The sequence below is a fragment of the Vanessa cardui genome, chromosome 5 (assembly GCF_905220365.1).
Source record: "Vanessa cardui chromosome 5, ilVanCard2.1, whole genome shotgun sequence".
In the NCBI taxonomy this organism is placed as follows: domain Eukaryota; kingdom Metazoa; phylum Arthropoda; class Insecta; order Lepidoptera; family Nymphalidae; genus Vanessa; species Vanessa cardui.
This window is the reverse complement of record NC_061127.1, coordinates 14,468,099-14,612,277: the sequence shown is the minus strand read 5'-3', so window position 1 is coordinate 14,612,277 and position 144,179 is coordinate 14,468,099. Positions and strand designations below refer to the sequence as shown.

The 144,179-nt window shown below is 33.3% G+C and overlaps 3 protein-coding genes across 4 annotated transcripts in view; all 3 read right to left on the bottom strand.

Annotated features, from left to right (window-relative positions):
- Positions 1 to 36,315: 36,315 nt before the first annotated feature.
- LOC124529844 (putative uncharacterized protein DDB_G0282133) lies at positions 36,316 to 38,628 on the bottom strand. The gene is made up of 3 exons (XM_047103768.1): positions 38,245 to 38,628; positions 36,591 to 37,624; positions 36,316 to 36,452 (listed from the first exon to the last, which is right to left on the bottom strand). The coding sequence occupies exons 1-3, from the start codon at positions 38,256 to 38,258 to the stop codon at positions 36,316 to 36,318; spliced, it is 1,185 nt and encodes a 394-aa protein (XP_046959724.1). The 5' UTR covers positions 38,259 to 38,628.
- A 5,689-nt stretch (positions 38,629 to 44,317) lies between these two features.
- LOC124529999 lies at positions 44,318 to 116,422 on the bottom strand. Its single transcript, XM_047103972.1, has 4 exons — positions 116,189 to 116,422; positions 53,774 to 53,923; positions 45,115 to 45,217; positions 44,318 to 44,475 (listed from the first exon to the last, which is right to left on the bottom strand). The coding sequence occupies exons 2-3, from the start codon at positions 53,915 to 53,917 to the stop codon at positions 45,131 to 45,133; spliced, it is 231 nt and encodes a 76-aa protein (XP_046959928.1). The 5' UTR covers positions 53,918 to 53,923; positions 116,189 to 116,422; the 3' UTR covers positions 44,318 to 44,475; positions 45,115 to 45,130.
- Positions 116,423 to 135,387: 18,965 nt separating this feature from the next.
- The window catches only part of LOC124529822, an 18,029-nt gene continuing 9,237 nt past the window's right edge, over positions 135,388 to 144,179 (bottom strand). For both annotated transcript variants that reach the window (XM_047103742.1, XM_047103741.1), the window contains exons 4-5: positions 136,304 to 136,450; positions 135,388 to 135,928 (exon numbers count right to left, since the gene is read on the bottom strand). In XM_047103742.1, coding sequence (XP_046959698.1) covers positions 135,452 to 135,928; positions 136,304 to 136,450 — 624 coding nt within the window. In that variant the 3' untranslated portion in view covers positions 135,388 to 135,451. The remainder of the gene's footprint in view (positions 135,929 to 136,303; positions 136,451 to 144,179) is intronic.

The window sequence follows — 144,179 nt, the reverse complement described above, 5'->3', positions numbered from 1 at the left end:
AGCCTGTCTGGCCAATTACTGTAAACACATTATCTTCTTGTGATTAATGTCCAGAGAATATAGATGGTCGCAGCAGAGTTATCGTAAATGTTTTTTTTTTAAATAGTCGTAATTTAATTACTGGACTGAAGGATTAATAATTCTATTTTCAAATTAAGCTTAAAGCTCTTAGTGTGGGGACAACAATAGCCTTGGGTCAATAACCTCTATTTTACATAACTCCGCTTAGTGATTCTCAAACCATAAATTAATTAATTATATTTTTACAGTTGTCCACGCTAACGTCATTGTACGCATGCGTGATCATCATCTTTCTTGGACATGCTCTTGTAGCCTACCGTGCGTAACCGGGTACCTTAATCGGTAGCTTATGTTGTTATTGCTTGCTTACTGTCTTTTCCAGAAGGGAACTATAACATAATAATACAAATATTGGACAACATCACATACATTACTCTGGTCACAATGTAAGTAGCTAAAGTGGTGTTGTGGAAAATCAGAAGCAACGACGGTATCAGAAACACCCAAGACAATATAGGAAACTAATGAATTTTAATACTCGAACCCGGGACCTCGCTGTGGCGTACCCACGAAAACCGGTGTACGCCCTACTCGACCACAGAGGTCCTTATTATGTATCAAGATCTAGGGATGGTCTAAGAAGTCCATAGAAATTTCCAATAGTTTGAAGTGTCATTAGCGGTTTACCCCACATTTAAATAGCCTTAGTGGATAATTCTGAACGAACAACACGCGAGAAAGTCAAAATGGCACACCGAGCTGTATCGCTTTCAGTGACGTTAGCTGGAAAGTTACGAAACTAGTTGCAAATATGCCTTAATAATCAACCGTCAGAGAAAACGCGGAGAAAGCAGATTGTCAAGAACTTCGTAATTATCTTAAAATAGTATAAAATCAATCAGTTGTACTCTTAATAATTTTTTTACGGCTTATATTTCACTTTCACGGTATTATAAGTTTTCTATAAAAAGTAGTTTTAGTAGGCTAGTTTCAAACACCGGCCTAAGCTTAGTGGTGTTTTATTTTTGTCCGGAAATTCCCAGTAGATGCCCTTAGGTCCAAAGTTTTCCTAACGTCCCTTAGAAATGCCGTACAGCCTTTGTCTCTTTATAAATGTGACTTATAAATCGTAGTAAATATAATGTTGTCTTAAATTTTCGCGATGATTACACATTTAAATAAAACTATTTATAACGGATGAATCGCGTATATTAATTATTTTTTTTAATTATTTTTTAATTATTTTTTTAATTATTTTTAAACATCCCGACGTTTCGAGCACTTTGCAGTGTTCGTGGTCACGGGCAGACTGCCCGTGACCACGAACACTGCATATACGCGATTCATCCGTTATAAATAGTTTTATTTAAATCGTAGTAAATATATATTATTTCATCGAAGCGTATTTTTTTAAACTATATTATTTGCATTTCTTTAGTGTTCAATTACTGTGTAACTAAATACATGAGTAATATGTGTATCCAAAGTTACTCCTCTAAATCCTTTTCTTTGAATTTGAAATTTCCAAATATTCTCTTACTCTCCATAGTGAACATCTACTTTGCGAAAGGAGTATTGATATTAATTTCTAAGATAATAACTATAGCTTCGGAGTTCCAGAGATTAGCCGGAACAGACCGACAAAAATTGTAAAAAATGTTACTTTGGTATACGTATCGTGTATACACATGCATTGCGTAAAAAAAGGCCTATATTAATATTACAAACAGACATTCCAATTTTATTATATGTATAGATATATTATAGATTATAATATATAATAACCGCATCTGTCATAAACAACTCTTTTTGGTCACAGGCGAAAGTCAGCCGACAACGAAAAGCGGATTGATGAGATTCTGTTTGAAAGTTAGCTTCAGACCACAATTAGTGCTTTCTACATTTGCAGACTGGTTTATTTGTATGTTGATTTTAGTTAAATTAATGTATTATATAATCAATTATCATGAAAGCATAAATTATTGATCTATTTTAAAAATCGTAATTGTATTACATTAGTGTAACAGTAACAGCCTGTAACAGATACGACATTTCACACGTCTGGGCAAAGACCTCCTCTCACTATGAGGATAAGATAAGAAGGATTAGAAGGTTAAAGATTCACATGTGGCAAAATTCCGTAACCTCAAAATAAGCACATGCAAATTTCGTGGTGCTTGCGTTCGGTAGAACTCGCAATGCTTGATCTGTTATGCTTTGATGGAACGATAATCACTAGAACTTCCAGTTGTATTGAAGATTTTCACATATTTTATAGTAAGCCCAAGAGTACGTCTATAGAGTACGCAGGATATATATTATAAAGGGTAAACCTGTCATAATTTTTCTCCGTCTAGAGAAACTATCATTGATTGATTGATTCTACCGAGGAGAACTCAAAACAAACTCTTTTTTTTGACTATATTATATGAATCATTTTCATGGGAATAGATTCATCAAATATTGGAGATTTGTGTACTTAATATTTGTTAATAATTTACATCAAATATTTTGCAGAGAAGAAAAACATCGTTAGGAAACCTGCGTTGAATGAAAATCTGATACATATGTAATCTCTAGATCAGTTTCTTATTGCACTAAGGTCTAGTCCACACCAACAGGAAGCCTTACTTTTATTTTATCAAAAGTGAAGAAAAACTTCGCGGGGAAAAGTAGTTTTTCCCCTGTAACACGGACATTTTAACCAAACTTCGGACACGTAAATTATTTTCCTTACAAGTAAATACTTCGCTACTAGTAAGATTATTTTACAGATAATTATCGTCAAAATCTGCAAATATCTTTTCTATTATCAAGATATGTAAACAATGCTTGACTTTCGATACAATTTGAAACTGCTCGTTTTAAATTTCTCAAATTCAGTATAACTTGTTGAAAAAATGCATGGAACGATGGTTTCGTTCAGACGACAAATAAGACAGTCATCGGATGCAATTAGATAAGCGTAACTAACTTTCTCCTAATGATCTTCGGCACACCGAGACTTATATTTCGAAAAATACTTACAGATAATCATTTTATTTTATAAAAAATATTGACAAATGCATAAATTGTTATTCGTTATGTATTAATGTAAAAGTAAAGTTTGCTCTCCTTAGCTTTAACTCCATAATTCCGTTATTACGGATTTTTTTATTCTATTGAATAATTAAAAATTTAAGGATAATATTGCCATATAAAATTTTTATTATTTATATGTTTTGACACACCTTTTTCATTCTAAGTAATAATTTTTTTTTCGGTAGAAGAAACTCAGAAGTGCTTTTTCTCTTATCCGATAAAAAAAAACTTAATAGTTACATAAGAATTAACAACATTAAATGCTTAATATATATATAGTTCATATATATATATATATATGAACTAAAACTAGTGACTGTATAAATCTTGACCGCGTGGAATGGTGGCAAGAATGCTAGCAGCATTTCCCCGTTGAATCGCAATTCCGATCCTCTGGGCAAAAAACGAACTAGCCCTCCTGTCACCAGTGGAGGCAATGAGGCGAGGTGTTATCCGATAAATAAAACTGAAATTTACTGAAGATAAAATACCCTTGTATTTTATCTTCAGTAAATTTAAAGATAATTTAAATAATGGTGTCAATGTGATTATTTTTACATTTTTTTTTAATTTAAAAAAAGAAAGTAAGGTGAGCAATTCAGTCATCCGCTGGTAGGGTCAGTCACCTTTGCCGCATAATCTTCTATCATAATAATTGTCAGTTTTTATAATGTTGTTCAGTAGGGAATCTCGGCTACTTAAAAAACATTGATGGAATAATAATAGCTCAGTATATCTCAGATTGCTCTTGCATGCTAGTGTGAACGATAAAATTATATTTCTTTGACATTACGCAATGTCATATCTCCGTAACTAGCGTACGTCATAGATACAATAGACAATAATAAATATATAGAAAGTAATATAATCTTTATATACATTGTGGTAAGGGACAAGATTGTATGATGAGTTTTATTTTCTACGCGTGTGAATACCGGATACGAATGATCGATTAGTTCACACTTTTCTTTTCTTAACGAGCATTCGACGGATTTTTTACGAGACACGTCATAGTAAAATATATCATTAGACCGTATATAATGAAATATAAATTTTACTCTAAAAATGAATAATTGTAGTAACTTAGTTTGAAAGGTATTTAAGAAAGATAATTTGTGATTTGTAACGACTAGGATTTGATTAATGACGTTTATAATGAGAAGTTTAACCTGTAGAGGTGACTGATTTATGTAGCGTTCACGTATTGCTTATTATAATATTAAATAAAAGAGCCAAGATATACAGCTTGACCTGCTGGAATAAAGTCGTCCTGCCTTTCAAAAATTTTTGGAGCTATTTTACCAAGCTGCTCTTATGATCTACTAAGTGACACTGGCATGTTTATCGTCGTTATTTGTCCATGACCATACGAGAAATAAAATATTATTACGAATTAAGAAAATTTCGAGTTGCTTACCTAGGTTTGGACACGCATTTTCATGAGCCAAAATAATACAATGCTTAAAACGTGGATGTCAATCGTTGGTTCCAAATTCAGGTAGAGGTTATATAATCTTAATGTATTTATACTTACCATCGTTTTCAGGGGTGAAGGAAAATAACGTGAAAAGTACCATCAACTCGAAGTGAAACTGTCGTGAAACGAGCTTCGAGTATCTTTTACTTACAAGTAGAGAAACTTATACAAGTAACTAGGGTTCAATACGTATAACAAAACCCTATAAATAACGAATGCGCTCGTTCTAATTCACAGTTTTGGCAAAAACTAAGGCCTAGTACATTGTTATCATCATCACAATGCTGGGAACTTAATCTTGATTCCCCACGGAGCGAAAGCTATGCAATTATGGTATTATACCAGTTACTAAGAAATTATATGCACACGTTTACTTTCTACATGATATTTGTTAATTTATAGATAGTGATAATATCTTTTTCAAGTATGTAAATCGAATAGATTCAGTTTATTTAATTGATTATTTAATGATTAATAAAATACTAGTTCCAGAGAAAAGATGATGCTGCAAAATTTTCCTACTTTGATTGCGCCTTTTCAAGTTATTTTTTCAAGTAATGGTCAATAATTATAGACATAAATAACAAACCTTATAATAAATCTTATGAATTCATAAAATCATAGTCTTTATAGATTCATTCAATGCAATTATAATGGATTTTACCGCTACTGCCCACAGCAGAGATCGGTAACCAAAGAAACTTAATATATCACAAAATTTTGATTACATTGACTGAGCTGAGTTATATGTTTCGTTAATTTTACAGTTTTTATCCTGTACACTGAGACATTAATAGACTTTTTTATAAAATGTTCGGTAACTAGTGATTGTCAATATTGTATGGTATTGTTTCGATACAATAGTTTCTCCATTGTATTGGATTGTTGGCAATTAATCGTAATAACCCACAATGTAAACACGAGTGTAGTTTTTAGTCGCGGTTCAGTTGTTACATTATCATTTTTATATCAAACGTATAGGGCTGTACAAAAACGATGATTGATATTGATTTCTAACTTCGATTCTTAATTCACATATACAGGCTGCTTGTAAATAGCCTGATGCTTAGCTGTCACCAACCCTCATTTACATTGGCACTAAGAAATATCAACCATCTCTTACAGTTGTCAGTGCCTGACCTTGTTAATTAAGCTGTTTATTTCCCTTGGTTATTATACTAAGACCAGAACAAAATTATACTAAAAAATTCTCTTTGTATATTAGATATTTAATGAGTATTTACCCAAACCAGCTTTACTTGTAGTTTAGACCATTACAATAAAATTGATGTCGATTTGATTTTAGTCAATCAACACCAAAGCGGACTTCAATGAAAATTAAAGCAAATGGCAAATCAAGGCAATCCATTACATATATATTAAATTTATTTTGTGGATTATGCCTGGGTAGGTACTACCAATATACTGGACAGTGTACTGTACACTACTGCTGTACTATAAGTATTATTGTGTTCTTGTTTGTATGGTCAGTGGGCTAGTATAACTTAGTGTAAGTGTTGGGTTGGTGACGCATGGTCATCTAACAAATGATTCCAATTTTGGCGAAAGCTTACCATCGGTTGGGAGTCAACCTGGATAAGCTATATAATAATAGTCATAAAGTCATTTGATTATTGTTAATTAGCGTGTTGGCATTTAGGGCAACATAAAATAGAATTTTTTTTATGTGACAGGTGGCAAACGAGCATGAGGCTCACCTTATGGAATGTGACTACCACCGCCCATGGACATTTGCAGCACCAGGGGGCTTGCAGGTGCGTTGCCGGCCTTTGAGGAAGGAGGTTCCCATGTTGTATCGGTTCGGAAAAACCGCCGGTGAAAGCTGGTTCCACAAAGTACAGAGGCAGAAAATGTCTTAGAAATCGCGCAGTTGTGGATTTTCGGATATCAAGGTGGTGCGGGTGAAAAGAATATACAACCAACATAATTATGTATCTTATAAGCTCGTCTGGGTTAATAGCACAATTTCACCAGTAGTGTTGTGTTGTATTGTGCCGGATTTGAAAGCATAAAGGACATATCTCAGATCAGTTATCACCTGGAAGGTTTGCTCATCCATCATCATAAAAAAAAGTGAAATACAAAAAGTCCATGTACATAAAGACAAATCACACTTAACAATAAACATCTAACCTATCTACACGATACATATACGAAAATAACATTTTTTACAATTTTTGTCTGTCTGTTTGTTCTGGCTTATCTCTCGAACGGTTGAACCGATTTTTATGGGACTTTCACTGGACGAAAGCTGGTGTAATAAGGAGTAACGTCGCCTACAACAATAATTTCTTTGGTAAACTCAAACGAGTACAAATTCGCGGGCACAGCTAGTTATACTATACTAAAACAGCACGCTATCGAATTATCAGTTTTAAATGCTAGAAAATAACAATCCCTATAATTACAAATGCAATTACTAGATAGAAAAGTAAGATAAGTATAATTTCCTTATTGTCCTCGGCTATCGTCATGCGTCGACCGCGCCCGGGCCTTTCGCTTTCAAGTGCAAGGTCTGACTTTCACTGCGCGTGCGCACTTTCGATTTTATTCCAATGCTGCCACGGAAATATAGCATTACGGAAGATCATTTAATACTCATTGATTATATGATTCTCGTTATTGATATATGCTAATTACATGCCTACATATAAAAAAGTAATTGGCAGAGTTTGTCTGTTTATTTGAACTCGATAAACTCAAAATCTACTGAACGGATTTTCATATTGTTTTCATCATTAGAAGAAGTAAGTTGAGGAGTGTAAGTGTATAATTAATTGTGTTTAAATCTGTTGAAATATAACAATGTGCGTTGAAGATATCGGACAAATCATGCCGACCGGATGCTTCTGAATATTTTAGGCGATAAAAACTCGTAACATTAAGTCCTTAAATTTATAAAAATATGAAAAAATAGTAACTGTATAAATCTTGAACCAAACCTACTCACACCAGTGGAGGCAATGAGATGTTATACTTTTAATGAAGCTCTTTGCATCACTCCAAGCGCCAAGTTTTTCGAAAGTATTTACGAATAATTAAAACTATTTTTTGACATTTCCAATAAAAAAAATAAAGCTGTAAAGTAAGCCTAGATAATAATAAGCAATTATTTTAAATTACAAAACAATGATTTAAAGCATACAAAATATAATAATATACAATACATATAACTATGGAAATACGTATAGGTATATATATAACTATGTTTAATGTATGTTAATTTACTGAGCTTTACTATCCTCCGACGTAAACTATCAGATTTATTGGTATAATTATATAAAAGCTTTATGAAGACCTTCATAATACATACATATATATTTATATACAGCTTTAAATTATTAGTGTTAGCTAATCTGCTGTAGTTGTGGGCTTAAAATGTTACTTAATAATTATCAAGTAACTCAAGAAGCGCACTCCTAAAACCGAAAGATGAAATATTGTATCGTCTATTTAAACATAATGTTTACAGCGGTGAAGTAAAGAGTCTTATGATTTAATATTTCAAAACTGATCTATCATTAGTATGAAAACGAAATTGTAAAATAATTTGAAATGCAAAAATGCAATTTTTTTTATGGAATAGTTTGGCGGTCGAGCATATGGGCCACCTGATGGTAAGTGGTCACCATCGCCCATAGACAACGCTATAAGAAATATTAACTATTCCTTACATTAATATAATAAGGGTAAGGTACATAAAAATGTAGTTCCCAAAATGTTAGTTTTATAAAATACAAATGCGTACTTTAATCATACACTCATACGAAGTCGGGTCTGGTTGCTAGCAGCTTATAGAATGATTGATGAGGTTAATAGAGATTCGTCAAGATTAATTATATTATTAATGACACATTTCGTAAAATATTCCTGATGTATTCGAGTCCTTAATAATAAAGTGGGGAATTCTACTAACAAATTGTCCTTTTATCGAGTGAATCGATAATAATTCGTTGCTGTTCATTCGCGGTTCGTTTGTAGTTGTATCGGAAATGAATCAGGAACGTATCCAATATAATTAAGTAAAACCGGCTCCTAGTCAAATCAAAATAAACTTTATTCAAGTAGGCTTTTACAAGCACTTTTGAATCGACATTTTACAATTAAGTGAAGCTACCACCGGTTCGTAAAGTAGGTTCTACCGAGAAGAACCGACAAGAAACTCAGTACGTACTCTTTTTTAACATTTAGAAAATATAAAGTCTGTTACTTATCAACTGACGTTTAAATTTTCCATACAATACAAGATTATACATATTGATGATAAAAAGCGTGGTGAGTGTTGACTTCATGGGATGTATTACATACATATGGAAATGTATTTATCTAAAATAACTTTGAATTTTTAAATGTTACAAACAGTTAGTAACTATTGATTTTCTTGCAGATTATTCTTGTTAGAATCTGCATTTCGAACCAGTGGTGGTCACTTAATATAGCTTGTTTAATTATATCTACTTGAATAGAGAATATTTTGATTTTAGTTTTGTCTGGAATGTAATCGATAACGTTCTCTTATCATTATGATTTAGTAGAATTAACTCCCTGGCTCACTATGACCTTAATGGCGTTGTCGAAATACTAGAGACGATTCAAATTATAATAATTCGTATAATTATATATAAGGAGGTACGTTTGTATGCCCGGTCAAGGATCACTGCGTTTTCTTGTGTTGATTCGTATTAAAATTCGTTTCGTGTTCTATGAAAGGAACGGAACCAATGCAAGCTATGGAAATAAGAGAAAGGATACCCGTGTGAAAGACAGGATATTTACAACGTTTTTTATTTTCGTTTGGTAGAGCTCGATATTTAGACATTATCTACGAATGTTTTGTTCATGAGAAAATAACTGTAATAATAAAAATAATCATGTTAATTTAAAATCTTATAAAGAATACAGATACTGGCCGGAATACGATAAAAATTAGTAAAACATCTTAGGAAGCATTGACGTTTCTCATAAATTGTAAGAGTCTCGAAAACAAGGCATTCGTAGATAATGTCGAAAAATCGAGTTCCACCAAACAAAAATAAAAAAAAAACCATGGTAAATATACCGTACTTAATAACTGTAATAATAAATATAACCATGTTAATTTAAAATCTTATATATCTGTGTTAAGTCCTGATATTTAACGGGCTTTATTTTTATTTAAATACAAGCGGTTCTAGTAGGCAGAAGTCAGTCGGCCATAATCTTATCTAGCAAAATGGATGTATTAGTATATAATCTTAACCAATGATTGAGAATAAACACAGGCAAGTAGATTGAAGAATAATATCGCGAGGAAACCTGCATGTGACATTTTTCAATGAAATTCTGACACACATATATATCCCAACCCGCATAGGCGCAGCGTGGTTGAATAGGCTCTTAACCATCTTCTCAAAATGATAAGAGGTCTTAGCCCAGTAGGATGATAGAGATCCAACTACAGAACCCTTCAAAATGTTAAACGTATCAATTTATCAATCGTTTATCATGAAATTTTCTTACTCGCCGGGGTCCATAAATAGACATGAAGTACTTAAAACCTGCTCTCCACACAAGTTGCAAGTAATTAAACAGTTAAGATAAGACGTTAGGAAATCCGCAGTTTCACAACTAAGGAAGGCGTGATTTACGTTTAGTTACAAGCTATTGAATACGGAAATGATAGCTAACTAGTGAGATAAAATAGGGGAAGTATAATTAACGGATACAGATATATTATGTAAAAATAACTATCTATTGGCTCCTATTTCGTAACGCTGAAATAAGAATAATCTATACTATTAGTATATTAATAAAAATGGCGCCAATGTCTATACGCGATGATGAATACTTTACACATAAACTAGGCCATACTTGCTCGTTTAAGATATATATGTATAATATACATAGTACGTATAATGTACATAATACATACATACTTGTTGAAAATGATTTTAATATTTGCAGTTTAATTTGGATGCATGTTGCATAGAGTTCAGAGTGATAAAGTCTTATATGTATATACTTAATCATATATACTGAAAATTCACTTTGTTGTATAAATATCTTATATAAAATAATAATACCTTATTTCTTTAAAAAGGCTTTAAAAAGATTTTAGGTATAATTGTATGCATGTACAGAAAATAATATCTTCTGAAAATCATTTCGTAAACGTAGCAAATTATACTATTTATTTAATTGAAGAAATTGCTTTCCAAATATATAATTACAGATATGAAATCACAAAACACGTTACTAACAAGTGCGCTAACATAACACTTATAAAATACAAGAAGAAAACGCATGTTTCCGTCAAAACCGGCTCAGCTTTCTATAGCTTTCGACTGCATCACGGAGCGAACAATGTTTTTGTTGTATGTAGATATTACAGCTCACAGGTTTATTAAGGTTATTCCATTATGTTTTTTAGACGACTAATATATTCCATTTGTGTTATTGGACTGCCTAGATTCTGATCTTAGATCGCTTTAAAAATGTAGATACGCTAGTTTCACTTGGTGGTAGGGCTTTGTGCCAGCCCGCCTGGGTAGGTACCGCCCACACATCAGATATTCTACAACTGAATAATTATTTTCTTTATATATTTAATTAGAACTTTATTTTAAATCATTTTCATTATTGATAAATGATATTAGGTTGATATTATATTATAAAGGAATATTTAAAACGATGTTGTCATATAACGATATAAACATTGATTACTAGACTTTCTTTGTGGTAGGGCCTTGTGCAAGCTTGTCTAGGTAGGTACCACCCACTTATCAGTTATTCTATCGCCCAATAACAGTACGCAGTATTGTTGTGTCCCGCTTTGAAGGATGAGTGAGCCACTGTAACTACAGGCATAAGGGACATAGCATCTTAGTTCACAACGTTGATGGCGCATTGACGATGTAAGGAATAGTTAATATTTCTTACAGCGTCATTGTGATGGTGTCCACTTACCATCAGGTGACCCATATGTTCGTCCGGCAAACTATTCCATAAAAAAACGCTAGTTTCAAAACGTTATAAAATTAGTAAGTTCATGGTTGATAGAACCCTTTCTCTTATCACATATAGTAAATTAATTAAAATATAACACTGTAACATTAAATAAAAAATAAATTCCAACCTAAAATTACACATTAATAAATTTAAAAAGTAAGAGATGAATTGTCAAATTATTTATAATTAGTTTATTGTTTTGCTATTTACTGGAATTGTTTTTTAATTTGGAGATATATTCCTACTTTATAAATAAGAGACAGCTTAAAGAACACCCAAGCATGCTTTCTCTTTAATTTCACTGCGTTGACACAATCATTGATTGTTTAGCGTGGGATCTAAATAGTTTTCGTTGATCTTTAACACCGAGAATGATTTATAATATTATATAAAGCTATTTATCGATATTTATAATTTAAAATACTTCCATCCATTTGTTCACTTGTCCTGCGATTTAAATTAAAGCATTATTTAACAACTTACTATAAATTGTTACGTAAACATTTAATTAATTAATTAATGAAAATTATTTTATTGTACACAAGAAAAAATAAAGAAAGCTTACGATTAAACACAAAAATATCCGCTGTGGCCCAGGGGTTAGTTTGGGATGATTGCGGGTTCAAACCCAAGCATGCATCACTGAATATTCGTGTTCTTAAATTGTGTTTATAATTCACCTCGTGTTCGCCAGTGAAAGAAAACATCGTAAGGAAACTTGCATGCGTCTATTTTCATAGAAATTCTGTGACATGTGTATTCCACCAAACTGAGTTGGAAAAGCGTGGCGAATCCATCCATCCTATATGTTCCTCAAAAGGAGAGGAGGCTCAAGCCTAGCAATGGGTAATTTACAGGCTGTTTGTTGCTATTTTGTAAAGTATCTTGTCTTTTATTACTAAAGATAGATTTAAAGATACAGTTTTAGTTCTTATACATTATAATGTAGGCAGGTGGTAACAATATTGGCTCCGCACTAAAGGCAGTCGGAAGTTGTGCAATAACCTGCCGAGTATGGTCACGGCTAACATAACTTGGCTGTAAAATATGGAGTCCCAGAGAAAGTTATACGAAGCGGCATAATCAAAAGTGACGCGTAGACGAATACAATGCATTGATTTGTTTTATTTAAACCTTTCCTACGAATCTTTGTTAGTGGAGTGTCTGGGGCGTTAAAAACATGAAAACCACTATGTATGAATCTATAATTTTGAGACGTATAGTACGACACAACTTAGATGTAGCATCGGCAAAATTAACCGATCAAATCCGAATAAAGTACGCCATCCCATATTATCAATATTTATTTCTTATGTGAATATGATCTTAACACAAACGTAATAACTTGTAATGTCGTATAACCCAATATATTCGTCAATTTGATAGATCGATTTTCATGCACTTGCTTTCTCGAGTTGAACTGACGAGAATCTATAGCGACGAATAGCGTCGAATGGCGCGATAGGGAGCTATTTCTGTTGGTTGTATTAATCGGCATCGGTTTTATTGAATTTGCCGTTGCTACATCTAAGTTGTGTTGTACTACATGTATAAAAATTATTTAATATACAGTAACTAGTTTTAGTTCATATTTGTATATATATATTTAAGCATTTAATGTTGTTAATTCTTATGTTAATAAATTATTACTATACGTTGAATTTGAAATTTGTTTTGGAATACCCGAATTCGAATTTTAAATTCAAATAAAAAAAATCCTAAATTAGTTTTCTAAGCGCTTTTTTGCGTTTCCATGTAACGTCTATTGAAAGCTTTAAAACAGCTTAATCCTCCTACCATTTCGGAATGTAAGTTTTACCGAGAAACTTGTAAAAAAATAGTCATCAAATAATACCATTTTATTAACCAGAAAGTACCATTGACATTAAATTTATTTTGCTTTTTATATTTTATTCCATGATTTAAATCCATAAAAAATAAGGTGCAAATAAATTGGATTCCAGATCAAGTTTTGTTGACAGATTTCTGTTCTCAACTCGGAGAGGTGTTCCAAGTTATGCAAATATGATACACAAGTCGTACTGAGGACTTCGTTGGAGTTGGATAATGTCGCTCGACCTGAGTTGAATTAATTGCATTATTTTCTCAGAAAAGTTGAAGATATTAGATGTTTAAATATTATACCTTTAAACTTGAATTATAAATGCTTAAGTCTGTGGTCTTTTCAGCCGACTTCAAAAAGGAGGAGGTTATCAATTCCTTTGTATTTTTTTTCAACTTTGTGGCGTTATTTGTCAATAAATACCAGCAAACGAAATATTTATAAATGACGACTAATATCGTACTATCATAATATTACAGTAATTAAATAAATACAAACATACATATGTCGAAGCACTAAAAAGCTAAATAAGGTTTTTTTTTATCGTACGTGCTGGAAACGTCAGTATGACGTAGAACACACCTGAAAAGTCATATTTAAGGAAATATCGAAAAGAGAGATGTTATGAACGTGAACGAGTGGACTTATATTTCGAATGTCATCATGTCTGTCTGTGTATATTCCTAACTCCTCGTTATACACATAACATGCACGTTGATTGTAGATTATAATAGCTTTTCGAAATTTTCTACAATTCATTGTAACTGGTCTTTTACTCAATAAAATGAGATATAGTTTATTTTTATAAAGACATAAAAGAGCAGGTTACCTTTTGTAGAATGTATTGAAAATAAATTAATTAACTTTTTTTATTCAAAAAAAAAAACAAAATTAAGAACATTACACTACTGTCGAGCAAAATACCTCTTTATAAATTTCACGAAACCTTCTCAGCTGTTTATACTACACAATACAACGTATTGGTATAAACTACACTATAATATAAAGGTTACATAAAGACAATATCATTGTACCTTAATTACTACACTTATAACTAAAACAAGACTTTATTAGGTTCATTATCGCGTGAGAACGGACTAAATGAGATAAGAATTATGTGCTCTAATACAATTGTTAGTGGATACGAAAATTGTACTTAAGTCCTTTTGTTCGTTTGTAATGCGCAAATAGTTGCTTTTATGTATGAAAATATAAATATACTCATTTCAAATAGGTTCGCAAGCATATTATACATAACAAGTGACCCTGGCTTCGTACAGGTACAATAATGAAACTAAATATACAACAGAATTTGTTTGTTTACACCACATTAGAACTTATAAAAGGTAAAAAATATTGATAATTTTTTACCTATATTGCCCATGTATTATATGCTGCCTAATAAAAAAAACCGTATCATAATCCGTTGCGTAATTTTAAAGATCTAAGCATACATAAGGTGAGACTGCGGTAACTTTGTTTTTTACTATGTAATGATTAAATTATTTTTTCAAGTACACAGATAATAAAATACTATGTTATATATTAATAGTGCGAGCCGATTTTTGTAACAGTGATAAAGGGACGATTGCTGCAAATAGGAATTCTGTTATAATCTCATTTTAAAGAACTCTATCCGTATATGTGTAGAAAATGATAGAGGATTCTTAATTAAGAACTTGCAATTGCAAGTTACTTAATTGATACGATTTAATAAATAATTAATTCTAGAGAGCAGCAAAAAGTTCTGCCTGGGTTGAGAGCGCCGCTATGGCTGTATGTAAAAAATAAACAATGTAAAACGTGCGAACAGACGTCAGTATAGAGTGAAATTAAATTTAAAAAAAAATCTGTCTCTTCAATAATCGCGAAGTTTCGCATGCTAACCACCAATAAGTGTATTATGACTTGTATATAGTTATATAAATTTAATCTTAATTGTTAGCGTCGTGTTTTGTACACTGTTTGACGAATATTGGTAGATTTTATTTAATCAAAAAAAAAAAGATTAATCTCACAATTGATCTTGTCTGTGATTAAATAATAACAAACAACACCAGCCTGTCAATTTCCTACTGCTGGGATAAGGCCTCCTCTCCCCTTGAAGGAGAGGTATTGGAACATATTCCACCACACTGTTCCAATACGGGTTGCTGGAATGCATATGTGGCAGAATTTCTATAAAATTAGACACATGCAGGTTTCCTCACAATGTTTTCCTTCACCGTCGAGCACGAGAGGAATTATAAACACAAATTAAGCACATGAATATTCAGTGATGCTGGCCTGGGTTTGAACCCACAATCATCGGTTAAGATGCACGCGTTCTTGCAAAGGGCATCTCGGCTCAAGCACTAAAAGCATGAAAATAAATTAACTTTGCGTACTTTTCGAACGGCAACAAAGTAAATAGAAAATTGTTGTGTAAGAACCGAAAGGGTAATTAAATGAGATAATATCTCTCCAACTTTATGTGTTACAACAAAATTAAACTAACACTATATTTTAATTACAAAACGATCGTTATTTTCCTATCATCTAATAACTCTTTTTTTTTTTTTTTTTTTTTTTTTTTTTTTTATGGCATAGGTGGCAAACGAGCAGGAGGCTCACCTGATGGAAAGTGACTACCACCGCCCATGAACACCTGCAACACCAGGGGACTTGCAGGTGCGTTGCCGGCCTTTCAAAAAGGAGTACGCTCTTTTCTTGAAGGTTCCCATGTCGTATCGGTTCGGAAAAACCGCCGGCGAAAGCTGGTTCCACAAAGTGGTTGTGCGAGGCAGAAAATGTCTGAGAAATCGCGCTGTTGTGGATTTTCGGACATCAAGGTGGTGCGGGTGAAACTTAGAATTTTGGCGAGATGTCCGAAGGTGAAATTCAGCAGCCGGGATTAATCCGAACAATTCCTCGGAACATTCCCCGTGGAAAATTCGGTAGAGGATGCAGAGTGATCCGACATCTCTACGCAAAGCCAAAGGATCAAGGAGATCGGAAAGAGCTTGATCGTCGATAACTCGAGCCGCTCTACGTTGGATGCGGTCAAATGGAAGGAGCTGGTACTGGGGAGCACCCGCCCAGAGGTGAGAGCAGTACTCCATGTGAGGCCGAATTTGCGCCTTGTAAAGTTTAAAGCGATGGGCCGACGTGAAATACTGCCTCGCCTTGCTGAGCACGCCCAGCTTTTTTGAAGCCAATTTGGCTTTGCCTTCCAATTGACCGCGGAACTGAACGAGGCTCGAAATATCAACGCCAAGTATTCCGATACTACCTGTAGCGGCTATCGGAATGTTCTCAAATCGTGGAGATACGACAAATGGTGTTTTTTTAGCGGTTAACGCGCAAACTTGCGTCTTTTTGGGGTTGAAATGGACTAGATTTAGCCGGCCCCAATTCGAGACTTCGTTTAATGAAGACTCGATTTCAGACACAAGTTTGTTCCGGTTCTCTTCGACGTTTTCCCGAGAAATATTAGCGCGGCCGGTGTATAAGGTGTCAACGGTACTGTCGTCTGCATAGCAATGAATGTTCTCGATTTGCAACAAATCATTGATATGCAGAAGAAATTTTAATGTCCGATCTTAACATGAAAGATTTTCTGGGATAATATTGGGTTTAACAAACCGTACATTGCGGCTTTGAAGAACTACTAACTTTGTGTAGTCGGGTAACAGAAGAATTAATAAAGTGCTTGTAAAAGCCTACTTGAATAAAGTTGAATTCGATTTTGAATTTGATTTTGAACAAATTTATAATAGGTATTAAAAGTATTTACGTATTTCCTTGATAGGCCTTTGTGTAAGACCAACTTTGTAGGTAGTATTGTTGTGTTCCGGCTCAAAGGATGAGTGAGCCAGTGTAGCCAGGCACAACATCTTAGTTCCCAGAGTTGGTGATGCATACGCTATATAAGGAATGGTTATTATTTCTTACAGCACTATAAGTTATCCGATTTGTCTACACGCCTATCTTATTATATTATAAATAAAAAGCAACAATATCCAGTATTTTTTATGTTGCTATGAAGTTACATCACATAAGAAAACCGAAGTGTGAAGAAGCAAACAATTGAGAAACCAGTTATTTCATAGACAAAGTATAGCGTCGGTTTCCGGCCGCGCCTCTTCGTTTCAAGTTTCCATCGCTTTCACCGAGGAAAGTGGAAAAGCCTTATTTGAATAAGATCGTTTTAACATTTTTTTATGGTAAAGTTTAACTCTTCGACCAAAGAAGGCGCAGCAAGGCAGAATTAATAATAATTATTTAAGTATTAGTTGTTGCCTGCGGTTTCGCACACCTTTTAAAAGTTGGCCGGTAACAGACAATTATTTTAGCATTTATAATATTAGTTTAGATTAATATATATTTATTAAAATAATATACAAAACTTCGTAAAATGATACTCGTGTATCACCTTGTACCTTTACTTATTAGCTTCAATATAGCTAGTCACAGGCCTTAAAATGTGACCCCAGTGATCACAGAATGACTCACACAATGTTAGAAAAAATAACTGTATATAAGGTAATGAAAACATTACAATAAACATCTCATAAATAAAATAACTAAATTCAATAAACAGCCTGAAAATTTTGGACAAGATATAGAACAAAAGATTTACATCCAACTCGTGCAAGTTTCCTCACGATATATTACATGATACGAATTAATAACATAAATCAAGGACATGAAATCTTTATACGTATTTACACTCACAAACAGTTAAGATTTACGTGTTCAAAATGATTAACCTCGCCTCTCATATTGTATAAATCCCTTTATCAACATCGATTTATTCAATGACAACGGATGAACGATATTCTAATAAACAGATATGTTATACCTATACTAAACAACAGAAAAAAGTGTGCCGAGTGTATTTTACATTTCGTTACAAGTAAAAAGGGTAGCTTGATAAAAACAATAAGTAAAAGGGATAACTAGATGTATTAATTACGCAAAATGTATTAAAATGAATTAAAATGTAATGTCCCAATTAGGACGTTTTCTAGTCTTCACTTTTTGCGCGTTAATAACATATCTGTTTACTAGAACATCATTGCAACGGATTCAATATTAAGAAAATGGTGACTTGTTTTTTATAATGTCTGACAAAAAACTAAATTAATTAAATGAGAGTTGTGGGGGCCACATGATTAAAACGAAGTTTGTGTCGCAATATATTATGTATTTAATAACACAAGTTAATTAATATCGTTTGAAAATAATTAAATAATAAACAACTTAAGAATAATAAATAGACTCGATTGCTTTTATGGGATAAACTAATCAATCGACATTTTACAGCTTTAATTATTACTGAAGATTTAAGGAAATTTAAATTTGGAACATAGTTTTATACTTCATTATTTTATAACACCTAAGCACGTCAACAACTGCCAAATAAAAAAAACTGCTTTACTGCAATTAATTATTACTGAAAATTTAAATTTCGAACACAATTTTATAGTTCTTTTTTTATAACACCAAAGCACGTCGACAACTGCCAAATAAAAAAAAAAGAAATTTGATTGTCAAACAGATTACAAAGTAGTCAATTGTTTTTTCTTTGTCTATTTATGAATACAGTAATTTATTACTCAACAAAATCGGCTACATTAATTAAATAAACAGAAAAGTCTTGTGCCAAGAAATTTGTTTTTACTATTCATCTCTTGCACAGCGAAGGATAACTTGAGAGGAAACTTTATCGGAAATAACATTGAGACACATATACCTACTTTAATTATTTGTAAATTATCCTCTTCCCCTATATATATATATATATATATATATATTTATGGAATAGGTTGGCGGACGAGCATATGCGCCACCTGATGGTAAGGATCACCATCACTCATAGACAATGACGCTGTAAGAAATATTAACTATTCCTTACATCGTCAAAGCGCCATCAACCTTGGAAACTAAGATGTTATGTCCCTTGTGCCTGTAGTTACACTGGCTTACTCACCCTTCAAATCGTAACACAACAATACCGAGTACTGTTGTTTGGCGGTAGAATAACTGATAAGTGGGAGGTAACTTCCCAGACGGGTTTGCACAAAGCCACCAAGTGAATATTTCAATATTTTCTCCTCTATATTTAATTTTTTTTTCTAGCATTAAAAAACTAAATAAAGTATTATGTAAAATTCCTAGTGTAATCGAAATTATAATCCGTGCGGCCATTTTGATTATTATCATGCGATTCGTAACTTCAAAGTACGTTATGGAAATCCATTGGGAAATAATGATTTGTCGGTTGAACGGTCGTGTTGAGATGTTGAGTCATTGGCAGAGCGTCGCTTTGATCGTTTTTTATAATGATAGTGTTTTTTTTTATTTTGAAATAAAAATGTGTCATTATATGTTCTATTACAGCCAGAGTTACACTTCAACAGTTTTTCCTCGTCTATCAGGAAAACAGTCTGTGTCTGGTTTGAATTGTGAAGTAAATATGTCTAAATTTAGTGATCGTTAATAAAAAAGTTAAAGTAATGTTAGATTAGGTTAGGTTTTATTATGACATATATAATATTAATATTTGCTAATGATGGGAATGTTAGAAAAATTATGGAGCTGTTTTGAGATGGAGTCGTGATATTTATATGACGACTCTCTAGAAACATTATCTTTTTTTAAATTGTTTTGAATTATAATAGGTATGATCCGTATTCACGCTGACCAAATAGATCAAATAATTATTTATAATTTTGTGAAGGTTCGTTCCACAGTAGACTCGATCGAAACCTATCTACATTTATAGGTTGATAAAAGTAATCATTTTTAATATTCGAATAATCGAGATATCGAAATATCTTTATAGAAAACGACATATGAAATCTACGAATTTCAATGACATAAAGTTCAACGGGCGGCCATCTTTGACATTTACGGGTGCGTTCAAAAAGTGTGTTTCAAATAATAATTTCGTGCAGGAATACGGTATTTAAAATATTCATATTGTGCATTTTTAGAAGTATATTTAGCGTACTATACTATTTATATAAATTTATTGTTTGAAATTAAGATTTTTTCGACTTCAACAAGGTATGTACACACATATACAATATATATGTATACAGATGTGTGCAATATTATAAAATATACAGACAGACTCAGCGAGTCAATCTTTCTATAAAACTAGTAACCTTTAAGTCTAATAGCTCAATTGATAGGACGCCTCGGTTTGCCCAAGAACCGTCGAATCGAATATCATTGCGATTACACGCTATTTATAAACTTGTTAAATTAAATTGGTATTTGATCGTTGCTGATATTACAAGTGTTTTCTAGCTTGTTCTCCTTTCCCACAGGATCAACTTATTAATTTTTTGCATAGATATTTTGCCAGTTTCTGATTTTCTTGTATACTATTTCTGTTAGCTGCGAGGTCATCCGCGTAACAAAAACCGATACTTTGGTTTTTGTTAACAATTGCAGTTTAATTATTTTTCTAAAATAAAAAGTAGTAAGTAGCAGACAAAGTACTCTTCATAACATCAGCTATCTGTCAGTGAAAGTCTCGTCAAGATCAGTCCAGTCGTTTTCATCGTCGTCATTAGCGGGAACAAAGAGTCAGACAAAATTTTAGGATTTTTTTTGGTTATATGTGCCGTATATACTTTCATATGCATTTAGATGAAAAACATTACAAATAGGCATCTCAATATTATTTATTTGTAAATATAGGTAGACTGACTATAGCTACCTGATGGCATTTAGCCCTTAGGCCACTGTTATCGTAAATGTATCACCAACCTTGTGAACTAAGACGTTATGTTTCTTGTAAAACTGACTCGTTCGCATTTGATAGATTATGACGATTTTAATACCTCGAACAATGCCCAAATAAGCCAAAATTAAACGCTAATTAACAAGTTGCATTAAATAAACTAATTTAAAAGATAACAATGCTAAATTAAGCAGTCAATCAAAGGATTTGAGGTTAAAGGTATAAGGCGACCAGTACGGTGTCTCGCGTTGAATTTTGATTACCCGTTTTTAATGATTTTCCAAAATTCAATGTCACTTGCGCAAGATGACATTGTAGTGGTGTGAGCTCGCATTACAATTGTATTCGCTATTGTTTGTCATAAAGCATAAAGTACACGCCTTACTGTATTATATGGTTTCGTTTGTTGATTTATTTTATAACTTGCTTAATACTACATTAAGAAAATTATACTTTAGACATGATTATAAATAAATAAATAAATAAATATGAGACAACATCACATACATTACTCTGATCCCAATGTAAGTAGCTGAAGCACTTGTGTTATGGAAATCAGAAGTAACGACGGTACCACAAACACCCAGACCCAAGACAACATAGAAAACTAATGGTAATCTACATCGACTCGGCCGGGAATCGAACCCGGGACCTCAGAGTGGCGTACCCATGAAAACCGGTGTACACACCACTCGACCATGGAGGTCGTCAAATTGATTGATTTGATCGATTGACATTATAGTCTGCTAATAAACGGTGTAAACCTTCAATATTGATCATAATTTGGCAGATTTGTAATGTGACAAGAAATCAAAATCTAAATCAAATCAAAATATACTTTATTCAAGTACGCTTTTAAAAGAACTTTTGAATAATTAAAGTTATTAATTTCGTTATATTTACCATGTTATTTATTTTTGTTCGGTGGAGCTCGATATTTCTCTCGTGAACGAGACATTCGAAGATAATGTCGAAATATCGAATAATAAAAATAACCATTTTCATTTAAAATCTTACACTTTTGAATCGTCATTTATTATATATTAAGTGAAGCTACCACCTGTTCGGAATGCCGATTTCACCGAGAATAACCGGCAAGAAATTGACATCTTTATAATCTTGTATTTAATAATATGCCTCCTGTACTATTAGAATGATAATAATTAAATAACAAATAATAGTTTTAGACAAAACAAAATCTTCTTTCATTGGGATTTGGGACATTCATACATGCTAATGTGAGCGATCTAGTATGCAGGTATCATATAGTGTTAATTGATTACGAAATACATATAGTACGACACAACTTAGACGTAGCATCGACAAATTTAATAAAACCGATTACTGCCGATTTATACAACACATAGAAATATCCTATCCCGCCATTCGACGCGATTCTCGCGTCAGTTCAACCCGAGAAAGCGAGTGCATGTAAATCGACGTGTCAAATTGACTAATATATTAGGTAATATGATATTACAAGTTATTAAATTTGTGTAAAGATCATTTACATAAAAAATAAATATTGATAATTTGGGATAGCGTACTTAATTCGACGTTTACGAATTTTACCGACGCTACATCTAAGTTGTGTTGTGCTATACGTCAATCTCTAGTCTCCAAACGATTATGAAGCGATTGCTACTGCAACGTTTTGAAACGTCAAATGTTTTATACGGCTTATAAAACAAAGCGTTGCGTTTGCGAAATAATTGCTTATAATCTGGGGCATTGTTTTTCCTTTGAGGTTTTTATGCTACTTTTATAAATTGTAATGAATACTAAATATTACTGGTTGAATGATGAATACATTACTCTGAGCAAAAGATTTTACTCTTTGCAATAGACAGTTCTTATCGTATCTTTGTGTGTGTATCGTATCTTTTGAAAGTAGTCGCTGGTATGTTCATCCCTTATGGTCGCTTGGATGGGTTACCTTTCTTGGTGATTAGAATTATGTTAGTCAAGTAACACCTTTAAATGTTCCGCTACTGGGATAAGGTATGCTCGTCCTTTCCAGTTTGGAGTTTATTAACCACGATGCTCCATTGAGGGATGGTGGCAAAATTTTATTGAAGTTAGGCACGGTTTGAGTCAGGACTGAGCACGATGTAAGCTATAAACATATGACGGCGCCGGCCAAATGCGGCGCTATTTATTTGATTAATATTTAATTACATTGTAAAGGACGAGGGTGAGTTAAGCTTGCTCTGGTTTGACGTGCAGCGCCGCTAGATGGCTAATATTGCTAAGGCAACGAATAACAGCCGGAAAAACAACAACAATAACAACCTCCAAATATAGTGTCAGTCATACTACCTCATAGACTTAGTATTCATCATATTCATTTTTAATGTCTTATGTCTTAAGTCTGTCTGTCTGTCTGTCTGTCTGTCTGTCTATCTTATCTCTAAGTTCCTTGTGATGTTTTTTTTATGTAATATGTTTCTTTTTTTTAGTATAAGGGCTTTTTAGTTTTAGTTTTTTTTTCTTATAATTTCAGTTACTTATTTTCGTGTGCGCGCATGTGTTTATGTTTCCCCAATAGTCAGGGGCCTTCTGAAAATCAGTGCTGTGCATTAGCACAGCTTATACTGAGATGAACCCCTTGCTACCTACATTGTGTTCTTTAAATTTAATTATTTTTTTTCTATAAAATCTATATAAAGTATGTTTGTAGCAAAATAAATGGTGTATAAATGGTGTAAAAAGCAGTGTATTGAACGGATTGCCGTCTATAATTGTAATCCTAATTCATTATTTGCTATCTCTATCTCTATATGAGCTATCTCGACTCATCAATAATTCTGACACGCATTATTTGTTTCTATTTTTACTTTAGCTCTTTACTTAATTGATACTATTAATGTAATGTATTATTATTATAATTTGTCTCATCATAATAATCAGTCTCATATAAGTAATCCCCCCTCAAATCATTTATATGGTCATCTATAGGGTCTTTGTATGAACAAGATTGCTAAAAAAGTTTATCATCGGTATACGTATAGATTTCAGTTTAACTGTAAGTTACGCATATGTATCAAAGTTGCAGGTACGATTCTCGCTTATCTGATAACACAAGGTGAGATAAAACTCACGTTTTCTCTTTGGGTATAGGAATATTCTATACATGGTCCTAAAAAAAGTTAATCTTATTTTAAACGAATTAGTATTTTATATGTATGTTGATCGAAGGCCTTTCCTATTTTAGATGAAGATAATGAGCCAAATAGCGGTACGTGGTAGAATTTCTTCCGAAACAAGCCGTAGTTTCACCACCACGTTTTTCATTGGTTAGATTTAAGAGTCCAGTAAAAACAGCTTTCTTGGAATAGCTAATTATTATTAGACTGCAGAACGTTTAGAAAAAATAAGGCCGGGCCGTTTGAATAGATGTTTTTTTCTGTTCGGAAATTCTCAGAAATAACTCGAAATTTGGCAGTCAACATTGTTAAGCTGTGTAGTGATTCACAAAGCACGTGTTATTGATCCTTGGCTTAATCTGGTCTCATATCATGATGGATTTTTATACCATACAATCTATGCGCCGGAATATTAGATAGGCATTTGTTTTTTAACTAATTTCCTCTGTCTGTGTCTGTCTTTGAGATTGTGAAAACATTTTGTATTACTTTTCACCCACTCATATATTCTACGTTAGCTGCAATACTTAGTATAGTCTATTACCGTTTGATAGGTCATTGAATCGGTTACAGATATAACATTTATGTTCAAAAGTTTGTGGTGCATTGGCGGTATGAAGAATGGATAAAATTTCTAGCAGCACCAATATATTTGTGAATTGGTGACCAATTACTCCCAAATCGCCCTTTGGTTATGCTTAACTTAACCTATGCTATAAAAACAAAAAATAACCCTCATAACCGGAATAAAGGATTACAATGTTTCGACATTATAATGGAGATATCGTAAGAATTTAAAACGAAGATAAAGAAAGCTCGTAAAACCTAGAAAGTAGATGTTGAATTTTGAAAGCGCCTATCTTATATTTTCAATTCATCACATGCGAAGCGGTAAAGAAAATGTTTACGTGTAAATTATTTAAGATATATTTACTGTAACAGTGTTTGCTTAGGTGTCGTAAGTTCTAAGTCATTTTAGGAAGGATGAACGCTGGCATTTGTTTTTGTTAACAGTTTCGAATTTGGAAATCATTCGAAATTCGTTGATAAGAATTTATGTTTTTGAGTCAAAATATATCTTATTCTTCTTAATAAATGAAAGTGATTGGATGTATATCTTCCCAAGCTATTTATACACATGTGATTTAATTATAGGATCTGTACGTTTGTTTTTTAAAATATTATATGTACCTATATAATAATTAATATAGTATGCTCTCTGATCAAGCGCGGACCAGGACCCGCTGGATTGTAGTAATAAGAATTACGCATATACTGCCACATATTTTTATTATATATTATTTATTAAAGATTATGTGTATATTATTTTAAAATAATAAAAAAAATGTCAGTTTGGGCCACGTCTTCCAAGAAGACGAATGAAATCCAGCGAAGATCTGCTGATGTTTAGTATAAAATATAAAACGCCAAAATGTTTAAAACAGAATGTAATAAAAATATTATAAGATAAACATAACAACAGCCTGTAAATTTCCCACTGCTGGGCTAATGCCTCCTCCTACTTTGAGAAGAAACTTTAGAACATATTCCACCGCGCTGTTCCAATGCGGGTTGGTGGAATGCACATGTGGCAGGAGTTCAATGAAATTAGACACATGCGAGTTTCCTCATGATGTCTTCCTTCGCCGCCGGGCACGAGATTAATTATAAACACAAATTAATCACATGAAATATTCAGTGATGCACACCTTCTAACCACTGAGCCTGACACCGACTCCAAATATAACAATAATTATAACTACATGATATAATCGTTAATCGACTTTTAAGTAGTCTAATATTTTTCATTTCATTTAACTTAGGAAGACTCTAAAAAATATGTTGAATACGCAATTATTTTTATTACTTTTTCGTGCATATTCATTTGTTTTAAAATAGTGTTTTGTTTGAAGTCGGTTTTTCTTTTTGTTAAAATTTTATTTATTTTTTGATTTTAAGTGAAGCTGATGTTGACTATTTTTTTTTAATATGGATAGATTAAGCGTTCCGTTTATATGAGTCAGAAACTACTTCGAGGACAATTTCAAAGGAAACTTGTGAATAAAGCAAAAATAGACTTTCGAAAATGCGGATTTAATACGTCACGCGGCGTAAACTACAAGGATCCCTCGAAAGAGCTGTAATCGAACTCAGCAAAAAACTTTGAAAAAGACCAACTATATTTCGTACATCATATGACATCACATCACATACACAAAATTTGATTAAAGATAGTAAGAAATTCTGCCCCATATCGCACCCTAACTGCGAGCCGTATAGGAGTTCCATCACTACATAGTATATAAATAAAATTTTAACAAAAAGAAAAACCGACTTCAAACAAAACACTATTTTAAAACAAATGAATATGCACGAAAAAGTAATAAAAATAATTGCGTATTCAACATATTTTTTAGAGTCTTCCTAAGTTAAATGAAATGAAAAATATTAGACTACTTAAAAGTCGATTAACGATTATATCATGTAGTTATAGTTATTGGTATATTTGGAGCCGGTGTCAGCCACGGTGCCCTTGCCCCAACAATCAAAAGAAAGAAGCCATACGAGCCCCTTGATTGATTCAGTATATTATTGTGTAAAAGGTAATTTGTAAAAAACATATTTGTCAAAGTATTCTCGTATTGTTTTTTGATAGATATACTGTAGGGTTTTATTGGCTGACACCGACTCCAAATATAACAATAATTATAACTACATGATATAATCGTTAATCGACTTTTAAGTAGTCTAATATTTTTCATTTCATTTAACTTAGGAAGACTCTAAAAAATATGTTGAATACGCAATTATTTTTATTACTTTTTCGTGCATATTCATTTGTTTTAAAATAGTGTTTTGTTTGAAGTCGGTTTTTCTTTTTGTTAAAATTTTATTTATTTTTTGATTTTAAGTGAAGCTGATGTTGACTAACTAATTTTTTTTAATATGGATAGATTAAACGTTCCGTTTATATGAGTCAGAAACTACTTCGAGGACAATTTCAAAGGAAACTTGCGAATAAAGCAAAAACAGACTTTCGAAAATGCGGATTTAATACGTCACACGGCGTAAACTACAAGGATCCCTCGAAAGAGCTGTAATCGAACTCAGCAAAAAAACTTTGAAAAAGACCAACTATATTTCGTACATCATATGACATCACATCACATACACAAAATTTGATTAAAGATAGTAAGAAATTCTGCCCCATATCGCACCCTAACTGCGAGCCATATAGGAGTTCCATCACTAAATAGTATAAAACAAAGTCGCTTTCTCTGTCCCTATATCTTTAAATCTACGCAACGGATTTTGATGCGGTTTTTTTTAAAAGATAGTGTGATTCAAGGGGAAGATTTGTGTATATAAAACATGAACAATATAATAAAGAAACACTGATAATTTTAGAAGTTTGCGATGTGATGTCGTATATAAACAAATTCTGTAGTATATTTAGTATCAGTATTGCACCCGTGCGAAGCCGGGGTGGGTAGCTAGTTGATTATAATATTCGACTATGATAATTACATAAACATAACCACATTATGGAAGGTGACTCAAATATCCAAATAACCTATAAATAAAAGATTCGACCGAGTATCGCTAACGTGCTCCTCAGAATTGTTCCGTTCCCTTCCGTTCCGTTACTTTGTCATGGATCCTGTGCTCAGAACCTTACCAAACTTTCACCAAATTACCCTAGAAGTATATATTTTATAATAAAAAAAGAATTATCAAAATTGGTTAACGTGATTTTCAGTTATTCACCTATTTGTCGCGCATATACATAAGGCAAATTTAAGACTTATGTCGTTTTCACATGGATACCATCATCGGAAAAAAAAATAAAAAAAATGGGACCCCACGGGAAGCACTACCTTTCAAACAAAAAAAAAATTATCAAAATCGGTCCACCCAGTGAAAAGTTATGAGGTAACAAACATAAAAAAAAAAAAAAAAAAAAAAAAAAAAAAAAAAATACAGACGAATTGATAACCTCCTCCTTTTGGAAGTCGGTTGAAAACAAAGTCGCTTTCTCTGTCCCTATATCTTTAAATTTACGCAACGGATTTTGATGCGGTTTTTTTTAAAAGATACTGTCATTCAAGGGGAAGGGATGTTTATATAATACATGAACAATATAGTAAAGAAACACTAATAATTTTAGGAGTTTGCGATGTGATGTCGTAAATACACAAATTCTATAGTATATTTAGTATCAGTATTGCACCCGTGCAAAGCCGGGGTGGGTAGCTAGTTGATTATAATATTCGACTATGATAATTACATAAACATAACCACATTACGGAAGGTGACTCAAATATCCAAATAACCTATAAATAAAAGATTCGACTGAGTATCGCTAACGTGCTCCTCAGAATTGTTCCGTTCCCTTCCGTTCCGTTACTTTGTCATGGATCCTGTGCTCAGAACCTTACCAAACTTTCACCAAATTACCCTTGAAGTATATATTTTATAATAAAAAAAGAATTATCAAAATTGGTTAACGTGATTTTCAGTTATTCACCGATTTGTCGCGCATATACATGATGCAAATTTAAGACTTATGTCGTTTTAATATGGATACCATCATCGGAAAAAAATTAAAAAAAAATGGGACCCCACGGGAAGCACTACCTTTCAAACAAAAAAAAAATTATCAAAATCGGTCCTCCCAGTAAAAAGTTATGAGGTAACAAACATAAAAAAAAAAAAAAAAAAAAAAAATACTGTCGAATTGATAACCTCCTCCTTTTGGAAGTCGGTTGAAAAAGGCACGGGCACCTGCGAGCCTGTGGATGTTGTTAATTAAATAAAAAAAAATTAATATAGTAATAATACCCGTGCGATTTTGGACCGACTTAATAAAATTCTTTAGATCTATAAAGTCCATTAAGAATATATGTTTTAATTGATGTATCTCTTTTGGATATACTAGCTGTGTATCAAACTCAAAATCAAGTTATTCATTATGTAAGCATTACACTTGCTCATTGATTTAGTTAAACACTAATAAACATTGATATTAATATATATTTTTCTTTTATCTAAAAAAAAATAAATCAACATAATTTGCAGACAATATAGCAATCACATAATGAATAAGTGTACATAACGTTTGTAGATTCAGAATACATATATTATGATTTGTTATAAACATACTTGTTATATAGATCTTCGTATATAATATAACTTGTTAGAAAACGGAAGAATTTCGCTCGTAAAATATTCTATACAATATGTTTAACTCCTATCACGAGACGAATCAAGTTTATTGATGGAAACGTTTATAACAAATTGGAAACCTGTCTTATACCTTTGAATTTATAATAAAAGCTTTCGAAAATAATCAAAAGACAACAAAGAACTCTTTACTTTATAAATAAATTTAAATTTAATGTTAACTATGAAAATTTCTAGACTAAATAAGATTTGAAATATTAAAACGGATCTTAATTATAATATTTCTCAGTAGATATTTAATTATTTATTTTGTAATAATTATATTACGTAAATTTAAATTGTGTTTATTTCCTAACTTCCTGAAAAGATTACTGTCTTAAAATTTCTATTTAAATCGTTTTTGTAACTGTTTATTATTTTAAAATACGGTAAATAGATAAGAATTTTGACTGTTTGTTGATTTTCATCGTCCACATACATTGGCATATACCTTGGTTTGGATATACTCGTATATAATATAAATGCTACTATAAATACTTATATTTTGATTGTATCTGTTGATTTCCATCGATTTTGTAACACCCTATGCACTTCTGAATTGGTATGTTTTTATGTGATAACTGTCTGTTGGATTTACCAAATGTTGTCCCGAAGGAAGATCCACCTTATAAATCCCACTTAAACATATTGTGTCAAGGAGCTCAACTTTGCTTCTCAGGCTCAGCTTTCCATATTGTTCCACCACCACCTTCATAAGTCGACGAGTATTCTCGTGTCCGTTGGACACTTGTGGGTTGATAAGTTACTAACGTGCTTTATTGGTAATAAATATTGAACTATTCATGTTAAAAATATAATATTATTATTATGTATTTGTATTCGCGAAACCCAGGGGTTGGAATAGATAAAACGATTTTTCATAAAAATCAATACTTTAGATTTTATAAGTAACAGAACGTAAAAATGTGCTCGCAAGACACTTGTGGGTTGTTTAGGGTTTCAGTTTTAAGATTGAAACTGATTTATCGGAATTTATTTTGATACATTTTTGCACATTGACTGACTATGAATATTGTGTTCATTTTTTTACGCTTTATCCTGGCCTTCAAATGCACATATATCACTATACAGTGTATTGAATGGGGTGATAGAATAATTGAATGGTTTCTCCCTGACTCACCAAGATCGACATAAAACACCAGTGATGGTAAATGACATAAGTTACAATACCTATCTATCTAATTGAAAAAAAAAGGCCCAATCTTCAAGTCATGTTCATTAATAGTCTATTACCGTTAATTGAAAATATACAATAAAATGTTCAACAAAGGGATTGCACAAAGCAATGGACGCCGGAGTCTGAGATAAATTAGAATCGAATACAATTTGGTAATAGTTTTTGCAGCGGCTTAGACACGTCCCGGCAACCGTTGAACCTAAATATACATTAATGGATAAGGTTTTGTCGTCAATATGTTCGCTTAACGTTTTTTATTATATAGTACTACCGACCTGACTCGGCTTTGCACGGTTGCAAAGCTGATACTAAATATATTACAGATTTTTTCTTGTTTCTTTACTATATTATCTATGTTATTATATCCAAAAACCTTCCTCTCGAATCACTCTATCTATTAAAAAAATCCCATCAATATCCGTTGCGTAATTTTAAAGATTTATTATAAATATTAAGCATACATAGGGACATATCATATGTAAATATGAAGATAAAACAATGTCCCTGAATGTCCCTGTGTATCATTTGATCTTTGAAATTACACAATGGATTTGACTCAGTGTGATTCCAGAGGAAGGTTTGTATAAATAATTCATGAACAATATAGTAAAGAAACACTGACAATTTTAGAAGTTTGCAATGTGATGTCGTAAATAAACAAATTCTGTAGTGTATTTAGTATCAGTATTGCACCCGTGCGAAGCCGGGGTGGGTAGCCACTACCAAACTACCCTTGAAGTATATATTTTATAATAAAAAAAGAATCATCAAAATTGGTTAACGTGATTTTCAGTTATTCACCTATTTGTCACGCATAGACATAATGCAAATTTAAGACTTATGTCGTTTTCAACCGACTTCCAAAAGGAGGAGGTTATCAATTAGTCTGTATTTTTTTTTTTTTTTTTTTTTTTTTATGTTTGTTACCTCACAACTTTTCACTGGGTGGACCGATTTTGATAATTTTTTTTTGTTTGAAAGGTAGTGCTTCCCGTGGGGTCCCATTTTTTTATTTTTTTTTCCGATGATGGTATCCATGTGAAAACGACATAAGTTTTAAATTTGCATTATGTATATGCGCGACAAATAGGTGAATAACTGAAAATCACGTTAACCAATTTTGATAATTCTTTTTTTATTATAAAATATATACTTCAAGGGTAATTTGATGAAAGTTTGGTAAGGTTCTGAGCACAGGATCCATGACAAAGTAACGGAACGGAAGGGAACGGAACAATTCTGAGGAGCACGTTAGCGATACTCGGTCGAATCTTTTATTTATAGGTTATTTGGATATTTGAGTCACCTTCCGTAATGTGGTTATGTTTATGTAATTATCATAGTCGAATATTATAATCAACTAGCTACCCACCCCGGCTTCGCACGGGTGCAATACTGATACTAAATATACTACAGAATTTGTTTATATACGACATCACATCGCAAACTTCTAAAATTATCAGTGTTTCTTTACTATATTGTTCATGTATTATATACACAAACCTTCCCCTTGAATCACACTATCATTTAAAAAAAACCGCATCAAAATCCGTTGCGTAGATTTAAAGATATAGGGACAGAGAAAGCGACTTTGTTTTATACTATGTAGTGATGGAACTCCTATACGGCTCGCAGTTAGGGTGCGATATGGGGCAGAATTTCTTACTATCTTTAATCAAATTTTGTGTATGTGATGTGATGTCATATGATTTACGAAATATAGTTGGTCTTTTTCAAAGTTTTTTTGCTGAGTTCGATAACAGCTCTTTCGAGGGATCCTTGTAGTTTACGCCGCGTGACGTATTAAATCCGTATTTTCGAAAGTCTATTTTTGCTTTATTCGCAAGTTTCCTTTGAAATTGTCCTCGAAGTAGTTTCTTACTCATATAAACGGAATGCTTAATCTATCCATATTAAAAAAAATTAGTTAGTCAACATCAGCTTCACTTAAAATCAAAAAATAAATAAAATTTTAACAAAAAGAAAAACCGACTTCAAACAAAACACTATTTTAAAACAAATGAATATGCACGAAAAAGTAATAAAAATAATTGCGTATTCAACATATTTTTTAGAGTCTTCCTAAGTTAAATGAAATGAAAAATATTAGACTACTTAAAAGTCGATTAACGATTATATCATGTAGTTATAATTATTGTTATATTTGGAGTCGGTGTCAGCCAATAAAACCCAACAGTATATCTATCAAAAAACAATACGAGAATACTTTAACAAATATGTTTTTTACAAATTACCTTTTACACAATAATATACTGGATCAATCAAGGGGTTCGTATCGCTTCTTTCTTTTTAGTCCTAAGATTTCTGTATGTTATTTGGATGTTTTACAATAAAGTATATTAACGTTTATATTTTAAGTTCAGGTTGTATATTGATTTGGATATACTATTATTTTTAATTTAAACATTTATTCAATATTATCAAGAAACATAACGGTGCCTAATTTAAATGTTGTCTAAGGTAAATATTCCACAACTGGGCTTACTTAACTTTTGAGGTAAAGTTTAACTTAAATATATATTATGCTCTATTGAACGAGTGCTCTTCACGGGTGAACAGTCACAATAACTCCACAATCAAAATATGTTCCGAGTGTAATTTGGTTTTTAATGATAAAATTTTTCATTAGAATGTATTTTATTGTAAATACAAAACACTTGACGCGCTGTGAAATTATCAATTTATTTATTCGATGATTTATATACACAAATCATATTATAATACTACACACATACACGAGCCTCCGGTTTTACCCGCTCTAAATTTATAAAACTTTACCTAAAGCACCATCAACCCGCATTGGAACAGCGTGGTGGAATATGTTCCAAACCCTCTCCTTAATGGAAGAGGAGGCCTTATATCAGCAGTGGGAAATTTACGATCTGTTACTTTACTTTACCTAAAGCCCACAAAGCGTCAACCTTTTTTTTTCTTGCTGGCAAAACTCTTTACGCGCTTCCCCCACGTGATGGTAAGTGATGGGGTGTGTGGGACGCCCCGGTTTCCAGGACGCCGAGTGCACTCAGGTCTACCGGGTTTACCCACTAAAAATCCAGCGGTACAAATCGTCAACCTACATTTACCCCCTCGAGGTACAAATTAGAAAAGTAGGCTATGTAATCATTCCGAATCAAAGTCAAAGTCGAGTCAATAATCTTTATTCAAAATAGAAAACACTAGTGTAAACACTTGTTTATTGATAGTCAAAAACCTACCACCGGACTGAGAAGAATCGGCGAAAGAAACTCAGCGGGATATTTTTACCATAATAAACATATTTTTGTTATTTGAAACAACCTGGAGGTGATCATCTTATTCCCGAAAAGTGCAATAGATTCCTTTTTCAAAATGATTAATCATCATTGTACTTGCGCCTTTGTAATCATACCATGGATAATTTCAAATCAACGTTTATTATTATTATGCATTATTGTAAGCACAGTACATTCTTCTGCATAAATACCTTCTCCAAAACGCGCTGAATCTTCTGGTATAAATTTTACGTATAATGATTTAATAGTTCTTTCAGTTATCACAAAAAACAATCCTAATTTAGTATTAGATATAAGTTGTAATCGAATCAACATCAAGGAATACTATCTATACACTTTTTGTCAACTCATACTGGCATTTATGCTTTATTAACAGATTACTGGGCAAATTTAGAAATATCTGCGTAATAAACTTGTTATATTTACGTTTACCTTAATTTATGATCGTACATTCACTTATTTATGTAAGATTAAATTCTATGAATTTTCCGTATGATTCATAAAGTTAAATGGTTTTCGACGGACGCCGGTGCGGTTCCTTTCGTAATATTGCATAAAACCTACGTCCGTGACATCCTTTAAGGGATCTGGTATATCTGAATAGGTTTAGACTATACAGGGTTAACTAATAAAATCTTTATCCCATTAAATGTTGTTTAATACACGAATCTTTTTTGTTTTCAATCCGGACGTTCTCGACTCGTGAAATGAAAAAAATGCCTCAATCAGATACTTTTTTTGCAAACGGTGTTTTCAAATTTCACACTTGATTGACTGAAAACCTTTTTGATGTTTTTTATCAAATTTAATCAATTAATAAAATCTTCTTAAACCTTATCGTATATTAACAATTTTATGTGAGTTGTGTTCATTTTACAAAAATACCAGCATAATAAAAAAGAGTTGCAGAAATGATGCAAAAAAAAAATCGACCATAAGCACTCTAATGCTTAGTATCATGAAGACAACAACATCGAGAACCTCATTATTTTTTTTAAATCGTTAAGAAATAAAACAATATAGATCGTGACATGTATGTACATATGTGTGTATGAACATAATATTATAATAGGCTATTTGACTGGTTTTTAAAATTCATCTTATATTATTTAGTAGAAGTTAAGGAACCCAGTGAAAGTTCTGTTTTTTATTTCTAGTACATATTTGCCGAAAAATATCATATTAAAAAAGTGAAGTCACTTCCCTGTATTTTAATTTGTGCTACATATAGTAGAAAAGCAAAATTTACAAGAAAGTGACATCATCATAAGCCCGGCCAATCAGGAGCGTTTTGTGTCACGTGACAAACGTTTGAAAAAGTGCATTTTTATTTATGGATTTTTGAATAAATTAAGTATTATTTTCAACTTTCGTTATTTAATAACCATTTTTAAACTCATAATATACACTGATTACAATAATTCACAATTTATTTTTCGCATTGTCAAATAGCCTATTATCGATCCGATAATCGAGTCAAATCTAAACTAATCGCATTGATGTTAAATGTCTTGGACATTTCGTAAGTAAGTATTTGATGGTCTAAACATTCAAGTGACCTGAATACCTAGCCGATGTTAAGGCTAAGCGTTTCCTGTTTTAAGATTGGTTTTATTGCACATCCCCACTGGAATTACGAAACGTTAAGTACATAATAATTATGGTTAATATTATGATTCAGCTAGATTATAGATAAAATCGTTAATGGTTTAAATTTATGGTATTTTTTGCCTGTGAGCAATTATTAACTGGTAACGTTCGTAAATAATGTTGGGCCAATTTGTAAAAATTCTTGGTCTTGGCCTGGAGTAAGAAAGAGATAGATAGATCTAGATGTATCCTATGGTACTCTTTTTCTATTAAGAAAATCTTTGAACCAATTTTGCGTTGGTATTCTAATTCAAGTTGGAGGATAAACATATGTTTGGAGGTTGTTTTAGAATTTTCTCTAATTTTTGCAATCTCACTCGGGATGTTTATGATGAAAGTCTTTTATGATATTTATTATAAATTTAATTAAAACACTGATGCTTGTTCAATTTGAGTCTATAGTTGCCAATAAACTACTGGCGTGCCACTTCTAGACAAGAGTCAAGACTAAAGAAATGTTATTATTATTCATAATAATATAATATATTGTACTCACTAGCACCTGTGTCAAATTTTAAGGTGAAAATTTTCACCACCCGATATTCAATAAAAATTTAAGAATAATTACAGCCGTGCAAGGTGATAGAAACATTTACATCGCCCGCTATTTAATAAACATTTAAGAATAATTACTGCCTTACCTTGTTAGTTGTCTCAGTCTAGAAGCAGCTTGTAGTGATGCGTAGCCATATCGGGAATATTTGGCGATCTCTTCTGAAGGTGCGTTGAAAGCTGCCACGTATCGTGCTGGATCTTTCTCATTCAACATTAGACCTTAAAAAAAATCAAATATCAAGACTTAGTAAATTAAAGCTTCTATGTATTTTTAATTATTTAATTTAATGAAACCGTTCAAACAAAAAAGTAAGCTAGTATTTGTTAACTAGAGATTAAAGGATCTAACAAACTCACCCATTGAATATAATTTTGGCTCGAATACACCGTACAATTCATGCATCATCTGTAATCCATATTCAGCCGCTTCTAACACATCTTTTGTACTTTCATTGGAATTATTATTCGAAGTGTTATCATCATATGCTTCATCGTAGTCCGTATCATCATCTAAATCGTCAACATCGTCATCATCGACGAAAGGTTCATTTGGTGAAACTGCCTTCACATTTTCATCAGGGGTTTTGATTTCATAATCATTAAGTGTCTCGTTTCCTTTAGTCAAATTATCCTTATCACAGTACTTCACAATTATTGTCGAAATATTCTTAGTTTCACTGTATGAATGGTTTTTGTTTTGATTGCGTTCAATGATAGTGATGCTGTGAAGATCTTTTGTCATTGAAGAATTGAGAGACGGCATTATGTTCTTTAAAACGTCTAGAATACTATGTGCGGAAGTGTTGTTGATACTGGTGTTATTAGGTTCTATAGTAAGTATTTCCACGTAATTAACTTTATTGGAATTATTGTTGATTCTTGTAGGTTTTGGGTTTGTAACTTTATTATTCTCTGTCTTGTATTTATCGCCGTCTTTCGAATTTGGTGAATTGAAATTAGTAACATCTGCTTTGATCTCAATACCACTTTTTATTTGATTTACTTTTTTATTACCTACTTCCGCTTCGGTAATATCATTATTATTTTTTGGCACATTAAGTATAATTGCTTCATTCATCTTATTATCTTCGGAGATAGTAAGATTTGCTTTAATTCTTCGTATTGATGCAATAATGTCGTTGACTAATTCATCTTGTATCGTTTTGGATATATTTTGATTACCGGAAATGAAATTGTTACTTGAATTTAAATATAAATTCGTTCTATTATTTTTCCAAGAACTCACATTATTCGAGGTTTTATTTTTTATGTTGAAAATGTCTTCTATTATTTTCGTAAATGGACAATTGTGTGTTGTGTTTTCCACCCTTGTGTTTGGAGTGGATGATCCGTAGGTAACGATAAATAACGTTAAAACAATGAAAATATATCTGAAATTAACCAAACACATAAATAACATACTTCGTTTATTTTAATCCATATAAGTTGAAATAATTATCACTAATTTAAATAAAATTATTTTATTTTTTATAGAATAGTAGCGACCCGTCCCGGCTTTGCACGGGTATTTGAAGTATATCGTTTTATTTAAGACCAAATTACATTAAGTCATTATAAACTGTAGCCCATGTGTTATTCTGTATTTAAACTATATTACTGTAAAATTTAATCGAAATCGATTGAGTAGTTTTATCGTGAAAAACTAACAAACATACATATATCCATCCTCACATATATAATATTAGTAGGATTATAAATATAAATTTGTTCGACTTGATTTAATATATATCTATATATTGACTTTATTTCACGAAAACTAGTTTTTATTTTAAATCTAGTTTAGAGTTTATAACATTAATCATTTTTGTTTATATTTTCCTGATCATTATTCGCATATAAATCAGAAATTGACAATATACCATGTTAATATAAACGGCGTCGAATTCAAATGAATGCTATATTTAAAAAAGTTAATTTAAATTTTCTCTCAATGTTTACATAACTAAGAATCGAGTTATTTAAAAATATTAAATTAATAAAGTGCACTGACCTGAATATTTCCATATTCCTTATAAGATATAGTCTATAACATAATACCACTTAGCTTATGAGCATATAATATATATGCTGTTTACATATAATACTTCGTCAATTTATATATGGAGCGCTTGTTAATAACTTCAAACTACACTTTTGCAATAGCATCCGTAAGAGAACTGATCAAAACCGAAGTCACTGATCCCAAAAAAATATTGGAACTGGTTTTAAATTTCGAACGTAACTGTTCCTGGGTGTTTTATAATGTCGATTGGGTTATTTATGTGTTACGATAAGTTCCCGGTGTAACGTTGTATGGGGCGGGCGGATGAGTTAGGACTAGTTACATAACCTCGGGATTGAATTGTACAGTTATGAGACCTTGCTCCGAACGATGATCTCGCTTGCTTGCTTGTTTTGCAGCGAAATGAGCTTTCTTGGCTGTCTTACAGACGGTAGCTTGTTCGGAGGAGAAATTGACGTGAACACCTAACTATGCTTCGAACCCAAAAGAAATAAGGAGAATGAAATACCTTCTTGATTTGTGTTCATATTCATTATTTTATTTGTTATGTCAGTTCCTAATGGTATAAGCGACAATTTTAAAGCTACAATAAGTATATTTGAAATATATATATTTATTTTTACTGGTTTTCTCTAAAAGAGTTTTATTTGTTTAAGTCTTTATTGCACATCAAATATACATAAAGATACAAAATGTATTTCCTTACCAAAAGGCGGTCTTATGGCTTATAGCCATTTCTGCCAGACAACCTTTGTGTTGGAGAAATGTGTATGGAAGATGGCAACATGGTGGTGTAGTAAAAACTTACATTATGAAATAATAACGAATAAGTACAACTAAATAAATATAGCAAATACATAAATACAAAAAATACTAATAAATAAAATATAAAGCAGATTATAGATATTTATAAATAAATCATATATACATACATACATATATATCTATATAGTATATGTAATAAAAAAAATGGCATTTGAAAAAAATCGTTGGATATTTTTTAGACCGAATGTCATCATAGAAAGAATGAAATGAATCTGAACAATTTTACATTAAAAATTCGACACGCTACGGTGTGATACGAAGTCATTCGCCACAGGCTCAATTATAAGATGTCCATTCTCGGAGCGGACGTAAGCGATTCGATCCTCGGTTAAAGACCTTCCACTAAACGACAAAAACATACAATCACAATAATTATTATTGTTTTTTTTGTTATTCACGTTTTGCGGTCGAAATGTTTGGAAATAAAAAGCAAATGGGAGTCAGTGTTATTATATGTATACTAAATGACCAGTTTGTATCAGAATTTCTTTCGAAGATAATATGGATATTGGTACTTAAGAAATACAAGAATCTTTACTATATATTTACTCGGGTTTTGCATTCCGGTTGAGTTGAGTGAGCCAGTGTAAATACAGGAACATCTTAGTTCGCAAGGTTGGTAGCGTATTTTCTATGTAAGGAATGATTAAAATTTCTTACAGCGTTAATGTCTTGAGTGGGTTTGGCCAAACATTGAGTTGTCTATTTCGTCCACCTAGGCACAAGCTGTGCCCCCAATCTTGTACGTGTATGAATTTAACAAAAAAGAAATATTATTGTAGCCTAAGTTACTCTCTATTATATCAGTTATCTGCCAGTGAAAGTCCCGTCAAAATCGATCCAGCCGTTCCAGAGATTAGCCGGAACAAACAAGCTGTCCGACACAAGTTGTAAATAGTTATTTTGCTATATGTACCGTGTATAAATACATATGCATTGAGTAAAAAAGGGCTATTTCAATATTACAAACATACACTCCAATTTTATTCTATGTATAGATTAAAAGAAGAGGTTTTATTTGATATGTGACAAACCTGAATCACGCTATCAATATTTTCTGTAACAATTAATATATACGCAATGCACTAAGTTCTGATAAGAAGATCGCTCGACGTCGACACCGATGATGACCGGAATGATAGCAGACAGGAATTTCAGCCTAACAGGTATTTGTATCCATCATATCGCTACTACTCGGGGGCGATTCTATCTTAATGATTCGACTAGAAAATACATGATCATGTGACAGTCCGATGGAACAAAGTAGCCTTCGCTTTATAAAAGTAAAGTAGGTAACAGCCCGTAAATTTCCTACTCCACGGCCTCTTCCATTAAGGAGTGGGTTTGGAACATATTCCATCACGCTGTCCCAATGCGGGTTGGTGGAATGCACATGTGGCAAAATATCGATTACATTAGACACATGCAGGTTTTCTCACGATGTTTTCCTTCACCGCCGAGCACGAGATGAATTATAAACACAAATTAAGCATATATTGGTGCTTGCCTGGTCTTGAACTCGAAATCATCGGTTAAGATGCACGCGTTCTAACTACTGGGCCATCTCATCTCAGAATCAGGAATACAGCCCAAACAAAAACCAGCCATACACTTACCATCGTTGATGGTAAGTGTATATGACGCGATGGCTTCAAGTAAGCCATCGCGTCAGTCTTTCCCTGCCATCTTTTCGCTCTACCCAACGACTGAAGTTCTCCTCCAATGTGCGAAGTAAGACACGATAGGCTGTAAACCTGGAAACCTTCTCCCCACGTTCGCGGTACCGCTTCGGGTCCAGTTGGGAAAGTGGTGCCCGATTGCTTTGTAAAATCATACTGCTTTTTTAAATAAAAGGAAAATCAAATCAAAGAGTGGTTTCAAATATATAAATATTTTAAACAAAATTTAAATCACATTATAACGCTAAATATTAATAGAGTACTTAAATTAGTTTAAAGTTTTTGGATTCTGGTGATGATACTACTATTAAGACAAGCTGTATATCACTTATTTAAATTTTACATCGTATTAACAAAGTAAGAAAAGGCTATCGATTTACTAATTAATATTTACTGCTTCAGTAGTCAATTGGCAGGCTCATTGGGCGCATTGACACGCTATCTCACATGCGACCGAGTACTGGCGTGTCAATGCGGTCTACCAGAAGCCGTCTCGACACAGCTAGCGTGACAAAAGCAACTCCGAATATAATTATAAATTTGCAAAGGATACACACCCTGTATAGATTTAAAGTTCAGATGAAATTAGTGAATTTGTGAGATATAAGAATATTATTATAAAATTTAAAAGCACTGACAGAGAATTAAGTGCACCTAAAGATTCAGTGAGATGGACTGGGTTATATTTTTGAATCCCTAATTAATATTTAAGATACTCGAGTATATCATTTACACGAGTATCTTAAACATTAATTAGCACCATTTGGTAAGAAAATTTAAACGTTGCGTACATCGCTAAAGCGCCACTAAAAATATAGGCTTAATCATCCTTCAAATCGGAAGATGACAGTACTTTTGCTGTTTGGCGGTAGAATTTCTGATCAGACTCCTGCCCAGATGGATTTGCATAAAGCCTTACCACCATTTTGCCTAAAATTAATAAAGAAAGATTGTTGCCCTAATCTCAGTTAAGGGCATTAGAGTTATATAGAATATTTTTTAGTACCAAGTTATATTGTTTAGGTACTAATTTTGAAAAACATTTTATCGAGGCTGTATTTAAATCGTAGTCGTAAAGAATCCGTCGTTATTTGAATCCCAAAACATTTAATGACCATTTCACGCTTCAACACTCAATCGGAATAATGATTTGTTTTATTGAGGGTCAATGTTGGCAATTTAAGCCTTAATCGTTTAACGGTACAACTATGAATTTAGTAGTAGTAATTATTCTCGATACTAACAACATTTAAGCTTAATCTATAATATTCGAATACTTTTTATAAAAATAATAAATAAATATGAGACAACATCACATACATTACTTTGATCCCAATGTAAGTAGCTAAAGCACTTGTGTATTGGAAATCAGAAGTAACGACGGTACCACAAACACCCAGGCTCAAGACAACATAGAAAACTACTGATAATCTACACTGACTCGGCCGGGAATCGAACCCGGGACCTCAGAGTGGCGTACCCATGAAAACCGGTGTACACACCACTCGACCAAGGAGGTCGTGAAAATATAAAAAATACCGAAATTTGAAAGGTTTTTTGTAATATTAAAAATGCTTTTAAATAAATGCATCCGTTACACGTTGCATAAACAATTTTTTTTCTTTTACAATTTTTATCTGTTTGTCTGTCTGTCTGTCTATTTGCTTATTTATTCCGGCTAACCTCTAGAATGATAGGACCGTTTACGGGGCGGGAATATCACTGTCAGATAGGTGATATAATAAGGAGTAATGTGGAGTTAACACGTGTTGACTTCCAAGCAGGATATATTAATTGAAATAATTGTATTAACTAACGTGACTTTGTATTTTTAAATGTTGAAAAAGAGTAACTACCTACTGAGTTTCTTGCCGGTTCTTCACGGTAGAATCCACTTTCCGAACCGGTGGTAGCTTCACTTAATTGTAAAATGATGATTCAAAAGTACTCGTAAAAGCCTTCTTGAATAAAGCTAATTATGATTTTGATTTTTAGTACATTAGGCTACTTTTATTTTAGAATTATATATAGGACTATTATATATACAGGAACAATACATTTGTTTTGATTTCATTTGTTTTCTTAATGTGTTATATAGGTTTAATCAATTGCCTGAAAAAAAAAAAACATTTATAATTATGAATGTCAATTATGTTAACAATTTAATATTAATAAATTGTTATAGCTGTCTACAAAATGTTGGCACAACTATTTGAGGCCTATGATGTCATAACAGTGATACTTATTGTACATGCATTGGTGCGTGTGCGCATATATCGCTTTAAATAAGGCTAGGGTCGTATTGCGTGTGTAATTGTTGATCCAGATCACGTAACACACGCAATGGACCTTCGAATAATCATAACAGGATATTAAAATACAAGTTGATTGACCATAATTTGTCTTTTCTATGAAATTACACTAAAAATGCTCAATCATATCTCCGATCACTCTATAGAAGTAAGGTTCCGTAGTTAGAAAACCATCACTCTTAAACCCTGTTTTATAATTTAGTAGAGATTCACCCTGGATTCCTGGCTTTAGAGCTGAGATGGTTCAGTGGTTAGAACGCGTGCATCTTTGCCGATGATTTCGGGATAAAATGTGCTTAATTTGTGTTTATAATATTCATCTCGTGTAGGTGGTGAAGGAAAAGATTGTGAAGCAACCTGCAGGTGTCTAATTTCAACGAAATTCTGCCACATGTGCATTCCACCAACCCGCATTGGGACAGGTAGAATATGTTCCAAACCATGTCCTAAATAGGAGAAGAGGCCTTAGCCCAGCAGTGGGAAATTTAACGGCTGTTACTTCACTTTACTACTACAACCTGGCTTCGCACGGGTGCTATGTAGGTAAATACTAAATATATGTACTATAGAATATCTTACAACGGTCACAGCTTTTTTGTCATTAGAGAATAAAAACCGCTAAATCCCTGCATTTTAAATCTGTAATATCTTCGAAAGTATTCATTTAAATTACATGATGTAAAACGCCATATTAATCTATATAAATCACAATTTATTTAAGGTACTTTATTGGTTACGGGTTTTTGCTGTATTGCACAAAATCACTTCGATAATAAGATATTATTTGTCTTAAAAAGTAAAAGAAACTTTATAACAAGCGTTGATATAAATGTGCGTCGAAATATTTAAGTCGTATTTAAGTGCTTTTTTTATTTATGTAATATTTCATAATGCGTTTCGACGCAGATAGTTGTACTTGTTCTTCTAGATTTATTAAATAGGAACAGTGAAATAGACTTACTATTTTACTGTTCTTAAAGACAAGACTACACAGCTAAGACAGACTTGTACGTGCCGAAGGTTTTATCATATAGAAGTTCTGCCACACGTGCATTCCACCAATCAGCATTGGAACAGTGGTGGAATATGTTCCAAACCCTCTAATGAACGGGAGAGAACTTAGCCTATCAGTGGGAAAGTTATTGGTTGTTGTTGTTGATGTTGAAGGTTTTATTTGAATAAAAATATATTTCAACAAAATGAAATGTTTTTATATTTATAACTGTTGAATAAAATAAACAAGAGTAACTTATAAAATTATTTATTAATTTTATGTCATACAATATTCGAGCATTTCAACTAAATCTAAGATTAATACAAAAATATATTTTTATGAACAATAAAACTCTGTCTTCCGAGATCACACCTTAGCTTCGATTATTTCTTCTTATCACAATCATTATCTGGAACAAATAAACATTTATGTATAATTTGTTAGTAAATAAAGTGTATAAAATGGACTGGGATGGGCCTAATGTCCGCAGTTGCAAGCTGAAATTTTAAGGCTTTGAGTTTTTTCACTGGTCAAATAGAAGTCAGCCATTTGATTATATTTGAAAAATTTATATTAATATATATAAATTTATATTAATAATAAGTAGATGAAATATATTTTATAATCTTGAATTTACCAAAAATTAAAACAAAATCTACTGATTTATTGTAATATTTTTAAATTGTCGATTCCTTTTCGCATCGCACCAGTCTGATGTACTTAATGGTAAAAAGCCAATATCGCTATAGATATTTATTGCTGTTTCCTGTTTGGAGGTAAAATATAAGTAGGTTAGGTACCTAATAACATATAATATCTGCCAACCTGCACACTTACACAAAACCCGGTTGTTAAGTCAAAGTTATAGAAGTTTTAGTAAGAAAAAGTATCAACAATACATACTTAATAAAACAGTTTACGTGTACTGTCCTCTAGTTATTTATTACGAAACTATTTTTATATCTTAGTGCCACATTACAGCGCCATCTTTTACTAATACTTGGAACTACAACGTGGCGTAAAATTAAATCAAAACAGTTCCACTCACTTCACACAAGATGTCGCTAGTGCTTCCGCCGGTCCCCAGCCTTTTGCTGCTTGAGGTCATTGATCGCCGTCACGCTGCCGAACAGCACTTTCGCCGTCACTTGCTGCAAATTCATATAAGTATCGTTATATCGTATGTACATATGTGATGAATATTTGCGCTGTCTGTAACATCGACGATTTCATTACTTTTATTACTTGACTGAGGCGCATCAAACGCGGGATGCAGTTACCAACAGATGAATATATATTATCGACTAGAGATTAAAGGCATCATTTAATTGCGATTGTCATGCTAAGCTGTTTGTGAGATAAGTCTTGATTTTAATCGTACATAGCATAGAAATATCAGTTTACTTGAACGGTATTTCATTTTAAGAAGTTGGTGAAGAACAGTTTGCAAATATTTATGTATCGCAGTCAAGAAATCTAATTAGCCCTTTACTTACTAATTGTACCTCTGTTTTCATACCCTATTCTATGAACGTAAGATTTAGATATTGACTGACTATTTAAACCACTGATTAATCGGTACCGTTTAGTAAAAGGTTAGGCTGTTGGATGGATAATTAAGGTAGTTGCTTGCTATTTATAATAATTGTTTCTTTTTTCTGTCTCATTATTTAAATGCCAGTACTGATTGTTATTACTGATTGCTTGACGATTAAGGATGTAATCTCCTGATTGCTTGGTTAAGGAGGATCTTTCCTAATACTGTTAAACACATGAGAAGTAAAAACATGGTATCTTAGCTGTTTGGTTAGGGTTACCGAAATATTCGTTTAACTCATAAGTGATGTGATAACTGGACAATCTTGGTTCTTATTATTTTCAGTTGTTGTTACAATATTTCCAAACCTTCTCCTCATAGGAAAAGGAGGCTTTAGCCCAGCATTGAGAAATTGACAGTCTGTTGTTGCTGTTGTTACATTATTTCCAATCTCGTATTGGCGCATTCGATTATTCAAATACTCCAGCGTTGTAAGTTAGCTGTGCTCGCAATTTAAACAGCGTTCAATTATGACTGTGCAATTCTGAATATCTGTTTCATCAAGATTAGGATACTAATTGCAATTGTGATGACACGGAATACATCACTGTTATTATCATTGAAATTACTTAAATGGGTGTTCAGATAAATTGGGAAAGCATGAATGAATATAGAAGTAAAATAAATAAAAATAGCTTTGTAACTGAACCCGATACTACGTTTTTATAATAACTCGCGACCCGCCCTGGATTCGCACCGGTGCAATACTGCTACTAAATATACTACAGAATTTGTTTATTTACGACATCAGGTTACAAACTTTTAACATTGTCATTGTTTCTTTACTATATTGTCCATGTTTTATATACAAAAATCTTTCTTTCGAATCAATCTATTAAAAAAACGCATCAAAATCCGTTGCGTAGTTTTAAAGATTTAAGCGTACAAAGGGACATAGGGACAGAGAAAGCGACTTTGTTTTATACCATGTAGTGATATAGGTATAGCCACAAACTCGAGCAATCACAAGGTTGGAGAAAAGGTACTGTGACGTCATAGGAGAGCGTTATACGAGAGGGTCTTACCCCTTAAAGCGCGCCATTATAGATGTCTGAAATAAAATTACAACTTAACCTAACATAATTGTATAAAAAATTCTCGATTACTAAAATTGGAATTCCATTTGGGTAACTTTCTACTACGTAATATTTCCAATAAAAATCTAATCCATTTATAAAGTAAAGCCATAACAGGTGCACTTTATGTGAAAAATTGGAAATTATGGCGACATTACTATCGACCTTAGTCCAGGCGGAAACTTTGAATTTAACTCGATTTTAATACCACAGGATGGTGCTAATTTATGACTTTGTCCAACATAACAGTACCCTAATTTTTATTCCGCAAACTAAAAGACATGAAGCAATCGAAACTATTTAAAACATACACTATTAAATATTCATCTGAGTTTTTTTCGCCGGTTCTTCTCAGGTCAGGGTGTTCCTTTTTCCGAACCGGTGGTAGTTTAATTTGACCATCAATAAGAAAGTGTAATACTTCTATATCGAATAAAGTAATTTGAGTTTTAATTTGAGTCATCATGGTCGTAATCACAACGTACTCTCGTTTCTAAAACGATCCGGATATATTATCTTTAAGGTAAATCAGCAGCCTGTAAATCTCCCACCAAAGATTCTTCACACTATAAAGAAGACTGAACGACTGAAGATTGATGAGTCAAGATGGCCCAGTGGTTAAAACGCGTGCATCTTAGCCGATGATTGTGGGTTCAAACCCATTCAAGCACCGCTGATTCATGTGCTTAATTTGTCTCTATAATTCATCTCGTGCTCAGCGGTGAAGGAAAACATCGTTAGGAAACCTGCATGTGACAAATTTCATAGAAATTCTGCTACATGTGTATTCCACCAACCCGCATTAGAACAGCGGTGGAATATGTTCCAAAACCTTCTCCTCAAAGGGAGAGGAGGCCTTTAGCCCAGCAATGGGAATTTACAGGCTGTTGTTGTTTGTTGTTGTTAAAGAAGACTTCGAATATTTTCCAAAATGTGGATCAGTGAAGTCTTCATCACACTCATAGGCATATTAACTATCATCACTGATGCGCAATTGAACTATATATTATATCAAGGGATCGGTATCTGTAGTTACATTAGCTCATTCATCTTGGAACTCAACAATATTAATTGTTCCTGTTTAGCGGTTGAATATCTAATGAGACGGGATGCTTTCCACACGATATTTTCCATCACGATCGAAGATGACATGAATTATAAATTTAAATTAATCATGAACAACTATTGGCGCCTTCCCGAGTCTGCAGCTGAGTAGCATTCGTGATGTACCTTTTACCTTCCCGACTTTTTGTGTATAACTCCTATGGTTATAATACAATTTATATATTTTGTTACAGTTATGCCCAATATACCTTACTTCCGATTATTTTTCTTAATATTCGATAAAGATGAAGGGGTCTACGCTAGAAGCCTTAATGGAATTGTCAACAACAACTGTTTTAATTAAGGGCTTAAAAAATGATTGGATAATAAATATAGATTTATTTTTATATAGATAGAAAGATAATTGAATGTTGGAAGATACGGAGTGAGTTATAAATTCATAAATGTTTTACTTCATTTAAGACTTTGTATTCGAATCGGAAGTAGCTTGTAAGAAATAAAATAATCAGAAATCCATATAAGATCTCAAACGAAGCATACTTTAATTTGATTGTTTAAAAAAATATTAGCGTTTAAACATTAGTTGAATTTAAAATATATTTTCGAAAAACAGAAAATAAATTGCTCTCGGTAAATGCGCAGAGGACGGCCAAGTAAAAGATACATGGATTGGACTGTGGACTAACAATTTCCCAATTTGACAATTTTATTGAATTTCTTTGAAAACTTTAAAGTTCCGCATCGAGTAGGCGTTTAGAAAATAGGTCGGAGAACGGCAATACCGTTGAAGAGGCAAAAAGTCTTTTTGGCTGTGGTCTTTTAAAAACGCTTGCATCCGACCAGGGTAGCCATTTTACCATGTCCAAGACGGGATATCGATAAGATATAAATATTTAGAAATATGATTACGAAACAAAAATGTATTAAGGTGATTCTTTATATTATGTATTATACTTAATCATGTAAGCTATCGTGGGTTTCAAATGAAGATTCTAAGGGAAAAAACTTTTTTATATAAATCATGTATATACGTGTAAGCCTTAAATTTATTCATTGGTTAAAGTTAAATTATACTTGAATCAATCATCAATATTTGATTAAATGTTGTTTACGAGTACACCCATAAAGATGTATCACCACGAATGTCACATTAATGTCACATTAAATTTTTTTTAAGTGCTTAGTGATAAGTCGATGGTGTAACTTTTTTACAAGAAATAAATAAATACGTAAGTTTTAGATATTCGAGCTGGAAGTTATGTAAACGCCATTGTGGAGACAACATTTTTGATATTTTTTGTCAATTATTAAGATTGCAATTTTAATTAGATGTATATTATATTAAAATATATGTAAACGAGTTGACTGTTAAATATGAAAATGATATATAATATCAGAATTGAACTAATTTCTAACTATTATTCATGAGACAGGATTAGTCGGTCTGATAATATTAGGTATCAGCATATTATTTCTCGTTAAGATCTAATTATAAATTCACAATGCTAATCATCCTGGGAGTTTATCTGAGTTTTTCATTTTCGTCCACGATTTTCATGTAATCGTGGGCCCCCTTCATGTGAGGGACTAAAAAGAATTTATTGGTCTCTTTCCACCTTGGCAAGTGTTCCGCATTTCAGAGGCCTCTGGTCATTAGGGTGTTGGTAAATGTTTGCCCGTAGATCGTAAACCACTCTAATAGTTAGGGTTGAATTTAAGAAAATTGTTCTCTAGGATTGGCCTGTCGCTTTTTTGCTACGAGTATTTTTCTTTTCGGCTGCAAGATATAACTTTTACTGTCTAACCTCGTTTAATGTTGCTCGAATCGTTTCGAGGTGTAGGTACAAATTACAATGCGCAAATTTCTTTCGAAATCCTTCATTTACTTGAATAAACCGCACAGAAAATAATATATAATTTGTTCTTAAGAGTTTAATTAAAAAACGAACGAGTGGTTTTGGTAAACTTGGTCATACTTAATTCATCGAAAGCCACATATTAAAATTAACTCATCGACGGCTGACAATAATTATAATTTAAAACTATTAAATACATAACTCTGAAAACACTTATATCACTTGATGGTAGGGCTTTGTGCAAGCCCATCTGGGTAGGTATCACCCACTCATCAGTTATTCTACCGCCAAATAAGAGTACTCAATATTGTTGTGTGCCGGTTTGAAGGGTGAGTGAGCCAGTGTAACTACAGGCACAAGGGACATAACATCTTAGTTTCCAAGGTTGGTGGCATATTGACGATGTAAGAAATAGTTAATATTTCTTACAGCTTCATTGTCTATGGATGATGGTGACCACTTACCATCATATACCATAAAAATACATTTATAGGGACGTACGTAAAGTACGTAATTATTTATTTATTTATTCTATAGCTACTTAAAATATTATGTGCAACATGATTTGACTGTGATCAAATCGTCACATTAATAGTCTGAATTAAAACAAAACTTAGCTACTTAAATATTACACATCAATTCCTCCAAAACGCGTATCCTTATTTTGTATATACTACATTTTTCATTTATGAATAAAGATTTAATCAACTCATACAAAGTAACAAATATCAAGATTGATTTAGAAACGTGTAATATATCGTGTAAGTTAAGCAGGTACTCTAGCCGGTGGTATTTCAATTACCAAAGAGGGGGAAGGTTCCATACATTTGTTTTCCATTATCCTTTGTCTGAACTTTATCTTAGACTACGTGACGGCCAGAGAATTACGTGAGAAGCTAAACATTTAAGATATTAGAGTTGCTTCGAAGATTCATCCTCGAATTATATTTTAAATCGATTAAAATAACGATTCAGTGCATTGAAATTTTTAAAGCTGAAATTAAATATTGTAAAGCTGTTACCGAATAATCGGAATTTAATAACGATACCGAATATCGAAACGGTTTTATTGATTCAACGATCATATTTTTAAGCGCTTTGATTGCAGAAGCTTTTCGATTATTTCTTTATTGATTTCACTTAACCTTTTTTTAAACGACTCATTTGTTTTATTTCAGTTTATAGCATATAAATATATGAAATGCGAATTCAAATGATTTGAGAAATCGAGATAGGTAACTTTGATTTTGAATTGGCACGATATCATTGGTAAAGATCTAAATAATCTGTGGTATTCAATGATTCGTAAAAAATAGCGTTCTGAATGGAGACGAAATATTTATCGGACTTGAAAAAAAAATTAAAAAATATAAGGTAAGTGTTTTGTTATAAATAAATGTATACTAATTAAAAAATATTCTCTAGTGCATTATATAGAAAACCATATTATGATAATAATCTAAGATAAGGTTTTCTTAATCTTCCAACACTTATAATAACGTATACCAGTTTGTAATGATTTTTAGTAATATTTAATGAATTGTTGTGCTAACGCTCCTAAATCGATGTGATTACGTCACACTACGCAACCTATGTCTAAACGTTGTCAAAGAGATCGCTTTCGAAGCGATAGCAAAACCATTATACCTGTCTTTTTTAGTGTATGTGTATATTATTGTTTCAGATTTAGTGTAACTGTATAAGTGTAATTATAATTTAACTACGTAATGTTATATTTTTTTACCAAAGATACTTTAGAAGTCTAAGAAGCAAATAGAAATCGATGGAAGACCCTTGTATGCGGTGCGCGTTACATTTTATTTAAAGGAAAGGAACAATTTAAAAGGAATGTAAAGTAAAACGAGAATATCAGGTAATAATAAGGTAATAGGTATAAAATAAAACTTACATTGATATTGGACTGACCTACAAGCAGCAGTAAATATTTCCATGACGAATTTAAATAATTTGAAGAGACGTAAATTTCATTGAATCAGGTGAAGAAGTATTTACTATATTCTTACCCTTTTCCACCCAGATGGGTAGATTTTATTTCGTTGAAAATTTAATTAAGATCTTAGTATTACAGTACAATCATAATCATCAACTCGAACTTACGTATAATTTTGATGTAATATATTAACTTAGTTTTACATTGTAAAGTACTTCATATAAAGTTTTTGCTTGTTGGCTGTGAATAACGTCGATGATGTCGATCCACATTTCATAATTACAAACTCCGTAATGCAACTGAATCGAGTTGCAAGATTGACAAGTAATTGCAAAGTACAACATACCGATATTATACACGATCTGAATACTTGGAATATTTTAAGCGAGCAATGCCCGTCTATACATTCGTTTGGACTTCGGACTTTTATGCAATACGATTTTTTGGTAACCCATCTGTTCTCGAGTTCATTTTTAAACTATCCCTGACCTGTTGTGGGTATTTTAAAATGTTTAATATTATTTAGTCTAGTAATTATTTATATCGTCATATGACAACATCGTTTTAAATATTCATCCTAAAAATTACTAGTAGTTGGGAATGTAAACTTTAATGAATCAATATCATTTATCAATAATGACAATGATTTACAATAAAGCCTCAATTAAATATATAAAGAAAATAAATTATCGGAGTAAGATTGATATCGTGGAATGGTGGGCAAGATTGCAGGCATTATTTTAAATCGCAATTCCAATACTCCAGACAGAAAATGAACCTGTTTTCTTTTAAGTAGTGACGGAAGAAAATTCCCATTCCTTAAGACCCAAGTTGAAATATATTGTTTTCAAAGAAACCTACAGCATATTTGATGCTAGAGAGGCTCTACCCTTGTAATAATATGTAGCTTATTTCACAAGGCTGTTCCAATGAAAACTCAATGATATCGATAACTTCGGCAAAATCCTTCATCTCGTGCTCGAAGTAAGGAAAGTACCATGAAGATGCATACATCAGATTTAGACAAATGTGCTATTCAAAAGAGGAGAGAAGTTTCGGCATTAAATATGGTGTATGATTCTAATTTAACCAGTGACGTCATCCGTCAGAAATGAAATATTATGCGAAGTGTGATGATGAGCCTATAGTATGGAGGGATACATTGAAAATCGATGGTAATCACATAAGCCTCGTTCAGTGAGGGTTTAAACAAATCGAATTTATCATAACCTGGTTTACCTTCGACGGCATAAAGGGGGCGAACGACCACTTTATCCGATAGACAATATTGGATAAATAGTCTTTGGTATTTATAATTCTATTACGTTTAATATTATAAATGTCTATTCCGATTGAAATTTCTCCGATCTGATAAATTATAATTAACGATTGATTGAAACGATTATGCTAATACATTTCTTTTGTTTTTGATTATCGACTTTTGTTAAGATTAAATTCGACTTGGGATTGTAACATTTCGCACTAAAATATAATTTGAAAATAATGGAACACGGTTTGTTAAGCTTATATCGCGTGTGATGGGTGGATTTATTGAACCACTTTTAGTGACAAATTGAATAAGTATCCTGAGTAACAATGCAAATAATAATTGTTCTTTATATAATCTTTCTTTTTGTTTTTTTAAGTTTTAATTTCTTATGCTTTTTAAATTGGACCAATGCCCTCTGTTATAAAAAAAGACTTATTAATTTAGCATTGAGGGATATGTTTGTATCTTTCATTAATCAGTTTACATCTACAAAAAGAAATCTATAGTAACAAATATCTATATTTTTGATAGTAAAAACAGCCAGAACATGGGATTTGCATAATACGTTCGCGATTTACGTGATCAAGATTTGACATATTCAATTGAATAATTTAGTCGAAAAAAGCGAAGTCGGAAAAGAAAACAGCCAGCCCTGAGAAGAACTGGCGAAAGAAACTGAGCAGGTCTCTTTATTTGTCAAAATGGTTTTATACATATATTGAATAGAAATAGCCAGGAGGCGATCGCTTCATTCCCAAGTTGTAATAATGAATTTACTAATTGTGTAGTAACTATTCGCACACAAGCGTTCCTTAACATTATTTTTAATTTGGCAATAAAATCATTTTTAATGATTTCTGGTATCCATCATCATCATCAATTGGATTCTCACCTTATAGTTTCCATTACTGGTGACGCTGGGCGGCGGGTACCCTCGTCCGCCGTAGCCTTGCGTCGTGCCTCCATGATACAGGGTGTTGTTATTCGCGTCCCTCGTCGTCGCTGCTGTGTACGTCGATTTGCAATTTTGAGACATGATGACCTGAAATCGAAATTAATAAAATTTTAATATATTTGTTGTGTTTATTGTTGGATATTGGGATTTACAAATACTTTGAAAAATAACTGCTTGTTTTTTCTCATATCTAAAAAATAATATTTAAACACCTTTTTTGTAAAAGGTGTTTTTTAACATTGATAAAGTTTATTTGTTTAGGTCAAACATTTTTTAGGATTACTTCCATTTGTGAATTTTATATTTTTTTGGTGCATTGTAATGGCAAAGTAAGACCTGGTTGTATATCCAGGATTGGCTCCAGACGAAGGAACTGCTCTTTGGTAAACAGGAAGTACACATATGTATATCAATAGCGTTTGTAGAGTTTCAGATTGTTATTTTTAACCATCGACAAGGACTATCGTAGTTCTAAACGAGATTATCAATAAAGGTATTTAACTTCATATACGTGTTTTGTTAAATAAAAGTTCTTTAATCGCTACTAAAGCAGTTTTATTTAACAAAATATATGAAGACCCTTCTTCTGTGTGCGAGAATATTAACGCTTTTAATCAACATCTAATGAAAAGTCTGTTTTGCATTTTCAGAATCTAGCGCCAAAGTCGGCCGACTGGAACCATCGAATTGCAAATTCTGATAGTTGGCTAGTTGGCCTGATCGAAGTTTAATAATTAAAATGAATCGTAAATTAGAAAATATATTAATATTCATTAGAGGGTAGGCTCTGCTTTCAGTCTTATCTACATACATATTGTATATGACGGTTTTTAATATATGGCGCTGGGTAGAGAAATGTCAAGAGTGGTTGTGACTTGAGATTGCGTTTGAGTGTTGTCTGTGTTTGATTTGATTATTAATGGCAGTTTATTGGCAATGTTGTGACATAATATCCTGTCGGGAAGCAGCAATACTGAGTAATGTTGTACAGCGGCTTGAAGACCGAGTAATCCAGTGTATCTATCGAAATAGTATACATACAATTAAGTTAGCGAAGTTGGCCCATTCGATATGCAAGGCATGGTTAAAATTTCTTACAGCGCTATTGTCTATGGACCAAATTCTGGGCTTAAACCCAGGCAAGCGCCACTGAATATTCATGTGCTTAATTTGTGTTTATAATTCATCTCGTGCTCGGGGATGAAAGCAAACATCATGAGAAAAACAGCATGTGAGTAATGTCGTACAAATTCTGTCACATGTGTATTCCACAAACCCGCATTGAAGCAGCGTGGTGGAATAAGTTCCGAACCTCCTTCTCAAAGGTAGATGAGGTCTTGGCCGGCAGTGGGAAATTTACAGGCTGTTGTTGTTGTTGTAAGTGATGACCGCTTACTGTCATTTGGACTATGGTCTCGTTCTTCTGCCGGTATCGTAAAAAATATCCGGCATCAAGCACCAATAGTACTTACAGGCACAAGGGACATAACATTGTAGTTTCCAAGGTTAGTAGCGCATTGGAGATGTAAGGAACAAAAGTTTCTTACGGCACCAATGTATGGGCACTGGCTAGCACTTACCATTGGGTGGTAAAAGTATTTTATTACCGAATGGAGTGTGAGGATATTAGCTTCCAGTTTGACAATCTTGTAACATAATACAAACAGTTTTAACTGGAAAGCAGTTACCGAGAGATATATTTTAGTTTTCTTAATACAAAATTGATAGGCTACACTATTAATTAATATTAGAACTATAAATTAAATTATTTGCATTTAACATAGCAGTGACTTCATGATCACTTCCAATTACATCGTATTAATTCGATATTTATCAGTTTCACTTCGATTATTTATTTATTTCATTACGAAATCAGCTGATTCCAATATCAGAAGTAAGATTATTAACAACTATGACCTTGTCTTAATATAACATCATTGGTCAATATCTAAATCTATTTGTGAAAAAATGGCGTTTAATAGGTTGGCAAAGTTTTCGGAATAGGAGTAAAACAAAATTGGATGTGTGTTCGTTAAGTGGAAGAGTATTGTATCTATACATATAATAATATTAAAATAGCTCTATTTTACTCAATGCATATGTATGTATACACGGTACATGTAACAAAATCTCTGTCTGTCTGTCTCTTTATTACGGATAATCTCTGGAACGACTGGACCGATTTTGATGGGACTTTTACTGGCAGATAACTGATATAACAAGGAGTAACTTAGAAAACTCGTACAGATATATTCAGATATATTCAACCGACTTCCAAAAGGAGGAGGTTATCAATTCGTCTGTATTTTTTTTTTTTTTTTTTATGTTTGTTACCTCATAACTTTTCACTGGGTGGACCGATTTTGATAATTTTTTTTTTGTTTGCAAGGTAGTGCTTCCCGTGGGGTCCCATATTTTTATTTTTTTTTTCCGATGATGGTATCCATGTGAAAACGACATAAGTCTTAAATTTGCATTATGTATATGCGCGACAAATAGGTGAATAACTGAAAATCACGTTAACCAATTTTGATAATTCTTTTTTTATTATAAAATATATACTTCAAGGGTAATTTGGTGAAAGTTTGGTAAGGTTCTGAGCACAGGATCCATGACAAAGTAACGGAACGGAAGGGAACGGAACAATTCTGAGGAGCACGTTAGCGATACTCGGTCGAATCTTTTATTTATAGGTTGGATATTTGAGTCACCTTCCGTAATGTAGTTATGTTTATGTAATTATCATAGTCGAATATTATAATCAACTAGCTACCCACCCACCTCGGCTTCGCACGGGTGCAATACTGATACTAAATATACTACAGAATTTGTTTATATACGACATCACATCGCAAACTTCAAAATTATCAGTGTTTCTTTACTATATTGTTCATGTATTATATACACAAACCTTCCCCTTGAATCACACTATCTTTTAAAAAAAACCGCATCAAAATCCGTTGCGTAGATTTAAAGATATAGGGACAGAGATAGCGACTTTGTTTTATACTATGTAGTGATGGAACTCCTATACGGCTCGCAGTTAGGGTGCGATATGGGGCAGAATTTCTTACTATCTTTAATCAAATTTTGTGTATGTGATGTGATGTCATATGATGTACGAAATATAGTTGGTTTTTTTCAAAGTTTTTTTGCTGAGTTCGATTACAGCTCTTTCGAGGGATCCTTGTAGTTTACGCCGCGTGACGTATTAAATCCGCATTTTCGAAAGTCTATTTTTGCTTTATTCGCAAGTTTCCTTTGAAATTGTCCTCGAAGTAGTTTCTGACTCATATAAACGGAACGCTTAATCTATCCATATTAAAAAAATTAGTTAGTCAACATCAGCTTCACTTAAAATCAAAAAATAAATAAAATTTTAACAAAAAGAAAAACCGACTTCAAACAAAACACTATTTTAAAACAAATGAATATCACGAAAAAGTAATAAAAATAATTGCGTATTCAACATATTTTTTAGAGTCTTCCTAAGTTAAATGAAATGAAAAATATTAGACTACTTAAAAGTCGATTAACGATTATATCATGTAGTTATAATTATTGTTATATTTGGAGTCGGTGTCAGCCACGGTGCCCTTGCCCCAACAATCAAAAGAAATAAATAAAATAAAATAAAATAAAATTTTATTTATTTATAAAGTACATTAGTAATATATACTGTTTGCATACATATATATTATAGTGCACAAGGCACTATAATATGACCTGAGAAAGTTCGCAGTTGCAAAATTACTCCGGAGACTTCTTGAAGTACTAAAAGTAGTCTAATTAACTTCGGTAAATAGCGCAGATTCCTGAATAAATATATATACAGACGAAAAAATATAGTTTCATTGTTATTTTTTTGTGAGAAAAATATTTATAATAATATTTGGTAACTACGATATTACGTCCCTTGCGCCTGAAGGAATGAGGTAACTTGGTTTCCAAGGTATCAAAATATATCAATTACGTAGAAACATTTAGGTATATTATAAACAGTTACAGCATATATAAGATATCTATACATATAATAAAATTGCAGTGTCTGCTTGTAATATTAATATAACCGTTTTTTACTAAATGCATTTGTACACCAACAATCTCCATAGTATACCGAAACAACAGTTTTTATATCTTTTATCTGTCGGAGCTGAGATGGCCCAGTGGTTAGAACGCGTGCATCTTAACAGATGATTTTGGGTTCAAACCCAGGTAAGCATCGCAATATATATGTGCTTAATTTGTGTTTGTGTGAGGCATTAGCCAAGCAATGGGTAATATGTAGGCTGTTACTTTATCTATCGGTCCGGCTAATCTCTGGTACGGCTGGACCGATTTTGGCGGGACTTTCACTGGCAGCTTATGTAATGAGGAGTAACTTAGACTATTTATATTATAGAAATACATATCAAATTTTAGTTATATTCAAACGTGTATGAATTCGCGGCACACCTAATATTAAATAAGAAAGTGTTGTGGAGTGAAAATGTATCGTAATTGGGTAATTGTGTAGAACAGAAGCTATATCACTACTAATAGTGATTAATAGTAATTAGTTCTGCTTGAACCCAGTGAGGTTAACGAATGTTACCTAAAGGTGATATGTGAATATGGCCCTTAATAGTCGCTTATTAGATTATAAGATAGAGTTCAAAATCGAGTAATATAACTGATGGATATAGGATATAATTGTGTATTTGATTTATTGGATGTTTAGTATGGGGTTAAATTAGTATTTAATTTTTCCCTGATCGTATTACAGCGGCTGACAGCGGGTCCAAATATAACAATAACTATAACTACGTTATATAATCGTAAATAGACTTTTAAGTAGTCTAATATTTTTCATTTCATTTTACTTAGGAGTACTCTAAAAAATATGTTCAATACGCAATTTATTCATTTGTTTTAAGCGGTTTTTCTTTTTGTTAAAATTTTTATTTATTTGTAAGATTTTTTAAAAAAATGCATTCCTTCAAATTACAAACAAATATGTATGAATTATTGTTCAACACGAGACTACAAAAAGCGTTCCAAGTATTTGTGACGTAATAATGGTAACGCGCTCACTGCAATGAGGACGCTGAGTAAATTATAAAGGAAATCAAACATCACACGAGTCAGCTGACTGCATACTGATCCAGCGGGAACATCGTGACGTCACATACACTTGGAAACTGTCTGCGTATTATCGGTATTATATAAGCCTTTTTTTCACTTGATATAACTTCATTACATTTCCTTGGTGGTAGGGCTTTGTGCAAGCTCGTCTGTGTAGTTACCACCCACTCATCAGATATTCTACCGCTAAACAACAGTACGCAGTATTGTTGTGTTCCGGTTTGAAGGGTGAGTGAGCCAGTGTAACTACAGGCAGAAGGGACATAGCATTGACGTAGTAAAGAATAGTCAATAATTCTTACAGCGTCATTGTCTATGGGTGATGGTGATCACTTAACATCAGGTGGCCCATATGCTCGTTTGCCAACCTATTCCAAAAAAAAAAAAAACAAAATTTATTTGTTAGAAGACTCCTTAGCAGACTATCCGTTATCAAATGTTTATTGATTCTATATTAATTACGAGTTTTTAAAACTTAACCTTCTGATAGAAATTTTATTCAAATGTAACCAAAACAGTGCACACGAAATAAAAAGCAAATTGCATGAATATAAAATTAGCAATGCGCTTTTAACAAAATAAAATATTATTAAATAACAAGTTCAGGAAATACGAATCCAGTTATAAATGGATATTTATAGCAAAACTTTTTTTTTATCATAAATAAATTCATCAAATATAAACAAAATAAAAGCATCGATCTTTGGTCATGTGGACTGAAATAGAGCGGGTTTAATTTTATTGTAACTACAGATAATCACAGAGTTGTCTTCGCACAGCGTGGCCGGCAATTAAAAAAACTGGATCCGTCCAAAAGTGTAGCAAGTTCGGGAGCGGGTACTGTTATTAACAGTAAATGAAACATGAGATGTGCAATTAACTGATTGGTCCAAGGCTCGAGAAATAAGCGTATATATAAAGCCTCATTGACTCAGTAGCTGTAAATTCTGGGCTATTGGATAGAAACGCAAATCGGACCATAAAACAATAGGTATCAAAATAAAACTAGTCTTAACGGATTTCAATCGCGTATATTAATTATTTTTATCATCCCGACGTATCGAGCACTTTACAGTGTTTGTGGTCACGGGTAGGTCTACACGTAAAAAATTTAAAAAGATAAAAAGTTTAAATCCGTTAAAACTAGTTTTATTTCAATGTGTAATAATCGCGAAAATCTAAGTCAACATTACAATAGGTATCGAGTTTTACCGTCAAAAATTCTCAATAGGTTATTTGACTGGTTTTTAAAATCCATCTTATATTATTAAGTAGAGGTTAAGAAATCCAGTAAAAGTTGTTTATTTTAGTTACGTACATATATACACAAAAATATCAAATTCAAAATTAAATATTTAAATACGGCGCGAAAACGCTACTTTGACAATATGGCGCTGCAATGGGGTCTGTGACGTCACTTGCCTGTATTGTAATCTGTGGCACGTATTTTCCACATAGGCAAACGAGGTTAACGAACAAGTGACGTCATCATAAGCCCGACAAGTCAGCCCGTTTTGTGTCACGTGAAAAATTAAAAAAAAAATGCATTTGTAAACATAATATTAGATTTTTTAAGAAAGTTTTAAACTCGTATTATATACTGTTTATAATAATTAACACTTTAGCCTAATCTAGCAGCCCGAAGTTTAAATAATGACCTTCGTGGTCGAGTGGTGCGTACACCGGTTTTCATGGGTACGCCACTCCGAAGTCCCGGGTTCAATTCCCGGCCGAGTCAATGTAGATTATCATAAGTTTTCTATGTTGTCTTGGGTCTGGGTGTTTGTGGTGCCGTCGTTACCTCTTATTTTCCATAACACAAGTGCTTTAGCTACTTATATTGGGAGTAATGTATGTGATGTTGTCTCATATTTATTTATTTATTTAAGTTCTTGTGGTCTGCTGCTTAAATGAGAGTCAGGGAAAGAACTGTCCTGTTCAATTCTCATTTGAAATCGGTCAAGCGAACATTAAAATAACAGCTTAGCCGTTAGTTAGTCAATTGGTAAATCTCATTCGCGAAATATTGCATGACAATCTATCTGATTTAATTATGTCACGACTAAATTAACCGTCGCGTTAATTGTATAAAAATCAATAATGGTAATTACTTAAATTTATAGAACAATGACATTAATTAGGAAAAAATGTGCTCAGATGCAGAAGTAAAAAAGGTGCTTTGTTTTTTGGGTTGTAATTAGTTTTAAGGATTAAGACATCTCAATAGTGATTCTGTAAGAATTGATTTTGTCTTTATGATTGACACTACGCTATTTGATCATTAAAGTATTCATAGTTTTATCAGACATCTGAGTAAGGTTAGAGTTTGGTCAAACAAAATCTTCAGCCCGTAAACGACTTACCCCTTGATATAGTCAAAGGATGTTTTTATATGGAGAAAGTTGTGATGATTACGTATTTTAATACAGGGAGTATCTAAATAATCTTAAAGCAATTGGTCACCTGCGCTATAAACATTGATGTTGTAAGAAATATTGTATTTTTTTAACAACGCCAATACGCTACCAACCTTGGAACAAAGATGTCTATTGTGCTTGTAATTATAGCGCATGGATTACCTTTCAAACGCAAATCTGTTAACGGTTTGTAAGGCAGATGATATCGGTAAATCGGCAGTCACGCTTATCAAATTTATATAAGAATGTATTATGATTGATAATCAAATAAAATCAAATTTGAATGTTTTTCATCATCATCATTCCCTGTGTCCCTAAGTATACTCTGATCTTCAAAATTACACACCGGATTTGGATGCGAAATTTTTGATAGATAGATTGATTTAAGATGGAAGTTTACATGTATAATAAATACATGCACAATATAGTAGAAATTCTGATAGTTTTAAAAGTTTCTAATGTGATGTCGTTAATAAACAAATTATGTAGTATATTTAGTATATATATGACTGAGGGCGACTACTAAGCCCGTGGCAAGTTTTAGGGTGTTGGTTGCCATGTGTCAATCAAAAAAAGCCTATGTCCCTTTTTGGAGAGCAAGTTTGCTTCATAGCCAATTTCATCAAATTCGGTTCAGCGGTTTCGTCGTGAAAGATCGACAGACAGACAGGGTTACTATCACATTACTATTAGTATAGATTACCATAAACACAATTAATGGATGTATTTAATGATTGTTTCGTCGCTCTTGCTTAAATGTTCCGCTAACTCCGCTCTGGTTTCGTATGTAAATTTGTTGTATCATTCCGAAATTGGATATTCTCGTCAAAGGCTCTGTGGAGATCGTGCTCCGGTGTCATTTTCATGACTGTATAGAATTTAGATGTTTTAAAATATTTTTAAAGTGGCACTTCAGTGTGTATTTATTCGGGGTCCAATATGAGTGCCTAAAAGTACTAGAGAGATATATATATATTTTAATATAGACATGTAAATATTGGCTTTGAATCGCTGACATACTCATCATATAGCAAAACTATATTTCAATTAAAACTACACATATTGTGCTCTCGAGAATAACTCTATCTGTTTGTCTGTTTGTTTGTTACGCCGTTAAACGGCTAAACCAAATTTGAGGAAATATCAAAATTTTGGGCAAGCTTTAACTCCTTTATTCTCTTTAAGGAGGACTCAGGATTTTACCTAAACCTACATATACCTATACCTAAAACCTACGAATAAAACGAAGGCGGAGCCACTAGCAAAAGCTAGTTCTGTTTATGGCTTTAAAGTTTAACAATGACTAATATTTGATTTATTTAACGAAAGGGCTATGAAACTGATATAATATCTAGTTGGCTGAAATTTGGTTAACGTCTGACGTCATTTTGAAAGTGGTGTTTTTAGTAAAAATTCAGGTTATAATTTATGCTGTCATTATAACATCTACTTTGCTATATCTAAACGTGCCATCCACTTTACTTAATATTTTTTAGAGATATTTAAGATTAATATATATAGGTATAGTGTATAGTCATGTTTCGATTTGTAGGGTGAGTAAGGCAGTATAACCACAGAGTCAAGGAACATAACATTTTGGTTCCAAGGTTGGCGCATTGGTGATATCATGAATTATTAACATCTCAAACATTGTCCATTTTTTAAAAAGAGATTTTCAAAAACACAAATCTTGTGAATGTGGGAGGCGGAACTAGATTTTCATCTTAAGTTATATAGAATACGACAGACGTTAATGTATTCCAGCAATGATATTTCCTGATACGGCTTGGATATATTAGATAAGATTATATCTAAATTAAATTCACTTATTTCTTTAAAGGTTTCCAACACGTGAGACAAATATATACTTGTCATAGGTATCATGCCTAGGCGTTATGCTTTTTGATGTTTCCATTTACAAACAAAATGTAAAAACAAATTAATTATATTTTCTTTACTTTACGTAAAACAGTATGCATGTGTAAGTACAATTGTACTGTACGACACAACTTAGATGTAGCATCGGCTAAATTAGCAAAACCGATCCTATCCGAATTAAGTACGCTATCCCAAATTATCAATATTTATCTCATATGTGTGTATGATCTTTACACAAACGTAATGAATTGTAATATCATATGACCCAATATATTCGTCAATTTGACACGTCGATTTACATGCACTTGCTTTCTCGGCTTAAACTGACGCGAGAATCTATAGCGACGAGTAGCGTCGAATCGAGCGATAGGGAGCTATTTCTATTGGTTGTATACATCGGCAGTAATGGGTTTTATTAAATTTTCCGATGCTACATCTAAGTAGTGTCGCACTATACATACAAATTTATGTTTACGTTTTACATTAAATATATATATTTCTTATATGTGCCTATTTTATGTTTTGTAATTATTGTAATGCAGCTGTGTCTCATCTCAAAAAGTATTACGCGAAGTAAGATAATAGGCTCAAATCCTTCGATGTAATAATTTTCAGGCGGGGTTTCCGTGTTCCTATCTTTCTTGGGTATAATTTAATTGTACACAATTACCATAATATTATCAATACTTATCATACATTCTATCGCCAAAAACAGTACTCAGTATTGTTGTGTTCCAGTTTAAATGGTGAGTGAGCCATTGACAAGGGACATACCATGTTAGTTCCCAAGGCGTATTGGTGATGTAAGGAATAGTTAATATTTCTTACAGCGTTGGTTGCAACCACTTACCATCAGGTGGCCCATATACTGGACCGCTAACATACGACATAAAAAAGTATATATATTTCGATTGGGTGGTATCTTTGAATCTTAAAAAAAGGCTCTGTCTGTCTATTGAAATTAGGTAATCAGCGAGCTTGATCTCCAATGATGAATGAGGAGAAGATAGGCTACTCTTTATACCTAATACCTGTCAACCAAACTCTTAAAGTCGAGCCAAGTTACATACAACAAGTTTAATACAACCCTTTTAAATGAAGATTCAAATAAGCTAAAAGTGTACTTTAATTAAGTATTATTTATTTATTATTTCGTTCACTTCTTTACCTATCACAGTATTTTCAAGGGCCATTTTAATTTAATTTAGATATACATAAGCACTAGTAGTTGCCCTCGCCTTCGCTTGCATTTTAATGTGTTGGTTGTCATATACCAAAAAGACCTTTGTCCTTTCTTATAGTTCAAGTTTATTCATACCAAATTTCATAAAATTCTGTTTAGTCGTGAAAGAGTTACATATGGACAGACAGATAGAGTTACTTGGAAATTAACATAGAATATTATTATATAGTATTCATAATATAATTGACGTTATAAATGTTTATCTTGCCAACAACGGTCATCCAGGAAACAAGATAAGCCTTCGTGCGATTATGTTAAACTAACCTAGAAAATCTAAATAGAGTCTAGAGTCTAGACTAGACGTAAACATATTATAGTTGAATATTTTAACACGAATTATCATAACGAATGACTGATAACGCAATAATAGTAATAATATATTTGCAATTATGATTTGAATCAGAACGATGTAATTACACTATGAGAACTGTTCAATTTCTTTATATTCCGCGTATAGCGCGACACTTATATATGTACCGCGGTTTCAATCGAGTATTAGTTTACTTGTTGGTAGGGCTTTGTGCAAGCCCGTCTGGGTAGGTACCACCCACTCATAAGTTATTCTGCCGCCAAATAACAGTTCCAGTATAGTTGTGTTCCGGTTTGAATGGTGAGTGAGCCAGTGTAACTACAGGCAAAACGGACATAAAATCTTATTTCCCAAGGTTGGTGGCACATTGATGTAAGGAATAGTCAATATTTCTTACAGCTTCATTGTCTATGGGTGATGGTGACCGCTTAGCATCAGGTGGGCAAATCCGTCTGGACAGGTCACACCCAACTCTTAGATATTCAACTATCAACAGTATTTATCATTGAAGGGCTCCCAAAATTTGGTGGCGCATTATCAATGTAAGGAATGGTTCATCATCATCATCATCATCAGCCGGTTTTTGTCCACTGCTGGACATAGGCCTCTCCAAGTGCACACCACTGTGGTCTTTCTCCGGCTACTCGCTTCCAGCTCCTGCCTGCCGCCTTGCGTATATCGTCACTCCACCGTGCCTGAGGACGTCCTACACTACGTTTGCCGAGACGCGGTCTCCACTAATTTTTCAGCTTCAATATCTATGGGCGTTGGTCACCAAATCATAACACAACACGACCTTAGAAAGTTAAGGTACGGGATTGTTAACTGGTAACTTCCAAACTACAGACTCTAACTGGAGATTTCTTAATGGAAAAATCCAATACAGCAATGAACAGCAGTTTTAGTCCAGAAACTAGTTATCTTTTTTGTAATCATGAAACGCTCACTCTCGCTTTCACAACAGTTTCTTAAACTGAGTAATTTAAATTAAATTAAATATGAGACAACAACACATACATTTCTCTGATCCCAATGTAAGAAGCTAAAGCACTTGTGTCATGGAAAATCAGAAGTAGCGACGGTACCACAAACACTCAGATCTAAGACAACATAGAAGACTCATGGTAATCTACATCGACTAGGCCGGGAATCGGACCCGGGACCTCGGAGTGGCGTACCCATGAAAACCGGTGTACACAAGACTCGACCACGGAGGTCGTAAAATCTTCAGCCTTTTAAACCACAACTAGCATCGGTCGTTATATTTATTTGTTATGTATCTTGAAAATAGACTATATGCAAGACAAAAATATTTATTTAAATAGTACCTTGTTTCTGAGATTCGCGTTCACAAACAAACTCGCCAGCTCCATACTATTAGTAGAGATATAGATTATGATTATTAACAACACATACAATTATTAATAAACGAGCTATTTACAAACGACAACCTTTCATTATATCGTAAATAATAACACGTATGGGTTTCGATAAATATTTTTTAAAGGAGTTAATTTTCTACAAGCGTGCGGTCTTTTTCTAGAGTTATTTTAAATGTCCATTGAATATACAGTAATAATAATTTATAACAAGCATTTATGGTGTTATTTACGTAATTTATTGTTTTGTGACTTGAGAGCCGAGGGCTCCCGGTTTTTAGATCGCGCGCATCTTAACCGATGAGAGCGGGTTCAAACCCAGGCAAGCATGCATATTCAATGGTTGAATATTCATGTGCTTAATTTGTGTTAATAATTCATCTCCAGCTTGGCGGTGAAGGAAAATATCGTAAGGAAACCAACATGTGTCTAATTTCATAGAAATTCTGCCAGATGTGTATTCCACCAACCATTGGAACAGCGTGGTGGAATACATTCCGAATCTACTCCTCAAAGGAAGAGGAGGTCTTAGCCCAGCAGTGGGAAATTTACAGGCTGTGGTTATGGCTATTAAAAAAACGCATCAAAATCTGTTGTGGAATTTTAAATGTTAAAGATATTAGCATAAATGGTCGGACAGCTGTAAGCATATTTGTTTTACACGATGTAATGATTTTATCAAATACGGTTCAGTGGTTTGGCTGTTAAGCGTCACATACAGACAGAGGACTCCTCTTTCCCTCCTTTATCTCTAAATATTCATAATATATTTAGCTTATAAATAGTATAATCATGTTTTAACTTTGATATATTTATGCTAGCTTTTTGATTTATAGGATTGTTGGAAACACTATAAGTTATATACACATATATTTTGTATTTAACTAATATGATTGTATTTTTTAAACGTTGAAAAAGAGTAACTGAGTTTCTTGCCGCTTCTTCTCGGTAGAATCTACTTTCCGAACTGGTGGTAACTTCACTTAATTGATAAATGACGATTCAAAAGTACTTGTAAAAGCTTACTGAAATAAAGTTTATTTTGATTTTATGTTATTAGAGATTTGATCAAACGGTACCCGTCATATTGAGATTAGTTTCCAAGAATTTTTTTTTTTTTTATTTTAATTTGAATTACGGAGCTTCTGTTTGCAAAAGGAATGTGTTATTTATTGATTAGTAAAACCAGATATACTTTTTCATTCAATTGTTTTATAAGTTCGAAATGTAATTACTTAAATTTTGTCATATCATATTTTTAATAATGTAAATGGTCGTTACACTATGATACATAGCGACTACTTACTAGTTTTCGTTCGTGGTTGATCGCCCTTATTTGGATGGGGTCGTCGTTTTAGTTACAATACAGTAATTAATGGTTTTATTATTATTTTTCTTTAATACATAAATTATTTTACTAACCATTAATTTTCTTGCTTCCCATCTGCTTGGTGAGCTGACAATTACATATATTTAATTACGAAACTGCTTTAAAAATGCATATTTAAAAAACATTATACTAGATATAATATCATTAATCTATACAAATAATAAAATTGGAGTGTCTGTTTGTAATATTACAATAGCCCTATAACAATAATGATATTTTTTACAATTTTGCCTGTCTGTCTTTCTGTTTGTCTGTCTGTTTGTTCCGGCTAATCTTTAAAATGGCTGGACCGATTTTGACGGGACTTTCACTGGCAGGTAGCTATATCTAATTTTTTTGTTAAATTCAAACGCGTACACGGTCGCGGACACAGCTAGTTTAACATATAAGACGACAAAATTATGTAACACTACGATCGCAATATTATGTATATCTTTAGAACATATTTTATATGAAACACCTTAAGTGAGGTTATATATCATTTCAAATTAGATTCAACGTCTTATGCGAATTTGTGTTGAGTTCGTTGTGATATTTTTAGTGTATTCAATGTAAACTACAAAACTAAAATAGTAAAGTAACAGCCTGTAAATTTCCCACTGCTTGACAACGGCGTCCTCTTCCATAAAGGAGAGGGTTTGGAACATATTCCAACACGCTGTTCCAATGCGGGTTTGTGGAATGCACATGTAGAATTTCGATGAAATTAGACACATGCAGGTTTCCTCACGATGTTTTCCTTCACCGCCGAGCATGAGATGAATTATAAACACAAATTAAGCACATATATATATTATGCTAGTACTTGTCTGCCTAAGCCCAAAATCTTCGGTTAAGATGGATACTTTAACCACTGGGCCATCTTAGCTCTTACTAAATCTACAATATGAATTTATTATTCCAGAATAAAGTTAAGTTGTTTATACAATTTCGAACAATTAATTTCAATAGTTTTATTTTGTCCCACTTTACGAACAAAGGCCGAGTTTATAAATATTTTTCAACAATAAAATACTTGTTTAAAACCGCCGTTTATCAACTGGTTTTTTTAATAATCACTTAGCAACCGAATATTGCCTTGAAAGGGCTAACTGGTCCGCGATTTTAATACTGAGCAATTATAAATGTTCCGATTTTTTTTATTCGCCAATCAATCAAGCGATTTCGGACCTTATTTTGACGCGATTACGATAGAATTCCCCGAAGTCATTGTGAGCGGTACCGAGTTTTGGCGTTTTACCGCATTGCTACATTTACTGATCTACATATAAAATGATATTCATTTTCATTATGCTTTAAATATTCCAGTTATTTGAGAGTTTTTTAAAAATTTAAGTCGATATCGTTTCTCCTTATTCGGCGAACGCGAGGTGAGTGCGAATACCGAAGATTGGTATGCAATTGCTTCGACTTGATATCAGATTATTCGTTTACGTTAAAATCGATTTTTAATATAATCGTTAAACTTTTATTGTATTTTAAAGCTAACAGTCGAATTGTTATAACAGAAATTCGAAATGTATTTCGTTCAACTGTCTTCTCTCATTTACAAAAAAATATACATTTGTGTGGCTGATAAAATATTTTACTCAATACAGCTGTTTTTGGGTACGATGGTCAATTTCTGAGAATAACTATTACGGCATGTTCGTTGCTGTGATTTTTTGTAGTAAGATCGAATGGGAGTCTAAGTGGCTGAAGACAGATTAAGGAGCAAGAGATTTCTCCTGACTCGTCTGAGGTACTGGTATTCCTGCTGCATCTGGTACTATATACTGGTACATACTGGTACTTCTTGTGCATGTACAATGATTATCACTGATTTTATCAAAGTGATCAATGTTACTGTAAATATATACAATATATATATATGTATAATATTGTTGTAAATATGTTGTAAATATAGTTTTCTATAAATATAGTATATAGTTTTCCTCAAGTTTGAAACTGACTTCTACACGAAATAACTCAATATTTTCTGCTATTTATTATAGCGTAATGCCATCTTTCGGCCACCGTATTCTACTACTCGTGAACGCGTAGCTCGTATATGTGTACTTACATATATTTTAATAATAATAAAACCTTTTTTTTTATAACTGTGTTGTATTCTAAATATTTATTTATAGATTGTATTTCATTAAAAATAAAACCCGACGTTCTAATTCATTCGATTTTTGACGTTTTATTTTAGTGTCACTACTTTTATTTTTTATCTGTGACGTCATCGTCTTAAATAGTTAATAAGAAATAATCAGATCGTTCTCTATGATCGTTTAATCTAAATATTTATCAAGAACACGAACCGGATCGACGGAGGACGTCCGGGTTGACAACTGCGGGATTTCGGTTTACTCATTCAGGATTCAATTATTCTAAGATAAAGTGAAAGGTTGCATGTATCCAAATGTATCACGAAACCTATTTTATAAAGGTTTATTCATAAATGCACAGTCGGAGTAAGAAAAGTTTCGTCACCTTAAGATCTATGACGTATTGCGTCGCAATGATTTGATGTTTAGATTCAAAAGGTGCTAAGAGTGACGACTTGATAAAGGAATGAATTTGAAAACTGATGAAGGTTTTCTTATGTAATTAAAAAAAAATTATATAGATATTTTTTTATGTGTTTCAATAATGCATAATAAAGTAAAGTTTATTTTTTTATATTGTTTCGTTTGCAACGCCAACCTGTTATATGAATAACTAGTTGTTGCCCCGGCTTCGCTTTTTGTATGTTATAATGTGTCAGGCAAAAAAGTAGCCTATGTCCTACCTTGGAGTTCAAATTTGTTTGATACCTAATTACATGAAATTTGGTTCAGTGGTTTGGTGCAAAAAGAGTGACAGACAGACAGTTACTTTCACATTTATAACATTAGTATAGATAGTACTTACTACGCTTCATACTACTTACTACGCTATATAATTGTAATAGTTTTTAACGTATGTCTTGAATTAATCATTTAATTAGATCAATTTAGAGGCAAAAAACAAACACATTGCCTGTTAAAAAAAATTAACACTTATCTTGATGGAATTACTTCAGACTTGAGAAGAAACTGCACAAGAAAATCAGCAGGTATTTTAATTCTTTCATACCTTTTTTATTACCCAAGCATTTTTTATATTTACAGCTGTTTTGGAGGCTTCATTCACAAGGACTTCATTTGTCAAACGAGATTATAGTTTTTGTTATGTTTGGTTTCATTGGAGATCTATTCATTTGTGTTTCAATGTGTCTGAAACTGTTACCAACTGTACTTAAAAATGTTTGATTAGTTTATTAACGGTAACTATAGACTTCAGACTTAGACAGCGGAAGTTATAAATAATATTTTCATGATAGATCTTTGAATATATATAATGCATATTACTAAATTTAATATTTTTTGAAGAAGTCAAGGCTTGTTGTGATTCTTTTCAGTATTTTTTTTTATTTGTATTAATTTATTCTTGTTTTGGTAGTAGTTTTCCCGTCTCTCGTGTCTTCGACGATATTATTTTATTTTGATTTGAATCTCTTTAAAGTCTTGAAATATTACGATTTGTTTGCGCTTGAATACTTGAAGATTTGACAAAATTATGTGCCCAAATCGAGAAGTTTTGAGACTTGACATAAATAGATTTGACGCTACGATTAATTATTAATTAGTTTTATGAAAATTTAATTAATCAAATACAACGAATGTTTATTGATAAAGGAAATTTTTTTTTTTTAATTTGAAGTAAAGTCATAGATTTTAAGTACTTATGTAGAAGTTTTCAGAATAAATATAGATAGATAGAGTAATAAGCTAGTATAGACAAACAAAAAACAAAACTTATTAAATTGGTTCTTAAAAATTCACCGTACAGAGCTTTTCATTCTTTTTTTGAATTCAGTACATAATCTGTAATGTCCCTTAATTTAATTACTAAGAAGTAGAGCGAATATAATGAAATCAGCGACATAATTTCGACGGTGACCACAAGACAGCTGACCACACATATTCACTGATATGGATCTGCCTTCCTGTTCTCATTAAAAAAAAAAGAATATTTTGCGACGGTTCACTCTGACGGTTAAATATTGCCAATAAATTAAAGCCTTATTGGTAATAGTGTTAACTAAATATAACAATAATACACAAAAATAATATTTTACGTGATAAAACCATTTACTTTTTCTTTAAACTACTATTTTAGTAAGAAATATGAGAAGAGATAGACACATTTTTTTATAATATGATTCAATAATAAATTATTATATCATACTTACTTGCAAACTTCGAAGTTAGTCCTTTCACAAAAAAACCACAACAAATTCGTATTTTATAAATAAATAAAAATAAAAAAAACGTTAAATGTCAATTACAGATAATTATAATGGCAACACTGATATATGTCCTTATTCTAAACACTCGCGTTCGACAATAATTGCTGAGCTGAACTAAAATAGGTTCTCATCTATGTACAGGCGTTTTTATATGTATTTATTGACTAAATACTTTACAAGTAACGGTAGATGACCACATCCGGGTTCGCGAAATCAATTCGGGACAATAGTGGGGGAAACCAACGTAAACAGTATGTATGTCCTATGTCTTTTGTGATGTCGAGTACTAGTCAACATCTGTGGTTTTTCCTGCCTTTAATTGGTACAATTACTTGAAACCATTATTGTTGTATCCGTTGAATAGTGAATAGATATTGATTTGTCAGTGATATCGTGATTGTTTTAAGACTCGGTGCGATTTGTGTTAGTGTTATTTTTGTAATAATTAATTATTATTAATAATGTATACGACATGTTTTATTAAATAAATTATTGATTGTAGTCATTTGTGTGTGTGGCATAGATTAATACAATTATTTGCATTCATTAAAATAATAAATATATTGCCGTTTATTGTGTTAGAACAGTTTTGCTCTTTTAGGACTATTATTATTTTATTAAAATTAAAAAAAGAGAATAAATTGTATTTCTTACACGTGTTTTTAGTCTCTTATAAAGTGTAACTAATGAGTGTATTGCTAGTTCCTTACAGTTAATCTACACGCTGACAATAAATATATAAATCTCAGACATAAAATATCGTAAAAAAATAGCATAATATTTTTTTATGGTATAGGTTGGCGGACGAGCATATGGGCCACCTGATGGTAAGTGGTCACCACCACCCATAGACAATGACGCTGTAAGAAATATTAACTATTCCTTACATCGTCAATGCGCCACCAACCTTGGGAACTAAGATGTTATGTCCCTTGTGCCTGTAGTTACAATAAATAATACAACTTATAAAAAATGAAATTTTACTGAATGCCTGAGTTCCGTTCACACACATACATATGTGCGTGGTAGGTCCGTGCTATTATAATAATATTTTTTAAACGTATGTTTTTATTATCTAGTATATAATTTTAGTTTAAATAATGTTTATATTTTCAATAATATGCACGTTGAGACTACCTGTAAATAGTAGAACTTTTACTTTGATAATTTTGAAATGTAATTTATTTTTTGTATGTGATATTGTATCTACTGTTGGTTGTAAATATATATAATTAAATAATTTAGATTATTAATATAAGTTTGATTATTCTAATGTACGAAATGCGTCTTAATTATGTATTAACTACCCAATACTTGTTTACAATATTTGTTTGTAGATCATTTTGTAATTTGTGAGATAAATATTTTACGCTAATAGACTAATGCTAGAAATGTTCTCGTAATTATTGACAACTAATAAAATATATAAACTCAATATGTTGAATGGTAAAACGCATACAAAACGAAGTAAAAAAAACATTCCGCTTTATATAAATCGAATGACAATCCATAATTGAATGAAAGGCATTTATAATGCAAGCGTGTTTTTTGTTTTTTTTTTATTTCATTTTTGTATCAATCGAAGACATATTTGTATACATCCATATTTTTATATTAATAATCTGTATAAATTTATATTTTCTTCAAATGTTTATTTGTTCCAAGTTATTCTGCCAAGATAATATTGTCCGCTAACTGTCGGATTAAGATTTTTAAGAAAGCAGCTTAAGTTCTCTTCGGGCTGGATTTGTGTTACGTTACTTTTAATAAAGTTAATATGAAATAAAAAAATAAAAATTCGTCAAATAATATATAAATAATAAATATATAATTGTAAAAGTCTGTTCATTTCCCTCTGCTGGTCTAAGACATCCAATCCCTTTGAAAGAGCATATTCCGCTGCTCCAATGCGGGTTGGTATATTTTCATGTGACAGAATTTCGTCGAAATGACCCATGCAGGTTTACGATATTATCCTTCACTGACGAGCACGAGATGAATTACAAACACAAATTAGGCATATGAAAAATCAGTGGTGCTTGCTTGGTTTGAACCCGCAATCATCGGTTAAGATGTACACGTTCTAACCACTAGGCCATGTTGGCTATTTATTCTTCGCTAAATTATGCACTTTAGAAAAGAAATTAAATTTAAATATCAGGTATCAACGACGTAGTTACACCTTATTGGTCACGACTGAGGCTCGCTCGCTCTCCGAACGGATTTCTCGTGATGATAAACGGAATCTTTGAGGACCAATTGTCGCCTGAGGCTTCATTTGCGTTTTAGGAACTGGTCATCAGGTATTAGGCATAAAAATTCCATGGCATATTTCATTAAATTTGGGTCAGTGGTTCTGACGTGAATGAGCAACAGACAGATAGACACAGATACTTTCGCATTTAAAATATTATTATAGATGAATAATATATTAATACTCATTTCAGATTATTCTGATATCATTCCTGAAGAAAATTGTATGTATAAAAATTCAGTGATTTAAAAAATGAAAATCAAAATATACTTTACTCAATTAGGTAAACAAGCACTTTGGAATCGGAATTATATTTATAGGTTTTTTGTTGTATTGGTTTCTTAAATACATACAGTATAAAATAAAATAAAAAAGTTTAATTTTGCTAAGCTCATAATTTGTATATACTCTGTAACGCTATTTTTATGTACGTTTTAAGCAAATCCATTTTTAGTATCTAACGTTGACTTCTTATAAATTATATATGCATATATTCAATGTTTATTTGATTCTTATATATTCTACTAAAACATATATATGTTATTATAATTATTAGAGTCATATGGCATAGAAAATATGAACAAAAGTTATCAAAGACAATTAATTATATTTGTACATAGACAATACTTTGTATTTCTAAATGTTTAAAAAGAGTAACAACTGATTTTCTTGCCAGTTCTTCCCGGTAGAATCGAACTCCGAACCGGTAGTAGATTCACTTAAAATAGTTTATTAAATGTCGATTCAAAAGTGCTTTTAAACGCCTACTTGAATAAAGTATAAGTATTTTGATTTTGATATACTACTGTTAAATAATTAGACATATTCGTAACAAAAAGATTACATCGGATTAATATCCTCATGTTCTTTACGTCCTTTCCGTTTTGGGTTCCAACAAACAAACAATACTATTTCATAGCACACTATTGAATAAGAATGGAACAAGCGTTGCAATTAAATATTTCTAATCTCGAATGATACAGTGCCGTTAACAATTGTAGCACTATTGACCTTATAATAATTGGTCTACTATTCTTAAAATACAATATCTTGTATATCTCTGGCGCCGAGATGGACCATTATTAGAAAACACACATGTGCATTTTTAATGTGTCAAACATTTTTTAATGTTCGTGCATTATTTTTATACTAGAAAATAGATAAAGAAATATTACTCGTGGAAAGCTCAATGTGTACGAGAGCAGCCTGGTGGAATGAACTCCAAATCTAAGTAGAATAATGTATCGTAATTGGACGCAGGCAGTATTCAGAAGCCGAGATGGCACAGTGTTTAGAATGCGTGCATCTTACTCGATGATTGCGGACTCAAACCGGGTGAAGGAAAACATCGTGAGGAAAGCTGATTGTGACTAATTTCAACGAAATTCTGCTACATGCATATCACATTGAAGCAGAATATGCCCCAAACAACCTTCTCCTCAAAGGGAGAAGAGGCATTAACCCAGAAGTGGGAAATTTACAGGCTGTTGTATTTAACTATTATACCGTTTAATATAATTTTCAGAGGTCGACTTCAAAATATTCTAATATATTTTTTTTTGTGACAAATTGAGAAGGAGCATATTATGCGGGTGTATTTAAAAATAATTAGCATACATGTAGCTAGTGCGTCACGTTAAATACTAAAAAGAACTATACTTTGTATAGATAATTTTGATCATTGTCAACAAAACAAAATATCCCAAAAATTTCAAATCTCAAAGTATTTTATGTAACTTAGTTCAGACAGCAGTTCGTCCCTTATAAGGGATGGCAGATGTTAGGTACACACTGACCTTTTTTGTACCCTTGACAACTTGTATACAAAACTTCATTTTCGTTGAATCTATACATTTAATAAAATTGGAGTGTCTGTTTGTAATATTAAAATAGCCCTTTTTTACTCAATACATATGTATATATGCACGGTACATATACCAAAATATCATTTTTTACAATTTTTATCTGTCTATCTGTCTGTTTGTTCCGGCTAATCTCTGGAACGGCTGGACCGATATTGACGGGACTTTCACTGACAGATAACTGATATAATAAGGAGTAACTTAGGCTACAATAATATTTTTTTGTTGAATTCAGACGCGTACGAGGTCGCGGACACAGCTAGTATATAATAATTTATAAATACAACAACAAAAGCCTGTAAATTCCCACTGCTGGACTAAAGGCCTCCTCTACCTTTGAGGAGAAGGTTTGGAACATATTCCACCACGCTGTTCCAATGCGGGTTGGTGGAATACACATGAGGCAGAATTTCTATGAAATTTGTCACATGCAGGTTTCCTCACGATGTTTTCCTTCACCGCTGAGCACGAGATGAATTATAAAGACAAATTAAGCACATGAATCAACGGTGCTCCCCTAGGTTTGAACCCGCAATCATCGGTTAAGATGCACGCGTTCTAACCACTGGGCCATCTCGACTGCATTTATATTTATTTATAAATAGTTGACGTGAAATTGAACGCCAAGTTCGTTTTCGCTTTGAAAATATTAGTAAGAAACGTGTAAGTAATACATATCTATGCACTTAGCACGTAACCTGAATATAATATGTTACAAACATCTCATAAAACTGTATAACATATAGATGTATACTAAATTACTTTTATCTCGAAGTAAGCTGTATTTCCAACGCAAAGATAATCCAGTATAGATATATGGTGATGTTTCCGTATTTCGTAAGAGTTTGTCTATTTACTATTGCGACTGCAATAGATGGTCTACTAAACTTGTGTGCCAATCCTTGGCGACAAGTGTGGCCATAGAATCAGCGTTTGGATTTAATATTTTATAATAGAATCGAGAATTTTAAAGAACAATTTATTTAAGTGTCTTTATCATTCTAATTTAGAAGAAAAAAATCAACTAGAACTAAAATTATAATATTTCATAAATAAATAAATAATTGACAAATATGGGAGAGTTAAAGACGCAATGTTTTATTTTGTTTATCATGTCATCATTACATAGTATAAAATGAAGTCGCTTCTCTCTGCTTTTATGCATGCTTTGATCTTTAAAATGTCACAACGGATTTTGACGTGGGTTTTTTATTAGATAGATTGATGCGAAGTCAGTTTGTGTCGCTAGGCTCACATATAAGAGTGATAGATAACTGTGTACTTTAATTTATTTCTAGATTTCAAAGGAATATCGTCTTAGTTTACAAATTATCGTAATACACGCGATGCAATAGAGACTTGTTTGTGTAATACTCAAAATCACTGCCTCACGCTTCCGTCAAAAATCATCATCATTATCATTTCAGCCGAAGGACGACCACTGCTGGACAAAGGTCTCCCCCAAATATCGCCACAACGACCGGTCTTGTGCAGCCCGCAACCAGCGGTTCCCGCGACCTTATAAATGAACCTAATTTTATTAATTTGACCTTACAATACTATATTAAAACAACGTTTTTTTTATGTCAAAACAATCCGCTAATCCAATGGCCTAATAGTAACGGGGGGGGCGTTGAACCGTACAAGTCTGACATCCTGTGTGTATAGAAAAACTTATATGTATCAGTTGTATGCTTGGATATACATTTATTAACTTTTGGTGAAATATTTTTCTCATTGTTTTATCAATGGCTGAAGTATTGGCTGAAGGAAAATGACGAAAAGGGTGTGAAGTAACTTCAGATATTTGATTTGTTTATAGTTATTTGTTGCATGCGGCATTGTTCACTTTATTTAGTCATTGGTTGTCAGGTTTTAAAAAAAAGATCCTGTCCAGCTTGTTTCAAATTTTTTAAACTGTTCACTAGTTTGGCCACAACAGACAAATAAATAAATAAATATGAGACAACATCACATACATTACTCTGATCCCAATGTAAGTAGCTAAAGCACTTGTGTTATGGACAATCAGAAGTAACGACGGTACCATAAACACCCAGACCCAATACAACATAGAAAACTAATGATAATCTATAACGACTCGTCCGGGAATCGAACCCGGGACCTCGGGACCGGCGTACCCTTGAAAATCGGTGTCCACACCACTCGACCACGGAGGTCGTCTACAAACAAAGTCTCTTTTACATTTATAATATTGATAAAGATTATCGGTGTTGTATCAAGGTTATACTTTAACGTCTTTTGATATATGTCATCTATATTATTATTATTTAAATGCCATAGTAACTGGGTCTGTCTGTCTGTTGCTCTTTCACGATCAAACCGCTGAACCGAATTTCATGATTTTTTTATGAAGCAAATACGAACTCATAGAAAGGACATATAGCTGTGTTGGCTATATTTCCTTTATTTGTCCCAAAAACACAAGCGAAGCTACAGGTGACTACTAATTAAGTTATATATTAGTTTTAATCATTTAAATATGTTTATATTCAGCATTGTGTTAGGGTGTGTATACAAACTGCTGCAATTAACAACGTCGAGTCTAATGCCCAAAGATTGTCGGGATTGTCTATCCTAGCGATAACACAGACTCTGTACTTGTATCGCTTATATGTAAATAATTGTTTTAGGTGTACAACAATAAAGATAATTTGTTACCGTGTAAACTATATATAACTTCGATTTATATTCAAACACAATGGAATTAGTTAATGATATAGTATTAATTGGATAACCATGAAATAATAATGTCATGGTTAGCGGTACATTGATTTTATAAATCAATTTTTAAGGGTTCCTTAGCTAAATAGCAAATAATTATGGGTCAAACTAAGAACCTCCTTTTTTTCGAGTCGGTTAAAGTACTAAAACCTTCTCCTGAATATAAAAAATACTTTTCTGAAAACCGCATCCAAGTAGCTATTAGTAGTAGCCAAACGAGAGATAATCACGGACAAACATACAAACAATCGAACTGAGAATCTCTTTTTTTTTAAGTTTGTTATAAACGGAACCCATATGAATTCGACTTGTGTGTCCGTCTGTCTTTCCGTATGTCATAGTTAGGTTTTACTGAAACTTTTAGAAATATACTGCTGGAATTTGGTAAGAAGATATTGAAGATGTATGTATGTAAGTAGTTTTTTTACGTTTAAGTTTGTTGATGGATTGGGCCAATCACCGTCGTTTATAGACAGTGGTACTATACTGTCTGTATGCTAACTAAACTAATTAAAAGCAAAACGGACTCTTTATAGAATTGAATGAAAGCACTGCGTCGACCTTTTATTGATTCGTCACTCACCCAGAGCATCATTGCTATTGAGAACAAAATCGAAACTCACTTATATGATCGTGAAATGGCAGAGAGAATCTGACACAGAGCATGATAATAACATTTAAAGAATACATACATACATAAAAATTATTACGTCACATTTTTAGGTTCCTTAAGCCATTGGTGGTCTAGCAAATGGTCTGAAGACAAATGATCATTACAGGACAAAGATGTTACTGTAAGAAACAATACGGTTTCGTATCACCAATACGCCTTCAATCTTGAATACTATGATGTTGCGTCTTATATTACCGCTGGCTCACTTACTGTATATATAATTAATGCAGCTTTAAATTACTAGATGGCGTTATTTCAAATTATAGAAAATTGTACATCGCGATGGCAAGATTCGCGAACTGTTGTATACAATGCTATGAATTTTTTTAAGCTCGCCGCTTGAGGGCCCCCACCCCACCCGGATCAGACTCCATGGTTAGTAATCCCAGTGACCAGGCTGTAGTTGCAAACGGCGTTGCCACCACTGAAGAGGGCCCTCGCCATGACCCACTATATACCTGGGGTTATGAGGGCCTCCATGGATATCTTACTGTACACAACAGAAGAATTGTATTAAGGTTTGGTTAGAATGTATAATGAGCAGGTAGAAAGTGTTTATAGGTTTGAAAAAGTTCGACTTCCAAGTCAAATTTCATTTCACTTACTTTGAAAAGTGAAATATGTGGTGGGTTATTGCCAAACAGCTGATCCAATTTGCTTAGGTATGATGGGGTAAGTGCAATTATAAGCACAAAGGATAAACAAAGTTTGAAGGACTCTCAGTTACCTATGCCAATAATGAAGACCAGATATTACTTAATAATGTCTTAACTACACTGACAAGAATCAAAATTTGTTACTATTTACATGCAATTAAGAACTGTTTTACCAAACTCATGATATTGATCCATTAGATATTTTAAAAGTTTAAACAATTACGTACATTATTGGTTTTAATACAAGCTATTATAATAAACGAGACGGTAAATTCAATCGTTGAATAATTAAAACGGCTCGTCTGTCATGCAACATTCAGTGCAATAATTAAAATAATTGAAGGATGCAAGCAACAGTAATGAATATAAAATGTTAATATTTTAAATATAGAATTTTAATACATATATAAATATTTTAAATGTCAAATTTAATGAAGTAGGCGTTAATAAAATCTATTCATATAAAAATTGCAGTATCTGTGATACTAAAATAGCCTTTTATTAAATGTATATCTATGTACGGTACATATACCAACGTTACATTTTTTACAATTTTTATTTGTCTCTCCGTATGTTCCGGGTAGTCTTTGGAGAACTCTGACATCTCTGCTAGAATTTTGACAGGACTTTACTGTCTTTCAATAGTTGATGTAATATGGAATAACTTAGACTTTTATTTAAGAATGATATATAAAATAATAATAAAGTCACGCTGCGATATCCAAATACTCTCCAGTACCTGCCACGCAGTTACATCGGGTGCCTCCCACAAACGACATAATATGAGTTAGTTAAATAGGTAAAATCTCTGACCTGAACAAAAACTTTTTTGTTAAATTCAATTACGAACGAAGTCGCGGGCAAAGTTAGTCATTAATATATATCGGTACAAGTTATGTAGGCTTTATATTGGACGAGATATTTGTAAGCAAAAACTAATACAATCTAATGCTAGACATAAATCCTGTTTGTAATCGAAAGTGGATACGCGGTTGATCCACGCTCCCAATAACAAAAACCTGTACGATATGCTTCGGTTAGACTGTGCGCGATGCGTAGCTCATACTTCTTATAGTCTGTAGTACTGATACATGGTTTGTCCAATAATCATAATAATGCATTAGTAACATTAAAATTTGACCTTGAAACCTACTTTCATATACGTAAAAAAGAGTAACTACTGAGTTTCTTGCCGGTTCTTCTCGGTAGAATCTACTTTCCGAACCGGTGGTAGCTTAGCTTAGCAAAAGTGCTTATAAAAGCCTACTTGAATAAAGTTTATTTTGATTTTGATTTTTTTTTGTAAGCTAGTTTAATTTCATGATACTTTTTTTAAGCAAGGTGTAGAAGGACACATAAACCATCTGATGTTAATGCCAATGCGCAACCATGGGACCAAGACATTATAACCTGTGTAGATACACTGACTCACCCTTTAAACAGAAACACAACAATACTAAATATAGTTTAGCGGCAGAATACCTGACTGAGTGGTACCTTCTCAGACAAAGTCCTACAACCAAGTAATTCGATAAGGGCTTGGGTGGTAAGTTTAACATAACAATAGTAATCGTCAATTACTATTTAAATAATTAGTTAGTAGGAGGAGTGAGTCAGTCGTAGTAATATTAATTTAAATGAATATTTTCGAAGACATACCGATATATAAATGAATAATAAATATATATATATATATATATATTATATAAATATATAAAACATCATATACATTACTCTGATCCCAATGTAAGTAGCTATAGGACTTTGATTATGGAAATCCAGAAATAACGACGGTACCACAAACACCCATACCCAAGACAACATAGAAAACTAATTAACTTTTTCTCGAACCCTGGACCTCGGAGTGGCGTACCCATGAAAGCCGGTGTTCACACCACTCGACCGCGGAGTAAGTTAAGTGAGGTATGTACTTATGGCAAAAAGCTATAAACTTTTTATATAATGTTTTGTAGCATAATTAGCGTCAGTATTGCATCCGTGCGAAGCCAGGACGGATCGCTCGTAAGCAAATAAATTCAAAAATGTTTCTATAAAATTAGATAAGAAGCTTTTATTTAAAAATAATATTCTTATTAATAATACAGTTATAAAAATAAGTTTAAGAACAATGGCGATCTTAATCATACTAAATTGGTTCTCATATGCGCCGTACAGCCGTTTGTTTGAAACTATAAATTTTGTTCCACAAAACAATAGTCAAATTAATATGTGTGAATGTTGAGATATAATACGTTTGAGTTCTTTGTAATTAATTGTGCGCTGATGAGAGATATCATCTGTGCCTAATATATTTTCTTAAACTTATAACGCTTGGGTTTTTTTTTTATTTTGTTAAATTATCGTCGTAAGTTATGAATCATTGTTGCTATTTAAATGTGAAATAATATATTTTAGGAGTGGCGATGTTCCATCTCATTTTTAAGATAAGGCTTTGAACTTTTTCGATCGTGTTGTTTTAATGTTTGTTAGCATATTTATTTTAATATGATCATATTTTATTGTTTTAATGTATAAAAGTATTATCAGCATAAATAATTCGACTTAAATAGTTGTTACAATTTACGTTGATTGTCAACATCCGGTTTTGACTAAACTAAATCGTTTTTTTAATTAATCAAAACCGGATGTTGCTGCAGTCGGAGGAGGGGCGTGTAAACATTAAATACTAGGAGTAAGCCTAGAAATGGTCATTCCTACTTTAATCGTCGTATTGGAAGGATCGAGAAAAATAATCAATCTCGTATCAGTTTTGATTGTGAACCACATCAGGAGAGATAAAGTATTGATTGTGAGGAGAGTTTTTGTATTATTCCAACATGTTGGTGGCAGAACTTCATGTGAAAAATGCAGACCCTTCCAATGACTTCTTTCTTAACTTAAGAGGATATCAATTACGAAAAGTATAATTAAGTTAATTACTTTATGTTTTCTATCACTTATGTAATATTCTTCTACCGAAAAACTCACAAATATATTTATTAAAAAAAAGTTTGTATGACATATAATTTATTAAATTTTGGTTTCACGTGAACTGAAAACATAATAGATGAAATATATATTTTTAGGCACTTAATTATTATTTATCTACAATTTAATCCTTTTGTATGTATATTTTCTGCATATTCTCACTCAGCTACATAGGATATAAAAAAAACGTTAAGGAAAAACTGGACGTGTATTTTGAAATATAAAATATTTAGTATATTTCATAGAACATCTGTGCTAAATGATGTTGTTCTAAGCTGGTTGATAAAGAGTCATCCCGACAATCCACTTGTCTTTGTTTTATGAAAAAATAAATAATAAAAACAACTAATTGTTTTTTTTATGAGATAGGTGGCAAACGAGCAAGAGGCTCACCTGATGGAAAGTGACTACCACCGCCCATGGACATCTGCAACACCAGGGGGATTGCAGGCGTTGCCGGCCTTTAAGGAAGGAGTACGCTCTTTTCTTGTCACGTTATGCATTTCTTATGTACCTTTTAATTTCATATGTGTTGACAATCAAACATTATATATACAAATAAATCCTATAGGGTTTTTATTACATCGCTTTTAATACAGTAGAACATAAAATAAAATGCATATTTAATCTACATGAATTAATATTACAAATGTGAAATCTGTCTGTCAGTCAATCTGCCGCTCTTGCACGACGAAACCGCTGAATCGAATTAGATGAAATTTGGCATGAAACAAACACATGACAATCTATATCGTAAAACGAGCGAAGCCGGGCGACTACTGGTGAATAAATAAAAAAAATCTGTGGCAATATATAGTATATTATAGCTTGGGTTTAATGTATATCGCAGTCGAGCCTCTGCCTTAGCCACGACGTAATCAGCGTGTCTATCCCGAGTCTATCCTACTTTATAGATGTTAGTTCTGACGGTAAATCTTTATATGATATGTTTCGTTATTCGTGTTTCGAGAAACAAAATCAGATATTCTCTTAAATATATATTATTTGTATGTAACAGCCTGTAAATTTCCCACTGCTGGGCTAAGGCCTCCTCTTCCATTAAGGAGAGGGTTTGGAACATATTCCATCACGCTGTTCCAATGCGGGTTGGTGGAATGCACATGTGGCAGAATTTAATTGAAATTAAACACATGCAGGTTGCCTAAGTTGCCTCGCGATGTATTCCTTCACCGCCGAGCACGAGATGAATTATAAACTCAAATTAAGCACATATGTATAGTAGTGCTTGCCTGGGCTTGAACTCGAAATCATCGGTTGAGATACACGCGTTCTAACCACTGGGCCATATCAGCTCATTATTTGCTTTGTGATTCTAATGTTAATAACAATGGTACTTTCTATTATCATATTCTTTCTTAATGTGGGTATTTGGCGGTAGAGACTTGTGCAAAACCTACCTGGATAAGTGTTAGCAGCTCTTCAGATATTTTATTTTCAAAAAGCAATATTGTTGCATTTTGATTTGAAAAGATGAGTTAGCTAGTGTAACTACAAAAACAAGAGATATTAGCTCCCAAGGTTGATAAGTAAATAAATAAATATGAGACAACACATACATTATTCTGATCCCAATTTAAGTAGCTAGAGCACTTGTGTTATGGAAAATCAGAAGTAAAACGACGGTACCACAACGGACACAAGACAACATAGAAAACTTTTTCTATATCAACTCCGCCGGGAATCGAACCCGGGATCTCGGAGTGGTGTATCCATGAAAACCGGTGTACACACCACTCGTCCACGGAGGTCGTCAAATTGATATCGGTACAGAATGCTTAAAGTATTTAGGTAGGTAAGTCTTTAGGTGGTATATATCCCATCAGGTATAGTTACCTGTCCTGTAATATAGTGACTATAACGTAAAACATATAAAATAATATATCATTCATAAAATTAAATACAGATTCAATATATGTCAGTGACAAAGTAGCTTAAAATACGGAAGTATTTACAAAATAATATTATCATTTTTTGTTTGAAATATAGGCCAATTATTATTGAAAATATACAATTCATTATGGTATTTGAAGGACTTTTGTTTTTAATTATGCACTTAATGCCTTATCAATATGTCGATATAATGAATGCTGAGGGACTTCGTGCAATAGACGGTTTCGATTCCAGCCTGTGGCCGTACCAGGCAATCATTATCATTACATAGTATAAAACAAAGTCGCTTAGCGCTGTCTATCCCTATTTATGCTTAGATCTTGATCTTTAAAATTACACGACGGATTTTGATGTGGTTTTTTTTAAATGGACAAAATGATTCGAGAGGAAGGTTTTTGTATATAACATATAGACAATATAGTAAAGAAATACTGATTTTAAGAGTTTCAAATGTGATATCGCAAATAAACAAATTCTGTAGTATAGCAGTATCAGAATAGCACCCGTGCGAAGCCAGGGCGGATTGCTAGTTAAATATAAACACTACTTGCATGCAACGGTCAGACTGACGTGAGAGGTCGCCGCTGACTTACTGACAGATATAAGATGAAATTGTGATCGTCTAGTGTGCAAAGTCCCTCCCTCATAGTTGATTTCGTATTATTAACACATGAGGCAAAAATAACGGTGCTAACTGCTTTTATTAATTACGGCATAGATTTATCTTTAAAAAAATTTTGTTAGTATGTCTTTGTGTTACGCGTAATCTATATAATTATATTGATTTTTAAAAAATAAATGACTATCTCTAAATATCTCACAGTAAGCTTAGATTACCCTCCCTTTTGAGGAGAAGACTGAGCATATTACACAACGCTGTTCTATCTATATTTACGAGCTACCACTGGTAAATTCTAATCTCAGTAGACTTATAGTCAAAGAACTCTACCTTTACTAGAGACCCGATTCGACTGCGCATGGGTGCTATTTATTATGAAAAAACTAAGTAAATATAACTCTGTATCACTAATGATAATAATTTATAATAATGTAACGTACCAGTGAAAACTACGTGCGAAATGGCTAATTAGTTTCATAGGTTATAAATAAACAAATTTTACCTTCTTATATGTTAGAGTAGATTCATCAACAGCCTGTAAATTCCCACTGCTGGGCTAACGGTCTCCTCTCCCTTTGAGGAGAAGGCTTGGAACATAGTCAGCTGCATGTGTATTGTGGAATACACATATGGCAGAATTTCTATGAAATTTGTCACATACAGGTTTCCTTGCGATGTTTTCCTTCAGCGCTGAACACGAGATGAATTATAAAGACAAATTAAGCACATGAATCAGCGGTGCTTCCCTGGGTTTGAACTCGCAATCATCGGTTAAGATGCGCGCGTTCTTACCACTGGGCCATCTTGACTATATAGTAGATTATCATTTAGTATATGTATGTGCAGAAGGGCAAACATACAAAAATCATTTATGAATCAAAGGACCTTAAGGATCAAGTTCATGGAAGCGGAGACGGGACGCAAAACCTTATCTATGCAATATATTATCAAGTCAAAGCAACCAATTAATTATATACAACAATGTAACGACAGAAACGTTATCAGTTTCTCATATATTTCCGGAATTGAAAACATTTTTTACATAACGACATAGCTTATGAACAGCTTCATCACAATTGAATTTATTCTGCGATGTGATCTCCCGACGATTCGCTAGGCTATTGAATAATAATTTATTAATATGAAATGATATAAATTTAATACCTTTTATAATGTGAATCACCAAAAATGGATTTTTGGTGATTCACATCAAATTAAATAAAAATTTACTTTATTTAAGTAGGCTTTCATAAGCACTCTTGTTTCGTCATTTAACAACTATATTAAGTGAAGCTACCAACGGTTCGGAAAGTAGATTCTACCGAGACAAGCCGGCAAGAAACTCAGTAGTTATACCATCATATTCATTTCAAGACCTATTCGCCAATATCGGGTTTAAAATTAATATAAACGTATTACTTAGTTTAATATATTTTTAAAAGTACAAAAAGTATCATTTATATTTTTCTTCTTGATTCACAACAAATAATATTCTTAAAGTGTCTACAATGTAAAATAGGTTCAGAAATATTAATGTTAATCGCGAAAATTTAAGACAACATTATAATATTAATGTTAATAAAAAATAAGGAAAGGCCAATCACATGCGGAATATTTTTTATCGCAGATCGGTGAAACAACAGCGGAGGCTGATCCATTAATATGAGTTGTGGCATCGTCCTACCAGTGATTGATGGTACCATATTGTGAGTTGGATGTTTGCCAATGTGAATGTATCCGATGGTGAGGGTTTTTTTTTTGTTTTTCCGTAAACCATAAATGGATAGAAAGCTTGCAGTTTGAGAAATCGTTTTGCGAACGTAGAAATTTTACGTATGTACGTGATTTTACGTATTAGTAATAATAAATAAATAATAAACATAAAGAGCTTACAATGAGATGTATATTCTTGAAGAGATTTTTATATGACTCAAAAATCAAAATCAAAATTAACTTTATTCAAGTGGGCTTTTACAAGTACTTTTGAATCGTCATTTAACAATTAAGTGAAGCTACCACCGGTTCGGAAAGTAGATTCTACCGAGAAGAACCGCCAAGAAACTTAGTAGTTACTCTTTTTCAACATTTAAAAAATACAATCATATTAGTTAAATACAATTATATATGTATGTAATGTTTCCAGCGTGGAAGTAAACAGGTATTAATTCTAAGCTTTTTTATCATCTACAAAATCTTGTATCTATTAATATGCCTTTTTTACCAATGTATTTTTTATAAACGATTTGAATTTAAAACGGTTTAAAATTAAAAATACCTGCGACTAGAAGGATAAATTAAAATAATTTAGACAGATCTTTCGCAGCATCATAAATTGTTTTAATTACAATTTACAATTAAAATCAAATATAAAAACTGTCATAATAAAATAAATTTCGCTGAAAAAACTAAAAACATGTACATTATACACATTATATAGATTTTTCGTTTCGATATATTTTTTCTGATTTATATGAAACTTTTTACATTATTATAGAAACAGATATATACAATGAATAAATACAGATTATATTTTGAAAAAAGTATAACACATTGTATCTCCATGTAGTACATCAAAAAGTATTAATAAACTCGGCTAACCAATTAAGATGCCAATCGCACAAAGTACAATAAATTTCGTAATCGCTGCAATACATTGTGTAGAGATGCACAACGACGTCACATTCACAAATCTGTCGAAAACGGCGACACAACCAGAACATGGAAATTTTTAAAGTCACTTGGAGTTGGTAATAATTCTCAAATTTCACTTTCTTCTAATATGGATATTGAAAATCTTAATAATCACTTTTCTGCTGCTAACGTAATGGATAGCGCTGATAAAAAATCTACGCTTGATACTCTTTCTTTAATGTCAACTCCAAATTATCCACCGTTTACATTAAATCAATTTACTGAATGTGATGTTAAAAAGAACATATTGTCTATCACGTCCAATGCTGTCGGCACCGATAGTATTAGCCGTAGTATGATATTACCTATCATTGACATCATTATCCCTGTTTTAACTCACATCCTAAACCATTCCGTTAATACCTGCGAATTCCCTGATGCATGGAAAAATGCTCAAATTATTCCATTACCAAAAAAGGCTAACCCCAGCACTTGTTCCGACTTTCGCCCAATCTCCATTCTACCTTTCCTTTCAAAAGTTCTAGAGAAGCTAGTCCATCACCAGCTTAGTCTATTCCTTAATCAATTCCATATCCTAAATCCCTTACAATCCGGTTTCCGTCCTGGTCATAGTACGGTTACTGCGCTGGTGAAAGTTACCGACGACATTCGTTGGGGAATGGACAATAAGCACCTAACAGTTATGACTTTACTTGACTTTAGCAATGCTTTTAACACTGTCGACTATGATATACTGTTAGGTCGGCTACGTTCTGTTAACATATCTCCGTCAGTTATTGATTGGTTTCGCAGTTACCTACGAGGGCGCCGGCAACGTGTCCGTATTGATGAGACTGTCTCGTCTTGGAGTGTTGTAAAATCCGGCGTACCTCAAGGCGGCGTCTTGTCACCTTTACTCTTTTCACTATTTATTAATTCTATAACATCTAAAATCACTTCTCTCTTTCACATGTATGCAGACGATATACAGATTTATCGCCATTCCACCCTAGAGAACCTACCTCTTGCTATTTCTGCCATTAATAATGACTTGGAAGAGATCTGCCATTGGAGTAAGTCTCATGGTCTCAAGGTGAACCCCTCTAAGTCTCAGGCCATTATTTTTGGCAGCCAGAGTTTGGTTTCGAGAGTGGTTTGGTCTGATTTACCTAACATAAAATTTTATAATGCCGTAATACCTTATAGTCCAAATGTTAAAAATCTAGGTATACATTTAGATAATACTCTATCGTGGAACTGCCATATTAAAGAACTGAGTCGGAAAACTATTGGCTCCATTAAATCTCTACAGCGTCTGCGTTATTTCCTTCCTATTCCAACCAAAATTATGTTAGCACAATCTTTACTCCTATCTATTCTCGATTACGCTGACGCAAGCTATCTTAATTTAACCGAGGACCAACTAAACAAACTTGAGCGACTCCAAAATATTGCTATACGTTTCATATTTGGCTTGCGCAAATATGACCATGTTTCCAACTTTCGATCTAAACTCAAGTGGTTATCTATTCGCTTTCGCCGGAATCTGCATGTTCTCTCGCTTCTTTATTGCGTCTTGTTTAATGTTAATGCCCCGACTTATTTAAAGGAAAAATTTGAGTTCCTAGGACTATATAATAAAGGGTTAAGATCGGCTGAAAATCTGACATTGAGGATACCTGTGCATAACACAAAATTTTTCAAAATGTCCTTTACCGTACAGGCTATCCAACTGTGGAATGCTTTGCCCATTAACATTAAGCAAGCGCAAACGCTATTGTCTTTTAAGAGGTTGGTAAAAGAGCACTATCTGGCTATGGAAACTTAGTCACTATATGGTCTTGTATAGTTTTTATGTTTTGTTTGTTAATTTTATTTTGTTTCTCCTTTTTTTTACTTACTGTGACTTATTTAAATTTTTGTGTTTACATAATTAAATTTGAGACGACTTATATATTATATATTTAATATATTCATTTATATTTATATGTGTAATTGTTCATTTATTTTATTAGTATATATATTTATGTATATATGTATGTATGTTTATTTATATATGTATTATTGTATATATAAGGCACCACCTACCTTTTCGCTGCACAATTTCCCTAAATCAAAGGTTGTCTGGCAGAAATCGCTACTTAGCGATAAGACCGCCTTTTTGTACATTTTAATTTATTATTTTTTTGTTCCATGTAAAGTTTATTGTTTGTGGTGTACAATAAAGTATATTCTATCTATCTATCTATCTAAGATGATAGATGATAATAATATATGTTATATATAATAGAGATATTATATTTGTAATTCTATTGTCTGTTGAAAGTCTAGGTGACTCAGAAGAAGCACATGAATTGAAATGATTTAAACATAACTGTTACTATTTTCATGTGCTTAAAGGAATCCACTCACTACACCGTGATGCATGACGTCATATATGACATATATGACGAATGGTATACCATTACTGCGCAAATCATATGTAATAAAAAAGATAGCCTTTGTTTTAAACAGTATAAGACTATTCTTAAAAGTATTGTTGGTATATAAAAGTAATAAAACAAAAAGGCTGCCTGTAACAGGTTTTATACTTCGAGTTCGATTAATTGGTAATCCTTTGCTGAGAGAACGGGTATACAGGCAGATTATGACCGGATGCTGCGGTCACTAAAACTGTTACGTACGGGTGTACGCTATTACGTTCAAGTGCACATTAATCGATGACATACTTGTTTCCGTAACAGATACAGGTGTCATAGGGAGTCTCCTTAATTTATGTTTATAATTCATTCTGAATTTCTCGTATGTAATATAAATATTGGACAACATCACATACACTACTCTGACCCCAATGTAAGTAGCTAAAGCACTTGTATTATGGAAAGCTAAAGCAATTGTATTACAACATCGAAACCCATGGGATCCATAAAATCCGGTGTACACACTACTCCACCACGGAGATCGTGTATATACGAACCCGCATTGAAGCATTCATCCTTCTACCCTTATCCCAATTTTAATTTGGGGTCGGCGCAGCATGTTTTCTTCTTCCATACTAATTTGTCTGACGTCATCTCACAAGCAACATTCCTTTCAACCATTTCGTCTTTCACACAATCCATTCATTATTTCTTTGGTCATCCTTTACCTCTACATCCATCCACATACTTAAAAACTTACTTAAAATATGTTCTTCATTCCTCCATTCCTTATTCCGCGTTGAAGCAGGGTAGTTAAAAGTGCTCCAAACTTAGGAGCCCTAAGGTAATTAGCCGATTTATAGGCAGTTTACTTGATTTAGCTACAATGCATTCGTTTCTTTGCATAAGCACTTTAATTATATTAAAAATGACTTTTAAAGATCATTGCGCTATTAGCTGACCGATTAATTCGTTCGACATTTATCTTAAGGAAAATAAAAATTCAAATTGCGAATATATACGTTTTATATAATTGTAATGCAAAATGTGTATTCGAAATGTATATAAGTAACAGCCTGTAAATTTCCCACTGCTGGGCTAATGGCCTACTCTTCCATTAAGGAGAGGACTTGGAACATATTCCACTATGCTGTTCCAATGCGGGTTGGCGGAATGCACATGTGGCAGAATTTCAATGAAATTAGTCACATGCAGGTTTCCTCGCGATATTTTCCTTCATCGCCAAGCACGAGATGAATTATAAACACAAATTAGGCACATATATATATATAAAAAGCGATGCACGTGTTCTAACCACTGGGCCATCTCGGCTCAAATCTATATTAATATTATAAATGTGAAAGTAACTCTGTCTGTCTTTCGCTCATTCACGACCAAAGCGCTGAACCCAATTTGATGAAACTTGATTTGAAGCAATATGAAAACCAAGAAAAGACATAGTTTACTATACATTTCTTGCCTAACATGAGAACCAAAACGCGAACGAATCCGCGGCTGGCTACTAGTTTTTATAATTGTAAAACTAAAAAGTATTTTTTTTTGACGATTGTCAAAAGAGGATTGATATAATAATAATTTATAACTGCTTCGTTCTATATAGTAAGGCCGACTACACACTTGACGCTAAATATATCGCGTGTAATATCGTTATAACACAAATACTTCAAAAGTTGCATAGTTAAATGTTTATTACGCCAAACATTTTACGTTCTAGGTTAAAGCAACATTGTTTACGAACTGATACTTCAGAGTAACGTAGTTACGTCAAGGTTAAATTTGAGTTCAACTTAACAGCAAAACCACAATAAGTGAAATTGTATTCCAGTTTGAAGTGTAAGTGAGCCAGTGTAACATCTGCCAAGTGACGTATCAACTTAGATTTCTAAGCTGGTGGTGCATTAGCGATGTCAAGAATGTGTCACAGCGCCATAAGAAATAGCGCCATAAAACAACAACAACAACAGCCTATCAATTCCCACTGCTGGGCTAAAGGCCTCCTCTCCCTTTGAAGAGAAGGTTTGGAACATATTCCACCACGCTGTTCCAATGCGGATTGGTGGAATACACATGTGGCAAAATTTCTATGAAATTTGTCACATGCAGGTTTTCCTTCACCGCTGAGCACGAGATGAATTAGAAAGACAAATTAAGCACATGAATCAGCGGTGCTTGCCTGGGTTTGAACCCGCAATCATCGGTTAAGATGCACGCGTTCTAATCACTGGGTTATCTCGACTCTAGCGCCAATGTTTATCGACAATAATGACTGCATACTATCATCAGGTGGCATATTTGCCAGTGCACCTATCAAAATAATAAAATAAAATAGGGATAGCTAGACCTTATACTATGTACGGTGTTGGTTGTGTATGGCGGTACATGAAAGAGATCGAATATAATGTAGATGTTTATATGTTACTGGCAGCCTGACAGATGTCCCGTGTGTCTTGATGTGATGCAGCTTGTTTTAATGCTAGCACAAGAACTTTTGTAAAAAGTCTGATTTCCATTTCAATCAGTGAATTTTTTACTACAAAACTTGTAAAATAAATTCATGAGCTTAAAAGAAAAACAAAGATATGGAGATAACAAAAATAAAATTAATTTAATTTACGCAAGAGTATTCATTAAAATTCTCAGAGATTATTTTATATAGACAGCACTATTACACCAGGGTAGTTTAAATCTAATATTTTGTCTACTAAGTCTGCAGCTGCCCTTAATTCTATACAGCTACAATTTCCCTAGAGATTGAAAATGTCGATACAGTGTTCATTTCAGATAAATCGATTAAGGTCTAACCCTTTTTAATTAATGGTGATTAAGATCGTCCACACGCATTTTCCGATACATTTTTCGAATAAGGCGTTTACGATAAACAGTGTAGTTGGTTAGAAAAAATTTACGACCGAAATTGTTTTTGTGGAAAATGTAAATAGGATATAAATACAGTTACAGGGTGTTGGTTGTCGTGTGTTAGGCAAGAAAGTAGCCTATGTCCTTTCTTTGAGTTTTAGTTTGCTTCACACCAAATTTCACCGAATTCGGTTCAGCAGTTTGGCCGTGTCACGTTTATAATATTAATATAGATCCAGATGTTATTATTGTAATAGTATTAATTACTGATGGAGCTAATTCTTATTTTCTGTCTTGTATCTTTAAAGTTTAGTTTCTTCTGCTAATATTTTGTCTTTATTTGCATATTTTGTATTATACATTTTCTGCTTTTGATACAGATATCGTTTCGGTCGGTCGCTAGTTTACTATAACATTCGACTATGACAATTACATGAACATAACCATGCTACGGAAAGTGACTCAAATATCCAAATAACATATAAATAAAAGATTCGGCTGTGGATCGCTAAAATGCTCAGAATTGAACCGTTCCGTTCCGTTCCGTTCCGTGACTTTGTCATGGATCCTATGCTCAGAACCATACCAAACTTTCACCAAACTACCCTTGAAGTATATATTTTATAATATAAAAAAAAATCATCAAAATTGGTTAACGCGATTTTCAGTTATTCACATATTTGTCGCGCATATACATAATGCAAATTTAAGACTTATGTCGTTTTCATACGGATACCATAATCGGAATAAAATAACATTAAAATGGGACCCCACGAGAGGCACTACCTTTCGAGAAAAAAAAAATATCAAAATCGGTCCACCCTGTGAAAAGTTATGAGGTAACAAACATAAAAAAAAAATACAGACGAATTGATAACCTCCTCCTTTTTGAAGTCGGTTGAAAAGGAATAACACTGAAGTAACGGATTATCCGTTTTAGTTATTAACAAATCAATAATATTATTTAACATTTAAAATTGAAAATTCCATAGATAACTTAAAATTCCTCGTCTGTTGTTCCAGCTGAACTTTTATTTACAATGAGTTAATAAACTGTTAATTTTATTATGCACAACGTATTTCTAACTTCGTACGTGTAAACTGATGCTTTGTTATCTAAATATTAACGTAGCAAGCCCAGTGGACAGCATGGTCTTAGTTAGTTGCTCTTAATTTCTGTTTATAATAACATCTCATTAAACTAGCAAGCGAAAACGTAGTTGCCCGAGTCGGTTGAAATTTTGTAACAATTTTCATACCGCAGTGAGATAAGACGGATTAAGCTGCAAAACCTCCTTAAGAGGGGTTGAGGCAATTGTCTAGGAGTATTTAGGTACGAGCAAGGAACTGCTAGCCAGTAAAGTCGATTTTTTCTTTCAAATAAAAAAAAATCAAAATTTACTTTATTCAAGTGGGAGAGGAAGTAGATTCTACCGAAAAAACCGGCAATAACCCAGTAGTTACTCTTTTTCAACATTTAAAAAATACAATCATATTATTATATGTAATGTATCCTGACTGGAAATCAACAGGTATTAATTCCACGCTTTTTTATCATCTACAAAATCTTGTATCGAATAGTATGCCTTTTTTACCAATGTATTTTGTACAAACGATTTGAATTTACGAAACGGCAAAGTTAAAAATGTCAAGTTAAAAATAATACAAAATCTATTGATTGATAACTTCTTATGTATAACAAACGATCCGCGGCTTCGCACGGGTGCAGTGCTGTACTTCTAAAATTATCAGTGTTTCTTTACTATATTATCTATATTTATTTATTTATTTATTTATTTAATATTTGGGAAACAAACAGATATAAAATATAATCTAATTACATAATACAGTTTAGATATCACATTATCCAGCGAAGTTTCCACCGATTGATAAAACATAAAATGCACTCAAATATTTTAACACAATAAGAAAAAAAAAATTATTTGACAATATTAAAAGTATATAGTTAAGTTAATTTAAGAAGGTTACAAATTTTATCTTTAAATTTAATTAAAAATAAATGAAATATATCAATGTTCCCAAAATGCTTATTATATTCGCGACAAGCTTTGATTAGAAAACAGCATTATGTGATGAATGACAAGTGGGAGTATAAAAACATAGCGGTTGACGTATATATTATATAATATATACAAAAACTTTCCTCTCGAAACAGTGTATCTTTATTAATAAAAAAGCGTCAAAACCCGTTGCGTAATTTTAAAAATGTAAGCATACATAGGCACTCTCAGATATAAGCGACTTTGTTTTATACTATGTAATGATGTTAGTGCAGAATAAGAAAAGCGTTCATATGTTAAATTAAAACTCTTTTTGTCTCAGCGTAAATTTTTGCGTCCTTGCCTTTTGGAGTTCGAATTTAACAAGTTGATCTTGTAGCTTCGATACATTATTATTATTAACGAAATTAATTGTTTATAATATAAATTAATTTGTATATTTCCTGCAACGTTATTTAATTTTTATCTTGATTACAATTACATGCTTGCCTTTGTTTTACAGCAGTGAATACAGCCAACGATGCTTGCACTAACGAAGATGGATTAAAGCTGCAATCTTGGGTATGGTCAGCACCACAGCCTCTGTGTTTTTTTTTTATTGCAATTTTTAAATTAAAATCTCTTAAAGCATTACTCGGAGCAATCTCGGCCTTTCAAATCAATTGAAACTTTTGAAGCGATGAAAGTAAAACCTCAAGGTCGAATTGACTGCAACGTTTTTTGTGTAACTATTATATTTTTTTTCGCTGCTGTCGTATCCTCGGTTTTAATCAATTTTTGGTTTTATGAACGTCAATATATTTCTTTCTAGCTTTTTTTTATGGTATAGGTTGGCGGACGAGCATATAGGCCACCTGATGGTAAGTGGTCACCATCACCCATAGACAAAGACGCTGTATGAAATATTAACTATTCCTTACATCGTCAATGCGTCAACCTTGGGAACTAAGATGTTATGTCTCTTGTGCCTGTAGTTACACTGGCTTACCCCTGAACGTCAAATATAATATACGTCTCAATGGTTGTTAATATTATTTAGTTAAGATATGATGTAATTATTAGCACTAAGTTACACAATAAAACAAATTTGAAAAGTAATATCATTACATAGTATAAAACAAAGTCTCTTATCGCCGTCTGTCCTATGTATGCTTAGATCTAAGTTCACAACGGATTTCGATGCGGTTTTTTTTTTATTAGATACAGTGAGAGGAAGGTTTTTGTATATAAAACATGGACGATATAGTGAAGAAACACTAATATTTTAGAAGTTTCCAATGTGATGTCAAATAAACAATTTCAAGTGGTAGTGCCACGCTGTATACCTTCGGGTTACAGCCGAATGGGCCGGCACGTCCGGGGAAGTACCACTCTCTCACTTAAAATCGGCGTAAAGTGGTAGTTATGCTACCGCGTTTCGTCCGGTAAGTGAGAGTTCCGGAGGCCCAATCCCCCTCCCCCCCAAAACTTGATGGTTGTGCAGAATTTGGTTAAATTACCCCAGGAGGGTACCATCAGCGACAGCGGTGGAGAATCCCTCTCTGGGCATCCATGCTCAGGACATACACCACCTGAGCAGGGATGCCCAGGCTGCCCTCCGAATTCTGGGGGGGGCAATTTTGCGCTCGCCACTGTTCGGGGCAAGCGGAGCAGGCATCATAAGGCAACCCCTACCACCCTCGCTGTGGACTTCTGCAACATAAGGGGACTCAACTCCAACTTCAACGCCGTTCACTACCATCTGGAAACGGCGAAGCCGGCCTTGCTCTTTCTAACCGAGACCCAGATATCTTCTCCTGCCGATACGACTTTTCTCTCGTACCCTGGGTACAAATTGGAACATTCCTTTATACCACGAGCTGGGGTATGCGTTTACGTCAGAGATGATATCTGTTCTCGATGCCTCGGCAGCCTTGAAGGACAGGACCTATCGATTATCTGGCTGCGTGTAGACTGCGATGACCATCCGCGAATCTATGCGTGCCTTTATAGGTCCCATAGCGGTAATGCCGAAACCGACCGACTGGTTGAGCACGTCCAAATGGCTACAGATTCCGTGCTTCAGCAGATTCCATCCGCAGAGATCATTATTCTGGGTGACTTTAATGCTCACCACGCAGAATGGCTCGGCTCACGCACCACCGATCATGCGGGTAGATCTGTTCTGGACTTCGCTCTAGCATATGATCTGGCACAACTGGTCAACTCGCCAACGCGAATACCGGATGTGGAGAATCATACACCTTCCCTGTTGGACCTTCTGCTGACTTCACATCCGGATGGCTATCAGGTTATCGTCGATCCCCCTCTGGGCTCGTCGGACCACTGTCTCGTCCGGAGTACAGTGCCGGTTGTGCGGTACTCACGGCCTCGCTTTGTTGGGTGCCGCCGAGTATGGCACTACAAGTCAGCAGATTGGGATGGGATGCGGTCCTTCTTTGCATCTTACCCATGGGGGCGAGTTTGTTTCTCGATGGATGATCCGAGCGTTGTTGCTGACTCTGTCGCCGATATGGTGCTTCAGGGTATGGAACTTTTCATTCCATATTCTGCGGTGCCCATTGGTGGCAAGTCCCAGCCCTGGTTTGGTCGCCTCTGTAAGACGGCTTCACGCCGAAAATGGGAACGCTACCAAGACTGGGCTAACGCATCGGCGTCTCGTGATACAAATACCAGCACATTCAGAAAGGAATATAACTCTGCCTCCAGGTCCTTCAAAAACGTGATAGCTGAGGCGAAGTCGAAGTACATTGGCAGAATTGGCGAGAGACTGGTGCGCTTCCCATCAGGAACACGTGCGTTCTGGTCTCTCGCTAAGGCTGTCCTAGGGAATTTCTGTCAGCCCTCTTTTCCATCTTTGCACAGGGACGGTGAGTCATTGGCCCATACCGCGAAGGAGAAGGCCGATCTTTTAGGGTCTCTCTTCGCGTCGAACTCGACTCTGGATGACCAAGGAAAGTCACCACCATCAATCCCGCGATGTGATACGACGATGCCGGAGGTTAAATTTCGGCAAAGTGCAGTTCGGAAAGCACTTCTTTCCTTGGACATTCACAAGTCGAGTGGACCCGATGGCATCCCTCCAATCGTGCTACGGACATGTGCTCCCGAGTTGGCACCGGTCTTAACGCGTCTTTTCCGGCAATCCTACGCATTAGGCGTCGTCCCGAACTCCTGGAAGACTGTTTTGGTGCATCCGATCCCTAAAAAAGGCAACCGCTCAGATCCGTCCAATTATAGGCCTATAGCCATCACCTCCTTGCTCTCCAAGAAAATAGAGTCCCTTATTAACTGCCAGCTCCTGCGGTACCTAGAGGAGAATCAGCTGATTAGTAACCGCCAGTACGGTTTCCGTCGGGGTCGCTCAGCCGGTGATCTTCTAGTTTACCTTACTCACAGGTGGGCTGAAGCAGTTGAGAGCAAGGGGGAGGCATTAGCAGCCAGCTTGGACATAGCGAAGGCCTTCGATCGTGTTTGGCACAAAGCGCTTGTTTCGAAGCTTCCTTCCTATGGGCTTCCCGGGAAATTATGCAATTGGATTACCAGCTTTTTGGCAGATCGGAGCATCAAGGTCGTTGTCGACGGTGCATGCTCTGACTTAAAATTCGTCAATGCTGGTGTTCCACAAGGCTGCGTTCTATCACCCACTCTGTTTCTTCTGCATATCAATGATTTGTTGCAAATCGGGAACATTCATTGCTATGCAGACGACAGTACCGTTGACACCTTATACACCGGCCGCGCTAATATTTCTCGGGAAAACGTCGAAGAGAACCGGAACAAACTTGTGTCTGAAATCGAGTCTTCATTAAACGAAGTCTCGAATTGGGGCCGGCTAAATCTAGTCCATTTCAACCCCAAAAAGACGCAAGTTTGCGCGTTAACCGCTAAAAAAACACCATTTGTCGTATCTCCACGTTTTGAGAACATTCCGATAGCCGCTACAGGTAGTATCGGAATACTTGGCGTTGATATTTCGAGCCTCGTTCAGTTCCGCGGTCAATTGGAAGGCAAAGCCAAATTGGCTTCAAAAAAGCTGGGCGTGCTCAGCAAGGCGAGACAGTATTTCACGTCGGCCCATCGCCTTAAACTTTACAAGGCGCAAATTCGGCCTCACGTGGAGTACTGCTCTCACCTCTGGGCGGGTGCTCCCCAGTACCAGCTCCTTCCATTTGACCGCATCCAACGTAGAGCGGCTCGAGTTATCGACGATCAAGCTCTTTCCGATCTCCTTGATCCTTTGGCTTTGCGTAGAGATGTCGGATCACTCTGCATCTTCTACCGAATTTTTCACGGGGAATGTTCCGAGGAATTGTTCGGATTAATCCCGGCTGCTGAATTTCACCTTCGGACATCTCGCCAAAATTCTAAGTTTCACCCGCACCACCTTGATGTCCGAAAATCCACAACAGCGCGATTTCTCAGACATTTTCTGCCTCGCACAACCACTTTGTGGAACCAGCTTTCGCCGGCGGTTTTTCCGAACCGATACGACATGGGAACCTTTAAGAAAAGAGCGTACTCCTTTTTGAAAGGCCGGCAACGCACCTGCAAGTCCCCTGGTGTTGCAGGTGTCCATGGGCGGTGGTAGTCACTTTCCATCAGGTGAGCCTCCTGCTCGTTTGCCACCTATACCATAAAAAAAAAAAAAAAAACAAATTATTTAGTATATTTAGTATCAGTTTTGCATCCGTGCGAAGCCACTAGCTGCTAGTTTATAATAATTCAATAAAAACTTGTAGAGTTCTAAGTCTAGTGACTTAATTTCTTTGAAAATCATTCAAATTTCGAACTATTTATTTAATTTATAAATGCAAAATGCATTATAAAACCTTCATGGACATTTCCATACAATCTAGTCTTTATATTAAAACGCATGACTAACTCTTTATCACCTCGTCACCCTGGCTTTCTTCAACAGAAGGTCGCGTGACCGCACTGATTCATCATTCGTTTTGTGTGAATTGCATTTGCTGTGTGTCAATTACTTTTTATGATTCTATCAATGAAATGTGCATATTTGAAACGTGTTAGTCATATTTATTTTGTCGTTAAAGTCGCATTTTAATTCGATTTATTATTTTATAATGATAGGTGTAGATTGTTAGTTCAAGTTTGCTTCATAGGTCGTTTCAGTAAATTCGGTTCAACGGTTTGGTCGTGAAAGAGCAGACAGACAAATAGAAAGAGTCACTTTCACATTTATAATAATAATATAGATTACTGCAATTAAGACTTTGTTGTTTCAACTATATAGTATTCTTTATATCAAAAAACAAGAGACACTATGCGCTGAAATAAAAAAAAACTGTATAAAAATAGATATATATCATGTACATAAAGTTAGTTTAGTAGATCATTCTTTACCAATCGGGTAAACTAGAAAAGATAGATATACATAACACACACATAGAAACAAATACATATAATTATATGGGATACCTACCTATACACTTCTTTGTCCCTGTAATTGAATTGTAATTTTTTTGTTTATCTCCTAAGGTTAATATTTATATAATAAAATAATTCCAAGTAAATAATTCTGTTCCATTGAAACAGGTCCACATAATTTCGTATTATACATATTTACATTAACATTAAGAGCCTGTAAATTTCCCACTGCTGGGCTAAGGCCTCCTGTCCTTTGAGGAGAAGGTTTGGAACATATTCCAACACGTTGTTCCCATACGGGTTGGTGGAATACACAAGTGGCAGAATTTCGATGAAATTATAAACACAAATAAAGCACATGAATATTTAATGGTGCTTGCCTGGGTTCGAACCCACAATCATTGGTTAAGAGCGTTCTAACCACTGGGTCATCTCGGCTCTTATCGTCTGAATATTTAAAATATTTTATTTAATATTGTAGATTAAATACGTACAGATTTATTTCAATGGTCTTATGATTTTTTATATAAATGTAGAAAGGTCGAGGGCGCCTTCCAGATAATATACCATTTATGTAAATATTCATGCACACTTGTTTCAATTTATCAATATACTTTATTTTATAATATTATCATAAATAAATATGAATGATATGTGATAATTTACATTTGATAAATATATTATTTCATTTAATCCTTAGTAGATTAAACATTTTAGTTCCGGTTTTATAAATCTAACATTTTTATAATAGTTTATTCAAATGATTCAATTTTAGTTGATTAGTGACTGTTGATCCACGAAAATAAAAGCGAATTTTGCTTGTTTTGATGTGATTAAAAGTATACCTAAGCGATTACATTTTTTTCAATTTAGCAGTTAGTCGAATAATATAAAAGTAAAGTAAAGTAACAGCCTGTAAATATCCTACTGCTGGGTTAAGGCCTCTTCCATTAAGGAGAGGGTTTGGAACATATTCATCATCATCGGTTAAGATGCACGTGTTCTAACCACTGGGCCATCTAAGTTCGAAGAGCTGACTTCGAATAACATTGATGAGTTTAAATGTGGCTTCGTTTTGTAAATAACTATTATTTGAGTATTCCAGACCTGGAGATCTACAGAATGTATCGGTATAACTATAAATGGCTACCCATGTGGCCGAATATAATATATATGGCCAAATTTCGTTCAGCTGTTTGTTTCCATCGACGAGGACGGTATTATCTATGAATAAAAAAAGAGTACATGAAAATTTAGTGGGGTCGAATCTGCGAACCGGTTAATATTCACAGATCTATCTCGGCCTTTAAACGTATAAGTTATTTGCTGCCCGTCCTCAGTTCGGACGCGTAAAATTCTTACAAAGTTACCCCTAACGCCTTAAGCTTGAAATTACAAAAAAATCTTTCATAGAAATCGTTTACGATTCCCAGGACATAAATTAAGAGATTTCGTCATGATTTTGTTTTTCTATATATATTTAAATAGAGATATTTCAAAGATGTTCGAAAATCCAAAACAGCGCGTTTTGAAAGACATTTTCTGCCTCGCACAACTACTCTGTGGAACTAGATTTCGCCAGCGATTTTCCGAACCGATACGACTGGGGAATCTTCAAGAAAAGAGCGTAATTGTAAACAACCGTTGTTGTAGATGTCCATGGGTTGTGGTAATTACTTTCTACCAGGTGAGCCACCCTCGTTTGCTGTAATATAAAAAAGATCATTGCGTTGCAAGCGTTGTAAGCAGAATTTACCACACGTGCATTTAGGTCCATAGATTCAACAACAACAACAGCAGCCTGTAAATTCCCACTGCTGGGCTAAAGGCCTCCTCTCCCTTTGAGGAAAAGGTTTGGAACATATTCCACCACGCTGTTCCAATGCGGGCTGGTGGAATACACATGTGGCAGAAATTCTATGAAATTTGTCACATGCAGGCTTCCTCACGATGTTTTCCTTCACCGCCGAGCACGAGATGAATTATAAAGATAAATTAAGCACATGAATCAGCGGCGCTTGCCTGGGTTTGTACCCGCAATCATCGGTTAAGATGCGCGCGTTCTTACCACTGGGCCATCTTGACTCATAGATTCGTTAACCCTTTTTTGGTTCAGTAACACAAAAATAACAGTATCGAAAATATAATCGTTCATTTGTTTTTACAGGGCTTTATTAATTTTATCTGATACGCGTGGGTCCAATTTTGCGGTTGAATTTTAAGCCCAACCGATTGAACTGTTATTTTTGCATCTACTTTTGTTGGAGAACAAATTTTTATATATGTTTTGTTTTGAAGGGTTAAAATATAAGCCTGTTCTTCCAAATTTAAAAAGAGAGATCTTGTGTTGATCTGTTTTTGTTTTTATGACCACGATATTCAAAGAACGCTGATGCGATTTGGATGCTTTCGTTTTTTTAAGGCATTTTTTAAGAAGGTTTAAGTTTGACCATAGGATCCGATAAAGAACTTTGGAGATAGACAATAAAAGTTTTACTAACAAACTTTCTGATCGCATAATTATGTAATGCTATCATCATTCCAAAACATAAATCGCACCTGTATACTTAAAGCGAATTACAAACAACGGATTTTAAAGATTCCTTACGTCGCCAACATATGTAGTACCAACCTTGGTGCCAAAGTTGTTATGTTCCTTGTGTCTGTTACTTTAGTTTAAATCGGAACTCAATAAAGTGAGTCAATGAAGCTACTAGTCTGTAGACTTTATAAGAACTGAAGAACTGTGACTTACTACTCTTCCATCATCACCATGTGGGTAGGTACAACCTATCCAGATGGTGATGCATTAATGTACCACTAAATAGCTATAATTATATATACACAAGTATAACATCTTAAATTCCAATGTTGGTGGCGAATTAATCCGATATAGGAATAACGATGAAGAATATTGGCCGCAATGGCTATTTACCACCGGATGGCTTAATCGACCATCCGTTTGCCGATTACATTAAAAAAAAACGAACGTTCCTTTTTCAAAATTTCAAAAAATAATATAACGGTCTTAAAGAATCCATATTTGATTTAGCAACAATGTTGTCAACACTAAAAAATATTTACACGACACACACAGACGATAATAATTAGCTAAACGTATCATTGATGACAACGCTGTGTGTACGAGTACTAGAAAGTAACTGGGCCTTTGAACCTATGTCTAGAAAGCTGAAACCTAGAAATGCGCCACCATTAAAAATGATTGCTATTTTTTGTCTCCGGTTAGTTTAACTGGAAATTCTGAATTATTTATATATTAATTGCGTTGACACGGAACTTGTGGTTTAAACGACATTTTCAATTGTTATTTGAATAACAGCACGTCAGGACTGGCCTAGTAGCTGGCTTATACGGCTGTGAATTACGAGGTCATGGGTTCACCCCGGGCAGATTATAAAAATAAAATGGGTTTTTTGACTACATTCTCCGTATTAATCGGGATTTTATAACCTGTAAGTAATTACTCTTCCTAGTCTAAGAAGGCAGGGAAAGCCAGTGTCTCCTATCATCAAGTATTTTAAATCTTTGTGAACCTTTGTAAGTACGAGTAATGTTACAGTAATGACACATAAATTATATTGTTCTGTATATATGTGTATACTGCTGAACTTTTTAATGGCTGGAAACTTTTTAGTAAGTATGCGTATGAAAGTGTGCTTGGTTTTGACTTGGAATAGACACGGCTTTAAAAAAGGGTTCTAGGATATGTATTTTAACAACCCTTATATACTGGGGCCCGCAATTCGTTTGTAAAATCCTGAATCCTAAAACTGTTGTTTAATCAAAATTATTTAATGACAGAAAATTGATCAATTTAAATTTAATAAAAAGCCCGTTTTACTGCATCAATATTTACGATTTACGAGCATATATTGGTGACAATAAAGTTTTTCATTCGCTCACAAATTGTGTTTAAAACGACTTATTCTGTTAGTACTTACGTCGTAAATGAATCGAATCATAAAACTTTGCAATATTCCGTGATTGATCAGGCATTAAAGTGAAATTGTCAATAAAACATATAATCATTTGTGCTCCATATATTTCTGAACGGTTATTTGGGGCCATGGAAAGAGCTGTCTCCTGCGATACAATTAATAGGAAAGTGAGTTTATTACGTTTTCACATCGTAACTACTCAACTGATCATCGTGGAAATGTTTTAAGTAATTTACTCTGGATGATTAATGCACGTTCTTATTCAACGAATAAGAGTATGTCTGTTTATTCTACAGTCTAGAATCCGTGCACTACCAAGCTACTGATTTAATTTTCCCTATTTAAAAAAAAAACGTAACAGCATGTACTTATTCTGCTAAGCCTTTCTCTCTGATAATGGAACTGGTATTATCTGGAATAACAATTATTTCATCTCTTTATTAAGATAACACACTTAAAAGTGTTATAACATGATTCGTATATTAATTTAATGGCCCATTAATATACAAATGACAGAAACGTATAAGACTTACCTATTTAATGTTTTAATATAACGCTTTTTTATAACAATGGTTAGACACTTGGTGGTAGGGTTTGTGCAAGCCCGTCTGGTTAGGTACCACCCACTCATCAGTTATTCTACCGCCAAATAACAGTACTCAGTATTGTTGTGTTCCGGTTACAGGCACAAGGGACATAACATTTTAGTTCTCAAGTTTGGTGGCACATTGACGATGCAAGGAATAGTTAATATTTCTTACAGCTTCACTGTCTATGGGTGATAGTGACCGCTTATTATCAGGTGACCCATATGTTCGTCCGCCAACCTATACCATAAAAAAAAAATTAAAATGGAATATATTATGAGTGGATGAGACCTACCCAGACGAGCGTGTTCAAAGAAATTATGTACTATTCAGTAAATATTTTATTACAACATACTAATAATTGTATATTTGTCTAACACTCGTTTGTTAAGAAGATATCCTCGATTGACATATTATCTTATATATAAAAAATATACCTTCAACTACTTAATAAGCATAATAGTTATAACACAAGGCTAGAATTTTATAAGGCTTTAAAGAAATTTAAATTCAATTTTCCTGTTTCTCTTCCATTAACATATTATTTATCACATTGATTTATTAACGATAGGTTTTTTATTATGGCAATGTTACATGAATCCTGTTGTATGATTTAAATGTTATTAAAATATTATTTATGTCATTATATAAATAAAGAACTAAGATAGCCCAATGGTTAGAATGTATCGATAATTCCGGATTCAAACCCAGGCAAGTACACTGAATATTCATGTGCTTGATTTTTGTTTATAATTCATCTCGAACTCGGCGGTGAAGGAAAACATCGTGAGGAAACCTGCATGTGACAAATTTCATAGAAATTCTGCCACATGTGTATTCCACCAACCCGCATTGAAACTGCGTGGTGGAATATGTTCCAAACCTTCTCCTCAAAGGGAGAGGAGGCCTCAGAACAGTATTGGGAAATTTACTGACTGTTGTTGTTTTGTTACCACTAGCTATAGCCAATATATGAAACTGTAAACATTGTAAGATATTCTGTTGTATATTCAGTATCAGCATTGGAACCACGCAAAGCCGGGGCGGGTCGCTAGTAAGTAATAAATTAAAATTAACTAAAAAAATATCGTCAATTGTATGTCATGTGAGCGTGTTTTCATAATAATAATATAAGTAAAGCCAGTATGTCGTGATGTGTTCGTATTGGCAACATCGGCTAGTTGTTTTGCCAAGCTGATTCGTTAGCAAAGCAATTGTCAGCTCTTGGGATCCTTGTGTTCTGTATCAGCAACATTTTTGTATTTAAATCGGCTAAGTATAAAAGTTCTTCGCCAAAACGTTCAAATGCTGCTAGCATTCCTGTCAGCATTCCACGCGGTAATGATTTTTACTTTAGCTATTTTTACTTCGTACATATTTAACTCTATGTAAATAAATTTATTTATTAATGCTACACTAAGTTAAAGTTCGATAAAAACCTGTTAAAATTAATGCGTCAAGTTATTTTTTATTAATGAAATTGTTGCTTGAATAAACGAAAAAAATATGCAAATAAATTAGAAGGAAATAATTAGTCTTGTTATATAATTAGTTGCCCTAATTATGTATACAATTGAAATGACCTTTGTCACTATTAGACTTAAACAATTACATCATTAGTTTTTTTAACGCGATGTTATTTTTATATTTAAAAAGATTGGATACGAAGGTAATCAGAACCGGCCGCCATTCTTAATTATCGACAGCTTGTATCAATGCGTCTCAATCGGAATTTGAACTGGTTACCCACTTTCTAAACTCTCGCAATAAGTGCACTTGAAACGTGTTACTGTACATCCAGGGCTCTCGTTTTTCTGATATATCTGTTGTACAGACTAGTAAATTGCCTCGGTTACGCTTGGAAGTGACATATATATATATATATATATATATATATATATATATATATATATATATATATATATATATATATATATATATATATATATACTAATACTAGTTATTGCCCGAGGTTTCGCTTGCATTTTATGATCTAGTCATCAGGTGTAAGATAAACTGCTATTGATATATGAATGATATGCTTTGGATTAAACAGGTTCAAGGTTGCTTCATAACTAATTTCATCAAATTCGGTTGAACACACACACATAGGTACATTTGGTCCTTTTAGCACCAGCCCAAAACTATTTCGAAAACAAAGAAGGTAAGAGTTAGTATCTATGTTTTTACGAGAAATAAGCCGAAACGAAGAAAAGACTAAGTATTGCGGTAGACTCTGTGATGAGTGAAATAGACTACCCAGATAGGACAAAGTCCACCAGGGTAGTATAAATTATACTTATCAGACTGTAGCCCTATAAGGTTTTTTTATGATTCATTCTAAATTATCACCAGAATCGATAACCAACACTAAGAGTAGTTTTACGATACAGATATGATCGTAAAATTGTAAACTTTTAAGAATGTCAAATACCATCCAAGCGAATGTCTCAAGGCTGTATTTAATGAACCGACTACCAAAAATGAGGTGCCGTTCTATTAGGCCTGTCATCCACACAATATAAGAAGACAGTAGATCTTTTAAGGATATATAAGGATATAAGAAAATCGAAAGTCGCACGTCAAGGATGTAAGTTCGTCCTAATATCATAAGTTGATATGTTAAATTAACTTTAATTATTTAACACTAAAAAACATTTCAACACAAGATTATACGATATCTATGTCATGTAATAAAATTGGAGTGTCTGTTTGTTCTATTGAAATAGCCTTTTACTCAATGCATATGTACAATTTTTGTCGGCCTGTCTGTCTGTTTGTCTGTTCCGGCTAATCTCTGGAACGGTTGGACCGATTTTGACGGGACTTTCATTGGCAGATATCTTATATAATAGGGAGTAACTTAGGCTACAATACATTTATTTTTTTGTTAAATTTACAACGTCGCGGGCACAGCTAGTGTTATATACAATTGTATTTAACATTTCATATGTTCAAAAACAGAATCTATTAAGTTTCTCATCATCATCATCAGTATCATGTCGGTAAAATCTATTTTCGGGCCCGTAAGTGGTAAGCTTTACTTTTTATTTACGTTTTGTAAAATGCGTCCCTGTAAAGCCTCGACGACCTCCATGGTCGAGTGGTGTGTACACCGGTTTTCATGGGTACGCCACTCTGAGGTCCCGGGTTCGATTCCCGGCCGAGTCGATGTAGATTACCATTAGTTTTCTATGTTGTCTTGGGTCTTGGTGTTTGTGGTACCGTCGTTACTTCTGATTTCCATAACACAAGTGCTTTAGCTGCTTACATTATAATTAAATACTCATATATTTTTATTTCATATGTTCGAAAACAGTATCTATTAAGTTTCTCATCATCATCATCAGTATCATGTCGGTAGAATCTGTATTCCGAACCGGTGGCGGTAAGCTTTACTTTTTATTTACGTTTTGTAAAATGCGTCCCTGTAAAAGCCTACTCGAGTAAAGTATATTTCGATTTTTATGTGCTCAAGCGAAGATATTGTATTTGCAGGATCGACTTTACGTAATTTTCGAAGTAAAAGCATGTGTACAGTGTCAAAGTTTATAAAACCGTCTATAACTTCAATCAGTTACCCACTCGAGCTGATGTTCTGCAGCCTTTTAAGTTAGTGACTAGATCATCGAGTCAATACAATCAATCACTGTGTAAAAAATAAATACTAGCGACTCGCCCCGGCAGATGCAATAACAAGTGCAAGTTTATTTTGGTATCAGTGCACCCAAAATACACTACATAATTTGTTTTTAACATCACAGTGTTTCTCATGTTGTCCATGCATTATACATAAACCGTCCTCTCGAATCAATCTATCATTTAAAAAAAATCACATCAACATCCGTTGCGTAATTTTAAAGCTCTAAGCATACACAGGGACAGACAATAGTAAACGATTTTATATTTCTATATAATGATAATGGTGATATGGAAAAAGCATATTGTTAAAGAATTTATCTCATGAGCACATAACTTAAATCTGAGTTTCTGTTTATCATGTTCTATTTACAGGACAGTCAGCTTTAGTTGCATTATTCTTATGCGCTGTTTTAAATTAAAATTTCAGTTGTTTTGTTTCGAATTGCATTGTCACTATGCTGTTTAAATCGGTGTACTGGTGCCATGTCGGCTGTTGTACTGATTTGTTCTTTAACCGACGTCCAAGAATGAGGAATCTCTCAATACGTACTTAACTTGGTGGTAGGGCTTTGTGCAAGCCCGTCTGGGTAGGTACCACCCACTCATCAGTTATTCTACCGCCAAATGTCAAGTCTCACCCTTCAAACCGAACACAACAATACTGAGTGTATTGTTGTGTTCTGGTTTGAAGGGTGAGTGAGCCAGTGTAACTACACGCACAAGGGACATAACATCTTAGTTCCCAAGGTTGGTGGCACATTGACGATGTAAGGTAATATATCTTACAGTGTCATTGTCTATGGGTGATGGTGATCACTTTCCATCAGGTGGCCCATATGCTCGTCCGCCAACCTATAACATAAAAAAAAAAACATCCAAATTCTATGTGTGTGCAAGTGTGTTTGGGTAGGTATCAAACATATTATTCAGTCAAACAGCAATACGTATATTTTTTTCTGGCTTGAAAGGTGAGAGAGTTTTGTAACTTGGCACAAGGGACATTACATTCGCTCCCAAGGTTGGTGGTGCATTGGTAAGGAATGCTTAAATCTTCTTGCAGTCTAGTACCTCTATGATGACAATTTATTTTGAATCAGATAGAACGGAACGGAATGGATGATTATAAAAATATTTGATTTATTCATAATTTTGCATAATATGATGCACTCCAGAAAGGCTTCCCTCCTAGACGGCATGTACTTTAGGACACATTTCAAAATCATAAATCTTACTGATCCAATTTTCCATCAGTGGAAACAGTATCAAAATCAGTTCGGTAGTTTTTCAATTTATTGAGTTCAAACAAGAGAGAGAGAAAGACGTGGTGCGCGACTTTATTATATAATCACTAGTGATGACAGTACAACAGTATTCGGTATAGTTCAGGTATCTCAATATCATTGGTATTGGAAATTGTTAAGCTTTCATTCGGAGAAATTTCATTTCATTCTTTCATTTAGGCATTTTTATTGAATCGGTTTCTATTTTAACACGTTTTTGTTAAAGTTCTTAATAGATTCTGTTTGTAATTGATTTTTAATTAATTAATGGTATGGTAATGAGTTTGAAAATAGATACTTTGAATATAGTTCATGATTCGTTCAGATTTTAAGGAAAAAAAATTTATTTATTTATTTATTTTTTTCTGGTGTAGGTTACTAGTGGGACGAGCATATGGGCCACCTGATCGTAGGTGGTCACCATCACCCATAGACAATGACTCTGTAAGAAATATTAACTATTCCTAACACCGTCAATGTGCCACTAACCTTGGGAACTAAGATGTTATGTCCCTTGTGTTTGTAGTTACACTGGCTTATAACTTACTTTTTTTATTTATTTTTATATGTATACCGTTACAAAAACACGTAATAAAATCCAAATTAAATCGAGTCAATTATATCGGTTGCATTTGTGTATACAGTTCAACGAACAGTAAAAACGTTTTCTCAGCATCTAAATGAGCTTTAAGAGCGATAATAAGTATAATATTAGGTATAACAAATAATCTTAATGAAGTCGGATTATTTTAAGATAATCATTTAAAAACTATCAAATATCAAATACTGTTATAAAAATGTATCAAGTATTTTACTTTACTTTTTACTTAATTTTAATTTGACATTCTATTAATACAATAAAAATATATTTTTAATTGCTTTGTGGCCATAGGTCACATTTTTCATCCCTTCCTTAGCTGGACTAAGGAACACTCGTTTAGATATGTCGTCTCCGATATCTTTGAATCATTATATTTCATGACTAATTTGAATAATAGTGGGTCTCCTGTGAAATATCTCATTAATTGTAAAGATTTTTAGTAATTTCGAAACCTATGACAACTTATTTTTTTTCTTATATAGCTTGCTCTCTATTGCTCTCTAACCAGCCTGTAACTTTTTTTTAATCTTTATTAAATCGTTGTCCATTTTTTATCCCATAAACAAAGGGACAAAAATCAGCTTATGTTGTTGGTATATAAGATATAGGGGATCGAAACAATCGGTACCGAGAATATCTTACTGATACATTTTAAACGATTATGGCGCCCAAAAAGGCAGCCATCAAAAATAGCACAGCGCAAAGTAACTCTAAAACTTGTATACGTAAATCTTTCAACAATATTAGTATAGGGTAATAAGCCGCCAATCGCTTTAGCGCTTTTCGTGGACACACAATAATTTATAGTTAACCAATATTGTTTAATTGGTAACGTCAGCAGAAAAATATTATGAATATATTATTTTTTATAGTATACATTTAAGGCTTTATTTATGACACTTTAGTGTTTATCTTTTTTATGACGTGTGCAATATAATGGTATTCTTGGTTGCATCAGAAATTAATATATTTTATGATGGTCGAATTCGAATTGATCTATATAGATATTTTTAGGTTACTCGTGAATCACTACATAGTATAAAACAAAGTCGCTTTATCTGTCCCTATATCCCTATGTATGCTTAAATCTTTAAAACTACGCAACGGATTTTGATGCATTTTACAATAGAATAGAAAAACACTGCCGGTGTTAGCTTCACTTAATTGTAAAATGACGATTCAAAAGTGCTTGTAAAGCCTACTTGAATAAAGTATATTTTGATTGATCGATTGACTATTTTAGAAGTATTAAAGTGATATCTTAAGTTTTTTGCGCTTAAGTTGCACATTTCACCCGTGCGAAGCCAGGGCGGGTCGCTATTAAATAAAATAAAAAAGAGATGATAAAAGAATGAATACTAGTTATAAATTGTTTTAAGTTATATTTTAGTTCTAGTTGAGTTCCACTGCTGGGCAAAGCGCCTGATTCTATTAATGGAAAGATTTATAGCTTATCTATCAAGCTGTTAAAATGCGGTCTGGTGGGAATACAATATACATGTCGCAGAATTTCTCTTCCCCATTCATTCATCTTTACATGTGTGCAATTTGCTTTCATGGAATTGAACTCGCAATCTCTGTTTCAGATGCGTGTGTTAAAATTTTGTTACTATAAAAAAATAAATAATAATGTTTTTTCTATCCGTACCGAAGGGTGAAATTAAATATAACTCATATTTCTATGATTTATAGCATATTGGATTTGATATATTTCACAGACCCTACGGTCCTTCTGTTGTTATTAAAATTTTCATTTACGAAACAAACCTTTGGATAAAGCTGAGTGCTATTATTAATATACAGTTAATAAATATTTATTAACTGTATATATATTGACTTATTATCGACTACATTTCCCACTATCAACGGCCAACCATATACAACAACAACAACAACAGCCTAATTTTCCCACTGCTGGGCTAAGGCCTCTTCTTCCTTTGAGAAGAACGTTCGGAACGTATTTCATCAGTTCCAATATGGGTTGGTGGAATATATATACAATTACTACTACTATATATACATAAACAATTTTATAAAACTCGAATAACACATTGAGTCATATGGCAAATATTTTTAAAAATAATAAGAGGCTACGAGCGTCAGCGTGTTGTTATTCCGTAAGGACAAAATTAAACCTCACAGCATAACGCGATCTTGAAATGTCAGAAAGTGATAAGCGACATTGACTCTAAAAATTATAACATTTAAAGGATATACGGATCAACATAGTGCTATCAATGTGAGTCTGTTTTCGACATTTCACGAGCGAGATAGAACGTGAGATCTTTTAGAACAACACTGCTCTTACGAAGATAAAAATCATTCAATACTTGTATTTTTACAGAACGGAACGGTAAACAGCAATACTCTTCGTTTGAGAGAAGTATTACTGTTTACTGCAATACTTCTCTCAAACGAGAAAACGCTGCTCCGAAGCGGGTTGGTAGATACACACGTGGCAAGGTTTCTTTGTAATAACACATGCAGGTTTCCTCACGACGCTTTTTCTTTAACGCTGAGCCCGAAATGTAATGTATATAGAGATTAAGCACATAAAAATTCAATGGTGGCTGGGTTTGAACCCGCTATCATCTGGGCGATCTCGTCCCATTTTATTTCTTGTCATTTAATTATTTTCAAAGGCCGTTAGTTTATTTAATTGTTATTTCATACTCAAAAATAGCGAAATCAACTTCATTTCAACTGGGTTTATATTTATGTTGTTTGTGTTATAAATTCAGTATCATTGAATTAAAGTACTTTTTGTACAAATTGTAAATTTTGGTCTCGATTCCGTACCGCTATTGCATATGGAAATGTAATTATACACCCACACGCAACGCTACTGTCTCCAATGACGCGTAACTGCGAACTGATTATAAGGCCAACGTGTGAATACCGCTGATTGCATCAAGACCCTTTGAAGTGTGCAAGAGAATCCGTCACTATTCGGTTGGACGACCAATGTTGGCCCAACATTTGTACGTTGCTTTGAGCCAACATTTCGGTATCCACGCACTTGTCGATGATGACATTAAAGTATTACACGTTACAATTAACATATCAATTTTTAAAATTCGAACCAAATGCCAAAAATCATTGTTGGTGGAACTAAAGCTATACACTAAAATACACAAATATCTGTATAGGGGTGATCTCCTCATCAGGAAGGCTGAGACTATTCGACACATTGGGATAATGGACGATAACATAAAATGACCTTGAAATAAAGGCATTGTAGTATTTGACTAGCTGACTAAATTAAAAATTGTGATTTATAATTTGATCTTCCTCGGTGTTACCGCTGATGGATGCATAGATGCTGGTGGGTTGCATAGCTGTCACATAGATGCGAACGACGATTATGCAAGACAATTAAATGTATGTAATTAATTGAGATAGTGTTATTATAGACAAGGGACATAACAGAAGTCACAAAGGTTGGTGATATTGGTGATGGAGTGGTTAATACTTCTCATACCTTATTTCTATAGGCCGAGGTTTCCACTAAAAAGGTGGCCCATTGCCCGACCGCTAACCAATATAACATATATATTTTAATTTATAATTTATGTATTTTTGGGTTACTATATGGTGCTAAATTTCGATATGATACTTGAGCGTGCAAGCTAATCCAGAAAAGAGACCTATATGGTATTGATTGTCAAAATGAATTTCGTATGATGATTTTTTATTCAAACAGTTGAATGAATTTGACGCTGCATCCTTACGTCAGCATTCACATATCTACTGGGACATCTCGCTCCATAAAATACATTTAATATATGATTTCAAAGAAATTGCTGATTAAGGAAAAGCTGTACCCGAAGATTACATCGAGTGTTTTAAGTAACCGTCATTTTAAATTTGATAAGATCTTATACAAACACTTATACCAGATTTTTATAACGTAGTAATGCGTTTAGCACTTGATTAAATTATTAATTATTAAGAACAAATTCGATAGATCGAAAATAGAGTCGAGATGGCTCAGTGGTTAGAACGCGTGCATCTTAATCGATGATTGCGGGTGCTTAATTTGTCTTTATAATTCATCTCGTGCTCAGCGGTGAAGGAAAACATTGCGAGGAAACCCGCATGTGACAAATTTCATAGAAATTCTGCCACATGTGTATTCCACCAACCCGCATTGGAACAGCGTGGTGGAATATGTTCCAAACCTTCTCCTCAAAGGGAGAGGAGGCCTTTAGCCCAGCAGTGGGAATTTACAGGCTGTTGTTGTTGTTGTAAGTACGCCTGCTTTTGGGACAATTCACGTGTTATACAGGTAAGTAGAAGGCCTATGATCAATGGATAGATTTATGTGCCGTATTTTATTCAAGACACGTTTGAATGTCTGTTCATAGAATGGATATTTATTTGAAAACGACGATTTATGTGTTTCAATAAAATTCCGGTCGAATTTGACGACGAAAAGAAACTGAATCCTGTTCATTTTTTTAACTTGTTTTTTTGATGCATTTACTATTATTTTTCAGAAAATATGTGTTTTTACTGATGAAATTAATAAAAAGCTAATATTTGTGTATTTTATACATTATTGTATTACCGTTAAATTTGTTATTACTTTGGAGATTAAAGATCGATCTCAGATATAAAATAATTTTAAATATTTAAACCCAATAAGTTAAACAAGTTTAGTCTTTTATTCTTGTTTCACTTTAATTTGACAAGTTAATATTTTTCACCTGTTTTGAATTTTATGTAGATGAATATTTAAATGTTATATATATTTAAATATAATATAAGTACATAGTATAGCCTAAAGGTATACGCTATTGGGATAGCCATGAAATTGTATTTATTATTTTCTGAAGTGTATCTTAAATTCACTTTATTGAATTTATATTAATTATATTATATTGTATTCGATAATTTTAATTTAGGTTCTTATACTAGGATTAACTTATTCATAAATAACAAAAAATAATTGACATCTAATTCGCAAAAACATTTTCAGCTTGCTAAATTACGACGCAGATTAATCATAGTTACATAAATTGCGTCGTATTTCAACTGTTTCTGGAACTCCGTTATTAAATAATAATTACGGTGACAAGTCCAAATAAACCAACAGAGTCTAATTAATGTTCCTTCAATAAACCATACTGTAATGCTTTATGTTAAAAAAGTAATTGAAAAAAGAATCACTCACCCTTATCCGCAAAGCAGCCAATCAACATGCAGGAAACAAAAGCAATACACAAACAAAAAAAAACACAAACGAAAAATGGCGCGCAAAACTGACAGCTTGTCAAAATGTAAAATGGCCGAGTGCGGTTCGATTTGAAAAAAAAAAAGTTTTAAATTTGGAATGGCTAGTGTCGCGACTGCATCGCGATTCGCGTCGGTTCAGTGTAATGAATGGTAGTGAGGTGCTCGTTCAGTGGCTTTGTCGGTAAATGTGTAAAATGTGGCGGGAGTAATGATTGTTGATGCTTTCATTAGTGTTTTTATTTTTGATCTCGATTTTTAAGAAAGGTATTCGCTCTACATTGCTCTTTTTATATATACTTATATCTTTTTATTTCACGTAGTAATATCATTACAAAAAAATAACAACCTGTAATGGTTCCTCGAACAAAATTATATTCATACACAAAACAAAATATTTTATATTTCAAATTAGTAAAAGCGGTATCATTCATAATGGATCATTTTTTTTTCAAAGATAACAGTTTATCTTTGCAATGCGTTAGCGCACTCTGATATATCTATGTAAAGCGTTCGTTAAAATAAATCACTTGAATGTATCAAAACTACTCATTTGCCGTATAAAGTATACTCCATGCTTTGCGTCGAAGCAACTTGGCATTTCGGCTGACAAATGCTCGCGCGCTCTCCGCAATGGAGGCTGGTATTATTAATTATCAACATTAGAAATACCGTTAGACACCGCTTACAATATTTTATAAAGGGTACTGATGTACATTATGCTGTGAAATTGATGAGATGTTGTATTCGTTTAACGATAAAGATTTTATAGGCCATTTCGATTTTACAGGATTCGATTAATTTTGACATAATTATATAATGGTCGTTGTAAATATTTTGTCGGTTTATAATAAAACTTTTTGGTCGTTAAAAAGTAATATTACATTTTTTTTTAGTAATATGTAAAGGGTTTATGTTTTATAAAAAGACCACCTTGTAAATAAAAAACTTAATAATAATAATAATAATAAATTTTAATAAGAATTGAATACAAGTCAAAATATACGGCTCTAAATTCTGTATTGGTAAAATACTATTATGCAAATAAGTATAATTAAAGTTTATTAATTATAGTTGCATATAAAATTGTAGTTGTAATTTTATTAATTATTAGTGTTATTATTTATAATTATGAAATTGCTTTTAGTAAATTACGTTTAAAGAGCCTATATACACCAGTGGATAATACATGTCTTTATCGAAACGGTTTCAAATCCTAGCAAGTGGTACTAAGTTGCTTAGTGGAAGAAATCGTGAGGAAACCTGCACGTATTGAATAATTTTCTGCTACATATGTCGCCGTTAACCCACTCTGGAATAGCACGATGAAATAAACTTACCGTATCTTTAAGAATGGAGTATTATTTATATTGTTAGAAATGCGAGGATAACTGTTTGTCCACAAAAAATGGTGAAATCGGTTAAGAAGCAAGCTTGAAATCCAAGAATGTCTAAAAAATAAGTGAAGTCACGGGCGACTATTAGTATGTAATATTCTATAAAAAAAAGATGTTTCTCATAATACTAATCCAGGGGTTATACGAAGTTAAATTTCTTTGTTAAAAGTGCATTGAACGCAGTGTCGAATGCCAGTTTTTGTTCAGAGTTCACCATTAATCACTACGTCAGTATTCGAAACGTTAGCTAAAAAACCTAAAAACTGTTTTTTTTTAAAACACAATTTGTTGATGAGTCGAAAGATATACTTTTTTTTGTTATATCACCATCACCATCACCCATAGACAATGACGCTGTAAGAAATATTAACTATTCCTTACATCGTCAATGTGCCACCAACCTTGGGAACTAAGATGTTATGTCACTTGTGCCTGTTACACTGGCTCACACCCCCTTCAAACCGGAACACAATAATACTAATTACTGTTATTTGATACGTTTGTTTTTATTTTAATTTATTCTTGTCTATTTGATAAAATCTTTTTTAATAAAATCCAATAGCCAGGAAAAGACCTTATCTCCAGTTAAGGCATAGAATTAATGGCGTGGAATGCCTAGCTTCTAAGCATTATTTTTTATCTGTGATCGAGATCAAATAAAAATATAATCTTGACAGTCATGTTCCGATTTGAACGGTATTTTTTTTAATGTATTTCTTACTATCTTAATAGGTGATCGGGCTACTCTGCCACTGGATGGTAACTGCTCACTATCGGTATTTTAAGATATATTAACCACTTCTTATATCCAATGCGCTACCATCTTGGAAACCTATTCATCAGATATTCCACCAGCAAACAGGAATACATATTATAGTTGTGTTCCAATTCGAGTGAGTGACTCAGTGTAACTAAAGGTACAAAGTACATTACAATAGTTCCCAAGATTGTGGCGTTTATTAGGTTGGTAGGGAATGGTAACTAGGATTTCGGGTGATAGTGACTACTTACTATCAGATGGTTCTTGTCGATAATAATTGACCGTAGAGGGGAGCGCGTTTTAGTGAGTTAATAGATCAATATTATTAAGCAAATGCAAATTTATATATGTATGTACATATTATTATTAGTACTAAGATTATATGATAGTGTAGCTAAGGCTTGTTGACTTACACTTTAGAACTATAACTGAGTTTCTTTCCGGTTAGAATCTACATTCCAAAGTGATGGTAGCATTACTTTTAATATAGTGCTACTAAAAGTTTAATTATATAAATTATATTATATAATTTGATTAAGAGCATACACAAAGCATCTTCAGCATTAAGGAAGGCTGACCAAGTATCTGTGTCATTCGTCTCTGTATGAGTGTGTATTGTATGTGTATGTAAGGCCTATCCCTGACCCTGATCAGCTAAATGTGAGGACTTTATATATATCTAAGTATAGAACTTTAGTTTTAATGGATGTTTATATCGTATATGGAGAAATCGTTATTTCTAATGAAATCTTCGAAGTATTTTGCTTTTATGTTTATGTATATTATATTAATTTAAACAATTGTAATAATTCACATGACTGTATTTTTATATGTTGAAAGAGAGTAACCACTGAGTTTCTTGCCGGTTAGTCTCGGTAGAATGTACTTTCCGAACCGGTGGTAGCTTCACTTAAGAATTAAATGAGGATTCAAAAGTGCTTGTAAGCCCACTTGAATAAAGTTTATTTTGATTGATTTTGAAATAAAGTTTATTTTAATTTTTAAAATGCGTTTTTTTAATATTATTATTATGATATTATTTAATAGATAGTATCGGCAACTTTGTCATGACCTCAAAATCACACTAACACTAATAGTAAAATTTCATATTTTCTTTTCATTTTAAGTTTGATATATGAAAAAGTCACGTCGTCGAAATCGGGAAAGCAGAAGAAAATGAGGCTTTTACTACAGGATAATTATAGGCTACTTTTATGTTTAAAATAAATATTTATATGATTTGTATATAGTTTTGACAATTATTAATACATTGAAGTGCATTTTTATTAAAATTTATTTCCTATTTGGAAGTAATTGCAATTCGTGACATTTCCGGTATTTCGAAATATTTACCTATTTCGAGGTCAGCTGGGTTTACCTCTGCTGGTATTTTTAGAACTATATTTGTCTTTAAATTCAAATATTATATCGAATTTAAATATATATCAAAATAATTATGAACTGAATTTAGTTCCGTCATTTTTCTTAGGAACTGATGTTTGATTTTGATAATAAATAGAGCATTACAAAAAACCGCGATAGCCAACCGGACGAGCATATGGGCCACCTGATGTTTAGTGGTCACCATCACTAATAGACAATGACGCTGTAAGAAATATTAACTATTCCTTACATCGTCAATGCGCCACCAACCTTGAGAAAATTGAAATAATCCAGCGTACTGTTGTTTAGCGGTAGAATATCTGATGAGTGGCTGGTATCTATCTTGTCAGTGAGAGCATAAACTTGCATTAAATGTAATTTCAATAATTCGCCAAACCACATAAGCCACGGCTTTCCACTAAGAGAATAATAAAGGCGCATTGTTAGCAAGTATTAAAGGTTAGATTAACTTTCAAGATTAACCTAATCTAAGTTTTAAGGTCGATTCTTGCGGAGACGACGCATTTGGCGATTACCTTCCCTCTCTTATCTCCGAGGCTTTAGAATCACGACAAGTTTTAACCGTCCCCTGAGTCTGCCGAATGCTGACGTAGCACTTCTGACTAGGGAAGAGGACGCAGATGCATTTATTTAAAACATATCTTAGAATGCCCGATCTGGGAAATAGTAATCGTGCAAGATTAGTGAGTTAGAATGTTGGAGTGAGAATTCCAAAATGACAAAATATTTTTCTTTCCATTCGTCTCATCAAAAACATCCGCAAAGCCAAGATATTTCGGTGGTTAGAACTTGTGCATCTGATGATTGCGGGTTCAAACTCAGTCAAAGATCTATTATGTGTTTATGATTTATCTCGTGCTTGGCGATAAAATAAAATATCGTGAGGACATTACCACATATTACTTACCCGTATTTGAGCTTATTGGAATAGTTTCTTTACCTTCCAATGCATAGACATTAACCCAGTAGTGGGAAATTTAGAGGCTGTTATTTTACTATTCTTCTGACCATGTATTTTATCCATTACTAATTTATAAGATTCGATACGATTTCACGAGAAAAAAAACTGCAAGAAACTCAATCCGTAATGATACAAAACGTCTTCACCATACAAAACAAAAGGAGAACTACATTATAAAGGCCTAGAGAACAAACTCTTAAAACCACTCCTGATAGAATGCGCTGGAAAATCGATCCATTGAATCCCGCGTTCTGATCACAGACCAAAAACAACAATAAATCTCTTTGAAAAAATATTTCAAGCACAGACACGGCCTACTTTTTATATGTACGTATATAAAGAGGGGAATTATTCATGATGTACATCGCACATATTGGTTTTCATTTGATGTCACACATTGGTCGTTTTGTAAAGGAAAACAAAAACAAAAGATATGTAGTTTTAATTGGAGTTTTTCACTGATTGCTCGCATTACAAAGTGAATGCTTTTAGTTCTTATTATCTGAGCGATAAGAACTGTTTTTCAGGAACAATGTCATCACGTAACACATCGCTCTTGTACAAAGAGAGACGACACCGAATAGAAAATTAAACTTGGTTTGATTTTTGTAGACTAAATAAATTTTCAAGGTTTAATTTTTGTCAAATCACATCAACACTTAAACTAAGTTAAACGTTGATTTTGTAACCCGGCGATTAATATTTAAACAAGGGTTAATTCCCTTTCTGTCTCTGGTTGGTGAACCGCGATAAAGCCTTGCGTTTGGGAATGAATGAGTGACTTAATACAAATAAATTAGATGAACCGGTGCTTAGGTAACCGTAAAGTGAGGGAAATTATTTCTTACAACTGTTTCCATTCTTAAGACGGGTGATTAAACGTTGGTAAGCCGCCATCTTGTTTTTAATTCTTATTAGTAAATATGGTTTTGTTTTCATTGCGTGCTAGTGATCCTTCTCTTAAATTATTTCTTTTAGAGACTTTCTAGGATGCCTCACCGATTGAACAGATTTAAATATATCAGCGTGGCGCAAACACGCGGCGCTTGGACTTTTTTTATCCGTTGAACACTGGCCCTTATTATGGCCCTTGTGTCTGTAGTTACACTGGCTAACACACCCTTTAAACCGAAATATAACAATACAAAGTGTAACTGTTTTATATAAAACTCGCCGCTTCGCACGGGTACTTGATATGTAGTAAAGTTGCTCCTCTCCCATCGAGGTGAGGGTTTGGAACATATTCCACCACGCTGTTCCAATGCGGGTTGGTAGAATGCACATGTGGCAGAATTTCGATGAACTTAGACACATACAGGTTTTATATTTACATTAAATCATTATAAATTGTAGCTCATGTGTTATTCTGACGTATAACCTCTATTATTGTAAAATTTCATCCGAATTCGTTCAGTAGTTTTTTTGTGAAAGAGTAACGAACATACATATACACATCCTCACAAAATTTCGCATTTATTTATATAGCAGGATTTTGTTAAGTGTTATCGACGAGCTTGCATAAAGTATTACTATTAAGAAAACCTAGAGTACTTAGTTCTAACTAGATTTATTTATTATGCCGCTATAAACCTACATAAGGTTTTTAATATATAAACGCTTTATTTGTTTAACTTCATTCTTTGTGGTACTGTGTGGTAACCAATTAAATAAACAATATTATAGTTTTAACGATACATAAGTGTGTAATGATTTAACTCGAAGCATACATAATTTAAGGGTACTCTATTTTATATCATCCATTTTTGTTCGAAGAATATTTAGTGTAATGAGATCTTCTAAAAAAATCGATCCATCCAGTAAAAAGTTATGAGGTAACAAACATAAAAAAAATACAGACGAATTGATAACCTCCTCCATTTTGAAGTCGGTTGAAAATACATTTAACAGACGATTATTTTTTTTAATAAGTTCTAGAAAAGGTGCAAATAAGATAATAAATATTTACACAAAAACTATAAATAATTTTTAATTCTTACATAAAAAACAATCGTTAATTATGACAATCATGTAAGAATACATTTAAGAGAATTTCTAGCAAAGGTGCAAATATGAAAAATAATTATTAACACAAAAATTATAAATAATTTATAATTCGAACATAAAAAAATGGTAAATTATGACTTTACTATAAAAGTACACGTCGTTAAATAGATAAAGGGCACCAATTATTTATTTATTACATAACGAAGACTGTACTACACGTTTCTCGTCATTACTTAACGTGTTACGATATATTTCGAAATATTGCTACCGTTCATGTAATATAAAATGTATTAATTTAAATATGGCAATGGCTAAGATATTATAGAGAATGATTTGTATTAATATTTATTTTTAATATAAAACACCGTCGTAAATTCAGTCTGTTATAATTTCGTCAAAAGTAGATAGTAATCTTCTGATAAGCTGTATCAGTTAGGGGACAAAAATTTTCTAATTAATATAAATCAAGTGTTTGATTTAAAATTATGAATTTTGTTTAAAACTAGTGTTTTACCTTGGTTTTACTTGTCGGAAAATAGCAGTCGTTTTTCTCAAGGTTTTTTGTCTTCTGATTTATGATGAATACATATTCCATGCATTATCGCTTACCATCTAATAGCTTATCTCTCACCACTTACCATTACATGGCTATGTATATATTAATGTCTATCTTTCCTTTTGGTATATTAAAGAAAGATAAAAAAATTACGTGCATACAGTATAGTACAGTATACTATTTCACAGTAAAGTAAAGTAACAGCCTGTAAATTTCCCACTGCTGGGATAAGGCTTCCTTTTCCATTAAGGAGAGGGTTTGGAACATATTCCACCACGTTGTTCACGTGTTGGTGGAATGCACATGTGGAAGAATTTTGGTGAAATTAGACACATGCAGGTTTCCTCACGATGTTTTCCTTCACCGCCGAGCACGAGATGAATTATAAATACAAATTAAGCACATATATATAGTGGTGCTTGCCTGGATTTGAACCCGCAATCATCGGTTAAGATGCCCGCGTTCTAACCACTGGGCCATCTCAGCTCACTATTTACTGTTTCGCAGAAGACAAAATATTTTTTTCTAGAAACTCTTGCGAGTGTTGTTGAATGTCCATATTACGCGGTTACATTATAAAGTCGTTTTTTTACCTATATTTTATTCGAGAACGTTTTGGAAATTCCGTCATCGGGTCAGTTAATGTAGGTAATTTTCAACCGGCTTCAAAAAAGAGGAGTTTATCAAGTCGTCTGTATCTTTGTTTTTATCACCGATTTTGATAATTGTAGTCTAGTTCGGATGTTGGTATTCATATGAAAACGATATAAGTCTTAAATTTTCATTATGTATGTGTGCGACAAACAGTTGAATATGTGATGTCGTATGATGTACGACGTATATTAGCTCTTTTGCAAAGTTTTTCTTAGTCTTTTTGCAAGGTCGATAACAGCTCGTCAAGGTACCACCCTTGTAGTTTATGCCGCATTTATTAAAGCCGCAATTTCCTTTGAAATTGTCGAAGTAGTTTTTGACTCATATAAACGGCACGCTTGATCTATCCATATTTATAAAAAATAGTTAGTCAACATCAGCTTCACTTAAAATGCAAAAATTAATAAAAATTTTAACAAAAAGTAAAACCGACTTCAAACAAAACACTATTTAAAAAAAAAAAAATATAGACTAAAAGTAATAAAAATAAATGTGTATTCAACATAATTTTCAGAGTCCTCCTAAGTAAAATGAAATGAAAAGTATTAGACAACTTAAAAGTCGATTTACGATTATATAACGTAGTTATAATTATTCTTATGTTTGGAGCCGGTGTCAGCCACGGGCACGCGCCTCAACAATCAAAATAAAGAAGCGATACGAGTCCCTTGATTAACCCAGTATATTATCGTATACTCGTAAAAGGTAATTTTTAAAAAAACATATTTTTTAAAGTATTCTCGTATTCCTTTTATATAGATATGCTGAAGGGTTCTCTTAAAATTTTTATTTATGATTATTGATACTCCTGTTCCCTATACGATTTCAAGACGCAATAATTATAAATTAAAAAAATCATCTCCTCTGAAAAAAGAAATTTATTCTAAATTACGCTGACATCTTTAATGTTGAAATGAATGAAACCACGACATTTTTAGAACATGTTAGATAATTTCATTTACCATATTCATTGCCAATACAAAACTAAACTCAATTTATATAAATATCAAAACTTTGTCACAGCTAATTACATATGTGATGTTTGTAATGAAATCACACATAATTATGAGATGTTTGTAATGCAATGAATAAAACAATTAGAACGAAAATGTCAATTTTTGATTAAGTTTCAAAGAAGCTGATTCCATACTAACTGATCTATTGTAGTAAGGTTTCCCACGTCTGGCAGTCTCTGATGCAATTCCACTGTCTAATGTCAGAGGTTCTTGTTTTTTGTGCACCGTTAGCCCTGTACTGTACGCGGGGTAAGTTATAAGAGGCAGCGACTTAAAGTAGATTTATAATATTTAATAATAATAATAATTCTTTTGTTTTCTTATTTTATTTTGGGACTTTTATCCTACATAGGTATAGTACGACACAACTTAGATGTAGCATCGGCCAAATTCGTATAACCAATAACATCCGAATTAAGTACGATATCCTAAATTATCAATATTTATTTCTTATGCGAATATGATATTTACACAAACGTAATAACTTGTAATATCATATGACCTAATGTGTTCGTCAATTTGACACTACAATGACGCGCGAATCTATAGCGATCGAATAGCGCGATAGGGGTCTATTTCTATATGGTGTATAAATCGGATGTGATCGGTTTTATTGAGCTTGCCGATGCTTCATTTAAGTTGTGTCGTACTATACGTTAGTCCCATTGTACCCTTTTCTTTTGCTATTAAATAGAAATCCAGGAGCATCCTAGCAGATTCTGAAGAAGGATCTGCTAGAATGCTCTCAACAAATCCAAGATTTAACAAACATACATTCACACTAGATAGCAGTAACTTTCTCTGATTCTGAGTCTTGCATAAAAGCAAGATGAGAACGATAATATCTGCGTCGGTATAAAACTGTGGTACAGTTATTAACGCCCGCCAATATACCTTTATACGTTTTAATATTTTCGTTTCATTGTATCTCTATAGACGTTTTACATTTCATTCTTTTACATGCTTCTGGTGAATCTGGTGTTTGTTATTGTAGTTCTAATACGTTACAGTTTTTTCTCATATGGGTGATTGCGGATTGATTGATTGATTTCCGATGGTTGTGGGTTCAAACCTAGGCAAGCACCACTGAATTTTCATGTGTTTAATTAGTGTTTATTATTTATCTCATGCTTGGCTGTGAAGGAAAACATCGCGTGGAAACCTGTATGGGTCTTATTTCAACGAAGTTTTGCCACACGTGAGTCTACCACCTATTGGAGCAGCGTGGTGGAATATGCTCCTAACCTCAAAGTGAAAGGAGGCTTTAGTCTAGCAGTGGAAAATTTACAGGCTGTTATTGAGTTACGTAACAGACAGCAATAAATCTCTTATAATTTAATGTTTTCAAAATTCATATAGGTACTTAAATTGCGAAGGCATACATATTTTATGCCAGGTTTTCGTATATTTAAAGGACTGTTTCACGTAGGTTTTTATTTTTATTTTTTGTATGGTATGGGTGATGAGCTTAAGCGGGTTAATATTTAATTACTGACCGTGTGTTGTAAGAAAATTTACTTTGAATAGAGTCGGACGAGTACGCATTTATGAGTCGATACTATTAATAGGCAATTTTTATACGATTCATAGTAGGTACTATAACACTTAACTAAACTCATACTTAAATGCTGATATGCAGTGAATGATATGTTTATTAAGGTATTTTAAAATCTGATGTATATTTTTAGGTTTTAAATTTAAAGTTAACAAGTCTGAAGTACAGTCGCTGACTGGTTACAGCTTTGTGTGTGAACATCGGAAACATATTATTTTGTCAAGTAATCTTAATAATTAACTTTTAAAGAGGTAATTGAAACTGTAAGTTTTAATTTAATAAAACATTATCAAATACTATTTATGTTTTATTGCCTTATACTCCAATTTTTTGATGTTTATGTTAATTACTTTTCATACTAGATATCTAGTAGATAACACTCCATTAACTTCTAAGGAGTTTTGTCCATTTTAGAATATCGGGTTGTACGAAACCTTCACCATCCTACTTGGATACGCCCCATCACCATTTTTTATGCCGTTGATTCGAATTTATGACAGTTGTCAGGTAACATTTAATTAGTTACTTAACAAGTACTTTTTTGACCATACAACCTTATCTACCTAATCAGCCTTGGATTGACTCAGTCTTATTGAACAGGAAAGACGTAGTCACTAGACGTAGTGCTTTACGGTTGCGATCTGGACACATTCGATTTGGAAATTTTACGCATCTGATGGGAGTGGTTTAGATTCAATACCTGATTCTGTCTCGGCAAAGAGATTGTACAAATTGATTGAAAGTGTACAAAGAAGCTGAATTAATATGTTTATAATAACAGGGTGACATAGTCGCTTTAGCGACAAAGCTCTTATTTAAAGAAAAAAAAAGTACTTTTTTATCAATAACATAATCAATTTACATCTTGTGGTGGCATATTGACATTTAACATGGGAGGTAGAGCTCAGAGAGAAATAGGGATCCGTCATGGGTTAGTAGGCAAGAACGAATATGTTTCTGCATCAGAAGTTTCAGATACAAATGTATATGTTTATAAATTTATATTACGAGGTGTCACATCGTTAGCCTGATTTCTATTGGTAACCAATTTATAAAATAAGATAAACAAGTTTTGTATTGTAAAAAAAGGGAAAGTAAAGTAACAGCCTGTAAATTACCCACTGCTGGGCTAAGACCTCCTCTTCCATTAAGGAAAGGGTTTGCAACATATTCCACCATGCTGTTCCAATGCGCGTTGGTGGAATGCACATGTGGCAGAATTTCGATGAAATGAGACACATGCAGGTTTCCTCACAATGTTTTCCTTCACATTAAGCACATATATGTATATAGTGGTGCTTGCCTGGGTTTGAACATGAAATCATCGATTAAGATACACGCGTTCTAACCACTGGGTATTGTATTGTATTGTATCTTTATACAATTATTATATTAATATTTTCCATGATATTTAATATAAATCGAGTAAAAATAAACGTAGCATCTGTTCAATGTTTAAAGGAGGGTGAAATGTTCAAGATTTCTTATTTAATTTTCAATTTATCTCAACGCTAATCCGGAAATTGATTCTCCTTGTTTTGTTATGAATTTAATTATTCATTTTTACTTCGCACGGGTACCGTTTAACTTTTTCTTTGTGCTTACTATACGAATATTTTAATATAGTTATCTTTCAAACTTCTACCACCAGAAAGACAAAGAAAACTTAATAATATTCAAAAGAGAAATATATAAAATAAAATTACAAAATTACTTTAAAATAATTTATTATATTATGTAACAATTTGTATGTATGATGACAATACCTCGTGTGGTTTGTGTCTATAAATCTGCAGATCCCGAGGTCCTAGGTTCAAATCCCGGGTCAACGCCAGTAAAAATTTATTAGGTGTTTCTAATAAGAAATTCTTAATAGCAGAAGTTTTAGTGTTAGCATTTTCGTGCCTCGAAGAGTTCGTGGAAACTGGAATTTTCGTTTTAAGTATCTTAAGTCGCTTTGGATTACTTTCCCGTTGAATGGTTACATTGAGGGGATAGATAGTGCACCGGTGTACTGATAAATCCTGCGCAGTGTCATGAGAACGACGGTATTAAAGGAATTAGATATGAAGATCACATGCCGATGGGTATGCAGATAGTTGGAAGTGGCACGTTCATCAAGTCGCCAATTTTATTTTTATAATAAAGAGTTATGTATTTTAAATATAAATATTTATGTCCTCCTAATCGCTTCGATATTCTCAATTTTCCAACGAAAAAACACAGTCTTTTAACGCCCTGACCGAGATTAGTACCAGGATTCGCAGTTTTAAATATAAGGTAGCGACTTCTACTTGGTGGTAGGGCTTTGTGCAAGCCCGTCTGGGTAGGTACCACCCACTTATCAGTTATTCTACCGCCAAATAAAAGTACTCAGTATTGTTGTGAACCGCCAACCTATACAATAAAAAAGTAGGAACTATGTAATATTAAATATCATTTAAAAAAATCGATTTCAAATTATGCTCTGAGAAAATAAATTGTAAATAAAAGTTGAGTCCCTAAAATGTAATCCCGTATTTTTTCACCTGGTATTAAACGGATTTCCGGCTCGGTCCCATTCGGTCATAAAGTCTGAAATATAAATTATCATTATTTATTTTATAAAGTCTCACCCGTATAACTTACAGCATACAATGATCTTAATTTTCAAAGCCAATAGACATAAAAAAAAATGTTCTTTAGATTTTAAACAATGGCAACCCTAAAAGGAAACAATATTAGAATAAGTATTACACTAACTCAGATATAATTATGTAAACCATACAGAAATGCCCTTTTGTTTTGCTCGGAAAATACTTAAATATTTTATACAGACGTTAATTACCCATTACATATATATTAAATGGTCGTAATGTATTTGCACATCTATGAAATGTCACGATTACACGGAAAGATCAGTTACAAGATGGTCTAAGTGGGAAGCGTCTGCGGAACGATTTTATATTTAATATTGTTGAGTTCTGGTTAATATTGATGGCCCAGTGGTTAGAACGCGTGCTTCTTAACCAATGATTGAGGGTTCAAACCCAGGCAAGCACCACTATATATATATGCTTAATTTGTGTTTATAATTAAACCCTCTCCTTAATGGAAGAGGAGGCCTTATCCCAGCAGTGGGAAATGTACAGGCCGTTGCTTGGCTGTTTTTTTGCTTTGATTTAAAGGCGACTAAGCTAGTGTCTGATAGGGAGATATTATGAGGAGAAAATGATCATGTTGTAAGGAAGGTCTTGAGCATGGATGTGGATGGATATAGTGGTAGAGGAGACCCAAAAAAACAATGGACGCATTGTGTGAAAGATGATATGCTTAGAAATAATGTTACTTGTGAGATGACGTCTGACAGAGAAGTATGGGAGGAGAACACACTCTACGCCGACCCCAAGTATATTGGTAAAGGCAGGAGGATGATGATGACTAAGCTAGTGTAACTATGGGTGCAAGGGATATGACATATAAGTTTCCTTCTTTCTCTTTTACTTTACCAAAAACTATGAGGAATGAAGAGCATTTATCATCAGGTAGCTCATTTGACAGTCCGTAAACATTTGCTTTTGATAAAATAGTAAAGGCTTCAAGTAACATAATGGATTTTACAGTACAAACCAAAAATACGATATTGTTATTTTTCAGTATCAAATATTTGTGTTTAATAGTAAGCCAATTACGTAATATATATTGTGGTGCACAGTTTGAATGGATACAGGTGCACTGTATTTGCCTAATCCATCACTTTCGTAATTTGATGGGCGGTAATTCGAGACGAGTGAAGATAGATCAGGGGGAAGACCATCAACATTACAAGTTTCATATACAAGAGTGTAACATAGTAACCGTCTCGTAAATTCAAATCGTTTATAAAAAATACATTGGTGAAAAAGGCGTATTATTCGATACAAGATTTTGTAGATGATAAAAAAGCGTGGAATTAATACCTGTTGACTTCCAGGCAGGATATAATAATTTAATAATTGTATTAACTTAAAAATTAACTAACATGACTTTATTTTTTTAAATGTTGAAAAAGAGTAACTACTGAGTATCTTGCCGGTTCTTCTCGGTAGAATCTACTTTCCGAACCGATGGTAGCTTCACTTAATTGTTAAATGACGATTCAAAAGTGCTTGTAAAAGCCCACTTGAATAAAGTATACTTTGATTTTGATTTTGACTTTGATAATGTTTTGCCTCGTTTTATATAGAATGAGCCGGATGGTCAAATATGCCACCTGATAATATGTGGTCATCAACTTTGGGAACTAAAATTTTATATCCTTTGTGCGTTTTGTTACACTTACTTAGCAATTCTTCAAAATCGGCCACAACTTCTTTTATAGGGGGCAAACGAGCAGGAGGGCCATCTGATGGGTAGTGATTACCACCGCCCATGGACTTCTACTGGGGAGATTGCAGGTGCGTTGCCGGTCTTTAAGAATTGCAAACGCTCTTTTCTCGAAGGTTCCCAAGTCGTATCGGTTCGAAAAAGCCGTCGGCGGAAGCTGGTCTCTCAAAGTGGTTGAACGAGACGGAAAATGTTTTAAAAATCCCGCCGTCGTGATCTAAGTATTCGAGTTGTATTTTATCGTACCAAAAATCTCAATAAATTAGTTTTATTGGTTGACCCGAGGGTTGATCCCAGGTTCAAGATCAGTAGCATTTATAGGAGCCAATTCAACAAGAGCTATCTTGATGAAAGTGCTTTTCTTTTTCTAGAGAAAATAAATTGTGAAATGATGATAATTTCTAAACATATAAAGGTTCTACAATAAATGTCATAGATACAGTGTAGTTATACTTACTTTAAAAGGCTTAATTAATAACAAAAGAAATAGTAATAGTATAATTCATACATTTTAATTAAATATAAATGGGATGATATATAACTTAAGGTATTAGCTAAATAGGTAATAATAATCTGAGCATCTATTATAAAGGAATTCAATCTTTCGAATAATTATTTCATTTAGCAAGAATCCTTTAGCAATTTGGCAAAATCTTCTCTTGATGTTTTAGCATTGTTGTTAAAAGCCAAACAGGAGCCAAACCAAGCGTTACGTGATAACAGGCACTTAGGCTAATAACCTAATTGGCAGAGCACTTTGAGTGGAAGTCTCTGAGGGATTAGGGTTTGATGTGACGTCCTCTTAACTCGAAAATTTACGTTTCATATTTGTCAAAAATGATCGACTACTTGAGTATCATATTGTTTTAAGAATTATAAAGCCGTTTCATGTTAAATAAATCGTATACGATATTAATATTTTATGATATATTTTTTTGGTAATTAAGAAATAAAACGATTGCTGTATTTTTTAATCTCAATAAATACGATATAATTTTTACGTTTTATTTATTTACAGAATATGTAGATCGATCAACTTTTGTAGCACGTTGAATTTTAAATGGCAACATTATGAAAATTTAAGGGCGAAATTTATCCAGAAATGCAATAACTTGCAGGCGCATATTTCCTGTTTGCCAAATTCGTTGGGTCACAGCCAAGAAAAAATACAGCCATCCAACATCACTTTATCTACTGGCAGTAAACTCGGTAAAGGTAAAACCACGCTTTTTATAAGTAATTTATGTCATAAAACAGCTTTATTTGAAAATTAAACGATAATCGTTTTATTCTACTATATTCCTGTAAATAAACGAGTCTGATTGGTCTCTTCAAAAGCCTCTCTGTGTACCTGAATGTTCTTCTTAGATCTTCATTTTTCGAAATCTGTGATAGTTTTAACATCGCTACCAATAAGCATTATACTTACAAATTGAGCAAAACTGTTACACTTTAAATAATATCTGGTACGTTGTCTTACGCAATATTATCCGTAAACATAAAGCTGGAAAGTTTATTGTGTGTATATTTTACTTGATGGTAGGACTTTGTGCAAGCCCGCCTGGGTAAGCCTGGTACGCAGTATTGTTGTGTTCCGGTTTAAGTGTGAGTGAGCCAGTGTAACTACAGGCACAAAGGACATAGCAGATCAGTTCCCAAGGTTGGTAGCGCATTGACGATGTAAGAATAGTTAATATTTCTTACTGTGTCATTGTCTATGGGTGATAGTGACCACTTACCATCAGGTGGCCCATATGCTCGTCCGCTAACCTATTCTATAAAAAAATGTACGCGTTAATATCAGGAATTAACTGTCACGAAATTGGTACAGGCTCTATTTGCACAGGTTGTGGAAAATAACCTATTTATTCCCAATCAAATATTAAATAGATTACCAAAAAAGGATTCCAAGATGTTGTTTGTCCAGTCTTTATTTTGGAACAGAGCAATGTGAAATAACACAACTGCCAAATTTCTGTTCACAAAATACCAATATAGTTAACTGAATGTATTTGATATTTGCTCCATACGCTAAAGAAGATCGCGCCGATAACACTGTCTGCAACCTCAGGGACAAAGGTCTAGTGTGATTGTAGATTACTAGGCAAAGGAATTACCATTGGACGATCTGTTCACATTGTTACCGAACGAGAATTTATTCTGAAAATACTCTTATGCAGTTGACTGCATACTCATACCTATTTTAAATAATTCATTAGTCTTGTGGCTGAATCTAGTCCGAGGTTCTAGGTTCAAGCCTGTAATCTTGATGATATAATATTGTGTTTTATCTGTTGAAAACATGTTAGTCTTTTGAGAAGGTTTTCCTTGCCAGGAATCTGGAATCTGGAAATTGGAAGTACACTGGCCAGTCCCCATCAAGCATAGGTCGAATAATAAGTTTATAGCAAAAGTAACTTTGCATCTATACCAATAATGTTTACAATAGATTATAACAGTTTAACGTTAAGAAATCTGAGCATGTGTTCTTGTATAAATGTGATGAAAAAATGAATCAATATGGATGGACCCAAGAGCTATTTAAGATGTTGCATTGGTTCTCCTGTTAGATCATTTGTTTTGTGCATCGAAAATATACATTCTTTTTTCACTACATAGGTAGGTGAGCAAAGATCATATAAGATGTTATGTCCTTGTTTGTCCATATTTATTAAATAGTTTTCTGTAGCATATGCCGTGTCTGGAATATTTTACCTTTTTATTAATTTGTGTTTGTATAGCTAGATTATTTGTGCTCTAGCTAAAATAAATAAATTGGCTTCTAGTCGAAATTCGAGTGGCCCAAATCAACACTCATATTTTTTTATAATTTCAAATTTTGCAATGCAGTGTAAAGTTCAACCGACTGTGTGCAAATAAGAAATTCAGGATATCTTTTAAAATATTGGCACCGAGTCAAATTGAATAGTACATGTATGCCTTTGACTTCCAAAAAAAACTGGTAAAAACCTAATAGAGTATACAAGAGCAATTTAGGCATTCCCTTAAACCCTGCCTTTGTAAAATATCACCTATATCAGAACCACGGGATCGCAAATATTGGTGAGCAGCGTCCACAAAACGAGCCCGCATCGGCTCCCGAAATTTTCAATAGCGAAGCCTTTTTTAAAAAATTCGCTCGTTTCACGGAATATTTTGCAACGCTTTTACTTATTTTTAGTTCGAGGCGCACTTTTACAAAGTGATTTCATATCGTCCAGTGAGATGGAAATCATGAACGAGTATGCTTTCTTATTATTGAATTAAAATTATACGCCTCAAAGGAAAGTTCGTTGGCTGGAAAGGTATTCTGTTTATAAATATAAGTATAAAAATGCAACAATGTAGCAGTTTTAATATTTTCATGCTTTCATTATTATGTTTAACTAGCTGTGCTTGCTTGAACTTGTACGCGTTTGAATTTAACTAAAACAAATTATTGTAGCCTATGTTAATCCTTATTAAATTTATAATCTGTCAGTGAAAGCCCCATCAAAATCGGTCTAGCTGTTCCAGAGATTAGCCGGAATAAACAGACAGACAAAAGGACAAAAAAATTTAAAAAATATTATTTTGGTATACGTACCGTTTCAACATACATATGCATTGAGTAAAAAAGGGTTAGTTTAACATTACAAACAGACACTCCAATTTTATTATATGTATAGATTAAAATAAGACTGAAGCTTTTTATAATTTAAAATGTATTTGAAAATAGAACCTGTTCTATTTTTGAAAAAAAAGTAATTGTAATTCTTATTCTATCTGATAAATTATTGAAGTGAAGTCTTCTTATTGCAAAAACCGAACAGTAAAAGTTTTCATTAAAGCGATAGTTTTGCACTTTATTCAATTGGCTCAAGAGAGGATTTCTCGTTCATCCAATAGTGTAGTGAGACAAGGCAGGTAACATCGACTAAAGCCTGTAGTGGTTGTCTACAAGGCAGGAAGTCAGGCTCGAACTAAGAGCGTAATCATGTAAGTGCAGTGGGCTCGTAGCCAATTAGAAAGATGGTGAAATTCATTTATTTGCTTCCACTGAAATTACATTTTACTAATTGAAGATTAGATACGATTGTTTTTTTATTTATATGATAGTTGCGGATTTGACTTCAATTTACGTTCTTACTGACGTTTTTCTAAAATTATTGGTATTGTATTGTATTTTGCACCAATATTTTTTATATAGGTTGGAGAACGACCCCACAGGCCACCTGATGGTATGTGGTCACCACCATAGACATGGGGCTGTAAGAAATATTATCATCGATAATGTGCCACCAACCTTGAGAACTAAAATGTTATATCCCCTGTGATTGTAGTTACATTGGCTCACAAACTTTTCAAACTGTAACACAATAACAATAAGTACTATTGTTTGGCGGTATGATATCTGATGAATGGGTGATACCAACCTAGACGGGCTTACACAAAGCCCTACCACCAAGTCCTAAATAATAACTTTGGTCAAAACAATAAATAACACCAGTTCCATGTGTGATGTTTATTATTATTTCATTACTTACAATTATTATAATTAATTAATGATTATTTCACCAGAAATCAGTACCGCTTTCGAAGGAATTGGCGAATTCATCGTTTGTATTTGGCGCTACGTCATCTGTTGTTTCATAGTTGGTTAAATCGAATTTATCAGCTAAGAAAGTGTCAGCTGGATATGTGACAGGCTTGTCAGTTGAAAAGAATGAATTAATTCTGTATGTAGCTGGCTTGGGTGTGGTTGTCGTTTCTACTGTTAATAAATTCATATTATCCCTTGTGCTTTCCGTGATTGATTTTGGGAAATCGTTGGTTTTCCCTGATATCTTTCCAACTTCAGGTTGTGGTTGGCAATAATTGTTCCAGAAGTACCATCCGTGTGGGCAGATGAAGATTTGAGGATACAAATTGCCATATTTCGAAAGACATACGTAGTAGTGGTGCGGGCTGCTTTCTAGGACACCTGATTGACCGACCTTTTTGCAACTCGGAACTGGTCTCTGATCACATTGACCATGCTTTAGTTTTATCTATAAGAAAATAAGATGACTTAGTAGAATATTTTGGTGTAACAAACCTTTCAATGAGTGTAAATTAAAGTCACGAGAATTTTGAAATGCAGCTGTTTAAAATACTCAGTATTTACAGATAAATTACTCTTGTTTCCTAGACACCGAGTAATAAATTATATGATGATCTTTAGATTGTTAAATAATACCAAAAACGTATACCGTACATAATGTTGGATAATTTCGTTACAATTGTAGTCGTATCTTCATTTCGATTCCAATTTTGAAAAAAATGCCAGTTACATATATTTAGTTGAAGCATGGTAATTTCAGTTCTTTCAATTTACTTACATCCTTATGAAAAATTAGGGCGAAAAGTATATCATTTGTACTTACTGAGCATTGAGCAATTTTGGGGTCGTAGCCATAATGTCTCGGACATAACGCTGCTCGATGGTCTGCAGGTCTACCATCAGCGAATTCTTCTGGCGGTGAACACAAGTGAAACTTCCTACAGTCATAGGCGTCTGGAAATATGCCGACCTGCCGAAAAATCGTTAGCAGTTAAAATAATTGTTAAAAATTTTCTTTTATAATTATTTCCTTAGTAATTTTTAAAAACTAAACAATAAGTAGTCGGTGTCAAATGTGATTTTAGCTCTGCATGTGGAGAGATAGTATTTATATTTTAAATGGTTTCGTGCGTTTAGAATTTTTTAAGTCCGTACATAGCTTTTTTTTTTTCTCGCTGGAAAAACGCATTACGCGCTTCCCCCACGTGATGGAAAGTGGGGGGGTGTGTGGGACTCCCCGGAGCCCTGAACGCCGAGTGCGAACAAGCACACCGAGTTTACCCACTAAAAAACCAGCGGTACCCTCTCCGTCTTTCGACGGACGCCACGGGATCGCTTACGCATGCTACCGTGACGCCCTGACGGTCGGCCCGTCTATACGGGCCTCCCACAGCTAGGGGGGGGAGGATTTTTAGGGTACTGGGACCCCCCCTGGTCCCTACGGCGCCTATTGAGGCGGAGGGAGAAGGTGCGCGTAGCGCCTTTTCCTTCTCCCTGGTCGTCTTCTGCAGAGCGAGTCAGCGGCGGCATTCTTTTCCCGCTCCCGCTCCGCTGCTTCCTTCTGCGACATGACACTTTCGCAGAAGGAGCGCATCTCCGACCAGCACATTTCGCTACCGAGCATGGCGTTGATAACGCTCGGGAGCGAGAGGTCTCCGCTCATACTCGCCGTAAGGGTGTGCCTCTGGGGCCCCCACGCAGCACACTCGTACAGGGTGTGGTACGCCGTGTCCACTGGCGCACCACACTCGTGGCAGGAGGGTGACTCCTCCCGCCGCGCTATCCCGTGCAGGTACTTACCGAAGCATCCGTGTCCGGTAAGTACCTGCGTCATTCTGTACGACAGTGTGCCGTGCTTCCTCTCGACCCAGCGACTCAAGTGGGGAGTCCGTACATACCTACTTAGTCATATGCATTTCATTACACTAACTCACTCATCTATCAAATCCAAACCCCATCAGTACTGAGCTTTTCTGTGTGATGAGATGATGAGATGAGTATCTACCCAGATGTGCCTGCACAACCACTAAGTAAAAATAAATACAAACACGAAACTCACCGCATCGTGAAAATGTAATATGCGGCATTGAATCAAATAACATTTTAATGAGGCACTCGTCGAAATTGCCTATCACCTTGATTTTCAATATTTAACTTTATGAAGTGAGTTACAGAATAGTTAGTTTGCTTATCATTAAGTCTACAGTTGGTAAATGATTTAATATTAATTATAATTTTACATTATTTAGAAAAACAAAATCCATAATATTATAAGCCAATTTTGAAAGATAGGAATCGTGGAGTTTTTTAACCGACTTCAAAAAAAGGAGGAGGTTCTCAATTCGTCGGGGCCTTTTTTTTTTTTTTTTATTTTTTATGTATGTTACCGAATTACTCGAAGATGGCTGGGCCGATTTTGACAATTCTTTTTTTGTTTGAAAGGGCATGTTTTACAGGTGGTCCCATTGTCAGGAGATCAGGATCTGATGATGGGATCCTGGAGAAATCGAGGGAACTCCTCAAATTTTATAGGCGCACCTATAGTGATTTCGGTTTTATTCAAAGTGCCTTGGTCATATGCTCACGAAAAGTGACATTTGATGAAGTGGAACTGATGATGAAGACCACAACTGGTAATCAGAACCTTTTAGTAAGTAACTATTTTACGGGTTTAGTTCTATTTCTTTAAGATAGTCGGCAAGCAATTGATGTTAGTAAACATGCCTATGATGAAGTCTAGCTGATGGTGGACTACCAGGAGAACTCCTCAATGATTAACGGCATTGCATCGGAAAAAATGGTATTGTCTAATTGGCGATGAACAGTTAACATTAGGCTATTGTAACTTAGGTAACGCTTAATTTGAGTTGCAGTCCATATCGTATTGAAACGGCGTTGAGTTATGTTTAGAGTCGAAAGCCAAATAATGGGATTCTTTATGAACAACTATTATATATAAGAATAAGAATATTTACCAATTGTAATTATAAATAACAAAACAACACTGAAAAGCAGTAAATAAATTTTTATAAATAAAAAAAAACCGCCTTCAAAAATGAACTAAAAAGAAAAAAATAATCAGTTACATCCATATCCAATTTACGATTTTTTAATCACCTTTTGAAGTCGGTGCCAACAAAGTAAATAAATTCCTATATTGAAATCATTTAATTTGTATCGATAGTAAGGTTTGTCTAATGGTGTCATCTATACAATAAATAGATTTAGTTTTTGTATGTATGTATTATGTACCTATATTAGCAATGATGGCACCGACTTTGAGAGGTGATTAAAAATCGTAAATTGGATATGGATGTAACTGATTATTTTTTTCTTTTTAGTTCATTTTTGAAGGCGGTTTTTTTTTATTTATAAAAATTTATTTTCAAATGAGATCGGTAATAAAAATAAATTTGTTTCTCTAATTCTTCTCTGAAATAATAGATTTCACGAATCAAAGAATCTCGAGTTAATTAAATTAATGTGTGTTTGTCAGTAACGGGCCCAAGGAAGTAAGATATTCCAATTAATGTATTGATTTATTTGTCGTGACGCATTTTCCTATTTACCCCCTCATTTAAGCTTCTTAAGGTCAACTAGGTGGAGGCGAAAATAGTTCAAAGGTTCAAGATTAATCCTGCCGATAATTAATAATATGTAAAAATAAAAATTGGATGTCTTAATATAAATTTTATTCGCGCGATTGCTCTTAACAAAGTACCGCTCGCGCTCAGGCGCTTAAACGGTTATACAACACAAATACTTCGTCACCGTTGAAAGCTTACATATGTTGACTGTATCAAATCTGGGCATTAAATTTAAAAATATGATGTTACAATTCACAACAGGAGTTGTATGTTGTATGGTATTGTCCTATCATCGTCCTCTTGCCCTTATCCCAATTTTATTTCAGGCCGGCGCCTCCTTCTTCACTTCTCTGTCAGACGTCATCTCACAAGTAACATTCTTTCTAACCATATCGTCTTTCACACAATCCATCTATCGTTTTGTGGGTCGTCCTATGTATCCATCCACATCCATGCTCAAGGTCATCCTCACAATATATTCCTCATTCCTCCGCATTACATGCCCATACCATGATAGCCGCCTTCCACATAACTTTTCGGCAATCGTTTATTGTCTCATATAAAATTTATATTTATAACTAGCTAGTCTAACGTTGCTCGGGTAGTGTTAGGAACAATACGACTGCTTTTTTTTGCATTATTTTTCTTTTTATTTTTATTTTTATTATTCACTTTTTATCATTCTTCAGAACTTTAGAAAGCAAACTTTAGAATTAAAGAATATATCATATATCACAAATTTTAATCGGTGTTCATATTAGATATCACTATTAGATTCCTCCATGTTCACATTTCCTTATATTAAAGATATGCCACAGGAAAATGCAATTAGGTTTAAATTAAATAATAGGTTACATATAATGACAAATAGTTATTATGTATCAAAAAATGACATCAATAATAAAATTGAATTAATTGATATTAATAATATAATTAATAATAGTTCATGTTTATTGACATGTGATAGGTGTCACCTATCAAATTTTTATAAGAGGCAGATAGCAAGCACGCTATCATATTTTATTGTTACAAAATCAACCAACTGTTTGGTTGACCAGACAACTGCTTCTATTGAGCAGTATAATAATACAAGACCATATATTTTGGAATATGTTCCAAGTAATTTAAATTAAACTCTAAGACAATAGAGGTAGTCTCTGGCACCAATAGTATAGTTACCATAGAAGCCAATAAAAAGAAAAGGAAAATAACTAATAATAAAATTGTAAACCTGGTGCACCAAAATATTCAAGGAATGTTAGGGAAGGACCTAGATATTGAATTATTTTTGACCTGTTATGATATTGATATTTTGTGTTTAACTGAACATTGGCCACTGAATTATCAGGTCATGTTTAACTTTAGTGGGCACCAGTTGGCTAGTTTGTTCAGTAGGAATAAAGCTATTCGCGGTGGCTCTTTAATACTTATGAGTAAACACTTTAAATTTAAGGAACGTAAAGATATTGTGAGCCTTTCTATTGAGCAAACTATAGAAATAGCCTGTGCAGAGCTTGAGCGTGTCATTGTTGTATGCGTATACAGGCCCCCTAGTGGATTATATGAATTGTTTGAAAATGTATTGGAAAATGTTTTATCAAAATTATCTGAATGTAATAAAGAAATTATTGTTTGTGGAGATTTTAATATTAATTTACTGCATAATACAACCACAAGTATTAGATTCAGATCATTGTTAAATTCATATAATCTAGTAAATCTGTTCTTAGAACCAACTAGAATAACAGATTCCACAGCAACTTGCATAGACAATATATTTGCAACCCATATTCCACAAAATAAAATGATTATTAATAAACTAAATTCAGATCACTGTGGACAACAGCCTTTATTTAATTTTCATATTAATAAAATAAGCAATTGTGAAAAAATAATGTTTGTTCCTTTGACCAGAAGTCGTATTGAGAAGTTTAGAAGTAATATTATGGCCAATCTCCTTCACCTAACTCTTAGTGATAATCCCAACGTTTTATATAATAACCTATTTAAATTAATTAGAAACAAGTTTAATGCAATATTCACTTCTAAAACAGTTAATACAAAAAACTTTTTGAAATTCAATGATTGGGCTACTATTGGAATTCATAAAAGTAGGCAACGAATGTACGAGCTTTATAATGAAAGGACGTACAATCATAGTGCCACTTTTGCCAACTATGTAAGTAACTATTCAAAATTATTTAGAAAAGTGTGCTTTCTGGCTAAGTCTTTAACTATAAAAAATAGAATTAAGAATGCACATAACAAAATAAAAATGACCTGGAAAGTTATAAATTGTGAAACTGGTAGAAGTGGTAATCGGAGCTCCGAATTAAACTTAAATTATAATAATAAAGTCATAAATAGTGAACGGGAAGTTGCTTCAGTTTTTGAACAATTTTTTGCTGACATACCAGTTTCTACAACTAGGTTACTTATTTCTTCTCCAGCTGTTGTCGAATCATTGATGAAAGAAAATGTACGAGAATGCAAATCAAAATTTAATTTTACCCCTGTAAACACCAATATCATAATTTGTGCATTTAAATCATTAGACATTAAGAAAACTGCTGATCTATGGGGTATTTCTGTAAAGGTGATAAACTCAATTATTGATGTGATTGCACCTTATCTTGCAATAATATTCAATGATTGTGTTCAGCGTGGTATATTTCCTGACCTGATGAAACATAGTAAAGTCATTCCAATATTTAAATCTGGTAGCACTTCAGATCCTAATAACTATAGGCCTATCTCAATATTACCTACCCTCAGCAAAATATTTGAAAAAAATATTTTAAATCAATTATTAGCATATTTCAATAGACACAATCTGCTTCACAGAAAACAATTTGGATTCATGAGGGGTCGCTCGACTACCGACGCAGGTATCGAACTTATAAAAAATATCTATGAGGCCTGGGAGGGGTCGCAGGATGCCTTGGGGATTTTCTGCGACTTATCCAAAGCCTTTGATTGTGTTCAGCATGAAACTCTGGTCAGGAAACTATATCACTACGGAATTAGAGAATGTGCACTCGACCTTCTGACTTCCTATCTTAACAATAGAATTCAGAGGGTTGACGTTAAAGGGACAAGGTCTCTTGGGGTCTCAGTTGGTATGGGGGTCCCACAAGGATCAATTCTTGGACCTTTTCTATTCCTCATATACATAAATGACTTGCCCTTTCTTGTTGGGAACAAACATGATATAGTATTGTTTGCTGATGATACCTCTTTGGTTTTTAAAATTAATAGGAAACAGGTTCAGTATGACGATGTAAACAATGTGATGTCAGATATAGTACATTGGTTTAGCGTAAATAATCTTAGACTGAATAATAAAAAAACTAAAATTGTAAAATATAGCACATCAAATATGCAAAAAGTAAAACCCGATGTACTTATCAATGGAGAATCGATGGATCCAGTTGAAACAACTGAATTTCTTGGCCTTACTCTTGATGCCAAGTTACAGTGGCTCCCCCACATAAACGGATTGGCGGGTAGACTGAGTTCTGCGGCATTTGCGGTCAAAAAAATTAGATTACTTACTGATGTTGATACGGCTCGACTAGTATATTTTAGTTACTTTCATAGTATAATGTCCTACGGTATTATGCTTTGGGGTAACGCAGCCGCTATCCAAACTATATTTGTGCTGCAGAAGAGGGCTATTCGCGCAATCTATAACCTAGGAGCCAAGGAATCATTAAGGCATAGATTTAAAGAAATTAAGATATTGACTGTTGCTTCTCAATACATATTTTGTAATGTTTTGTATGTACGGAAAAATATTAATGTTTTTATGAGAAAATGTGATTCTCATAACATTGGTACAAGGAACAAACACAATCTTGTTACTCCTGTTACTCGACTGCATAGAGTCAGTAACTCTTTTGTGGGGCAATGTATACGCTTCTACAACAGGATCCCAGAAAGCGTTCAAAATGCTTCTGTTGCCAAATTTAAAAAAATTGTTAAGGAACGCTTGTGTGCAAAAGGTTACTATACAATTAGCGAGTTTATGTTTGATAGCACACCTTGGGAATGAAACGATCGCCTCCTGGCTATTTCTAATCATATACTACTATGTACCTTATAAATTTGACAAAAAAAAAATAACAGAAAGAAAAGACCCGCTGAGTTTCTTTCGCCGGTTCTTCTCAGGTCAGGGTGTTCCTTTTTCCGAACCTGTGGTAGTGTTTATTTGACAATCAATAAGTAAGTGTAATGCTTTTATATTGAATAAAGGAATTTGAGTTTGAGTTTGAGATATAATTTATCATTATAATTTATATTATTCATATATCTATATGTCCTGTCCTAGTTATAAATATGCAATTCCAACTAGAATAAATAATAATTAAAGCAACAACTTGCAACCTGCTAATACCTTATAAAAGAAAAGTTTTCTGAACAATTCCAATTTTCTTCATATATTTTTTAAGAAACTAAAGTAAAACCTACAAACTAAAGTAATTCTCAACTTGTAGCGTTATGATGAAGGAAAATACGGCTTTGCAGTGCCATAACCATGCCATATCAATCAACATCGTAGGAAGAATATAAATCTTGATAAAAAACCACAGAGGTATATGTTCTAATTTTTGTGATAGCAAAGTCTATCTAGTTTATATACAATATATGTAAATTTATAAGATATTGGAGGATTACTAATTTACAAATATAATGAGAATTAGTGTGACTTTCCGAACGTCAAGCTGACAGATGACTTTTAAAATAATTTCTCTTTTTGGCGGGAGGTGGCGCGAAATACAGTCAGGCGTTTTATTGTTTTACTGTTTTTGTAACAATATTAGAAAACCATAAATTGATTGAAGTATTTTCTTGTAGTAGATTATTATTTAATATTATTGTAATAAATTGAGATGGCCCAGTGGTTAGAACGCGTGCATCTTAACCGATGATTGCGGGTTCAAACCCAGGCAAGCACCGCTGATTCATGTGCTTAATTTGTCTTTATAATTCATCTCGTGCTCAGCGGTGAAGGAAAACATCGTGAAACCTGCATGTGACTAATTTCATAGAAATTGTGCCACATGTGTATTCCACCAACCCTCATTGGAACAGCGTGGTGGAATATGTTCC

Coding starts and splice junctions, on each gene's coding strand:
- LOC124529844 (XM_047103768.1), bottom strand. Junction 36,453..36,590: donor GCCAAAATTATATTCAATGG/GTGAGTTTGTTA, acceptor ATTTTTTTTAAG/GTCTAATGTTGAATGAGAAA.
- LOC124529999 (XM_047103972.1), bottom strand. CDS start 53,917: ATGTCTCAAAATTGCAAATCGACGTACACAGCAGCGACGACGAGGGAC. Junction 45,218..53,773: donor CCAGTAATGGAAACTATAAG/GTGAGAATCCAA, acceptor ATGAATTTGCAG/CAAGTGACGGCGAAAGTGCT.